This window comes from Diprion similis, chromosome 13 (assembly GCF_021155765.1).
Source record: "Diprion similis isolate iyDipSimi1 chromosome 13, iyDipSimi1.1, whole genome shotgun sequence".
NCBI lineage: Eukaryota > Metazoa > Arthropoda > Insecta > Hymenoptera > Diprionidae > Diprion > Diprion similis.
The window spans coordinates 2,917,616-3,061,794 of record NC_060117.1 but is presented as its reverse complement, the minus strand read 5'-3'; the positions used below and the strand labels follow the sequence as shown (position 1 = coordinate 3,061,794).

Genomic DNA, 144,179 nt, shown 5'->3' with positions numbered 1-144,179 from the left:
AAATGTCGTCGAAAAACTTGAAAAAAAAATAATAACGAACGAAATGAAAAATTTTGAACCTTGGGTTCGCTATCGATCACCCAAAAAACCTCCATTCCAAACATTTCCAGACCCGCCTCATGATGGGTAGATTTTTTTCCAATTTTTTTTTTTTCAAGCACTTTCAGTTTGTTTGTATACCTAAAACATTGTTCGAACGGTCTAAAAAATCTCGGAAAGTTCTCAAAACTTCTATTATTCACTTCACATTTAGAGCAATTTTTGTCAATTCTTTTGACACGTTCAACTTTCTTTTATCGACTTCATAATGAAACGGATCTATAAATGTTCAAAGTGAAAGATAAAAGTTTCGAAAATTTTCACGGGACTTTTCAGACCGTTTAAACAATGTTTTATTTGATAAAAAAAAATCTGAAGTATCAAGAAAAAAGAAGAAAATAGAAAGAAAATCCTTCAAATCCGCTGTGCGGATAGAGACATTCATCGATTTGGCACGGAATGCCCTATATTATGATCCATATATTATATATCTCTACAGTCTACATGCATTAAATAACAAATCCGGGATCGAGGAGGTTCACGTAGTTCGGAAAAGACTCGCACGGCCTTCACCGGATAAACCGAAAAAAGTCTTTCAACCCTGCGACCTCTTCGTATGATTCGATTTTCTATTTATGGCTCCTCTGCGTGTGTATTTTATAGCTGTACGTACCGGTCATATATATATATAATATATATATATATATATATAATGACAAAATCCACGTAAGCATATAGAAGCATAGCGTATATAATACATATGATATATACATTAGAGTGGCGTAAAAAAAGCGACTGTTTTTTTTTTTTTTTTTTTTTGAGTCTCGTGTGTTCAGTCTCGTTTTTGAGATCGCTCAAAATTTTTTAAAATATCAAAAATCGTCTTGTAGAACAATTCTCACGTAGAATAAATCATGCATGATAATTTCTGATGCGATTTTCAAGTTTCTTCTTGTAGAAAAATATTATTCTGTAGAAAATTATTCTGTAGAATCGAACCTCACTCCAATTTTCCGGAACCCTTGATTCGTTTGATCTGTATTATTCTCCATTTACTTATATGCGGTATCTTTACATCATTAATTTTTGTACAATTTTAACGTATTCAAATTTACAAAGTTAGAGAAAAAAAAAAAAAAAAAAAAAAACCCTCGCGAGTAATTTCAAACAACGCAGAGAATAAATTCAAAAGAAATTTGAAATATTTTCTATATTCAATTATTATTATCATCATCATTATCACGTAATTATGAATAATAATAATAAATTGTGAAGAAATGTAGAATTTAGTGGAAATAATTATAGTAAATGGTGAAAAACTTTGTTGGGGAATAATTTATAGGAGAAACAAAAAAAAAAAAAAAAAAAAATCACTTTACCACCAACTTTCCTCTTCGGTTGTATATATATTTGTTCGCTTTGTACGGTTCAAGTGAAAATCTTACCAAGCATTACTTTTGCGATATTATAGTTTCTTTCATTAAAGAGTAAAGAAAATTATCCAGAACTTTGTCGATACATACTTATCGCACTTTTACGATTGCGATTTATTATTTACGATTCAGTCGATAGAAAAAAAAAAAAAATAAATAACAAAGAAGTCTCGTTACAGCCGAGTCGGTTTATGGGTTAAAAAGTTTCAGAAAAATTTCCTCCTCACGCGTCACAGTGGCTTCTGTAACACTCTATTTTTTTTTTTTTTTTTTTTTTTTTCTCATAGGTGAAGAAAAAAACCGAAGAAACGTAAGAAAGGACAAAAAATTGACTTCCTCTCTCAAACAGAGAGTTAAAGAAAGAAGATGAGAAAAAAAAAAAAAAAAAAAAATGCAACACCGACGGAAAAAATACACCCCAATGAAAACGAGAGAAGAAAAGAAAAAAGAAAAATGAAATTGTATTTACGAATCGATTTCACATAACAGAATGGTTGTGTAATCTATTTGTGACGCGTTCGTTTTTCTTCTCATCCCCGGATTCTCGTCGTTCGAAAAATCGAACGTCTACGTTGCTGCATCTGGACCACCGTGAAGTTAATCGAGCTACGTTGCAGCGGGGGCGGTGTTTTTTCATTCATCTCTCGCAACTCGAAAGCGTATGTATATCGTACCTTAAACTCCAATAAAATTACGAAGAGAAAAGAAATAAGAAAAACGAAAGAGAAGAGCAAAAAAAAAAAAAAAAAAAAAAAATGGTGAATGAAAAAACCTTGAATAACGTTGAATTTATTTACGTTTCCCCGATAGGTGAACCGTTTCTTTTTTTTTTTTTTTTTTTTTATCACTCTTTTTACTCAATCCGAAATTCTATCCCGTTTTCTTTTTTTCTGTTTTTTTTTTTTTTTTTTTTTTTTTTTTGTTAATTCCGATGTTTCGGACCGACGACACTCGAGATCCGAGATCTTGAATCAACGTTATTTTTGGACGTCTTGTCTCAACGCAACGGATGCATGGAGAGGGAGAGCAATGAAAAGCGCTCGCGGTGCATAAAAGAAGGCGAATAGTCGGAAGTTGGCTGAACGCCTCTCTTCACGGCTTCCAGACGTGCAAAGTACACGACTCGGGCCGTATTTTCTCCTCTAAAAACAGAGGGAAATGTCTAGAGAGAGAAAGAGAGAGAGAGAGACTGTAAAACCGGTGTTTCTAATCATCGCGTAAACCTGGAGCAACTCTATCCCGAGAAACAAGAGCTATGATTAGATAAACTCGAGTCTCAAACCGATCGTAAAAACTGTGCCAATGTCAAAAACGAAAAGCTAAGGATCAGTAAATTTCGCTTTGCAAATTGAGCCACAGGTTACGATCACGGAAAAATAGATCCTTTCCTGATTACCGATCGTTCGGATTTTTTCGTTTCATACTACTATAGCTGAAGAGTTTAAACATTTTTTGGTTATTAAAAATTTTTTTTTTTACTGCATTTCCAGACTTTAGAAAGAAGCTACTTTAGAAGGATTAAAGTTTCTGCCTCTCTCGTGATATTCAGGAACAAATAGAAAGAATTTATCTTCTTTGCTATCAATAAATTTTGAAAATCATTTTTAATTTGAGTTTCGTGAATCCGTAGAGTTAAAAATGATTTTGAATCAGGATTGAGGATTTGTCTTTAGCTGAATTGTAATATTTCACACACAGCGCATAATTTATAAACTTTTTGCCACTGAAATAATAGTCCGGTGTCAATGTAATAAATTAAAATTAGTTATACTATTCTGTTTTTTACATCTATTTGTTATATCTTACAACTATTCCAACCATGATCAGCCGTCAGTTAGACCCAAATAATGATTTATGGTTTTTCAAAGAAAAAATGTGAAATTTCGTCGTTTTTACTTTTTTTTTCAATATGACGCAGATTGAATTTTGAAATTTTTTTTTTCTTCTTGTCATTTACAGGCAACAAAGAATAAAATCATGTCAATATTTTTTTTATAGAATTTGATTCGACGATCAAAAAAAAAGAGTTCAGTATTTAAAAATAGGAGAAACATTTTCTACGAACGTCGTGATGTTTTTGATTTCTTAGAATTTTTTTTAGATTATTCGGTCACCTCTTGATACTTAAAAACTGCAAAAATTGCAAAAATACGTTTATTCAGCACAAAGAGCCCTCAGAATCGACGTAGAAGACTGTAATTTGGCATAAATTTTCTTATTCAGATTAGAAACTTTAAAAAAAATTAGCACCCCAAAAGTCTTTGGTGTTACATTCGCCATTCTAATTCGGCTAACCCTTCAAGCTAAATATCTCCTGAATAGTCATCTCAGTTGAAATTTCATCAAAACCATCTAGAATTAAAACTGAAACATCGTAAAATGAATCACACCATGCCGAGATAGCTTGACAGCGACACGAGTTACGATAAGAGAAAAAAATGCAACCCCACAAAAAAGAAAAAAAAAAAAAAAAAATATCATGACAAGAAAAAAGGACGCGTGTAGCTACTAATCACATCCCGGTAACAAAAAGCGATATGCGTGCTAGATTTGAGTGTTAAAACACAGCGTCATTCACGTCTATTTAGTTAGAGTACATTTAATTGCACTAAATGGTTATGAATGGGGTCCGGAAACAGGTTCGTATACGGTTTATAAGCATAACGAGTTAGAGTTAATTAGCGAGAGGTGCGTACCACGACGCAAAGCAAAAATTTTCTCCTTCCCTTTCAACCCTGGAGCTTTTTTTTTCTCTCATGTTTCGTTATTTCCTCCCCCCCCCCCCCCCCCACGTGACCCTCCCCGTCCTCCTTCTCTCTCTGAGGTACCTATAATTATAATTTTCTCCTGAATTTTTATTTCCTTTTTAAATTGTTTCACCTATCTCTCTCTCTCTCTCTCTCTCTCTCTCTCACGCTCACTCTCTTTCTCTCTTTCGTGCGGTGGGGTTCTTACTAATTATCAACCGTTCTCACGACAAGCAGTTTATATGTATATATATATATATATATATATATATATATATATATATGTATTAACCGCGACACCAGCTCGCGTTGTACGAAAAGCTTAATGAGGGTACACGTCAACGATTATGAAAAAGAAGAAAAAGAACCGCGTCAAGTCGAAGCTACTGCTCGTTGTCCATTTTTTTTTTTTTTTTCTCTCCTCATCTCCGGATATTCCTTAGTTGGATCGTTCAAATCGATAGTTTATATATATTATACAATTTTGTAACGTTAAGAGCTTTTTTCATGCTAACTTTAGTGTATTCACGTGATACGATTTTTTTTTTTCTCTCTTTTTTTACCGTTATCAAAAACAGACGAAAAAGCGTTCGAAACGTATATTAACCTGTTAAAGAGACAATTTTTTTTTCTTCTTCATCATCAATTCAAAATTGACATGCAATAATTTTCATCGCATATGTAAATAACTTTTATACCGTTCATCGTGTATCTCGATTTGTCCACGATTCGATAATTCTTCGGATCACCTATTTATTGCGTCTTTTTCGTTAGATTTTCTTTTTCTTTTTTTTTTTTTTTCAATTTTCACAGGGGGATGAATGAAAGAGGGGATTCAACTTTCAAGCCACTATTCGCAGCACGTTTGTATTTTAGATATATAAGAGAAGAGAAGAGACGCCGAACCCTTGGAGAGGTCAAGTCTCAGGAGACTATCGGGGAGTTGCAAGGTGTATATATATATATATATATATGTCACATACATACATGTATATAAACGTACCATGTATGGGCGACGCATTGCCGTTTGGGAAAAGGTTAGCTGCTGCCCCAGACTAACGCGGCGTAAATAGAATTTTCCACGAAAGATAGTGGATTTTTTTTCTATCCAACAGTCCACACCTAGAACGTTGGAGATGAGCGGAAGATCCCAATAAAGACGATGAGTGAGTCCCGTCGCATAAAAAAAAATCCTATTTATCCACCCCATTCACGCGAAAAACTTTAACGAAATAGAAAAAAAAAAAAAAAAAAACGAGGAGGAGGATATTTCTTTACCCTCGACGTTTCGTCGGGTTTTTGTTTTTTGTTTCTTTTTTCAACATTCAATGATCATTTTTCAACCGCACAAAATCACTAGATTTACCTTGAAAAAAAATTTTTTTTTCCTATAGTTGAAGCGGAATATTAATAAAAAAAAAAAAAAATCGTTAAATTATTTTCCTCGAGAAAAATGTATGAAAATTATTCAAACAGAAATAAAAGTAAATGAATATTCACGAGATGGTTGAGTTTGTTTCACGAAAACCGCATCGTTTCGTATATATTTTTTTTTTAAAGAATTAAACGAGCAGAGATCATTTTCATTCTCGTTCCAGTCTCGCGGTTAAACATTATTTAACGCATAATTCAAAAGTATATAAATAGTTTGTAAGGCTTTCGATAATCTTGACAACAGCTTGTTTCTTAGTGTGAGTTACACAACGTGACATAGTTTTTGCGGGTCTTCTATCAGAACCATGAGTGTCTTTACCAGCGTTCGATGGTGTCATGTCTACTCCTTTAGCAACTGAAATCCGACCCACCACCACATCACAGCTCGTCAAAAAGTCAAGAGGTGGATTTTCGGTCGTCGTATCGAAGCTTAGCACACACAGAGAGGGCTTGAGAAGAAGTCTGCGGACGGCTAGTGGGTGGATAAAAAAGCACTTGAGCTTGACGCGGGATTTAAGGATCGTTACATCCAACTTGTTACGCAATCTCGTTCGACACCTTTTTTCGTCTCCTCACTTCACAAGCTTCATCAGAATTTTTGTTATCTTTGTTATCATGTATTGAATACGAATCTTACTCGAAAATTTGCTACATTTTTGGAATAAGAATTCATTGAAATTGTTCAAAGAGAATTGTTGAGAGATACCAAATATTTAAAAAAATCTATTGAACAATAAATGACACGTGAAAGTGTAAAGTAAGAAAGCTCAAACCAGTTGAAAATAGTTTGAAATTGTAAAGAATTGGTTAGAATGGTTTAAAAACGAAATCAAAAATAGTCGAAATTACTCCAATTTGATGAACTCCATAGTTGAAATCGTTAAAATTGTCTGAAGTCTTACCAACACATCGAATGAACTTGGAATCCGTGATAAAGTGTTCGAAGTCAGTACATTCAGAACCCAAAATCACCGATAATGAAATCAGAGTTCTTGTCAAAAATCAATTAGGATGATTTGAAAGCTGAGATGTTTAAATAAATGGAAATGTAACTCGAACCAGAATAATGATCCCAAGTAAAAAGTACACTCTAGATCATTTGAAGTGCACTGAATTGAAGTATCGTCAGATGACGTTCCGAACTAATTAATAATCACAGAGAGTAAACGGTAAATCGTTGCCATAAATCGGTCAGGATCATTGTTGATCCGAATGTGAGTAACTCGATGACGCCATGCCGTATTACACAAATAGAAGCACTTGGCATTAGAGAGTGAAGGACATTTGGGGTTTGGAGTTAGTCTCGTGCAGCCCGGAAGCGTGTATCTGGTGCACTCCGCGGCCATAACAACAGGATTCGAATTACCGATATACAAGGTAGTTACAGGACCCCAACGTCGAGGACTGGCCTCTGCGTTGTCGTGAGGTTGATAATTATTCGAGCTGTGCAGTGTGTGGATTAGGTATTGATGATGCATGGCAGCCCGATGGCAGTCGCCATGTAGTCCTGGAACACGAGTCCTTCGCTGTTGGGTTACAGAGGAACAGAAACCTGATGAGTCATCTGCGTCTCAGAATGTTCTCCAGTCAGTCAAGTCCTACATTTGAAGTCAGGAGAATCGTCTCTGTATATGGAAAGTGTCGATAAAGTAGATGGAAATCAAGATGGCGTTGGTGTAGTAAAAGGACCATATTACAAAGAAAGCCATTTTGGTGACTCGTTGAAGTACTATTTTTCACTTTTTCAGTTGGAAATTCGTATGAGATATTTCTGCTTATTTCTATCCTCTATACTCCAACGGAAGAACACTTCGACGACAATTTCCGTCAAGAGGTGGAAATTTACGCCTGTTTGTTAGAGCTTTTATCTGTCTACTCGCTGCAGACCAACTACTCTCCAACTTTGGTCATAATCTACGTCGTGGGCGGTTGAATGCTTGCAGTCTACTTAATAACGCGCTCAGCGAAGGCAAGGGATGAAGAAAACTGTCTCCATAGCCATGCGACAATTTTGCTAATTCAAGTTAAGTTTTCTCAACGCTTCGAAGTTGGATCTTTTCAGGGTATTACGTGGTTTCTTGATACTCCGATGGGATACAGATTTTCTATTCAGTTTTACAAGGCGAACGAGTTTTAGATGACTTGAAAAAATCAAAAAATACACCGGATGAATTTGTATTGACCATACAATAATTTCAAACGACTTAAGAAGGTCGTGATTCGCCTTTTATTAAGTTGAGATTAGTTAGAAGAACTCAAAAAATACCCAAGAACACGTTAAAAGATTTCAAGACACTTGAAACGACTTCGTGCATTCCAAAGCTTTGAAGTGACTTTTGACGAGTTACCAAGACTTTGAGGTGACTTTTCAAGATCATATCAAATTATAGGTTTATATCATTTAAGGTGACTCAAGAGACTTCACACTTACACACTAAGTGAATTCAACAAAGTTTTATCCTAACCTGATTCCATGCAACTTTACATCGATTCATCAGTAGCCAAATAAACTTGAATATAACTTTTCGGGTACTTTCCACTTACCCTGAACTCCAAAGTCCGTTAAAGCAGTCGCTTCACAAGGTTTTCCTGCATAAGCTTTGGGTTTGATTAGATGAACCTCGAGTTTTGACTCGCTTCTGGACCTTCTCCCACCCGAGTACTGATGTATAATCCAAAATTAAGAGGGAGAGAGTCACTTGCATAATGCACAGCGATTGTCAAGGGTTAATATATTCGGTAGTCTCGGGATGGAAGGCAGCGGATCGGTTACATGGCCAGAGGAAAAGCGGCTGGAGCTCGATTAGCCGGGCTCGACTTGACTTTGCCTCGCGGCTAATTACTTGTTCCATAACTTTGCATTCGTTACCAGCTGCCAACTGGGCCCTTAGTTACCTTCCCGCTCCCTCGTCTCGGCTTCACGTTGCCTCCTCGTTCCTCTCCAGGTGCATTTCCGCCCGTTGGATTTCACCAACTTAAGTATTCATTTCCTCGACTAAGCTAGTAACGCCATGGCGAAACTTTACTGAAATGAGAATCAAGTGATCCCGCAATCACTGGAGGCTCCAACCCTCCAGACTTCTTTCCTTCCTACTTCCTCGCTTCAGTTTGACGTGGAAGGATAACCAAGATGCGGAGAAATGCAATACCTACTCCACCACAGAATTTACTCTTTTGCTTTTCTTCCAGTTTTAAGAGTATCACGCAGTGTTCTTCAGCTGGTGAATGTCCAGTGATATCGATCATTATGTGCAATCGAAGAGGTTCGAAAGCAGAGTTGAAGTCATTTGAATACAGTTTCGTGATTTCAATTCATCTCAACTCCGAATAATCAAAATCACGATCATTCCAATTTCGACTGACGCACTATTCAACTTCTAACCAGCAAACACTTTACGACTGACGATCATCTCGAAGTCCATATTAGACGGTGTCCCAAGACAGAAGACTTGCCGCATAGAGTCCAACGATAAACTCACATCTGACTATTCCGAAGACCCAATCTTCAAGCCTGTAAAAACCATAGTCTCAACGTGAAATCAACTTTGCTGACTAAAGCGGTTTCACCGTTCATTCAATGGTGAAAAACTCTTTCCGCTTTTCGCTATTTGAAATGCGCACCTGTTTTCAACGTGTGTAAACTGTGAAATTCGAATGTGTGGATGGAGTGTACTCACGCAGAGAGCTTGGGTTTGGGGAAGAGCTGACGGGCAAAAGAGGGAGAGGAAAAGGGAGAGGGAGAGAGTGCTATTAATTCGGGCGGTGGTCGAAACTTTGTTTACGGGTAACCTGGCGCCGAAATTGGTGCCCAAATTGGCACCGAAATTGGCACCGTATACCGAGACCTGCAGCAGGCGAAACCCGGCGAATCGATGCCCCGCATGACCACCGAACGTCAACGGTACCGCGACGCGTGACAAACGTCCTGTCGTCCACCCTCGACTCTAAACAAAGAGATATGGCCATGCAGTGCGGGGCACTTGCTGTGCCAGCAGCGAACGTTCGACCCCCATGCACCCTGCATTTCCACCATTTATTGTGTATATAGGAGATTCCTAGTCCGCTCGTAAAATGTTAGAATTAACGCTGATACCCATTGCTGTATGCACTATTCCATCCTGACTGGACCGAAGTCGTATCATTCAGTATCGCCCTCATGCTATCATTGATATTTCATACCGCTGCGAAAAGAACTGATGTCAAAATTGAATGGTATTGGTAGTTGTGGACTGTTATGAACCAATTTACGCAAAGGAGTTGTTCATCTGTAGATCAAGTTTCGAACGGTTTGAAACCACTTTAAAATTATTCCAAGCTGTTTCAAATTAGCACAGAGAAATTTTTGTAACGCTTTCAAGCACTTCAAGGTCCGTTGAAAATTATTACAAGTTGTTTTAAATGTATTACAACGAGATTTGAACGGTTTCGAAGTAGTTTGGAGCTACACTAAGCGATTTCAAATTATTTCAAAACACTTCAAAAGTATTCTAAGCTATTCCGAGTTAGTTTCAAGATATTTTTGTAACGCTTTCAAGCCCGTCAAAGTCCGTTGAAAATTATTACAAGTTGTTTTAAATGTATTACAACGAGATTTGAACGATTTCGCAGTAGTTTAGAGCCATACCAAGCGATTTCAAATTATTTCAAAACACTTGAAAAGTATTCTAAGCTATTCCAAATTAGTTTCAAAGAATTTTAGACTATTTCAAGCGGGTCAGAGTAGTTTAAAAACGATGACCAATGGTTCTGAATTGATTACAATGAGCTACAAACGATCTCAAAGGAGTTTCAAGCGATACTCAGCAATTTCAAATCGATTTCACGCAATTTCTTGGTGATCGTACCTTATCAAAAGTGTTTTTTGATTCCAACAAGCCTGGTAGCCCTTCGATTTGAATGTTTACGTAAAATATTCAACATCAGATTGTGTTAGATTGACATGATAGATTACAGAAGCTGCCAATTGACAGTTTTGACCTTTTGACACATATCCGGACTAGTTTTAGAAAAAGTCGAGACAATCCGCCCGGTTCTCGACGAATCCTGAACGATCGTCCTGAGCTTGGTTCTCTTTCGAAAGTCCAGATCAAACTTAGTTCCTTTATCGTTCAGTTCCTCTTTTTGCGTTCTCGTTTTCCTCCGTTGCCTTCGTTTAATCCTGTCGCAAGCGAGCGCAGCATGTAGTAGAATATAGCCGGTATTCCTGCGGGATGAAGCAATAGACTGCATCGTTGGATCGACTGACTGAAGCTCCTCGTTCGGAGGTAACTCGAAGAGCAGTTTCGAATTCGGATCACGACGTGTCCGATTACAGGTATCATCATCCTCGTGTTATTAGCGCCAACACGGCAGCGAAATTCAAACCTGCACCCTCGAGGCAAAGCAAATAGCCTTTACTATCTCTATCTATAGTGCTGTACCTGCCACTGTACGTTACACATGTATAGCTCCGCAGGACTCTCTAATAGCTCTGTGTTGTAAAGGACGATGCGGGTGTCGAATACGAAAAACGAAGAGCTTGCGAACGTTGCTGGAAATCAGGCTCGTGCGAAAAGTAATAATCGTGAAATCCTCGTTGAAACAATAAGAAAAAAAAAAAAAATTTCAAACATACGGGTTAATCAATTTTTTTTTTACTTCGAAACGTCGTTTATAATGGGGATTATTCAAATTTTCATTCATTTCGATTTTTCCATCAATCTTTGCTTTCGAAAAAAAAAAAAATAAATAAATAAATAAAACTTTGAAAAGTCTTGAAAATCACTCAGTAAGATGAAAATTTTTTTTCATTATCATTTCTAGCTTGTTTAAGACGATTCAAGTTTTTTCAAATGGATTAAAAAAAAAAATACTGAAGGTTCACAAAGATTCTTCAAAATTGTTTCAACAATCATTCGTAGTTATTAAAAATTATTCAAATATTTACAGACGTTGATTAAAATTGTTTAAATCCGTCTTCTTATACGGATCTCTCTCAAAAGTGAAATCAGAAATCAAACTGAAAACAATATCTGAATTAAAACACCTTTGACACGTTTTACCGAAGTTTGATTCTAATGAAGCGAAGTGAAATTGGATGTAAATTATTTTCGTATGTACGATGCTCCTCGGAAGATAAACCTTATCTTGTAACAAACTTTGCGTTCTGTTTACGCTCGAGAGAGAGAGAGAGAAACGAGAGATAGTGTGCCTCGAGTCCCGCGACGGTGTTTCCTTTGCGATATCTAATTAATAATTCACTTTTCTCCAGCAGACTCGCGACTATTTTCAACGCTAATAGAGGAAACGAGGTATAATAAGCCGCATTAAATTTTCAACTGTAAAATTAGCCTTTCCTCTTTCCTTCCTTCCTTCCTTCTTTCCGTTCCGTCCTTTCTTTCTCCCGATAACTCTTTTGTCTTTAAAAATTTTCGTTCTAAATATGAAACAAAAATCAATCGTCTTTTAAAATCGAATCAACGAATAATTTTTAAATAATCATACCAAACGACTGTGATCCAAACTTCTAAGTAAAATCAATAATCCTTGTAATTCGTGTAAAAAACTTGTTCTTCGTAAAAATTTGGTGTTCCTTTTTTCTTTTGTTTTTTCACGCATCGACAAAATTCGTAACAAAAAAAAAAAGAAATTCCTCACAAACATCAATCTGAATTCAAGATTCACACGTCGCTTCCGTTCGACATTTGGGGGGGGGGGGGTAAAATTCGAGGATCAACGCTTTTTTCTCCATCCTCCCCACAATTTTCTTCAACAACGGTTTACCGATACTTCATTATTGCCGAAATCGAATTCGATATAATCCAGCAACTTGCCGATAGTTTTCTTATCTATCATAAACGATCTGTATAGCGTTTGATTCAGAACTGACGTTGCTGGAGGATCCTCGAGGGATGCGATTCGATGCGATTCGATGCGATGTAAGGCAGGGTTGTAGGAAACCGGGCAAAGTCGCGAAAGAGAGAAGAGTTTTCTTCAACCCTCTCCCACCCTTCCCCCTCCCTCTCTCACCACCGAAGCGAGAGGGAACTTTTCTCATTACAACGATCGACGTCGACCCAATTAAACCGAACTTGCCAAGCGAAATAGAAAGTCCCAACCAAACCACCGAGATTGCCGCACCTGAACACGCTAAAATATGAGACGCCATATCCCTCCTCCCCTCCCCTCCCCCCCCATCATCCTCCTCCCCCACATCTTCTATTTCTTCACCCCGTTTGTCTCTGCTTCGTATATATATATCCACAGGAGTTAACCCTGGAAACAGATACGTATGTAAATAACGTTTACCAACCTACATGGAAAAGTTCAAGCCAATTGGACCAAGTTTCTTCATTCTTTACCCCTTTTTCTCATTCTTCGCTGGGTTTCATTACAGCTTCGTTGCGTTGTTTTTTTTTTTTTTTTTTTTCTTCTCTCGCTTTTACCCCCTTTTTTTTTTTTTCCTAACCTCTACCTGTTCTCCGTTTTTGTCTCGCATTCTTATTTGGCTTTGTACCGTTTTCGTCGTTTTTTTTCTTTATTCTTTTTTCTTGTTTTGTCTTTTTTTTTTTTTTTTCTCTTCTTTTCTTTGTTTCGTTGGATCACCCTCACGCTTTAATGAATTTCATTGCGTGCGCGGTTTGGGTTTTCTTTTTCATTTACCTTTCGTGTTTTTTGTCTCTCGTCTGAGGTTCGGCTTACCGAGTGAAATTAAAATTCTGCCCTAATAACGAAGAATTACCGTCAACAGGTGAAAATTGTATGAAATATTCCTTGAAAAGTTTGGGCTAAGGGAAGCAAAATTTTTTTACCCCCACTTTGGAACTTAGGTAGGGGAAGGTGGGGCTAAGTGGGCCTCTCCCTTAAAAAAATAATGCCTTAAATTAGAACAATATTAAGTTTAATTATTATCTAGCTTTGTCGAGAAAAAAAATTTTCAGAAAATTATTCAACTTTCACGAGTTGAGACTACCAAAGCACAAAATGACTTCCGAATAATTCGTATTTGATAAAAAGTTGTTGAAAGAAAAAAATTTCAGGTACCCCACTTGGCCCCAAATTTTTTTTGAGGTAAATGAAAAATTTTAAGATGCCAACTTTGACCCGGACCACCCTTACCGTTTTGTAAAAATTCTCATTTAATTATGAATACTTGAACGTCCGCGAAATCGCAAAGTTTATGAATAGCATAATTTATTTACACGTTATACAAATAAAAGCTTGTAATATTGATGAAAAAAAAAAAAAAAAAAAAAAAAAAAAATTCACCTACCGCTGAAGGGTGAAAAATAATTCCGGCAAGTACGAGGATGGGACGTTATATAATTCGCTATGTCAGGGGTGAGTTTCGCAAACGGGAAAAACACACGCGACCCGGTTTTTGCGCCGGTTTCCCGAGGGAAACCCGGCAGCCCACCGCGGTTTCCGGTTGAGTTCGCTCCGCCCTCCTCATATCTTGGTAAACCCTCGACTACACAGAAACGCTGCCCCGGCGGTCATGGAGCGCAAGAAATAGTGCCAATGCCGCCTCTTCGGTATCTGGATAACCTAAAACGCGACGCGTCCTCCCTTCATATTGTTACTTCGAGTGAGCTCCACCCCCTCCTCACCCGCCTCTTCGCCCGCCTCCACCCCCCCCCCCCCCCCCCCACCCACCCCTCCTCCCGCATCCTTTGGAGGGATTTTCAGAGACGAATTTTTCGTCAGGGTGAAGGTTGCGTCGTTTTTTTTTTTTTTTTTTTTTTTTTTTTTTCATCGCGTGCCTTTCAATTTGTTATTTCAACCGAAGATTGAATTTTTTTTTTAGTTTATTGTTTTTTTTTATTCTTTATTTTTTTTTGCTACTTCAACGTACGAAAATTGAATTGTAAATTTTTATTTTTACAACAATACGAGGAAACCGATGATTCGCGTTTGAGTGAATTTTCAAATTTTTCGGTGAGTCAAGTAAACAAACGTTGAGATTCGATCAGGTTTGAAGAGAAGAATAGAAAAAAAAAAAAGATCAAAAAACCAAAATAAAATCATAATCTTCGGTATTCGTTAAAAACTGTTTAACATTTTTCTTACTGCATCGAGAGACTTTCTACGCGTCGTTCGATTCAAGTTTTTGAAAGAAGAAAAGAAGAAGAAAAATCGAGTTTTTTTCCCCTTTGATAAACACTTTTTGCATCGATGCTTACTTCTTTCGCAACTGATGGAGGCAAAAAAAAAGAAAAAAAAAGAAAAAAAAATAACAAAAACGAGAGTCAAAGAAAACCTTAAATTTACACCATCACGTGACGAAAAATTCTGTATCTACGTCGTATTTGTATGATACGAACACTTGGAATAACAATTACGATACAATTAATATAATGAATGTGGTTGTTAGCGGATGTAATTTATTTCAATAATTCAGTACCTAACGATGGTTAATGATGCATCTTTACCTATATATGTATACCCAAATGTGAATTTCTCTACAAACAGATAATACCCAAAGTTTTTTTTTTTTTTTTTTTTTTTTTTTATCTTTCTAATATTGACCTGAAGTCCCCATAATACACCTATAATAATTCTCTATAACGTATGTCCAATATTATTCCATAATTTCGTCAAAACCGAGGGAGAACGATCGACATTATATTCGCATTAGTTTTCTATTGCATAACAATGTCCTATAGATAGAATAATTACAGAGGTGCGTGTGAGACGGCCGGGAATGCAATTGGGGTGGAGGGAGAGGGTGGCGGGATGGGGGGGGGGGGGGGGGGGTGTTCAGTTATAAGCCAGAGTAAGCTGGAAAAAAGATGGAGATTATTATGGTTAGCTTATATATAGGTGGGCGGTGTAAGGCGAGTCTCGGAATCGTGATATCGGATGCCCGATATTAAAAGTCCATTAATACACGTAGATCGCGTTCGCAGATTACACTTGCGTTACACGTACCTATGTATACCTGAGTTAATTTATACGCGAGAAGTTGTGAATACAGATGAAGTGAAAAAGGGCGCGGGGTGGAAGACGGGGAGGGGAGAGGGGGGTGGTGGTGTGAGTGAGAAGAGAAGAGAAGAGAGTAATTGAAAAAAACGTAGGGTAAAAATAAACGATAAACGATTTTCAATCTACTACCGTTTAATCCGTTTTTTTTTTTTTTTTTTTTTTCTTTCATTTTACACTGAAAGGTTTAAAAAGAGTTGAAATTTGAAAACGGGTGAAAAAAAAAAAACAACGAATAACGAAAAAAAAACATTTTTCATACAAAATTAATAAAACCGATGACTTTTCGAATAAAACTTTTACTCACATACGTGTATAAATGATAATTCTGTAATTGATTTACATTCTCTTACGCTCTTCTTTTTCTCTTTCAGCCTTTTCTTCACTTACACACAATTCGACGAAATTGTTGTTGTTGTTATTATTATTATTATTATTATTATTATACATGTAATACGTATACTGTAACGTAATTGAACTCGGCGGATTGAAAATTAATTAGCCACGATGTTAATTTGCTGGAGAAGTTGATTTGATTTGATTTGATTTGATTTTTTTTTTTTTTTCTTCTCACGCATAATTATTATTAACATTAGCGTTATTATTTTTTTTTTTGCAATTCGCAACGACGGCTTCTTATCCTCTAGTTATTTCGCCTTCGAGAATTTAATATCTCTGAATATATCTCTTGATCATCTCATCGGATCGAACTGCACAAATTTCGAATACCCAAAAATTCACTCGGCGCATAAATAATTTTTTCGATTGCGAAAGTTTGGAGAGAAATAAAACGATAGAACAACCAAAAACAAACAAAAAAAGAAGAAGAAGAAGAAGAAAAAAAAAAAACTTGCCAGTTAATAGAAGTACGTAAAAAAAAACAACCTTATAACGCCACGATGATCACTGCATATGGAAAAATTCAAAACTACACTCGTCCTTCCACCGGCCGCACCCCTCCACCCCATCCGACTTATTAGAACCCTTTTGCATGACCATAGAGCACCGGACTCCAGCAGTGATTGGCTTTTTAATTAACGCTCCGCGAGACGCGTATATACCTATAACTGCTTTTCTGCTCTTTTTTTCTTTCCCTTGAATTTTTCCACCCGGCTCGTGGCTGGATCGTTTTTTTTTTTTCCTTTCTTTCTTTCTCTTTTCCGCTGCACACCCTTGATAAACTTCCCGATGTTACGCGTATACCGACGTACGAATTTTTTTTCTTCTCTTTTTTTTTTTGTTGTTATTTTTCAATTTTTCAAAATACGTTGTTTTTTTTTGTTTGTTTTTTTTTTTTTTTTTTTTTTTCTACGCTTCGTCGGATGATCATACGATTAAGCGGAAAACTTTACATCGCATTGAAAAACAATTGTTCATCGCTCACGAATGATGATTGATCAACGAAGATAAGAATTCGGTGTTACGGTATATATTCTTTTTTTACTTTTACTTTTCATAATAGCTTTCGTAATATGAGAAAGGGTATCGGTGTTCAATTAAGCGTGAGCGATTATGTTTTTTCAATTATTTATACATTTTTTGATTTTTCAAAAAAAAAAAAATGAAAAAAAACTTCTACTTCCAATTTTTCATCTCGAAACTTTTTCATCCGACCGCCAAGTCCTGTCAGTTTCAGATCTTTCACTCGGCTCCTGTTCGAGAGATCATCGCAAAAGTTCGATGAATATGTAATGAGGACGAAAAAAAAAAAAAAAAAAAAAAAAAGAAACAGGAAAAAAAAGAAAAACTATCTGTACAATCACGTAAACACTGTGTTAAATGTTGTCGAATCACGCGTTTCGTTCAAACATCACCAGCTTATACCGACTCGCAAGTATAGAATAAAAATTTCCAAGGTTTCTTCAGCTGCTTCGTGCCGCGAATATTCGCGCACGGATGAAGAAAAAAACGAAGAGGAAATAAGAAGAGATAACGAAAAAAAAATTGAAAAAAAAAAAACGAAACAAAACATAGGCAAAACAAGAACAAAAAAAAAAAAAAAAACACACGTGTACATACGCGTGATGAAAAATAGAAGAAAGAGAGACGGTAAAAGGGTGGAAGGGCGAGAGGGTGGGAGGGAGGGAGATGGTCCCGGAAAGAAAAAATTTGTTTTCGCGGAGATTCGCGAGTAGCGGCGGGAGAGGCGTTAGGTGGTTGGAATACGAAATGGCGTCGAAGGGCTCGGTGGTGGTATTGAAACGTCTCGGAGTATAAGATGGGCGCAAAGGACGAAGAGGGATGACGAGGGCTCCTTCGCTACATACAGGAAGCAATAGTGGAAGAAGAGAAGAGAAGAGAAGAGAAGAGAAGAGGAGAAGAGAGAAGAGAGGATGGTGTTCAGGGTTTCGAGTCACGGCCGAGAGTCACAGCCAGTTACAGCCAATAAAAAGAGATTAGGACGACGCTCCATTCTCCGGTATCCTCCTTTTTTTCTCCTCTCTCTTCTTTACTTCCCTTTGCTTTTTTACCTTCCTCGCCTCTCGCCTCTCGCCTCTCGCCGCTCCTTCCTTCTCTGCACCTTCCTCAGGTATCCTTGTTTCTTTTTATTTTGTTGCTCTCTTCTCTCTCTTTACCGTTCCCAATGGGAAAACGCGGGTTTGGGATGGTCTGTCGCTCTCTTTATCTCACTCGAGCATTTTTTTTTTGGTTTTGGTTCTTTTTCACGTTTACCTGCAGGGCTTGATTGAAGATACGGTGTAAAGTGAAGTGCGAACAGCGTCACTGTTTTCGGGTAATTTGAAATTTTCTGATCGTTACCGATAAGACTGAAGAACAGAAAAAAAAGGATTTTTTTTTTTTTTTTTTTTTTTTTTCAAAAAGATAACGACACCAACCAAAATATAGTGAATTTTCAAATCAAAAGTTTTTTTTTCTTTATCCTGATCCTGGTTGAAAACGACACCAATCAAAATACAGTGAATTTTGAAATCGAAAGTTTTTTTTTCTTTTCATCCTAATCCTATTTGAATTGCGAGGGAAAAAAATTCCTCGTTCACTTTTCTCTTCACGCGAGGACGAAATCGAGGAGATGATCGGAACAAGGATCGCTGACGATGCAGACGAGGATGGATACAACGCCGAGCCTGGCGCTTCGATTTTCGGGTCGCAATTTAGATTGGCAAACAGAAAGAGCGCCAGCGGCGAGGAGTGGTTTTCGATGTCTTAGCAAGCCTCTGATCCTGATCCTGAGTTCCTTTTCTCTATTTCTATTCTTATCTGACCGGTGGTGGCTCGGTGCAATTATCCGTACACGTGGATATCAGTAACCGAAGCTCGAACCGACTGACTGGAGAACGCGAAACGGTTTCAAAGATAGAGAACCGGCTCAATTGGGGAAGAGGAATACGAGAAACGGCGGGAATAAGAAGAAGAAAAATAAGGAGAAGAAGGAGAAGACGAAGAATAAAATCGCGCTTCTCGAATACTCGTCGAGCTCTGCAACTCTTTCATTCATTTGGCGTCAGCAGCTGCTTTCATTGCTGAGAAATCCGAGTGCAAGTTCGGCTAGATCTTGATCTCTAATTCGGTGAGGATTCAAGGATTATAGAAACCTCATTTTCTCTCTCTCTCTCCTAAGAGTAAAAATTTTTTTCTCCTTTCTCCTTTGGATTCAACGAAGATAAGTCGTTTGTCAATCTGATGAAGTATAAAATGTGTGTATATATATATATATATGTATATGAACGTCTGACCCTCCGATTGCTGATTTTGTTTAAAAAATTTTTTACAATTCTCCCAACTCCGAAACAGAACTCTGAATTTTTTCACATTTTCTCCTCAACTGCTCAATTCTTTATAAATATTTTTTTTTTCCAGCGCTCACAATTTTTTGGTCAGCAAAAACATTCTTTGAACGGTTTGAAAATTCCTGAAAAATTATCGAAACATTTTTTTTTTTCACTTGGAACACTTGCTCAATAATGTTTATAAAAGTCATTTTTGACTGTTAGAAAAAAAAACATTTATAAAAACCAAAATTTTTTTTATTCAACTTTAAGGGTATCCCATTTTGCCCCCCCCCCCCCCCCCCCCTTATTTTATTTCCATTCCCAGTTTTTTTTTCTTCTTTCCTCTTTTCTTTTTTTTTTTTTTTTGCCTTTTTTTAAATTTATTCTCTTGGTTTCAACTTCGATCCGGTTTCTCGGTTTCAGGATAAAAGTCAGTCCCTTGTTGGGTCCGGGATGGGATAGTTAGGATAAGTGATAGTCGGGTTTATTCCCGAGGGATTTCCGGCGCTTTTTTTTTTATTATCCATTGTATTGTTGATAAATTTTTTTTTCTCGTCAAATATGGAAGTAAAATTTGTAAATTGATCAAACTCCCCACACGCCGATATGAAAAAGCAAAAATTGAAGCGATTGTCGCTCGTATTCTAATATTTTCGTCTTCTTTGAGAAAAAAAAAAAAAAAAAATCAACACAAAGAAAGAATTTTTTTTTCTTTCTTTCTGATTTACCAAAGTACAAACTGACAAAAAATGTTTCTCGTCATTCCTGTTTTAATGAATTTAATTAACGAACCAATTAAAATTTCGCAATAATTTCAAAACAACAAAATATTTCCTTACCTTCGCCATATTTGGTAGACGATAATTTGTCGAAAATGTTTTATTGTCATTTTTTCGCTTATCTCGGCATTCCTTGAAATTTTTGAGAAAGTGCGGTAAGAAGAAAAAAAAAAAAAAAAAAAAAAAAAAAAAAATGACGGAGCATTGTCGCAACTTGCAGATTAGATATTTAATACGAGTATAGCGATTCCGAGAGAGCAGAGTTTCAGAAAATAGTGATGAAAAAGAGAGAAAAAAAAAAAAAAAAAAAAAAACGATCTCCCAGAAAGGAAAAAAAAGTTTTCCAAAAACTTTCCTCCTTGCGTGTATCAATTAAATGGTAAATTTTCTTTTTTTTTGTCACACTTTTCGTCGGAAATTGGAACTACATGTCCCACAGGGAACATCGTGCAGAATAGGGGTGGTGGTGGGAAAGGGTAGAAAAAATTTGGAAAAAACTGAAAGAAAACGGACGATGGCAGATACGACGTAACGAAAATCGAAGCCCGCTTTAGAAAGTTTATAGATTCGGGTAAAGTGTTTGAAACGGGGTAGTAAAGAGGGATGGTAATTGACTGGCGGTAATTGCGGCCGGCGGTGATCGGGGAGGAGGATGCCTCTCGACCATGTTACGGGCGATTTGAGGTCGAGGATGGCCAGGATAGTCAGGATGGCCAGGATGACCAGGATGGGGCAAGAACGCCACTCTCGTGTTTTCCCTCGGCAATCTCTCCCCCAGACGGACTGGCATGGCGGAATGAAACGGGCCGCTTCGTGGAACCCCGTGGAACCATGGAGAAGACCTGAAAATGGGGGAGTGTTTACCTCCTCACTTTGGGAAAGCGCGGGCAAACATTTGAAGGTCGGGAAGAGTGACCGCAGCTAACCTGAGTGCAAACAAATCCTAGAACCAACCACTCGCTGGGCAATTCGAAGCCCTGTTTCAATCCTGTTTTGCACTTAGAGATTACGGTTGGATAACGCCGCGCCGATCGATACGGATTTTGAGTCTGGGGTTTGTGTGTTAAATTTTTATTTCTTTCACCTTGTAGTATTTATTTGTATTTATAAATCAAATTCGAAGGTAAAATGAAAAAAAAAAAAAAAAAAAAACAAATTTAACATACAAGTATTATGTCATGAAATTGAAAAATGATAAATTTTCATTCATTTGGGTTTACGATCATCTAGTCAATTTAATTTGTGACGTTATAAACTCATTCATCCATCCGCTCGCTCATTCATTCATTCAACACAAATTGTATATAATAAAACGTATGTGAATATAAAATTGTACATGTGTAAATCGTTTTCTCGTGTATAAAATGTAAATGTAAAAATGTCTTTATCCAACTAAGGGAATTTTTATCGATTATCTCTCGTTTCTCAAATTATCAATTTGTATATAGTTTTCAATTATCTTTACTCTCAATCACAAAATTTATCAATTAATTTGTTGTCTTTTAAATGTTCTTCTATTGTCACCAGCGTGTCGATTACTCATCTTTTATATTTTGAAGCTCAGTTCTGTCGAAGGTTCTTAATGGCTACACGCCCGTTGCATCATGGATTTCCAATTTAATCTGATGAAATTTTATTATTTTAAATGTAAAATTCTTCTTGATTCGTAGTTTTACTTGAACTTCGTTGAATAAATGTTATTTATATGATAAATTCGGGTAGATTACTTTCATAGTCGTAATAAAATTAAAAGAACGTGGAAACTGGCAGACGAACACTCAAAAGATGTTGTTCCAACGAGAGGTGAGTGACGAGAGAGCGGAACGGAGACTTTCCTGGATTAACGAGCCGATATTCGTCTTTGAGATGATACCCATCATTGGTTGATACCCATCACGTGACACACCGCTAGTCAAATCCGTTCTAGGGCTTTTATTTTGGTTTTATTTGTGGAAGATTTGAACCGTTACAACCTAGGTAATAAATGAAAAAGAAAATAGTTTTATTGAATAAATTTTGCTTCTTTAGAAAGCCGAACGATATTTATAATTATTTGAGAAAGATTACTTATTTTTTCAAATTATTCACTATGAATAACAATTAAACGAATTTCAGTTTAACATTTAAATAACTTTTATTCCAAAATAATACTTGAATCACAAATCGACGGAAGTTTTTTTTTTTTTTGCTAGATTTTATATTTAAATAACTGAATTTCGATTCTCATAAAGTTTTTTTTTTTTTCTATCATCTTACGTTGATAAATAAGTCTCGAAGTTTTTGGTCATAGCTAACAATTCAAGATTTTGGTTATTATTTGATGTGAACTAAAACAAAATACATTTTTTTTCTTTTTGTTGACCTGTGTGATCGATATGAGCTGATGATTATTTACTCTACCGTCAGATATTCATTCGAATTATCGGAGGACTGAATTATACTGAAATCCGATTTTGACTTTCTCAAAATTTCGAGTCCTACCGCCATGCAATAATTAGGAATGAAGGGGGAAGAATTTTTTATCCCTTAAAAAAACGTATCAATTACAAATATTGATAAACTACTTTTTATTTTGTTCTTTCTTTTTGTTATTGTCAATAACAACAATTGGAAACCTTAAACACTATTTTGTTACGTGGATTTGAAAAGAATTTTAGGTCGATATTACGCGAGGAATGTTTTTTGTTCAGTCTGATAATAATTAATTGAAGAGAAAAAAATTTTATTCGCGATGGAGTTTTTGCTTCTTGTGCAGTTTTTATTTTCTTCATTTTCTCATAAATCTTGTGATTTTTTTTCTTCTCTCTTTTTTCTTTCTTTCTTTCTTTCTCGTTTTTATCTCCAGCTATAGTCTAGGAGACTAAATTGGAGTGAATTTAGGAAGAGCACTGGTGGCGGGGGTCTCGGTGTTAAAACATTCGAATTACCCTCGACGCTGGCGCCGAGCAATGAAATTAATTCCCGGTGTTTTGGAGCAAGAGTAACGAAATTATTCCAAACGAGAAGCGAACTTGGGACGTGTGTGTGTGTGTGTGCGGCGAAAAATATAGAGGGGATGAAAATACAGGGAAGAGAAATAGGAGATCAAACTAGAAGAAAATTCCTGAATTTTCGTATTCGTAGGTAGACTTGATCTCAGTTTTTTGTATTTCTCATATAAAAATCACGGATATAAAGTCTTTACGAGTGATAATTTCTAAAATTTTTTTGATATAAATTTCTTTTGAAGAATAAAGTAAGAAGAAGAAAAAAATCTCACTTGAATAACGACGTACACGTAGAATTCGCCGCAGGTTAAAGTGCAAAACCTGAATGAACAATCTTTCTTCGGCTTCATCTCCTCGTGACTTGTTACCCTTTTAACTACACTGCGAGGGGGATGAGCGAATGAGTAAGGGTCGTGCATAACACATAAGAAGTTTTTTCCACCCGCCGAGGGTCAAGGTTAGGGTGAAAAAAGAAGAACACGAGAGACCAAGAAAAAGAATAAAAAAAAAAAAAAAAAAAAAATGAAGACACGTGGAAGGATGAAAAGAAGGAGGAAATAAGTCACGTGCAACATATAATTGTAGGGTGGAATTTCGGAATGGTATTTGCAATTCTTGTGATGAAAATTTTTTTTTTCATTCGTCAGAACAGAGTCAACAATTTTACAAATTTTTTTCACTTTTCAATTTAACCCTATAACGGAAAAGTTATTTTTTTCACCTCTTTCGGTAATGTGGGGTAAAAAAAACACCCCAATCTTGTAAATTCCATCACTCGAATACATCGCGTCGTTAAGGGTCTCATAGGGTCTCACTTTCTTCCTGTTTTTGATGAAGAATCACGTGAGTCAAAAAACTTTTCGCCAAAGTTCGAAAAAATTGGTCAGAAATTGGTCGGAATGGCAATAAAACGCAAAAAAAAAAAATCGCTAAAATGGGGAAAATTTTAATTACCACAGGTTGTTTTTTCACCCCCTCCCCCCTCTTGGTCTGGGGTCAACGGTAGACGAAAAAAAAAGAAAATACAAATCAGCACAGCTAGTCAAACATAATCATTCACTTTCAAACCTATATGTAAACGTATTGAAAGCTTCTTTTCCTGTTTATTTACATAACCGAGAACATCGGAACTGATCATTCAAAGCACATGGACGTAGACAGATATTTTGAACGTCTGTCTTCTATTATACGAATAGAAGCAGCTGCATTATAGAATACGTAGCAGCGATGGCCATTAAGCTAAAAATAATCGATTCAAAAAAAGAAAAAAAAATGATCCAACACGACTCGATTGAATCGGTATAGATTGATCGATTGTTTCGTTTTTTTTTTTTTGCCTACGAAACCAAAAATTCGTATATTTCATAACATAGTCTTAACAGAGGAAAAAGTTTTTTTTTGATAATTAATAGTTTCGTTGAAGATATATTTTTTGTCAACTTCAGATAATAATATTTATATTCATCTTTCACTTATTGTATCAAGTAGATACTCAGTAAGTAAGAAAATAATGACAATCGATAATTTAATCACATAAATTGATACCAAATCCAAATTCAAAAACCGATCATGAGGAATAATAATTGGGTAAGTCGATTAATCGAGTTTGAAAAAATAATCGATTATTTCTTGCTAATTCTTATGGTTCTGTTATTGGAATCGGGAAGGTTGGAGGTTACGAGTTAGGCGCGCCTAATCTTTTTCGGTTAAGTAATGGATGCCGTTCTGATAAAGTTCACCCTTCACCCTTTTCATCCGTGAGCCTTCACGTCGCACCCAGCGTCGTACCTTCGGCCTACACTGTGTTCAACCTCCACCCCCACCCCCCACCCCCTCCACCACTCGATCCTCGCTTGCTTGCAGCCAGACTAAATTATACACACTTAAATGATGGATGGTGGCTGGGTACCCACTTAGCCTCTCTCTCTCTCTCTCTCTCTCTCTCTCTCTCTTTCTCTCCTTCGCTCTTTTTCCCTCACCATTCCCTAACTTCAACCCGCAAATATCTTCTGTGGCTCGTCCATAAAAATTCAGGCACAACTTTTCGCACCCTTGTATAAATATTGCTGTATTATAATTTCTTTAAGACTTTTGATTCATTCAAACAAAATTCGACTATTGTACCTCGATAACTGTACTCGTATGAGAATAGTGGAGATTTTTTTTTTTATTTTCTTTTGTTTATTTTATTTTGTTCAATATCTTTTTTTTTTTTTTTTCAAATTTTTTTGCGATTCCTTGGAGACGAGAGGGGAAAAAGAAAAATATAAGAAAGAAAATAAGAATATCCCTGACGGTTTATACCGAAAGTTTTCCATTTAATCTAATATTCCTTTGAATTGAAAATTAACTTTTGCATCATATACGGTGAATTATAAAACGTTTCCAAATTACGTATACTTGGTAGATTGGTCGAAAGAAAAAGAAGAAACTTGACTCGACATGTACATGCGAGAGTTGGAAATGATGTGAGGCAAAATAGTCCTTTCCGTTTTCAGCTTTCTCTCTCTTTCTCTCTCTCTTTCTCTTTCTCTTTCTATCTTTATCCAACAGTTCCGTATTTTAGGTTAGAGAAATCTTTACCACGCAGAGATTAACGTCTCGCGTAAATAAGGGGGATGAAATAAGAAGAAGAAAAAAAAAAAAGAAGCAAGAGCGAAAGAGCGCGGAGCGGTAAAAACAAAGAGAAGAGAGAAGAAAAAAAATAAAAATAAAAATAAAAAGCGAGGAGTGAATAAAGAATCGGGATGCCGGTCCCACAAATCTCAAACTCCCCTTCTTCCGCTCGTCCGCCCTTCTGGTAATTACCGATTAGGACCAGAGATAAGAGGCTTTGACGCCCTTGTATATATATATGTATATATGAAAAAAAGCAAGAAGAAAAGAAAAAGATCAAAGAGAGAGAAGAGAAACAAAGAAAAACAACAACAGCAACACCAACATCAAGTCAAACAAAATGCAAAAGAAAAAGTTTTTGATGCAAGGAGAAGCTGATAAAAAAAAAAAAAAAAAAAAAAAAACCGTTTAACATAGAGAGAGAAAAAAACATGTATAAAAAGAAAATAACCGTACACGTGCCCAAATAAAATCCTTCTTCCCTTTTATACGTTATATGTATACACATACGTGTGCATAATAGACGTGCTGGAAAGGAAAAATTTGAAGGAAAATTTTTGTCTCGATTCTCTTTCCCCAAGTATGTAAGGCTCTGAAACAGAGTTGTGGGAAGAAAAAAAAGATGGAACGGACGGTAAAGAGGAAAATGTAAAATATGTAAAAACGTATTCAAGGATCTATAAAAAAATACAAGAAAAAGAAGTAGAAAGAGAGAAAAAAGAAAAAAAGAAATCAACAACAAAAAATTATAGCTAGTCAAGAGAGGAAAAAGAAAAAAGGGTAAAAAAGGAATTCCAATGCCATTTCTGGCACGCGTCGTGCTGCCTCCCATCTTCCTTTCTCCATCTTTCTCTCTCCACTCTTTTTACGCGGAGCGGGAAGTTGGGGGTTATAATATTCGAGATGGAATCGAAGAAAATCTAGCTGAGCTGAGCCAAAACTTGTACAATCAGCACGAGCGGCCCGAGAGCTGAGAAAATCACAAGGGGACTAAGGGACAAAGAGAAATAGTCGGAAGTCGGTGGAAAGGGATGTTTCACTTGGTTTTGCGAACCATCTTTGTTTTTTTCTACGACACTAACTTGTTAGACGTGAGTAAAACAGATAACGTGCAAAACAGACGAATGATTTTCAAGTTTATAGAATTTCGCTCACTTGGAATAATTAGCCACTAAAATAATTGAGAGTCTCAGTGTGAAGTCATGCGGTGATCAGGCCTCTAATTTCCTGTACACCCGACATCATTCGGTTTCATTTGAAGTCACGTATTAACACTGGAATAAACGTCAATTACATAGCGTGTAAATTAACCCCCCCCCCCCCCCCCCCAAGTGCATGTCTGCCTCGAGCCTTAAACTTTTGCATGAATTGTATGTACACAGTATATAAATCCAGCTCTACCTACGCTGGATTCCCTCGGGCAATGCGTGTTACTTGAGCTCGTGAATAGGAAAACCAGATTCGAGGGTGTAGGTACCTACCTTGTTCGAGATGCAGTACTTATACGAGTGTAAGGTAGATTGTTTACGAATCCCTCTAGCAGTTCTCGTAAACGAAAATCGGTATATATCCGGGGTAATTTACGAGGGTACAAAGAGACTGGAGGCGGGGGTGCGATACGTTACTTGGCGAGTAGGAAACCCAGGCAACCCCTAACTCCAGGCTGCCGAACCATCGGCCGACTTGACCGTGAGCATAAATCAACTCTCCATGGGCCCTGATTTTTCCTCGGTTCGTATTTTCAAGAAAAACTCCCTTCGCTTTTTCATCTAATGTAGGTACCCACATGCCAACGTAAAAACTAATCACCATGGTGGGTTTGATATTGACTTGATGGTGTTGTGGGTTGGAGCTTGGCACAATAACCATGCATAGATATCCAGAGTAAAATAAAGCAAACTCACTGAACTTAGAACTATCAAGTGGATAAAAATCTCGATAAGATAAAACCACGCTAATGGATTTCACTTCACATCCAAATTCCTCTTCGCATGATTTTTCGTTGTTATCGTTTTACTAACGACCGAAGTTATCTCTTGTTGGTTCTTACAAGTTACGAGTGCAAATGCAATGTATGGTGGTGTAATATTTTCGTTGTTTTCACGTTTTTGGTAAGCTGAGATACTGAGCCTGTTTCCGAAGACGGCCTCGATAAGTCATAAAATCGTATTCCAAAAGCTGACGTTAGAATTGAAGAAACGAGGCGACGAACTCGTACGTCGTCAAGTCCCAGAGATCCAACTTTGAAGAATTACACCGAGATAGAAATCAGCTTTCAGGTAACCTTTACGCGGGTACCATAGTTGATTACCGGGAGAAATTCGACTGGTTCGATATGGCTTTAATAAACGAGCCAAAGGCGCGACCTTTGATCGCTAAAGTTTTCGGGCATCCGGAGTCGAAGAAATTGTAGGAACCGAACGGTGGTGAAAAGTTCGACTTGATATTGATGGAGATATTCATTACGACCATCTACGCGGCTCTTGGTGAGCTGTTCAAGGCTCCGGTAATCGGTGAGTAACTTGGTCCGAATGATCTTTCGGAAATTGAACCTTCTGCATAAATGCTTATTGGCAGGAATCGCGAGCACGAGTTTGCAGATGCAATTGGAATATGGAATCAGCAATCCTATTCTGTCATTTAAAACTTTGAACTGGAGAATAGTGGATACGGATGAAGCATCGTGGATGTTTTGGGCACGGTTGAAGAACTTCGTGAAATGCGGTTGAAAAACATTCGCTGTATGGCGTCTGTGGTTTTGGCAAATCAACAGAAAATGGCGGAGAAGTTTGTTGGGACTAGTGTATCCAGTCTAGCCTTCAATAACCGGCCAGTTAATAAGAAAAATAAAATAAATTCGCTTTATCTTATAATGCAGATCTGTAATGATTTGAACTACTTTTACAATCAATATTCGTGTTCCAATTTTACATTCCAATGTCGATAAATCTCGTCAAATAAACCCTCAACAGTAATAAATCGATTATATCTGTCCAGTATTCTTATCTTGAATTGCGTAAGTCGACTTTGATAATAAAACATTCGAAAGATTGCATCAGCTGTAGCTTAATGTGTTCGCAAAATGAGTTTAAGTAAGGAATCAGTTTTATGATCCCATGGATTCATCCGTTGTAACGCCAATCGTAAATTCCATAACCATTCCGCCACAATTTATTCCTCCGTATGATAAAAAGCTCATCGTCTGTAATTCACGTACGAACATATGTACGTTGGCATTAAATCAGCGTCTATATTCCCAGACTTGACACGTCCATACGAATTGGACTCTTGAAAGAAGCTTTATGGAGTGTGTGACGTCACCTATACCAAGATGTCACCGCGTCTTACTGTCGCTGCATCGGCGTTTCTCACTCGAGTGCCTTGCACTTTGTAAGTGTTGTATCAAAGACCGACTTTGCAACTAAATAAACGAGGCCACCAACTCGTTCTTCTTTCATGTCAAAGTAGGTTTGACTTGGTATTGAAAGAGGTTTTCCACTTACCCAAATCTTGTTGGCTCTGGTCTTCGGTGTGTCATTCGGCCCTACATCCAAGACTTTTAATCCACCCGAGTTCTTCGATCCTGTAAAAATTCGACACTGTTTAATGATACAATCATGGATACCATGGCAATGTTTTGGAAATCTTTATTCAAAACCTGGAACACAGTGACGATGGATCATTTCTATCAGACAGTTTTTGTAACGACAGATTTCAACGTGCTGTAATGTATCGTGATGTTTTTTTTTTTTTTTTTTTTTTTTAAATATTCTTCCTTATTAGTATACAGTGATTTTCTCACAAACAGGAGTCGTTGAGACAATCAAAGCCTCGAGGTTCGTTCGCGAACGGAGTGTTTAACAGTCCCGAGGCGTTTCGCTGTTGCGCAACGAGACACTAATTAGACCCGTTCATGACAATGTCTGTTCCTTTAGCAATTTTTTTCTTCAATCTTCTGCTCCGGATCCTTTCATCACCGAAGTCTTCGACAGATGAAGGAAAAATCAATAGGTATCTACCACCCACCTGCCACCAGGTTACACGAATGGAATTGTAATGTTTTTAATTGGACCGGACACGCCGAAGAAAAGTGTAATTACTGAAACTGTGACTTGCATTTTTTCAATTTCACCAAAGGATCGGTTCCCGGGAAGTTGGTTGAAAAACTGATGAAAATCGAACCATGGATCAGTTCTGAATAGAATTTGTGCTAAGCCGATTGCACATCACGTCAGTTTACTTTCTTTCTTTCTTTTTTTTTTTTTTTTTTATGGTTTTACGAAAATTCAAAAAGGCACGAGGAGTATATAATGGTGTACAAAGTCACCATTGGAAGTCGAGCCTCCCTCGATTCAATACGCCAGTCATTAATCACGCCTTTCAACGTTATACCAGCCCACTTACACACATAAATTCAGCCTTACCATCACCGCAAGATCAGCGGGTATAGAAGGGAGAATTTTTACCGTGGTAAAATACGCCGAGAAAATGGTGCATAAAAAAACCTAAGAGAGAAACAAAGAGAAAGATAAAGAGAGAGAGAGAGAGAGAGAGGGGTAGATATACGACGATATAGAAAGACTGAGACGAGGGGAGAAAAAATTGGATCGCAGGAAACAGGGCGAAGGAGAGGAGAAGAAGAAGAAGAAAAAAAAATTTTTATGAGCGTTTATCTTCGGATTTTCTCTGCTTCTTTATTTTCCTTTCACTCTCTATCTACCTCTCGAGTCCTGTAGTCTCGCCCGGTTAAATCCCCCTATTATTGACGAAACCCAACCCCATATAACGTGCATCTTCACGTCCCTCAACGATACCGTCGTGAGAGGAAAACGACGATCTAGTGCATTGAGTAAAACAAGCCGATGGTCTGGAAAAATGAACCGATCAATATCATGGTAGGCTGTTTCAAAAAGTGCATCGAGGTAACCACGTCATGACCTCACGCATCCAAAGAATTTTGAGAAAGCGGTTTATTGATTTATACATGCTGACTGGAAGAATTGTTAAATTGCACACTATGATTATACTTTTTGAAAATTAAACTTGCTACAACTTTGATCCTTACTGTTTTTACCCTAGGAGATCCTAGAAAATTTAATTTCCAACAAGTTTGTTCATTATCCTTCATACGTTAAAACCAATAACAAACAAGATAATGCGATAATTAAATTTCACCCTCTCTTTTGGGTTTCAATAAAAAATATCTATCCCAGGGAAAAAATGAAAATGGTTATTGCCATTTTTCGTGTAAAATTCAAAATAAACGAGATATTCAATAAATAAAAATTCACCCTTAAATTTCACTTTGCTAGAAAATAAGGAACGCCGCCGATTCTGTCAATATCTATATGTCCGAATATTTCAAGTTTGATAAAAAAGAAACACAAAATTGTTGTAAGCGTTTCATTATATGAACGATATCGCACTGTATTCTAAAGTGACCCTACGCAGCAGATTTCCTTACTTATCTCACTGAAGATAAGCCATCTCACTGTAATTCTGTGACACAGTGGCCATTAAGATATGAAGACTGTACCTACTTGTAATATCTCGCTGATATAGAATATGGCTTGGTTATTGAAACCAAGGCTAAATGTTCTTAGTATCAATTAAGTTTTAACGAAGTCACGACAACTGCTGGTACTCTCAGATCGAGATCTCGGAAGAAACGCGATTCAGTCTGTGAATTCTTCCATGTAAAGATGTCGCGGCGTTTTATTTTGGCTGTGTTTACACTATTAGCCAGTGTTTTGGACTTTGGAGAAGCGGCGAGAATATTGGCTGTGTTTCCAGCGGTCTCTGTAAGTCATCAAGTTGTATTCCGAAAGCTGACATTGGCACTGAACAAACGAGGGCATGAACTTTTCGTTGTTACGCCAAGTCCGGTCAACGATCCAAGTCTGAAAAACTACACGGAAATTGACACCAGTATTCAGTACAATGAGAAGGATGCTTTGCCAAATTTGATAGAACTGCGGGGAAAGGTCGACTGGTTTGGGTTCTTTGAGGTATTTGAACCGATGGTAACCGAACAAGTAGCTCAGATATTCGAGCATCCGGATCTCAAGAAATTGTACGATCCTAACAGCGGTGAGAAGTTCGATTTAATATTGATGCAAATGTTTACCTACCCCGGTCTCATGGCATTAGCTGAACGATTTAAGGCCCCGATGATTGGTGAGCGAGTCACATTTATGGTGTTTATTTTGTATCAATTATAGAAAATTGTAACCTAAGTTAAAATCGAAATCTTTTTCATTTTTAATGAAGGTATCGTCAGTGCGAGTCCTCAAACAAGCGTGCAGTATGCGATCGGCAATCCAATATTGCATTCTGATCCATCGAATTGGCAGTTGGACATGAAGATTCCCGGACCACCGTCATGGATACCGTGGAAAAGATTGGACAACTTTATTCAAACTTGGAGATTCATTTACTACCACAGGACTGTGTTTTTGCCAAAACATCAGAAAATCGCGGAGAAATATCTGGGAAATGATATTCCGGACCTCCACGACTTGGAGAAGAATATTAGCTTGATATTCGTCAATCAACAAGGGCCGATTTCGTTTGCCAGACCGAACGTACCCAAGGTTATTGAAATCGGTGGCTTTCATGTCACAGATAACATAAAACCATTGCCAAAGGTATACCCATAGAATTCCATTTATGAAAATTATTTTGAGTATACACTCTTGTGTATCACGAAATTGTTGTCATTATTTTGATAGGATCTTAAGAAGGTCTTGGACGAAGCTACCCAGGGTTTCATTTACATGAGTCTCGGATCAAACGTCAAGAGCAACATGTTGTCGGAGAAAGCACGAAACGCTTTTATAACCGCGTTTTCGAAGCTTCCTTACAAGGTGATATGGAAGTTTGAGGACGACCAGCTCGAAGGCAAACCGGACAACGTGATTATCCTCAAGTGGGCGCCACAACAGTCAATTCTGGGTACTGAAATCCATTGCGGATCGGCCGAATGAACGCCTTCTGCAATTGTCGCAGTGTAAGAATGATGGATCACATAATGATTTAATTCTTGATCACGTTTGCCCAGCTCATCCCAACATCAAGCTCTTCATCTACCAAGGCGGACTCCAGAGTACGGAAGAAGCCGTTTCACATGCTGTTCCTTTGATCGGATTCCCAGTTATGAGTGACCAGGACATGAATCTTAGAAAAATGGTGTCTGTCGGTGTGGCCAAGAAGCTGGAAATCACGAAAATCAATGAGGATGATTTTCTGGAGGCGATACGTACCGTAGCAGGCGATGATGGGTGAGATGATCTTGAGGCTTTATGAGTTCCCTATTAATGTTCCCATTTCCCTCCATGATTTATCCGTACGAACCTTTTATTATTTCAAAGATACAAGCAGAGGATGTTGAATTTGCGTTCCCTACTCAAGGACAAGCCTCACGATATTCTTGAGAACGCGATTTGGTGGACGGAACACGTGATAAGACACAAAGGTGCTCCACACCTACACTCCACAACCGCTGACGAACCGTGGTACCAACGTCAGGACATGGACATAATCGCGTTTCTTACCAGCCTGTTTGTCATTTCATTAATCTTGTCACTGCTCGTTTTTTACAAGTGTATAATTTATAGTATCAGATTATTCAGTCACCCGACAGTTAAGAAGAGTAAGAAGCGGAATTAAATTAATGCAGGCCACAGTTTGCATGGTTCATTTTCATTTGCTGACGCAAGTTAGCAGTCTGATATGTATTTCGGTGTAGCAGGAATATGAAATAGTAATTCAACTTTTAACTCCAAGCTCTTAGCAAATTTTGCTAAGTCTGACCGAGGCTGATATCGAGGTTTTTCATGTGAAAACGTCGTCACACCTCATCCACGAAGAAAGCAGAATAACCTATTTTTAATTTTTGGTGATTTTTGTAGCCTGCATTACTAAATCCAATCGAAATTATTAAATGATTGACGATGAAATATATACTTACATGATCCAACGCTGCTGAACAATTCTGGCGTCAAGCTACTCAAGGTCATATTACGCATAACCAATGGTTGATCTCTTATTATCAACGCTTCACTGATTAGCGAGATAATATATACATTAGGGTAGCGCAAAAAAACCAACTATTGAGTCTTGTGTAACAAAATGTTAGTTTTTGATATTTTAAGAGTCTACTCCAAAGGATAGTTCAAAAAAAAAAATTTTAAGAGGTCGCTCTACTTTTTTTAAAACGTCAGAAATCGTTTTTTTTGAGCTGCCCTTTGGAGTGGGCTCTGAAAACATCAAAAACTAACATTTTGTCACACGAGACTCAAAAAAAAAAAACAGTCTGTTTTTTTGCGCCACCCTGATACATACATTGTGACCTCCGTCATTCCTGTTATAAATAAAACGCAGCAAGGAACACAAGCTATCGAGATGGTCACCTAAGTAATTTTAAGTACTATTGCTAATTTTCTTGATTCTAGAGGCTACCGCCTATCTTAATTATAGTCGTCATCTACGGAGCGAATGATCGCCGTCAACCTCGAGCGAACTGGCTCGAATACCGGTAACTGCAATTGCGCATCGGCTGTAAATTATTGCGTCATATCGTCGATTTCGGCCATCTTCGTAACGTCTCCGTTTGAATTCGTCCCCGCGCTAACTTCACGCTGCCGCGTGGCGCTGTTTTCGAGATATCGATTCGACGCCGTAGATCGACGCCGTGCTACGCCCATGCGCTCTCCGAGTGTGCGCACCATCGTACGATCCCCTCCTTTCTAATCGAGTCTCACTTGTTTTGTTGTGAACTCTTGTTAGAATAATATCTAGCCGTCTCTTTATTCGTAAAAACGCCTTCAATATAGTTTTGTATAATTTTACTCTGCCTATTCCGTACTATTACTGTGATTTGTTACCGTTTGTGAAATGATCGTTAGACTGTTTTACCGACTTTTATCGTAGTGCCCGACTGATTGTAAAATCTCTAGTCTCACGACAGCTGACTTTTCTATCTCGTCTCTAATCCCCTTGCATTGTATCGAACCAACTGCTGTCAGCTGTCCCGTCCTTGTGATTTCGTAATCTAATTTGTCGAGTCTCTTTTATTTTTGAAATTACCTGCAGCCCGTTTCTCTATTATAATTTAATCGGTTAGTTAATATCTTGTTGTTACGTTTGTTACTACTAGTATCTTCAGTTTAACTATTTGCATGTAACTAATACTTTTGATCGCTTTCTTTTGTTTTGTTAATGTGTTCTAATTATCGAATATCTTTTATTATAATTCACATTGCTATTTTCGGTTTATATCGACTCCTTGAAACTACCCTTGTCACTGTTAGTACTGCTCTTAGAATTTCTTTTTCCTGTAAATGTACGAAGTTTTATACTTTTTCGTGACATTTTTACACTGTTTTTTCAAAAAATCCCTTCCCAATTTTTATGATCAACCAATTATGACCAGAAAAAATATTTGCAAATCTTGGTGGCAGAAAATAATAGGGTGGCATGCCCGAAGGATGGAATACTAAAATGATCCAACTCATCTAATCAATTCTGTCGTCAAGCTACTCGTCATATTATGCATAACGAAATGGTTTATACCTTGTTATCGACGCTTTACTGATTAGCGAGATAATTGACGACCAAAATCCAGTCCGTACAGCGTTTTTGTAACGCTTATCTTTTTCAGAGTTCTTATGTTTTAGCAGGCAGTTATTACTGTTGTTACGTTCAGTCGTTTTTTTAAATTTGTCTTCTACTTGCAGAAAAACTCTCGATAGTGATCCGTTCATTTATCTAAGAGAGTGTACTCATACATAATTGTTAATTAAGAGCCGTAATCAACATCAGCGTCTGGGGTACAAAGGTTGAACCGCTGAGACAAACGCAGTACTGAGTGTGGATATGTTGAAGATGAGTAGAAACATGTCAGGATGGACTTTTTTTACGTTTTTTATGCTATTTGGGTGTGGATTGGACTACGGTGATAGTGCAAGAATATTGAGCATATTCCCAGCACCATCGATAAGCCATCAATCGGTATTTCGGAAGCTGACTTTGGAATTGAATAAACGAGGTCATGAACTCGTTGTGGTAACGACAGACCCGGTTAAAGACTCGACTCTGAAAAATTACCGAGAAATTGATATCAGCTTTCTCTACAAGCAGAAAAACAATATGGGTAGTATTGTTGATTTTAGAGGAAAATTTGACTGGCTTACAAGGTTGTCGATGCTTGAACCATTGATGACATCGCAGGCTGCTCAGATATTCAGTTTTCCAGAGTTCAGGAAATTATATGAACCAGGCAGTGGTGAAAAGTTTGATTTGGTACTGATTGAGATATTCTTTTCACCTGCTTTCATGGCCTTAGCCGAACGTTTCAAGGCTCCGTTAATTGGTGAGTGATGTATTTTTATCTGAAATATTAGCGGTGAACTTTTTATGGATTACTTTGTTTGTTGAAAAATAAACTTTTTCCATCAATTCAAGGTATCGCAAGTGCGAATCTGCAGTTAGGTGTGCAATACGGAATAGGCGAGCCCATATTACCGTCTCACCCATCGGTTTGGGAAATGAACGTGAAGGGGGATAATTCATGGATACCATGGCAGCGGTTGGAAAACTTCATTCAAAGCTGGAGGGTGATTCATTATTACAGGACTGTCGTTTTACCGAAACACAAAGAACTTGCTGAAAAGTTTCTCGGCATTGAGATTCAAGATCTCCACGAAATGGAGAAGAACATAAGTTTGATTTTCGTTAATCAACAGAAGCCGATTTCTTTCGTCAGGCCAAGTGTTCCAAAGGTCATTGAAATCGGCGGCTTTCACATGTCCGATAAAAGCAAGCCTTTGCCTAAGGTAACGTTCATTTCATGCAATGGTATTATAATCTGGTTCAATCGAATACTTCTTTCATATGTGATACGATTTTTCAATCTCTCTTACAGGATCTTCAGAAAACTTTAGACGAAGCTACTCAGGGTTTCGTTTACATGAGTCTCGGATCGAACATCAAGAGCAATACGTTGTCGAAGAACGTACGAGACGCTTTTATAACCGCGTTTTCAAAGCTTCCTTACAAGGTGATATGGAAGTTTGAGGACGACCAGCTCGAAGGCAAACCGGACAACGTGATTATCCTCAAGTGGGCGCCACAACAGGCAATTCTGGGTACTGAAATCCATTGCGGATCGGCCGAATGAACGCCTTCTGCAATTCGCGCAGTGTAAGAATGATGGATTACATAATGATTTAATTCTCAATCACGTTTACCCAGCTCATCCCAACATCAAGCTCTTCATCTACCAAGGCGGACTCCAGAGTACGGAAGAAGCCGTATCGCACGGCGTGCCTCTGGTCGGGTTTCCGGTAATGGGGGACCAAGATGTGAACGTGAATAAAATGGTGTCTCTTGGCGTAGCCAAGAAGCTGGAAATCAAAACTATCACCTCGGATGATCTACTGGATGCGATAAATACCGTTACTCGTGATGCGAGGTGAGAAGTTTGATTTTCAATTCGTTGGTATCACATTTTCCTACGAATGCTGGTATCAAGTGATAAATGATGCATCGTGCTTATCTATATCCATGTTTCAGCTACAGAGAGAAGATGATGAATTTGCGATCGCTGCTTAAGGACAAGCCGCAAGATTCGCTTAAAAATGCGATTTGGTGGACAGAACATGTGATACGACACAGAGGTGCTCCACACCTACATTCGACTACCGCAGAGGAGCCGTGGTACCAACGTCAGGATATGGACATAATTGCGTTTCTTTCTGCTGCGTTTATTTTCACTTTGATCCTGACTAATCTTATCTTATACAAATGCGCAGTTTACGGTATTAGAGCGTTTGGTTTTCGTTCGGTAGATAAAACGAAGAAACGAAATTAAAGTTTTCTCACCTCACAGACGTTGGCCCATTGGTTTCAAGATATGTTGTATCGCAATAGTATTTTTTTGATGTTCTAAGCTCTTGAAATATGAGTCCAATTTGGAATGGTGGGACTGAAATACTAACATGACTCTCGAATTTTGCGCCAAGCCGCGTTGCAGATGATCAAACACCCGTGATACTAACATCGATTTTATAACTTCTCTTGATATTTTCATTTTACTTTGCTGTACGATGACTTTTGACAAATAAACTTGCGATACCCATTTTGTAGTCAAGGTTGATCCAGTCCTTCAAAAGTTACCTCCAATTAGGATAAGGCTTTAATGCAATGAATCAGCTCAAAATACACATGAAAAAAATCGACATCGTTGTGATCGTAACGATTTTTGCATCGTTCAGTAATTTAACAACTGACTATTCAACTCACCAGAATATTGAATAAATGGATAATCTTGTTATTGTTCCGCGTAAACAATAAGTGCTCGTGGCTACTGCATTGATTAGTACATTTTTTCACGTACTCGTACAATTTTTTTCAATGAAAAATATTTCAAAATGGCAAAATCACAGCTATATTCCAAGAGTGCCTTTTTTGAGCATCAGTTGCGCGGGACATCATAACTCAAAAACGGTTCATCTGAAATCAGAATGTGAGAAGATTTTGACATTATATTGCATTGGCTTGGGCCAAAACCAAGGATTTTGAATCTTGTTAAAAAAAAAATTTTCGCAGCAAAAAAAACCGAAAATTTAGCACCTCAAAAAATGAACTTTTTGTTAAAATTGTTGCCATTTTTTAGAAAAATCAAAATTTTTACAAATCCTTCGTTCAGGCTCGAGCGAATGCAATATACTGGTGAGATATTTTCCCATTATCATTTCAGACAAAGCGTTTTTGAGTTATAATGTCCACCGCAACTGATGCTTTAAAAAAGGCGCTCCTGGAATATAGCTGTGCTTCCGGCAGTTTGAAATATTTTTCAATGAAAAAAAATTGTACAAGTACATAAAAACATGTACTAATCAATGTTGTTCACAGTTTTACAATAAACATCTATTATCCCGTCAAAAAAAAATCAAGAAAATCACGTCGCTTCGCCCGCTACAAGTGTGTATGACCTCTTAAATCGTACGATCCTCAGGATCGATGTGCACTACCTCACGTCGTGTTTCGTAAATCACTAACTCCCTAATAGTAATGTAAGTAAACTGAGAAAAACGAGTGATACGTTTATCCTACGCTGATCTACAATCTTATCACTCGTTTGTCGGTGAAAAATGCTGTCTAACGTCATATTTCATTCCACTCGTCTGGCAGCTTCAAGATTTAAACATTAGATCTATACGAATTGCGGTGATAATGAACGCCTCATACTTAGTTGCGCTGAGTTATAGTGATGCGTATTCGGTAGTGGCTAGTCAGTGCTTACTAGCTGCTGGCGTGCATGACATCAGAGTTGGATGTTAGATGAAATACAAGTCAGTACAGTGCGTGATTACGTTTGAGCAAGAAGCATGTCGCGGTGTGTTAATATCGCCGTACTGGCGTTAATCGTGACTTGGTTGAACTACGGTGATGGAGCAAGAATCTTGGGCATTTTTCCGACCCCCTCAATAAGTCATCAAGTCGTATTCCGGACGCTGACTTTGGAGCTCAATAAACGAGGTCATGAACTAGTAATTGTGACGACAGACCCGGTCAATGATAAAAGCATAAAAAACTACAAAGAAATTGATATCAGTTATTTATATGAGCATATGAGAGCTGACGTTGGAAACATTATAAGCCATCGCGGTCACATGAATTGGTACATGCAGCTGAGATTTTATGAGCCAATGATGTGGACACAAATGGTTCGGGTATTCAATCATCCGGAGTTTAAGGACGTGTACGAACCCAACAGTGGGGAAAAGTTCGATCTCATACTGATGGAAATTTTCTTCACACCTGGCTTCATGGCTCTGGCTGAACGATTTGACGCTCCGATAATTGGTGAGTAATCCAGTTTCTCATCTGAAAACTTCTCAAGCGATTCGGTATTTCGACTGCGTTTCGATATGTCTAACAGCTTTCAATAACTCTTCAATTATCGCTGGTCAGGTATTGCAAGTGCGAGTCTGCAGCTGAATGTGCAATACGGGATCGGCAATCCTATTCTACCTTCTCATCCATCGATTTGGGAAATGGAGATCAAATCACGGGATTCATGGATACCGTGGGAACGGTTGGAAAACTTCTACCAGAGTTGGAGACTTATTTATCATTATAGGACTGTCTCTCTACCGAAACAAAAAGAGATCGCGGAAAAATATCTTGGAATCAAAGTTTCGGATCTTCACGATTTAGAGAAAAACATCAGTTTGATATTCGTCAATCAGCAAGGGCCGATTTCTTTCGTCAGACCAAATGTTCCGAACGTTATTGAAATCGGTGGATTTCATGTGTCTGATAAAATCAAGCCTCTGCCCAAGGTATCGTGCAATATTTTGGATAAAAATGTGATTCAAGCAACGATTTTCAGTAACGATACGGTATTTCCATTTTCCATTGCAGAATCTTCAGAAGACTCTGGACGAAGCTACCCAGGGTTTCATTTACATGAGTCTCGGATCAAACGTCAAGAGCAACATGTTGTCGGAGAAAGCACGAAACGCTTTTATAACCGCGTTTTCGAAGCTTCCTCACAAGGTGATATGGAAGTTTGAGGACGACCAGCTCGAAGGCAAACCGGACAACGTGATTATCCTCAAGTGGGCGCCACAACAGGCAATTCTGGGTACTGAAATCCATTGCGGATCGGCCGAATGAACGCCTTCTGCAATTCGCGCAGTGTAAGAATGATGGATTACATAATGATTTAATTCTCAATCACGTTTACCCAGCTCATCCCAACATCAAGCTCTTCATCTACCAAGGCGGACTCCAGAGTACGGAAGAAGCCGTATCGCACGGCGTGCCTCTGATTGGAATACCCGTGATGGGTGACCAAGATACGAACGTCAATAAAATGGTGTCTCTGGGTGTCGCCCAGAAACTGGACATCTTCGATATAAATGTGGATAACCTACTCGAAGCAATACGCACCGTCACACTTGACAATAAGTAAGACTCTTGACGTCAAATCATGTCTCAACTCTTGAATAATATTGTTAGGACATTGAGGAAGAGTGTATTCCCATGTTTCTGTTGCAGTTACAAACAGAGGATGCTAAATTTGGGTTCACTGCTGAAAGATAAGCCGCAAAATTCACTTCAGAACGCGATTTGGTGGACGGAGCACGTGATACGTCACAGGGGAGCTCTGCACCTGCATTCGGCAACCGCTGAGGAGCCGTGGTACCAACGTCAGGATATGGACATAATCGCGTTTCTCTCCGCTGCGTTCGTTTTCACTTTGTTACTGACTAATCTCATCTTTTACAAGTGTGCAATTTACAGTATTAGAGCGTTCGGTTTTCGCTCGGTTGATAAAAAGAAGAAACGAAGTTAACTTTTTTCACACCGTACACCACAGACGTTGTTCAGTTGGTCTCAAGAAATGTATCGCTACAGTATTTTTTTTTGATGTTGTAGGCTCTTGAAATATGGGTTAAAGTTGGAATGGCACGACTGAATTACTAATATGTCTCTCAAATTTGGCGCCCAGCCACGATGCAAATAATCAAATCTACCCGTGATAATATCTAACAATTTCATGGCTTCTCCTGATGCTTCTATTTTACTTTGCTGTACGATGACTTTTGACAAATAAACTTGCAATACCCATTTTGTGATCGAGGTTGATCCAGTCCTTCAAAAGTTACCCCCAATTAGGATAAGACTTTAATGCAGTAAATCAGCTTAAAATACACATGAGAAAAATCAACATCATTGTGATCGTAACGATTTTTGCATCGATCAGTAATTTAACAACTGACCATTGAATTCATCAGAATATTGAATAAGTTGATAATCTTGTTATTGTTCTGCGTAAACAATAAGTGCTCGTGGCTACAGCATTGATTAGTACCTGTTTTCATGTACTTGTACAATTTTTTTCAATGAAAAATATTTCAAAATGACGGAAGCACAGCTATATTCCAGGAGTGCCTTTTTTGAGCATCAGTTGCGGTGGACATCATAACTCAAAAACGGTTCATCTGAAATCAGAATGTGAGAAGATTTTAACATTATATTGCATTGACTTGGGCCTGAACGAAGGATTTTGAATCTTGTTGAAAAAAAAAATTTTATAGCAATAAAAACCGAAAATTTAGCACCTCAAAGAATGAACTTTTTGTTGAATCGTTGCCATTTTTTTAAAAATCTGAATCTTTACAAATCCTTCCTTCAGGCCCAAGCCAATGACAATATACTGATAAAAATCTTTTCCCATTATCATTTCAGATTAACCGTTTTTGAGTTATGATGTCCACAGTAACTGATCCTCAAAAAAAGGCACTCCTGAAATATAGCTGTAGTTCCGCCATTTTGAAATATTTTTCAATGAAAAAAAATTGTACAAGTACATTAAAACATGTACTAATCAATGTTGTTGACAGTTTTACGATAAAAATTCATTATCCTGTCAAAAAAAATCAAGAAAATCACGTCGCTTCGCCCGCTACAAATGTATATAACCCCTTAAATCGTACGATTCTCAGGATCGATGTGCACTACTTCACGTCGTGTTTTATGAATCACTAACTCCCTAATCGTAATATAAGTAATCTGAGACAAACGAGTGATACGTTTCTTTTACGCTGACCCACAATCTTATCACTCGTTTGTCCGTGGAAAATGCAGTCCAACGTCTTATCTCATTGCGCTCGTCTGGAGACTTCAAGATTTAAACGTTTGATCTATACGAATTGTGGTTATAATATTCGCGACATACTTCATTGCGCGAAGTCATAGTGATGCGTATTCGGTAATAACCAGTCAGTGCTTACTAGCTGCTGGCGTGCATAACATCAGAGGTGGATGTTAGATGAAATACAAGTCAGTACAGTGCGTGATCACATTTGAGCAAGAGGCATGTCGCGGTGTGTTAATATCGCCGTACTGGCGTTAATCGTGACTTGGTTGAACTACGGTGATGGAGCAAGAATCTTGGGCATTTTTCCGACCCCCTCAATAAGTCATCAAGTCGTATTCCGGACGCTGTGTTTAGAGCTCAATAAACGAGGTCATGAACTAGTAATTGTGACGACAGACCCGGTCAATGATAAAAGCATAAAAAACTACAAAGAAATTGATATCAGTTATTTATATGAGCAAATGAGAGCTGACGTTGGAAACATTATAAGCCATCGCGGTCACATGAATTGGTACATGCAGCTGAGATTTTATGAGCCAATGATGTGGACACAAATGGTTCGGGTATTCAATCATCCGGAGTTTAAGGACGTGTACGAACCCAACAGTGGGGAAAAGTTCGATCTCATACTGATGGAAATTTTCTTCACACCTGGCTTCATGGCTCTGGCTGAACGATTTGACGCTCCGATAATTGGTGAGTAATCCGGTTTCTCATCTAAAAACTTTTCAAGCGATTTGGTAGCTGGACTGCGTTTCGATGTAGCTAACAGCTTTCAATAACTCTTCAATTATCGCTGGTCAGGTATTGCAAGTGCGAGTCTGCAGCTGACAGTGCAATACGGAATAGGTAATCCTATTCTACCTTCTCATCCATCGACATGGGAAATGGATGTCAAATTGCGAGATTCATGGATACCGTGGCAACGGTTGGAAAACTTTTACCAGACCTGGAAAAACATTTACCATTATAGGACTGTCTCTCTACCGAAACAAAAAGAGATCGTGGAAGAATATCTTGGAATCGAGGTTTCGGATCTTCACGATTTAGAGAAAAATATCAGTTTGATATTCGTCAATCAGCAAGGGCCGATTTCTTTCGTCAGACCAAATGTTCCGAACGTTATTGAAATCGGTGGATTTCATGTGTCTGATAAAATCAAGCCTCTGCCCAAGGTATCGTGCAATATTTTGGATAAAAATGTGATTCAAGCAACGATTCTTATTAAAGATACGGTATTTCCATTTTCCATTGCAGGATCTTCAGAAGACTCTGGACGAAGCTACTCAGGGTTTCATTTACATGAGTCTCGGATCAAACGTCAAGAGCAGAATGCTATCGGAAAAAGAACGAAACGCTTTTATAACCGCGTTTTCGAAGCTTCCTCACAAGGTGATATGGAAGTTTGAGGACGACCAACTCGAAGGCAAACCGGACAACGTGATTATCCTCAAGTGGGCGCCACAACAGGCAATTCTGGGTACTGAAATCCATTGCGGATCGGCCGAATGAACGCCTTCTGCAATTGTCGCAGTGTAATAATGATGGATTACATAATGATTTAATTCTCAATCACGTTTGCCTAGCTCATCCCAACATCAAGCTCTTCATCTACCAAGGCGGACTCCAGAGTACGGAAGAAGCCGTATCGCACGGCGTGCCTCTGATTGGAATACCCGTGATGGGTGACCAAGACATGAACGTTAATAAAATGGTGTCTTTGGGTGTTGCCCAGAAACTGGACATCTTCGATATAAATGTGGATGACCTACTCGAAGCAATACGCACCGTCACACTTGACAATAAGTAAGATCCTTGACGTCAAATCATGTCTCAACTCTTAAATAATATTGTTAGGACATTGAGGAAGAGTGTATTCGCATATTTCTGTTGCAGTTACAAACAGAGGATGCTAAATTTGGGTTCACTGCTGAAAGATAAGCCGCAAGATTCACTTCAGAACGCGATTTGGTGGACGGAGCACGTGATACGTCACAGGGGAGCTCTGCACCTGCATTCGGTAACCGCTGAGGAGCCGTGGTACCAACGTCAGGATATGGACATAATCGCGTTTCTCTCCGCCACGTTTGTTTGCACTTTGTTGCTGACCAATCTCATGGTTTACAAGTGTGCAATTTACAGTATTAGAACGTTCGGTTTTCTTTCGGTTGATAAAAAGAAGAAACGAAGTTAACTTTTTTCTCACCGTACACCACAGACGTTGTTCAGTTGGTCTCAAGACATGTTATATCGCAACAGGCTCTTGAAATATGGGTTAAAGTTAGAATGGCACGACTGAAATACTAATATGTCTCTCAAATTTGGCGCCAAGCCGCGATGCGAATAATTAAATCTACCCGTGATAATATCGAATAATTTCATGGCTTCTCCTGATGTTTCCATTCTACTTTACTGTACCAATGACTTTTGACAAATAAACTTGTAAACACCCATTTCTTGGTCGAAATTGATCCTGGTATCCTTGTCCCATCCTTCAAAAGTTAACTCTAATTCTCATAACACATTCGATTCAATGAACCAGGTAAAAATAAACACGAGAAAAATCAAAATCGTTGTGATCACAAGCTTTTTTAATTGGACAAACGACCACCTAATTCACCAGAGTAAACTAGTGATTAATTTTATTATAGTTATTGCTCCAGACTAACAACTGTGCGTTCACTCAGCAAAAGTCATCTGACATTATCCCTTTCTTATTAGTTTGCTTAGACTTACTATACTTTTATGCAGAGCATCACTTCTATCCACGTATCCAGTATGTGGACCGAAATTGTTACCTAAGACACTGAAACAAGAAATGCAAACCTGTCGCTTCTATTTTCACGTATGTTTGACAGACCAGTCATGAGTCTTGGATTTTGCAATATGACTATTCGGATGATAATTATATCGGTAGTGTTAGCCTTCGCTTAAATATTTGTGGAATATAATCTACCGCAAGTCACTGTCATTAATCACGATGTTGACCACAAACCGGACCGTCGGAAAAAACACAACTCAGTCCGTCACTTTCGTCGTCCAAGGCGTAACTTTGTGAGTTCTTTACTCCACGGACATGATGTGAGAATATTTGGCGTATTTCGAAGACTCTCGAAAAGTAATCATATGATGACTCCGAAGAATTGCAATAAGATAGATATCAGCTTTCTGTATAAGCAATTCGCTACCTTCAAGAACGAAAGTTCTTTGTATATGTACGCTTGAACGGGTTTGATTGAAAATTTATTTGCCGAATTTTGATGAAACTTTTTTTCAAATATTCTTTTTGATTCCAAAAGTGCTGTAAGCTACGTTATATTCATCCTTTTACACGAAATTTACGGTTCATCAATCGATTGAAGTCTCATACGTTCTCTACTACTCGAGATATCGCTGAGATCCACGGTTGCCCCACCACTTATTCGTGTTCCAATCACTCGTAGTGGGGATCAAGGTTATTGATAGAAGGAATTATAGCACGAATGGGAGACTGGATCTGTAATGCTGTTGAATGGGCATCGTATACGGATCTCTTCTATAAACGTGACATTTTTTCTTTATACAAAAATCTCCCAAGTGATTTAATTTTCTTTACAATTACCACTTTGAAATTAATTATAAATAAATTAATTACTATTCCATTTAAGTTATAACCCAGAAAACGTCAGGTATTTCTGTTTATCAAAATATAAATCATATCAGGCGAACGAGTATCACGATTTTCTCACTCTGATGCACAATCTGATCTCTAATTCGTCGGTAATAAAAACTGTCTAACGTCTTTTTTCCTTCTACTCGTCTGGAGGCTCCAAGATTGAAACATTAGATACGAACTCGAGTGTTAATAAACGGCTCTCTTTATCGGTTACGTAAAGTTGTAATATTGTACGTTCGATCGTTACAAGTCAATGGTTACGAGCTGCTGGCGCGCATGACGTCAGAGCTGATAGGTGAAATATAAGTCAGTAGAGTGCGTGACTCCATCTGCACAAGGACCATGTCACGGTGGCTTACTATCGTCGTATTGGCGTTAATTGGGGGTTGGTTAAACTGCGGTGATGGAGCAAGAATCTTGGGCATTTTTCCTGCCCCTTCAATAAGTCATCAAGTTGTATTCCGGACGCTGTGTTTAGAGCTGAATAAACGAGGTCATGAACTAGTAATCGTGACGACAGACCCGGTCAATGATAAAAGCATAAAAAACTACAAAGAAATTGATATCAGTTTTTTATATGAGGATAAAACAAACGACTTTGTAAATATCATTAATTTTCGCGGTCATATCAATTGGAATATGCAGTTGAAAATCTATGAACCATTTGTATGGGCAGAAATGGTTCGGATATTTAATCATCCGGAGTTTAAGAAAGTGTACGAACCCAACAGTGGAGAAAAGTTTGACCTCATACTGATGGAAATTTTCTTTACACCTGGCTTCATGGCTCTGGCTGAACGATTTGACGCTCCGATAATTGGTGAGTAATCCAGTTTCTCATCTGAAAACTTTTCAAGCGATTTGGTAGCTGGACTGCGTTTCGATGTAGCTAACAGCTTTCAATAACTCTTCAATTATCGCTGGTCAGGTATTGCAAGTGCGAGTCTGCAGCTGACAGTGCAATACGGAATAGGTAATCCTATTCTACCTTCTCATCCATCGACATGGGAAATGGATGTCAAATTGCGAGATTCATGGATACCGTGGCAACGGTTGGAAAACTTTTACCAGACCTGGAGAAACATTTACCATTATAGGACTGTCTCTCTACCGAAACAAAAAGAGATCGCGGAAGAATATCTTGGAATCGAGGTTTCGGATCTTCACGATTTAGAGAAAAATATCAGTTTGATATTCGTCAATCAGCAAGGGCCGATTTCTTTCGTCAGACCAAATGTTCCGAACGTTATTGAAATCGGTGGATTTCATGTGTCTGATAAAATCAAGCCTCTGCCCAAGGTATCGTGCAATATTTTGGATAAAAATGTGATTCAAGCAACGATTCTCATTAACGATACGGTATTTCCATTTTCCATTGCAGGATCTTCAGAAGACTCTGGACGAAGCTACTCAGGGTTTCATTTACATGAGTCTCGGATCAAACGTCAAGAGCAGAATGCTGTCGGAGAAAGAACGAAACGCTTTTATAACCGCGTTTTCGAAGCTTCCTTACAAGGTGATATGGAAGTTTGAGGACGACCAGCTCGAAGGCAAACCGGACAACGTGATCATCCTCAAGTGGGCGCCACAACAGTCAATTCTGGGTACTGAAATCCATTGCGGATCGGCCGAATGAACGCCTTCTGCAATTCGCGCAGTGTAAGAATGATGGATTACATAATGATTTAATTCTCAATCACGTTTACCCAGCTCATCCCAACATCAAGCTCTTCATCTACCAAGGCGGACTCCAGAGTACGGAAGAAGCCGTATCGCACGGCGTGCCTCTGATTGGAATACCCGTGATGGGTGACCAAGACATGAACGTTAATAAAATGGTGTCTCTGGGTGTTGCCCAGAAACTGGACATCTTTGATATAAATGTGGATAACCTACTCGAAGCAATACGCACCGTCACACTTGACAATAAGTAAGACTCTTGACGTCAAATCATGTCTCAACTCTTAAATAATATTGTTAGGACATTGAGGAAGACTGTATTCCCATGTTTCTGTTACAGTTACAAACAGAGGATGCTGAATTTGGGTTCACTGCTGAAAGATAAGCCGCAAAATTCACTTCAGAACGCGATTTGGTGGACAGAGCACGTGATACGTCACAAAGGTGTTCCGCACCTACATTCGGCAACTGCTGACAACCCGTGGTACCAACGTCAGGACATGGACATAATCGCGTTTCTCACCGTAGTATTTGTCTGTATTTCGATGTTGGCAATCTTGATTTTATACATGTGCGCGATTCGTGTTATCAGAACCGTGTTCAGTAATAGCCCAATTGATAAGAAGAAAAAAAGAAGTTAACATTTTCACGCACTAAACAATCAAATTAGACCAAAGTGTAATCGTGCCGATTGTTATCAGACTTAAATCAATCTACTGATAACCCACTAGTGTCACTTCTTCAAAAATAATCACCAAGTGTATCTCAGCACTAAAAATACAAACGCAACACCTCTCGATCTGTAATACACCAACGCTATGAATATCAACGCTACGAATATCTTGTTTCCCTGAATTTGACAAGCAACCTTGACCCAAAAATCTGTTCAAACAAGTTCCAAACTAATGTTTCAATCGAATTCATGAAGCCTTTAACAACGTCTACGATGTTATGATAAAAAGTTCCGTATCGTAAGAGCCTCGCCGACAAAGGTAGAGCAGAATCTGATCCAGATATCAAAGGCATCTGAATTCCAGGAAACGTGAATGCCTACCGACCGCAACCGGAAGTCCGATGTTTATTTCCCGCCTGTGCCAATACCAAGTCCCGTTTCCACAGCTCGTTAGCATTGAGTTCTTCCGGTTCCCCGGAGGGATTCTCTACCGGCAGATTAAGCCCCTTTTTTCCCTCACCAAATGAACGTATCGGCCATGTTTCCTGCGCCCAAGGGTCAGAGGGAAAGGAGAGAATTCGCTAGCTGGAGCCGAACTGACGCGACGGACGAGTCGCCCTCAGCCCTTTGATGTTTTTTGACAAAATTCCAGTCGCGGTGCGCCTCGCGTCCCTTTTCCTAATTATAGGCCTATACGTGGTTGCATATGGGGCATTCCACGTCGAATTAGCAAACCGTGTACCTAATTTTCTTCGATTTTGATCATTTTTGAGGTCCAAAAAGGTCTCGAAATTATTTTAATCATTGGTGAAATTTGAATAAAATCAATAAATTCGTTTCGAAATCGACAGTTTTTTGAGTCTGCAAAATTTCACATCGATTTTGTGATCTGAAACGTGAGTTTTGAGCAAAACACATGGGATATCAATATTTACTTTTTTCTCTAAGCTTTTTGATTTCAATCTCGGAATTGAAGTTTTTATCTATTTCCTGATCTGAATAAATCACAGACTTGAAATAAGAATCTAAAAAAATTGGAGACATTTTTTTCTAGATTTTGAGCCGATCAACGACCATCCAAAAAACATTGAAATTTCAAAACAAGTTATATATTTAACGACCACCCTAGTGCACATCTCAAAGTGTCGAGAAACGGAAATTCTTTTAATTTTCCCATCTTCAATCTCTTCCTGCAAATCGTAAGATTTCGAACCCCTCGCTCTACCAACAACGTGTTACGTATAGAAATCGATATAATTACCTGCAGACGCATTGGGTTTCGATAAATTGAATTTAATTGAATTCGAGCATTGACTTGGAAGGTTGGTACGTACGGTACACACACACACACACACACATATATAATATATATGTGATTGCAAAACGCGATGCGTTTGCACCCGGTGCATGAAACAATGTTTTCATTAGCTAGTTGCAGGCTGGACGCTTAATTTCCCAGCAGCGACAGTATCTCCTAATGTACGAAACGGTAACTGAAATTTCAATATCAATTACTATCGTGTGTCGGAATTTTATTTTTCTCCTTTTTTGAAACGTAAACAAGAAAAAAAAAAAAAAAAACGTGAATCAAAACGGAATAAAAGCTCTTTTAACACGAATTGGCTGTTATACATAATTTGAAAAAGTGTGTAATCAACTTCCCGGAGTATAATATCGGTAGGAAAGAAAAAAGAATGAAAAGAGATCGGGACGAGGTAAAAGTTTCAAATTTAAAAATCTCCGAAAGCGCCTAATTCCGTATTATTTACTGGAAAAAATTGTTGTAAGCAAATCGAACTTTGAAGAAACAACAAAGTTTAGAATGGTAAGTTCCGAAATGCAGGATTCCGAAAAGTTAAGTTCCGATAGAGAAGAATTTTGAAAAATAAACTTTCGATAGAGCAAATTTCTGAAAGTTAAAATATAATCACACGACGTAGTTTACTCAATGAGTTGGTGAAAAAAATCTGGATAGCCACGATTTCGAACGTAAAAGAATCGATCGAAAATCGAAAACAAAGAAAGATCAAATTGTTGAAATTTCATTACTCTACAAATTCACAAATCTAAAAATCTTCGATCATTCGAAATTTCAATCTTTCACTCTTTCGAATTTTCTCATTCTCGCAATTTCGCCAGCAAAAAGTTCGGAATTTTGGATTTTCGGATCTGTTAAATTCGGATTTTCTGCCCTGCCCCAAATAATCGAAATTTTCTCTCAATAAAGACAAAATGAAAAACCTTCCAAATGTTGCGCGAATAGTTCGGTGAGCTTCTAGTGCGGCACTAAAGTCTGTTTTACACTCTGCGGGGGCGTCTGATCATCTCGTAAACCGTAAGGGTGGCTGTATAGGGGAAATTGGATTAGCATTGTGGATGTGGCTGCGCACATATATTTCCGTTTCCATAGCCACCCGAGCTGCACCGGCACGCGTACTTACATCGTGATCGCGAAACTCGGAGCGATGACCCGGAAGTCGGGAATCCCCGGTTAGACGGAGTATGGATTACGAGATCCGTTTCCTCCCGCCAAAATCATTGCCAATAACAATATAATACGGCAGTTTTTATTGATGAAAAGACGAGGCAAAATAAAGAAAGTGGAAAAGCTGTAATTTTGGAAATTTTACTTTTAATATTTTCTCTTTCGTTTACCGAATATCTGCAATATCGTTTTTTCTATTACCTTGATCAGTCGCTATGCAGCGTTTGATTTGTACCGTAGATCTTAAGATGCTTTTATAAAGACACGTTGTACACCTCGAAAACGCGGGGATGCAAAACTCCAATACCGCTCAAGCGATCAGAGTGAAACTTGGGCAGTTAATGCCTTCTTTTGGCAAAAAGTGGAGCGTCTTTTTACTTTTTCAAAATTTGGAAAAAAATTTTACAGATTCGTTACCACCCACAGAAATTGACCAAATTTTCATAGTTGCACGGAATGGATCGAACTATCCGGTATGATGCCACTCGGCGGTGATGAAACACACATTTTGAGTCCAGTTCCATGAGATTTGATGGTGAAATGACGAAATGGCAGCTGATCTGGTTTTCGATTACGAAGTACACCGAAATCTCATTTTGGTGACATTTGTTACCGACATTACGCGCATGCCGGTAATGTATGCGTGTAATGTCGGTAAAAAATTACCGGCAGGCCTGAAAGATCGGTAACAAGTGTCGCCAAAATGCTTATAGCACCTTAAAAATCGAGAGAAATTGAGGGGGAAAAAAATGAGTGGAACTCAAAACTTACAAGTTTATTTCGAATGGCTGATGTATAGAGATTTCAAAGATGCGAAAATAAAATAACGAAAGATGAATTGTTAGAAATCTCGATATTCGAAAGAGTCAGTGACTGACGTCGGTATATAGTCATTCTAATCGGTGACGCTTTCGAAAATCAAGATTTCTAACAATTCATCTATCGTCACTTTATTTTCGGATGTTAAAAATTTAGATACATTGACTCTTTAACAAGTTTTAACTGCTACTCAAAAAAATATGAGTTAACCAAAAAACGCCGAAGGTGATCCGAAATATATTTTCTTACAACGTAATTCTAAACTCTCCGAAAGCTTTCTTTACCCGAACTCCAATCCTCGTTGAGTAAAATGAATATTTTCCCTCAATTTCCTCACACCTCGCTAATTTATTTCCTCTCCCCCTGGACGATTTTCCCCACCGTTGTTTATTCGCTTATTTACCTTTTTCTTTTTCGTATTCTTCTATTTGTATTTTTTATTCAAGGTAAAATTGGTTCCGGGACCATCGACTGTATACATATATTTAGCTTCACGTATAGCGAACGGAAGGTTAGCGAAGGGACGATAAAAAGCGAGTGTAGAAATTGAAAAGAAGACGTTTCTCTGTAGGTACCTACCACCAAGGATATAGGTAAAAACTTGTAAAAAAATAAAACTCATGCGCACGTACACACACGCCTCTCTGCAAGTTGTAACGACCGGTTGAATGAGGGTGAAAAAGGCAGGCGAAGGGTGCAGGCGTGCGAATTCACTCTGAAGCTGGCTGGCTTTTCTGCCTCCGCACGTTTCACGGAATGCCTCTTTTGAGCCATATCTTAACCTTAATGGTTTTCTTTCGCGCATTAATTCAATTTACCTCCCTTCCTCCCTCCCGTCGTTCCTTCAGCAACGGGGATGACGACGAAGAGGACGAGGAGGAGGAGGAGGAGGAGGAGGAGGAGGAGAAACGGTGCGAGGGGTGACTTCCCGCCTCATCTTTAGTCCCTCTCTTTCACCCTGTCCTTTTCTCTCATCCGCAAGTACCAAGTCGATGGTACCAGCGAGTCTCTTCTTCTTCTTCTTCTTCTTCTTCTTCTTCTTCTTCTCTTTTTCCTTCTCCAGGTTTTCTTCTTTCAATTTTTCTTCCCTTCTCTTCACCCCGTCACCTCTTTTTCTCTCTGTCTTACTCATTGAATTACCGACACACCGCGTTGCGTCGGAAAGTGGAACGAATTAACATTTTTCCGTGATTATGGAAAATTTAAAAAGCAAAACTGCGGCCTCGCATACTTATTCCTGACCTCATCCTCAGCCCAGTTTCGGGATATTGCAAAAAAAAGTCAAGTCGGGTGATTGGATATTGTCTCGAGCCCTTAACCACATCCCTAAATGATGATGAAAAGAAAAAGAAAGAAAGAAAGAAAGAAAGAAAAAGTATCACAATCATTTTATTTCACTTCAATTCGAAAGTTCTGCCTCACCTGTTCAATCCAATCTTACGACACCTTACAAATTGTTACAGTCTACTCAAAGTTAGAATTATTACCTACAGTAGTGACTGTATAATAATTATCCCATTCACACAATCGTATAATACAGCCGTCGTCGACGTTCCTACTTCCGTTATTATCGCGTACGGCGGTCTTGTTTGTAATTACCTCATTTCTGTAAACACAGAAGGGCGAGAAAGTACGAAACTTGCCTCCTCTATACATATACATACGTATGTATATAGTTATGTACATATACTAGGGTGGCGCAAAAATACTGACTATTTTTTTTTTTTTTTTAGAGTTCCGTGTGACAAAATGTTAGTTTTTGATGTTTTAAGAGCCTCCTCCAAAGGACAGTTCAAAACAAATTTTTAAGAGGTCGCTCCACATTTTTTAAAACGTCAGAAATCGTCGAAAATCGATTTTTTTTTCTCGTTACGGTATAATTTTATAGACAAAAAAAAAAAATAAATAAGTTTCCGAAAGTTTCAGTTCAAAATTTGAATTTTGAAAGGTCGCTGATAATTTTTTTTCAATTTTTTGGTGCATTTCTTTAGATATTTTCGAGCGACCTTTTAATATTCACATTAAAATTTCATACATTTTTTTTCTTCAATTCAGTAAGAAAGAATCGATAACAATACACCACGACATGAATTAAAAATCAAACAAAATACTGAAAATATAATTTTTGTAATTTAATTTTTTGACGATTTTTTACATTTTAAAAAATTTGGAGCGACCTCTTGAATTTTTTTTTTTTTTCGAGCTGTCCTTTGGAGTGGGCTCTTAAAACATCAAAAACTAAAATTTTCTCAAACGAGACTCAGAAAAAAAAAATAGTCGGTTTATTGGATGAAAACCATCTCTGATCCATTCCTGACTTCCGACAAACCGAAGGAAAAAGAAGGGTGTGAAGAAAAAAAGAAAAAAACAAACACCATCGATGAAGAAATATGGTTTAAAAATGATTTTGAAATGTTTTAAATCACTATCACATTTGATTACTTCAAGCAAAACGAATTTATTCATCGAATGAAATTCTGATTTCAAGTTTTTCGTTCATGGAGTCGTAAGATGAATAATGAGAAAAATATACGAATGAGAAAAATTCAGATTCCGTTTATCATTGACTTGAGATCTTCGAAAAAGTTGCATTATTCGTATTATTATACGAAAACTAGTAGCAATTAGTGACTTTTCATTGAAATAGAGACAAATAGTAGCAGATGTGATAAAAAGTGGAAAATTAGTGTCAACAGGGTGTCCAGTTATTTGTAAAAACGTAATTCCCTGTGAATTCCAGCTTTTTCAGACAAGAATCATTATTTATTCAGTCTGTTCTCATGTACACAATAAATGAAAAACATGCAATAGTCATACGAACAAGAATATTCTATATTTGACTAAATCACAGTTGATTGTGAGGCGAGTTTGTAAGAATTCGCTAGCAAGTAAAATTTTTAAGAAATCAGGACTTGGTTCATGACCATTGCCTGAATGTTGAATTTTTTTTTTTTTTTTTTTTCTCACTAAATGGCTAAATTTTTACGAACCTAGGATGAAAATTATTATATTCCAGATACGACGTGAAATTCCCTGAGAATTGAAATATCGATAGAATTCTAGTTTTCTATCTGAGGCGATAATTTGACGATTGATAATAATTAACGAGATAATAACTGCGGAAGAATTGTAATTAAGATAATAAGCAAATGTTTTCCTCGTGATGTTGCATAACTCTGCAAAATATTTGCGGTTAGCTTCGGTGTAATTTGTTTATGGTATACCCGGTGGCGTGTGTTTGTTAAAACGGTATATAAACAGCAGCAGCAGTAGCAGCAGCAGCACCAACAATTAGGCAATTGCTTCTGGATTTCGTAAATTAGGGAATTAAAACTCGGCAAAGAATTGTTAAGTGTAAAATTAAGGCAAAGAAAAAGTAATAAATAACAGGAAAATTACAGGATGAATAAAAAGAAGAAGAAGAAGAAGAAGAAGAATTAAAAAGGAACACGACGGGCTTTTCCGCTTTTTAATAAACGGGAAACCGAGTCCCTCTCGTTTTCATTCAACTCTTTATCTCTGCTCTTTGGTAATTTCATCTTCTAACTTTCGTACGAAAAAAAACAAAAAAAAAACAAAGAAAGCTACGTGAAAGAGAAAGTTGCAAAAAAATAATTTTTTCGGTTATTTATTTTAGGTTCTTCCCGTGTTTTTTTTTTTTTTTTAATTTTATTTTTCTGTTTCTCTTCTCTCTTTTTGCTTTTCTGATCACTGATTTTACTTCTACGTTAAAAATTCTTCAAGTACCTCCAAAATTGTAGTTTTAATTTTATTATCAACGATTCTTAATTGAAAAACAAAAACGACACAATTGAAACGTAAGAAATTCAAAAAAAAAAAAAAAAAAAAATAATACTCCAAAAAATTGTGACTTAAAAACTGCAAAATCTTCAGCAACTCTGCTCGATGGAATTGAAGAATTTATTTTCACTTTATAATATATAAAACTAAATTTCTTTTTTCACCGCAATTTCTTTCTAGTCCTGTATATCCTGCCGGTGCATCTTGACTCGTTGCAGCCTGCTTCCGTTTTCCTCTTCCGGTTCTTTCTTTCAACCCCCCCCCCCCTCATAAAATAGAGGAGACTCGTTCTTTCAACCCCACCGCCTTTTCCTTTTCCTTTTCCTTTTCCTTTCCCTCTCCCTTCAATTTCTTTTTCCTCTCCTTCTCAGCTCGACTGACTTACCGCCACCTATTGTGCAGTTTATTTTATTACCTCGCATTCGTCTTGGTGTAATATTCAGCCAAGAAGCCTCTCCGCCAGCCCCTCCATTCATTCTTACACACCACTTTGCCCCATTCGCCTTACTTGCCTCAGCTTACATTACATCGCATTACATCACATTACATTACGTTACCTCACTCCTGGAACTAATATCGCAGAGCAACTTCGTAATTCTGCAAGCTCTGGTGCTCGCCCACTTCCGCCATGTTGTTTTGTTGTTTTGTTGTTTTTTTTTTTCACTCATTCATTCGATTTCTTTTCGTTTTTCCTTCAAATATAATATTTCCATACCTGATTCCACTCTACTGTCTTAACGATTTCGCGTAAAGACACAAACCAGTTTTTTTTTTAACGCGATGTAACAGTCTCCTACCTTTACCGACCGAGCAAACTCGTTCATTTTCTCTCTGTATTAAATAAACTAACTTCATATATATTCTATATTCTAATAAACTAACTAATTATCAATTATTTCCATGAACAAATTCAAAACTCCCTGACAATTTCAGGTTTATTCCACGACCCCTTTTAACTACCCTGATATTTCCAGATACGTTATCCAAATACGTGGCCACCCTGACTCGTATTACACAACTCAAAAATTTTTAATTTCTTTCTTTTCTTGCACAATTTCTGCTTTCTTCAACGTCCAAAGGAACAGTAGATTTTTATAAATATATCATGTACGTGGCTCTTGGTGAAGAAAAAAAGGGGCGGTAGAGGGGAGGGAGGGGAAGGGAGGAAAAGATACTGTTTTGATAGTCCTCCTCCTCTAAAGCGCTTATTTACCTTCTTACGCGGATGATACGCATAAAAAAAATTTTATGTGCCCTTTGCCTGATATTTTTACACATATGTATAATGTGTGTATATATATATAAATATGCGTGTGTGAGAGGGTTACAAAAGCGGGTGCGTAGCGCTCAAAGGGTAACAGAAAAATATTGTGTATCCGTCGGTGAGGAGCAGAGTGTTGTTGCAGGGTTGTTTTACCAGGCAGACATCCTCCTTTCCCCCCTCCCCGGCGATTATATCGTCGTTGACAAGATCATCCGGCCCCATGGAAAACGACACCGTGCGTCGACACGAAGAGACGTCAGTCAAAAACCAAGCCACATTTGTCGTTCGTTCCGCGGGTACAAAAACGACGCGCCTGGTCTGGTGGTAAAATTGAGGGTGAACAAATTTGATGAAGAGTGAAAGAAAAAAAAAGAAATAAATAAAAAATTATCGGAGAAGATTGAGAGGATAAGAGGAAGAAGAATTTTTTCACCGATCGATATTGCAAGGTGGTACACGTGAATGGTATATACATCAGAGTAGCGCGAAGAAACCGAATTTTTTTTTGAGTCTCGTGTGACAAAATGTTAGTTTTTGATGTTTTAAGAGGCCATTTCAAAGGACAGTTCAAAGAAAAAATTTTCAAGAGGTCGCTCCACATTTTTTAAAACGTCAGAAATCGTCAAAAATCGAGTTTTTTTTTACATTATTTTTCTCGTTACGGTATAATTTTATAGACAAAAAAAATAAATAAATAAGTTTCCGAAAGTTTCGGTTCAAAATTTGAATTTTGAAAGGTACCTGATAATTTTTTTTCAATTTTTTGGTGCATTTCTTTAGATCTTTTCGAGTAACCTTTTAATATTCATATTAAAATTTCATAAATTTTTTTTCTTTAATTTAGTAAGAAAGAATCGATAAGAATACACCACGACATGAATTTAAAATCAAACAAAATACTGAAAATATAATTTTTATAATTTAATTTTTTGACGATTTTTGACATTTTTTAAAATGTGGAGCGACTTCTTGAAATTTTTTCTTCGAGCTGTCCTTTGGAGTGGGCTCTTAAAACATCAAAAGCTAACATTTTGTCACACGAGACTCAAAAAACAAAAGTAGTCGGTTTTTTTTTGCGTCACCCTAATACACATATACTTACGAAAATTCAGAGGGATTGAAAAAGTAGTGACGTTTTGTTGTTTTTTTTTTTTTCATTTTGTTTTTTCAACACTCTTTCATATCCACGCGGGGATCGAAGTGTGAGATTTTTTTTTACATCTTTTTTTACAATCCATACAATTCACGAATGGTGGAATATTTTTGGAGACTCAGAGTAATCGGATTTTTTTTTTTTTTTTTTTTATTACTGTCAATATTCAAAATGGAAGAAAAAATTTTTTTCTGCATTTTTTTTAAACTAAAAAAAAATCACAGACCCTGGTACATATTATTTTACCATTTCTGCGAGGGTCATATAAGTTTTTCGACAAAAAACTCATTCACTCGGCGACGAAATTTCGAAAACCTTGCGCGGATCTCGAAAGTGGATTAAAAAGTGGAGAAAAAAAAAAAAAACAACAACAAAGTTTATTCTATATTTCCGACTTTCTTCGAATGGTAATTCCGATCTCGATATGCCTGGAAAAATTTTCTCACGGATACCCGCGTGGAAGAAGAAAAAAAGGAGAGGAAGAAGTAACGAAAAAAAAAAACAAAAAAAAACAAAAAAAAATCGCCGCCATATTCAAACCGCGACTATAATTATAATTATTTTCCTTTATCATCCGTCTGGTTTATCCCTCCCCGCCAGTTTTTTTTTTTTTTTTTTTTTTTTTTTCTTCTTTACCTTTCTTCCTTCTCATTCACAATCATCATCGTCTGATTTCGTTCGCTCGTTTGCTACCGAATTATACATTTTACATTTCCACCCGGGTATTACGAGGGTGCAGATTATATGCCCTGTGCAGGTTTGAATAAAGGCGGAAAAAGCGGAAGAGAGAGAGAGAGAGAGAGAGAGAGAGAGAGAGAGAAAGTGCATCGTGCGGTGGAGTATTTTACAGTGGGTAGATTAATAGAATAGCTTCTGGTATGGTATTATGGTATAACGGAGAATATAGAGTTGATGAACGGCAGCATCTGGGGCAACGAGGGGTGGATAAGGAGAGAGATGAAGAGAGAAAGAGAGAGAGAGGGAGCGAGAGGGAGGGAGGAAAGGGTTGCTGCAACGGTGAATACACGGCTAAGTAGAGTACGATTACCTAGTTTACGTTACACCTACACGAACGTATGTTCCTGAAATGTGGTATATATATATATATGTGTGTGTGTGTGTGTGTGTGTGTGTGTGTGTATGTGTGTGTAACCCCACGTGTTATAACGAGGCAACGCGTTCGATTTGCGAAACTTAATGAGATCGAAGAATCATTGGAAAGAAAATGTGAAAAAAAAAAAGATATCATTTGATCGAAATGTAATGGGAAAGAAAAATAATGTAACGGTTTTTGTCTACGATAAGAAATATTCCGTTTTTACGTGAAATAAGAAAATAAATAAATAAACGAAATGATAAACTTGTTGTTCGGTATTTTTCTAATCAATTTCATACGCGATAATCGCATTTTCGATATCGATGAGATTTAGGTGTAAATAATCTCGAAATTATAAGCAATAACTTAGACATGAGATTTTTTCATATCAAAGTGTTTGAAAAATGACGAAAAATCATCAATATCATTCGTAAGAAATTTCGAGACCAGAAATTGTTGGCAATTGTTAATTATAGAATCGAGAATTTTTGTCTAATTTTCGGAAAAATCTGTCCAATACGGAGAAATTATATAAAAAAAAAAAAAAAAAAAAAAAAAAAAATCTGGATGTGCTTCCATCGATTTGTCAAATTCGTAAATTCATCGTTATAATTTTTGTCGTCAAAATTCAGAGAGTGAAGAGCGAGAGGATTTTCGAGAGAGGCTAGACTCTGAGGCTGGAATAAGGGGAAGTTTAAGGAAAGGTCTTAGAGCCTTGTAGAAGTGCGCGAAAAGGGGATCCACGCTCGATTAATCCCGTCGCACGCGTTACACAGAGTTGGCAAATCTTCGCGGCGCTGTTTCTCGGCCAATTCACGCGTGTCAAACGGTCTGCAGGGAATGGAAATACCTCTACGCATACGTGTGTGAATATGTAGATGGATACATGGAATGCTGAGATAAGAGGGGACATCAAGAGAAAAAAGTGAAACCGTACTAGGCGAAGAAGAATGAGAATAAGAAGAAGAAGAAGACGAAGAACAACGAGCAAAAGTAGAAGCCGCAAGCTATTTTAGCTGAGTTTTCAGGGTTACGAATCCGGAAACGGAAGTCGTCGAGATTTCACTCTGCAGATCGGTTCGAAATTTCTAAGCGGAGACTAAGAAAAAAAAAAAAAATCTCTTTATCTTACCTCTTAAATTGACTAAAAAAAAAACTAAAAAATGATTTTTAATATCAAGCTGAAAAATGAAAAATCTTTTTTTTTTTTCAGAGATAAAAGAACACGAATCTTTCATATTGTCGCGATTGAAAATTTAGAAAATCTTTATTCGTTGTTGAGATATATACCTACGCTCTTGAGAAACGAGTTTTCAAAAAGTCGCTGCAATAAGACTGAAAAAAATTAATATCACGGAATCTTTGACTTGATTTTGTGAAAAATTGTTAACGCGTTTGACTTTAATTCATGCACGCAATTTTTTTTTTTTTTTTTTTCTTTTTTCTTTTCTGGGGGGCTCACCCTATATGTATAGAGCATTCCATGTCAATGCGACCAATGATTTTTTCTCACCATTTTTGATACGCTCAACTATTCTCCAATCACAAAAACTCACTCCCAAATTCAATTCTGAATCTTTTAACGCAAGAAGACAGAATTTTCTGCCAAGTCTAAAAAATTTTTGAAACGCTGAAAACACAGTCTTTTTTTTTACATCTTTTAAACCTTGAAAGTGCCAAAACAAAATAGGAAGAAAACAAACGATTGAAATGAAAAATAAGATTTTTGAGAATTCTTCGAAGACTTTGAAAAAAAAAAAAAAAAACGATTTTGAGATGAGTCTTGATAATCATAAAAAGTCAACGGCTCGATTTAGAAAATGTGAAAAAAGATTCAGGAGTACATTTTTAAGATAGGAGAATCGAAGAAAATATCGTCGCGAAAGAAGCGTGAGGTAAAATTTCTTCTTCTTCTTCTTCTTCTTCTTCTTCTTCAAAAAAAAAAAAAAAAAAACGCAACAAGTTGTAGAAAAATTATCCAAAAAGATTGTTCGATAATCCCAGGATGTTTCCCTGGTTTCTGAATCCTGACGTTACACCCTTTCCTCGTATTTATCTTTTCCTTCCACTCATTCTTTCTCCCAGAATAGCCCCTTCATTTTTCATCAGGTTGTGATATTAACCCTCCGAGGGTAGGTTTAAGACGACAAGGGATATTCTAATGAAATTAGGGCTAGGCAGGTCCCACGTGTCCCATTTTTCCCTCTCGCTTCGCCTCGTCCTTCTCCTCGCGAATAGCAAGGCTAGCTAGCTACTCTCTTCTTAATCTTGATGGCCTAATGCTCCCAGAGCTATATTCCGCACCGAAGTTCGTCCCCGCCGTTTCTCTCCTCTCCTCTCCTACTAAAATACGCAGCTCCTCCTCGTAATTGGAATATTAGCTTCGGTTCGTCGAATATCGCTTGATATAACATTATTATCCACGTTGTGTGTACAATATTTTACCTAATTTGATACCGTATCGAGCAGCAGCAGAAGAAGAAAAAGAAGAAGAAGAAGAACGGAAAAGAAAATCGGTAAAACATAATTTTCTAAACGTGACTTCAATTTTCCGACATCCCGTCAGAATATTATCATTATTATACGTCACGTGCATTGTACACAGGTACAAAATAAATAGGACAGACAAAAACAACAAAAACAAATAAATGAAAAACAAAAATTCAGACGTAACCAACGCAAGTAAAAAATTCATTCTTCTATAAATTTTTTTTTCTACGCGTTTGATTCCCAATTTCTTCGAAAAACTCCGTTTATTTCTTTCTATCCGTCTCCTTTTTTTTTGGAAAAGCAGAGAGGGAGGGGGTTGTTTTTTTTTCGTTCTCGTTCTGCTAGAGTCACGCAAAAGCTTATAAAAAAAAAAAAAAACAAATAAAATAAAATAAAATAAATAAAAAACCATACAGATAAAACGTTTAAGTCAATTGTAATTTCTCACTTTTATTTTTTTTTCACACCCACAACTCATCTCTTCTCTCTTCGTCTCCTTTTTTTTCTGTATAATATTACTTTATTGTATATACAAGACCGAATGTCCGAGGAAAGTTGAAAAGGAAGTTGGAAAAAAAAAAAAAAAAAGAAAAACAGAACAACAAGTTATCACGTGAGAAAGTTAAGCTTGTTTAAGTTTTTATTCTTCTTATTTCTCCTCTCTCTCTCTCTCTCTCTCTCTGTACACTTTTTTTTTCCCACAAATTTTAATTCTCTCTTCTACTCGTGTTCTCTCTTTTTGTTTGAATGTTTTTTCTCTCTCTCTCTCTCTCTCTCTCTCTCTCTCTTATTTCTGTCTCTTCCCTCCGACCGTTGCCGAGGGGCGAAGGGGAAGGGGGAGGAGGAGGAGGAGGAGGATGAATATAAATATTTACGGGGCAAGGGGGGGGGGGGGGGTGGGGGGGAGGAGGCTCGCGGCTAAGTGACACTCTGGTTTACATGAAAAAACGGTTTACATCTCTCTTTTCGGTGAAACGCCGAAATAACATATATTAACCTCGAGGTCGGTCGCCGCGGGACGTACCTACGTGAAAAGGCCCACCCTCGTCGAAACGAAACGAAACGCAACGCAACGCAGCGCATCGCATCGCAGCGCATCGCAGCGCAGCGCATTACGTTGTGTAAACCCTTCCGCGTCCCGAAGGCGCAGCTGATTCCCCGAAATCAGATGCACGCTTAGAAGAGGAAGAAAAAAGAGATGCCGAGGGACTGGAAGAGAGATAGAGAGATAGAGAGAGAGAGAGACGAAGACGAAGACGAAGACGAACGACCTCCCCCATCCCTCTCGTACTCTCTCTCTCTCTCTCTCTCTCTCTCTCTCTTTCTCTATGCACTCTCCTTGATCTCGCCTGCACGAGCGTTTACACAGCCTCCTTCTTCTTCCTTCCCATGCACGGTACAGCAGCAGCTCACTATATATACAATATGATTCACGTGTTTGTTGATTTGCAACGCTTAATTTTAAACCCGAACACACCATCCACTCCATGCACCGTTCACCATCAGCTTTATAGATATAAAACGAGCACTGGTCGGAGAAAAAAGCAAAAATTATACAGAAAAGTTGGTAGAAAATTTTATATCAAAATGTCTATCGTTACGATAATTGTTATTTTTTTTTTTTTTTTTTTTTTTTTTTTTTTAATCGGAATTTGTGTGTAACGAGATAATCAGACACAAGAAACTGTTTTTTTTTTCTTCTTTTTTGCGATTATACTAGTCGATGGTTAATTTTTTTTTTTTTTTTTCGTCATTCAATCGATTCGTTTTCGTTATCTATGTTCCCCTTTTTTTTTTCTGGCCAAGTGAAGCCTATTTATCATTCCATCAATATCAAATTGTTCTAATTTTTACGAGAAAATATAGTATTAGGGGTAATTAATTATTAACCCCCATGTAAGAATACATAAGATTTTTTTAACTCCCCATCTCACTTCTTGAATTAATTTTCATTTTGCAGCCAGTAGATACTGCACTTTTTGGTTGTGGCTGAGGAGTGAAATTTATATAGTTATTTTGAAAACACCACAAAATCCGTGTGTTCGGTTTGTTATTATTTTTTCACAAAGAAAGAAAATATTCTACGAGTGACTAGATCATCTTTGAAAAAATTATAGTAAAACGATCCAAATTTTCTTGTAAACCGCATAATTAAAAAACTCGGTTTTTTTTTTCTTTTTTTTGTTTTTTTTTGTTCCAAATTTCTAACAGTAGTTATTACACTGCAGTCCTGGATTACTTTGTGATTTGTTTTCACCAAATTTTCGCCATAACAGAAGAATATAATAATGCTTGGTAGAAAATAAAAATCAGTGCTACAGCAGATGTAATTATAAAATCTACGACGTATGACTCGATTTTTTTTTTTTTTTTTTTTTCACCCCCCTTCGTTATAATCGGAATCTCTAAACAAAATCAACTTTTGAACAATTAAAATTGCATCGACTGTAAAATTGTTACTCTAATTCAATGATAAAATTTGAAAAATATTTAGACTATTTAATATCCTAACGAAACATGTTTCACTCGATTTTACTCTATTTTACAACTAATTAAATAACAAATGAAAATATTATTAACAAATTAGGAATAAATATAAATTATGAATCAACTGAAAGAAAAACAAAATTTTTCTTCTTTTATTTCATCTTTATCTAATTCCCCGTCGCATTGAGGACGGCTATAATTGTAAGGCAGGTGGTTGAGAAACTGGTTTTTTAGGGGTTGAAATTTTGTTAAAAATAAAACGTTCGTTCGTTCGCCGAAGGTCGACAAGGTTGAAGGGTCTCAACTCGTCGTCTGACATGAGAAGATTTGGCTTCTCGCAAAAATATCAGGGGGTTAGGGGGGTGGAACGGGGGATGTTTGCGTCTCTTTTCGCAACCCCGTGACCGTTGCCTCGGTGAAAGTAATCCGTCTCTTTTTTCCTCGCAGATCCGGATTTCCCGGAGCCTCTGTTTAACCGAGTTTCTTCTTTTCCCTGCTTGCTTTTTTTTTTCTTCTTTCTCTCGTTTTTTTTTTTTGCCCCCAGCTTCTCGTCCCTTCGCTCCCTTAAAAGAAGGGCAAAGAAGAAGTCGCTCGGTTTGCCGATTAAACGCTTTCCAACCCCCCACCCCCCATTCGCTCGATCCCTTGGGCCCCACGCTTCTTGTTTAAGTATCTTATACCCAATTTTCTTTCTCTCCCTTACCATCTTCTACCAGTTCGCTGTCTCGCCCTATTAGCGTTAAAAAATCGTTTTAGAGGGATGAAATATTGAAGAGTTTCACGTCCGTCCCATAACGATGGAAGTAATAACGGGTGGAATGTAACCATCAAATTCTGATTAACCGATCCAAACAAGTATTACGATTGCGTTCTTAAAATTAATTTTCGAATCCTGATACTTTTCATTGTAATAATGATAATAGTAATAACGATGATAATATTTATAATAATATTGATCTAAAAGAAGAAAATTTAAAATTTTGTCAATTTTTTAAGTGTAAAAAAATCTTACTTCAGGCGTATAAAAATATTGACTAATTGGGGAAGAATATCGATTTCAATATCAGTGTATTTATGTATTAAAAAATATTTTTCACAATTTTTCCAGCATAAAACATTCAACGAATCATTGTCGATATCGTAAATCTAACACCAAGTTTTTCATCTTCTTCAAAGAGTAAGAACGCATATTTCAAATGAACAAAATTTTCCTCCAACTCCAATTTACGTTAATGAAACAATTTTAAAGAATAATTTCAAAAACAGTTTAAAAAAAAAACGACTAGAGTGAATGGCAGAGCTAAAAAACTGAGCTTAAAGCTCTAATAAACTCACATAAATCATATGTTCAAGTGATTCCAAATATTTCGTGACACGAAGAAGTTTTGAATAAAAATTGGAATTAAAAAAAAAAAAAAATTTATTCCTATAAAAGGAACAATAAAAAAGAAGATAAAAAAAATGGAAGGGAGAGAGAGAGAACGAAGATCCGAAATCGGGTAAATGGCGAGATGAAGTCAGTGTTTTGAAGAAGGAAGAATAAGGGTTGGGGGTGAAAGGGGATTCGAGTGCAGCGACGCCTTTTCCGCGTGTTACGTGATGCATCTTCAGCGCCTCTTTGCACCCGACATACGTGTGCGAATTCTTGAGAAAACTTTAGCACTGAAACCTTTTATATGCGGCCGGTATAGGTATAAATGTATATATATATTTATATAGGTTATTCCACGCCAATTCGAGCAGTGTTAATCTTCGACCACCTCAATAATCGTTTCATATTTTTTTCTAACATTCTACTCTCTAAAAAAAAAAAAAAAAAACAATACGACTTGAATTTTTTTCAAATTTTTTTTTACATTCAACCTTTAATTTTTTATAAATATTTCAAGTCGATTGCGAATGCCTATTTTTCAAGAATCAGAAAAAATTCCTCAAAATCCAGTGATGAATGACGCAGAACATCCCTTCGTTAAGAAAAACGTGGGCTTAATTTTTTTTTTTTTTTCTACTTTTTCTATCACCTAATTCAGAATTTTTAAATTTTCAATCCCAAAATTATTTTTACTGACTAAAGTGGCGCGTCATCGAGTTCTTGAAACCGAACATTTACAAGTAAATAGACCCTCATTTGTCGCTCAGGATTTAATTTTGGGTTTGAAAAATTTTTCCATTCCGAATTAGGCGGAAAAAAAAAAAAAAAAAAATGAAAAAAAGGAAAAAAAAATTCGCCGCACGTTTTCCCAAACGGAGTGGTTTTGTGTCATTCACTGTATTCTGTTAAAGAAAAATTTCAGATATTAAAAAAATGGGCTTTCGCAATCGACTTGAAATATTTATAAAAATAAAGGGTTGAATAAAAAAATTTGAAAAAAATTCAGGCCACTTTTTTTTACCGAGTATAATGGCAGAAAAAAAAAAACGTGAAATGATTTTGAGATCGCCGGGGCTTTAACACTAGTCGAGTTGGCGTGGAATACCCCATTTATACATACATTATACAAGATTGCGAAGAAAAGAGAACGCGGGGGCTTACGAGTGGTGTGTGGCTTATATGCCCAGTTTTATACCATCTCCCGTTGCATAATGCACCCTCGCCTTTGCCGGTACGAGAAATAGGTGAGAAATGTTGGGTAAGAGAAAGAAGAATAAGAGGAAGAAGAAGACGAAGAAGGGGTGGAGGGGGAGGGGGATGTTACGTCGCGTCGTCTGTATGGGAGTTATGGCAGAACGCGATGTAGATATATATAGTATAGTTCAAGTCGCAATTTGTCTTCGTTCGCGATTTTTCACATCCCTATAATGTCCTCGGCTCTGAAGGGTTGGAGGAAGCCGAATATGAAAGAAACAAAAGACGGAGATACGACGGGATAAGAAAATCGAACAAAAAGAAAAAAAAAAAAATTAACAAAATAACCAAAAAAAATTATTATTATTCACGCATGCACAGGTGAATTCGAATTTAACCGAGCGAACGACGCAAACTGAGAGGGGTGGAGGGAGCTTATAACACGTGTAAGGGAGAGGGAGGGACAAAGTAGACACCTTAAAATTTTTGATATCCTAAAAAAATTTCGGGGTAAATTAGACGTCCTGAAATTTGGTTAAATAATAAGGGATGAAATCAAGCATCTAAACTTTTTCTGAAATACGAATTATCCGGAAATCATTTTGTACTTTACTCTCAACTCGTCGAAGTGAAATAATCTTCTCAACTTGAAGTCAGTTTTCCCCGTACACCCTCAAAATTTTGAGTAAATTGCAAAACACCATAAAAATCGCCAACAATTAGCAGTTTTGGTAAGAAAAAAAATTTATGGAACTATAGACCAAGTATCATTTTTATGTATTTTGGTCCGCTGAATCCAAATCTGAAGTTTGTTCAACCATAAGCCTTTTAAAATTTAAGTGAATTGCAAAAAAAAAAACCTGAAAATTGCGGAAAATAGCAAAAAATTGCAGTTATTGTGATAAAATAAATTCTATAGAGCTAGATTAATAGATCAATCATGATTTTTATGTAGTTCGATCCGTTGAACCTAAATCTTGAGCCTATTTGGCTTATATCTCTTTAGAAACCTAAATAAATAGCAAAAAAACTCTGAAAATTTCAAAAAATTGATATTGTTGTGATGAAAATCATTTTTTGAATCAAAACAAAATATATATTACGTTATTTGCCTCGCTGAGTATAAACTTAAATTTATTTTTCAAATCTTTATGGCTTTCCAGTCTTGTAATTCTTTATTAATTTTAAATTTTAACAATTTGTAAATATAAATTTAAAGTCTCAGGGTTTTTTTGCAATTTACTCAAATTTCAAAAGGCTTATGATTGAATAAACTTCAGATTTGGATTCAGCGGACCAAAATACATAAAAATCTTACTTGGTCTATAGTTCCATAAATTTTTTTCTTACCAAAACTGCTAATTTTTGCCAATTTTTTATGATTTTTTGCATTTTACTCAAAATTTTGAGGGTGTACGGGGTAAAACTGACTTCAGATTCGGATTCAGCGCGTCAAAATACATAAAGATAGGTAGGTCCGGTCAAAAGTACAGACCACTTTTTTTTTTTTTATGGCCCGGTGACATAATTAAATTTAATTTTAAGGGAGGGGCCCACTTTGCCACCCCCCTCCCTGCCCTACCCCCATATCTACGTATTTCGTAGTCACATAACACATCCGTAGCGCGTCTGAAATTTAAAGAAACTGGTCCGCGCGCTTCGGGCAATAAGCATTTTACTACGGGGGTTGTAAACCCCCGCGCGTTTCCGCTACACCCCGAGACACTCGACTATCGCTGAAAACTGCAGGTGAAAAGGCAGACACATTATGCGGATACTCGGGATGCGATCTTGCAACTGTTACGAGCCGAAGCTACCGTATATGGGTTGGGAATGAGATAGAAAGGGGATGAGAGGGTAGTTTTACAGAGGTTGAAAACAGTGCTGAAGTCAACGGAAATGCTACTGCTACCGTGCATTTGGAGGAAACCAGAAGTGTCAGATAAATATGTTCGCTTGCATTTTACACCTGCTACTTATTCGCATGATGTCGAAGCTTTTGCTTTTTGAAAATTTCAAATTCACACCGGAAAACTGAACTTTTTGCATACGAAATGCTCAAGGAATTTTTGTCACGTATTAAAGCGTGTTCAAAGAAAAAAAAAAGGATCAGTTTGAAAATTATTTTCAACATTTAGCGCCAACAATTAACTGCGCTTGTAGTTGTTTTCAATTCAACTGATTCGTGAATGCATTTTTACAGTTTTAATTATTCGAGATACTCTGAAGGGTGTTTTTTTTTACCTTCTTGCTTTTCGTTTTTCAACTATTTTTTTTTTTTTTTTTCTTACGATAATCCTTGATAAACGATTGGACTGAAAAAAAAGGAAAGGAAAAAAAATCAAAGATCGTTGTTCAATATTTAAAATTGACGATGATAATGACGATATATTTTTTTTTTTAATCGAGTAAGAAAAATATTCAAAAGAAGAAGGAATTCGAAGGAGATACAGATGTAACGATAACTAATTCCTTGTGTTACCGTTATCGATGAAAGACTGAAACAAAAACAAAAAAAAAAAGATACACGTATTCAGGAAGAAAATAATTATCTTTAAGAAATCTAAAATTCTACCAAACAATTCTTATCGTAACAATATTTTCAAGCACCTGTTAGCGAAGACGTGTAATTTGATGAAAAAAAATTATTTTTCTGTCCAACTTGAATACCCATAAACGTATATATATATATATATATAACATATATGTTATATTTATAAAAGGCAATACAAGCAATGTGATATGAAACAAGCGGCAGACCTCGCGTGAAATATAATACCGTAGTAGGTATAATAAAAGACCAAATATGAAGCAAAAGCAAGCAAGCAAGCAAGCAAGCAAGCAAGGAAGCAAGAGAAAGTAACGGAAAAAAGAGAGCAAGAATAACGTGAAGGGAAAAACAAAATAGAAAAATAATAATAATAATAATAATATTAATAAAAAATAAATAATACGCTCACGCACCCACGCACGCACGCACACTAACTGAAAAAAATGATGCAGCCAATAAAAATTTTTGCCCCTAGTCCCGTTTATAGCCTTAGGTATAACCGCTCGCATGCAGTGAGCATGCTGCACAGCAGCGTTTATGGTTTATTACTATAGTAGGAGAGGATTCTGTGTATTTCTGAAATACATATATATATATATTAGGGTGGCGCAAAAAAACCGACTATTTTTTTTTTTTCTTTGTGTCTCGTGTGACAAGCCACAGAGCCCACTCCAAAGGACAGCTCAAAAAAAAAAATTTAAGAGGTCGCTCCAAATTTTTTAAAATGTCAAAAGTGGTCAAAAAATTGAATTAAAAAAATTATATTTTCAGTATTTTGTTTGATTTTTAATTCACGTCGTGGTGTATTGTTATCGATTCTTTCTTGCTAAATTGAAGAAAAAAAAATTCATGAAATTTTGATATGAATATTAAAAGGTCGCTCGAAAAGATCTAAAGAAATGCACAAAAAAATTGGAAAAAAAAAAATTATCAGCAACCTTTCAAAATTCAAATTTTGAACTGAAACTTTCGGAAACTTATTTTTTTTTTGTCTAAAAAATTATACCGTAACGAGCAAAAAAATTTTAAAAAAAATCGATCTTTGACGATTTCTGACGTTTTAAAAAATGTGGAGCGACCTCTTAAAAATTTTTTTTTTTCAACTATCCTTTGGAGAGGGCTCTTAAAACGTCAAAAACTAACATTTTGTCACACGCAGACTCGGAAAAAAAAAAAAAAAATAGTCGGTTTTTTTTGCGCCACCCTAATGTATATATATGGTGCAGGACACGCGGATACTGCGAACTACAACAATAGTCGGAGAGTCGGATGAAGGAACAATACACAAGATGGAGAGAGAGAGAGAGAAGAGGAAAGAGGAGAGAATGAGCCGCCGTTCCCTTTTCGATTCTCTTCTCCACTTCTCGTTCTTTGGTTTCGGTTCATTACCGAGGAGAAGGAGGAGAACTCTCCGGATGATGATGGGGCTCGTCTATTTCCGTCCCCCGTTCCCCGTAAGGGACAGAGCCATGCAGACTCTTTCATGTGGTCCAGGGAGTCCCCGCAGTGGTTACGAGCAACGGCCGGCTTTCATCGGGCGATTCCGAGGCACAAACGATTGTTCATAGTCCATAAAATGATGGATTTACGAACCCGTCCGCATATCCAAGTAACCAATAGGTATAAGCAGGTCGGCAGATGACGCCCTTTAGTTTTCTGTTTAAACGCACCGCAAACGACCAGCGCTGTTTATGAAAATTAAAAACTACGAGAAGGACGGAGAGGAAGTCAGTCCAGGACTTGTTTTTGGGTGTACAAATTTTTCGTGTACACACCCGGTGTGAAGGGTTATGGATTGCCAGAGTAAAGAGTGAAACGCCATCTTGCATTGACCAAGCTTCGGAAGAGAAAAAATTCCACTGAAAAATCTGATACCGATAGAGAACTTTTGGCCAAAGTCGAATGAAGAAGTCTTGTTAGTTAAATAAGGACGAGAAAATTTTTCAACGGCAAAAAGTTGACACATTTTTTTTTTTTTGAAAATGATGATTGATTTAGAAAAAAAACAGTGGATAAGGTGGAGAGGTTATTATTATATGTTTGTCGGTAGAACATTGAAAATCGATTTGTTTCCGGTAAAACCGGAAGTTGAAATTAAACGAGACGCAGCGATTTTTCATGCCCATCATTTGATTGTGAAATTGTGTAAGTTTCAAATTTTTTTTCAGTCAACGATTTTCGAGATCATCGCGAAAGTTTGTCGGACTGACCGGAATTTTTCTAAAAACCTGTTTTTCGGATTCTAGCTGTTCGAAAGGGTTAAGATTCGTTGAAATTAGAAGAAGTGATTTTCTTTCATTTCTACTTCACACGAGTATAGAATTCGCTTTGAGAACTGCTGAGAAGTGAGAAGACAAAAAACATCTCGTTGTCATTCGAGTATAAGATAATTCAAGACCGATAATTCAAAACTGAAATTTTTCCCAAAATTCTACACTTTTAGTACGATTTTTAAAGAAATCCTAAAAAAAACGAAGTGCAGGGTGCCCACTTTACCCCCAAATTTTTTGAGGTATCAAAAATTTTAAGGGGCCCACTTTGCCGTGCTCTCCCCTATAATAAACGATGAAATTGAGTTTTCTCCACTTAAACTTGCAATTATTTAATTACATGTTTTACTTTGAGAGGGTCAATTACTTTTACAAATAAAATCGCACCACATTTATACCAATCGATTTTAATTAAACATTCTCAATTCTATCTTCCAATAATTTCACGTCGTGAAATATAACTTTTTCGGATTAACAGCCAAACCACATCAGCAGAAGTGAGATTCAACTCCAAACAAACAAAAAAAAAAAAAACACCTCACACACCACTTCAAACTCTCTAAACATTTTTACTATAAATTTTTTCCCCTTAGAAAATTTGTACAATATATTTTCGTGGTTTCGAAAAATTAAAAACAAAAATTGTTTCTCGTTTCGTTTTTTTTTTTTTTTTCAATCTTTCCTCAGACCGTAAAATGGGTTAGTTTTTTTTTTTAACGACCCGGGCAGCTGCAGATAGGGCGCTCACAAGGTCTGAAATCGTGGCGAGGAGAGCGGGGGGCTGAAAAGAGGGCGCGAATCCGTATAATGTGCGAGGCTGCGGGATTGGAATCCGAGATTAGAGAGATCGGGAGGCGTAAGTACCACGGATATGATTTATGTGGGTTTTGGGGTGGGTGGGGGTGGGTCGGCTGCAAGGGGCTGCAGGGCGTCTTCGGAGCGGTGTTGGTGCCGATTTGTAGAAAAAAATAAAATAAAAATAAAACAGGATAAACGAAAGATAAAAAAAAACAAAAAAAAAAAAAAAAAAAAAGAAAACGGTCTCCCGGTGCGGAGTCTCTGTTTCGGGGGTAGGCCAAGATGGATCGCCCCAAGGGCCATCGTGAAAATATTTCATTCTTGCGTGCAGGAGAGTTTCTTCTTTCCAGCTTCGTTTTTTTTTTTTTTTTCACGAATTTTTTCTCAAGTTTTTTGAATCTGTTTTTTCCCTCACCCCTGTCACGACGTTGACTCAAAATCGGATCAAGGGAGGCTGGTTGAAGAGGAAAATGAAAAAAATCTGTCCGTGCCGTTGACGGAAAACGAAGTGAAAAAAGAAAAAATGGTATCTACAGGTTTTTTTAATTCCGCTCTTGAATTGTTTTAAATGAAAAAAGACTGCAGGTGCCATTTTTTTTTTCTTTGAACAAACGGTACGTACACCGTATTTTAATTCCCCTCTTCAAATTAACAAATGACACAATTCTATACGGTACGTGCCATTTCTTTTTTCAATGAATGGTAGCTTCAAGTAGCTTTTTTAAGTCTCCTCTTAAATTTAAATTCAGGCTGAATGTGTCGCTCGTCTCTCGTAATTTTTTCCGGAAGTTAGAGTTTTTTTTTTAAATGGTACTTACAGCTTTTTCCAATCCTCCTCTTCAGTTTCTACAGCTACAAGCATCGCGACGTCAGTGAAGAAACCGATATGGTGTCACTCATCTTCTGTCTGTTCCTAAAAAAGAAAAACACTTGTTTTAAAAAATGGCACTTCCAGACTTTTCAAATTCTCCTCCTTAACTTCGATAGTGGCAAGCGTCACCACGTCTATGCTGTATTTTCCTTAAAATGGACACCATCTGTTCAAAATAGTACTGATGGCATATTTAAAAAATGGTACTTCCAGGATTTTTCAATTCTCTTCCTTAACTTCGAAAGCGGCAAGCATCGCGAGGTGGTCTGTGCATGAAGGAACCGAGATAGTGTCACTCATCTTCCGACTTCTTATTCTTATTTTTAAAGGAAAGAGGGATGGAAACATCTGCAGGGCGAGATTCTCCCGCGATTCAGAACGCTTCTAGGACACGTATTCAGGACTTCTTACCTATGTATACATGACCGCTGGACAAACGTCGAGGGTCAGATTAAATCCTGTACGTTCTATTTCCGGTATGTGGATATATAACGGCGTACATTTATATACAGAAACTCTATTCAAATCCATGCCAGAGAATAAGGAAGCCCAGAAATAACCAGAATTTTAAAGCAAAACTCGTTGACGAATAAATTTAAAATAAAAATAAAATCCTTACGGTTACTTGCGTATAAAATTTGATTCTTCTTCTGATTCGACTCGTTGATCGAGTTATTTATCCAATAAATGTTTCCTTAATTTCGATTTTTACTCAAGTCTAATTTTTTTTATTTCACAAAAGATGCCACTTTTGACAAAAAAAAAAAACAAAAAAAAACGAAGCTAGCCTCGTCCTTCGTTTCATTTCTCTCTCTTCCTGTGTCCAACGAATTCTATTTCGTCTCGGACCTTTGCCATTAATTCGTCTGCACAACGACACGTAAACTTTTCAACTTTTTATTTTTCTACAAGGCCCGCAAAAAATATAGACGGTCTCTTTGACCACGTGTCCAGGCCCCCCATCAAGCGTGGAAATAATGGCTCTAAGTTTCACGCATTTTTCACTCACACCTCTCAGCCCCTTACCTTTTCATATTTTATTGTAATATCTGAACTGTGTGCCATTTTTTGTCCCTTTCATTATCCTTCTTTCATTCTTTTTTTTTTCTTTCTTTCTTTCCTTCTTTCTTTCTTCTTTTAACACACTTCAGTTTTTTCCCCTCTTTTTCGATTTTCAGGTTTATTCAGGTATCCTTATCCTTACTCAATTTCATTACCTCATGCCTATCATATTATCGTTTTATCACTTCAATTTCACAGGAAGTAGAATGATCGATATTTAAAAAAACAAACAAAAAACTAATTTTATCATCAAGTTAGAAGGATTTTAAAAAAATGTCGTTTTTTCAGGGGGGGGGGGGGGGGGGAGGGGTATGGAAAGAAAATAGAACAAAAAATAACGAACTATTATTATAAATTAAAATAATTGTTAAAAAATTATTCGATCCTTTCTTCTTTCTCAGAATATTTTCCAATATTATTTTCAAATTAGATTGCTTCTGCTAGAAGTGTGTATAATAATAATAATAATAATAATAGTAATAATAATACAGAAGACCGGAGACCACCTTCGAGTTCTTAACGACTTCGGATTTCGGGGAATTTTTGTCCTCGATTTTGACTTATTTGCCCCCCGAGCTTGAATGGCCGCCGTTGGCTGTGCCCATTATGCGTGGCTGGCTGACCTATTCTGCAAGTTTCTGAATATTGCACGTATAAATGCCTCTTAAATATGCACGTGCACCTACGTACGTGTGAGTAGACAGGTAGGTATAATATTCCCAACTTCCCACGCTCGAGAAAGAAACTTCATCGTCGCGTCGCGGTGTCGAAGGTTTAATACTTGGAACAAAAAGCGATTATCTAGAAATTTCTCGCCCGTTTCTCTAAGAAGCAGAGCTGACGCGCAAGTTGTTTAGAGAAAACAGAACGTTTCTCTCCGATTACAATGCAAAAATCGATCGATCGATTCGTCTAGTATTGCAATATTGCAAGTACAAGAAGCAACAGAAGACAAAAAATCAAAGTTCACTTGATTTGTGAATTTTTATATTCGATGATCGAAGTTTAAGGTACGATAAAAATTTTCGGAACCGTATAAGAATTATTCTTTCCTGTATAACGGCTTTTATTACAATTAAATAACAATATATCGTCCAGATATTTACGAAAATATATCGTGTACTAAATTTTTTTTCACGACTTTTACCGAGTAGAATGTTAGAAAAAGACATGAAATGATTTTGAGATGGTCGGGGTTTAACACTGGTCAAGTTGGCGTGGAATACCCCATACATATTCAGCGGTGTAAAATCTAACTGGATGAAATTTGTTTTTTCCCCAAATTAATTTTATCAATTTTCACTCTCGCTATTATTTATAATCTCTTGTTTTTTCAGGCTCTGTTTCAAATTAAAACAAGCGTAAAAAACAAAACTAAGAAGCCAAAAGAAGAAAAAAAAAAAATGGATGGATTTCGCAGGGGAAAAGTGAAAATAAAAACCGATGAAGAAAAGAGAAAAAAAATTCAGAAACAACAATACTTTTGCAACATTTGAAAGACTCAAGGATTCATAAGGGAAGTCGAAAATATTCCATTCCTTTTCATTTTAAACTTCATTCTTATCCCTCCTCCTTAATTTTCAAGAAGTAAAATGAATGAAATTTAAAAACAAAAAAAAAAAAAACCTACGAAATGAGTGAGAGAGAGAGAGAGACAGAGAGAGGAACCGACTGACTCGAAACATAATTTTGTCGGTGTTGGGGAATCGGAGCGTGATTAATCGTCGTTTTTTTATGAGGTTAATTATCGGCCGTAAAAGTCCCCCCCCCCCCTCCCCTCACCGCCCACCCCTTCCTATCCACCCTCCATCGTCGGATTTAGGTAAAGAAAAATATTTGAACCAGGGTTTGGAAATTATTTTCAACGAAACGTTGTATCTCGTGGTTTTTCTCCTCATCCCAACGAGCAGAGACTTTTGAGACTGATACAGAAGCTTTGAGTTTATAAAAATTTATTTTCTAATTTCAATCGTTACACAGAGTTTATACAATTATTTTTAATATTCGTGTAATCGAACTAGAGTTGTTCCTTTTTTTTTCCTCATTGTTCTTATTTCATTTTATTCACTTTCTATCACTATTCATTTATTCATTAGAAAAATATTCACTCGTTAATTCAAGTTTCAAAATTATCGTAAATTATAATCTCAATTTTCACCGAGCGTATCAAATTTTGTACAAAATTTTTTTTTTGCCGAAGTAACAACAGTCATAAATCAATAAAATATAAGAGTTTGCTTTGTACCTAAAAAATTGACGAATCATAGATATTCATTTTACTGTCATTTTGTCCAATTAAAAAGTCTGAAATTTCCGATTATTTTATTATACACGATAAAGACTGTAACAGCCATAATATACAAACTCGAAAAGAAGAAAAAAAAACGAACATACTGATTACCGAATAAAAGTTGAAAAACATAATAATGTATAATTCATTGCACATTAAACGAGAGGGGCTGAAGAAAAAATCGTCAATATTCGCGATATAATGATAAAAATTTTTTCATAATCGTATAGAAGTTCGAGAGTGTAAAAATTTTTTTATACACATAATATATACATATTTATAAGTACCTACCCTTCATGCAATGGGGTTCATGGCAGAATCAAGCAGACAGTCGGAATAAAATTGGGTTACCTTATTACTCGTCTCCTGACTGCCACGTTGCAGTGTAACCACCACCCACCCCCACCCCTTTCACCCACGGACGTTTGCCGGAGTAGGAAGAAATTAAGGAATTAAACCCTTAACTTCGTTAGCGAATACGACGACGACGACGACGTGGAGGAGGAGAAGGACGAGGACGAGATGGCGAAGGGGTGAAACGAGCCAACGAGCTAGCGAGGGAAAAATTCTGATTAAAACTTAATCTAATACACGGTCGACGCGCGGCTTTGGTGGTTCAGAGTTTAACGCCCCAAGCTCTATAATAATATGTTTATATATAGATGTATAATGTTTTTTTTTTTTTTTTTTTTTTTTTTTTCTCGAAAATGGTCCTTATTTAGAGCTCAGATGAGATATCATTCACCCCCAAATTGCCTCCAAATAATTCAAAAACAGTTCCCTAATTTTTTCAAATTTTGATTTTGACTCTAAGAGTAAAAGGGTTATAATATATATTTTTTTTTTTTTCGAAAATGGTCCTTATTTAGAGCACAGATGATTTTCATATCATTCGCCCCCAAATTGCTTCCAAATAATTCAAAAACAGTTCCCTAATTTTTTTCAGATTTTGATTTTAACTCTAAGAGTAAAAGGGTTATAATATTTTTTTTCCTTCCAAAATGATCTTTATTTAGAGCTCAGATGAGTTTTGTATCATTCGCCCCCAAATTGCTTCCAAATAATTCAAAAACAGTTCCCTAATTTATTCAGATTTTGATTTTGACCCTAAGAGTAAGAGGGTTTTGAAAAATCGTAGAAAATTCGAACAGTGACGAAAAAATCTAAAAACAAAATAAATAAACATCTAGTGCATTTCAAAGTGAGAAGAATCGAATAAAAAATTGCGGTCTTAAAATTATTACTCTTGAAATAAGATATATACTAAGAATATTTAAATTGGGAAATCCACTCTCTTACAGGCGAGGGTTAGAGTTGATATGAAAATTTGAAAACATCAGACGATTGTTTTTGAATTATTGAGAAACGATTTGGGGCGCAAGAGATGAAAAATTCTTTCAAGCCCTGAATAAGGACCGCCGTAAATTCTCTACATATGAACACTTCGAGAATATAAAAATTCCTGCCAGATTTTGACAGAGAAAGATGAAAAACGAAAAAGGAAAATAAATCATTCCGCTAATTTTTTGGTCTGGGAACAAAAGTTCCTCGTAATTTTCAATCATATTTCAACCATAAAATAACACTAGAACAATCGTTATTACAAATTTCCAATTACATATAATTATTGATAAAATTATTTGGAAGATTTCAATCGAAAAATAATTTCGAAGGGATGAAAATAAAAAAATCACACGGATGAACACAAGAATTACGCCCCTATTTTATTGTACGATTTTTTTTTTTACTTTCCCTTACTTCGAAAGAGAATGAATATACAGGGCATTCCATGCCAAATCACCGAGCACACGACCCCGACCAAACCATATTTGTCAGATTTTTTTAATACGATTGACCTTCCTCCAAGAACCGTAAAATAAATTTTTAGAATAACTTTTTTAGAAATCTTGTTTTTTTTTATTCGTCGTTTAAGCTATCTGAAAACCGTATTTTCTCTCCAAAAAATTCACCGACATTCCTTGATTTTAAACGATGATTTTTAGCCCAGAACAGGAGGGTGATTTTGGTATTTTCTGTATTTTTTTTTTTTTTTTTCTAGTTTTCCAAGCGGACATAAAAATCAACAATTTTAAGGCGAGTTGTGACATTTTTTTTTTTTTGCTAGTTCCGTAGGTGCCTCTAGTTTTTCACCCTCTGATATTCTTTTACCTCCAGTTTCGTTTAATTCAATTTTTGTACCCGCACCGGCAAGAGGGTGGAAAATAAAAAAGGGTAAAACGAAAAAAAGGGGGTGAATCTTTTTGTCCGCAGAATTATACCGCGGAGAGTTTGGTTACAGCTTTCTATAAATATATCTATGTACAGGTAGAATATTGTATACAAAGTTTTTAATTATCGGAAATTCGAACTGCAGAGTGGGAACAATTCAATTACGCCACGCCGGCATCGATCCTCAGAAGCTTCGGTATCCTCGACGAATTGAAAGCTGGTTCTCCTCATCTTCCGATAAGATGCCCGCATGAATTCCGTCACTTTTTTAATCGAGTAGATTTTTCCCTTTTTTTCTTTTTTCCAATTTTTTTTTTTCCTCTCTCCACCCCGCAGAATCCAAAACGCGAGGCGTTTAATTTCTGGCGAAAAACTTCGAGCCCCGTCTGCCAAGGGCAAAAATTCGGTGACGAGAGGGGGTGGGGGTGGGGGGAGAAAAAATCCCAGGCCACGCGGCTCGAGTTAACAAGGCTTAAACAAGATTTAGCGGTAGACTTTTTTTTATCAAATAAATGTACATTTTTCCCACCAATCCTCAAGAGGAAAGAGGGGATGAAGGGTGAACAAAGAGCCTGGCTGGGACGGCACGCGGACTTGGCTAAGGGCTTAAAGGTTTTCGAGATTTAAAACTTGCCGCGATCTCGTCGACCTCGGGGTTCCTAAAAAGCTCGCATACTTGCCCGTCCGAGAAACACTCAACGCCACTTGATTTTCCTTTTATCTTTATTCTTTTTTTTTTTTATTTTTTGTTTCTGTTTTTTTTTTTTTGTTGAAAATAAAACTCGTGACTCGCCGATGTTTGTAGATAATTTATAGTAAGTATAAGAATTTCTCAAAAGAGGAAAGTAGGAAAAAAAAAAAACAAAAAAACAATTTCAAATTCTACACAAAGTTTTCACAAAAGTTCTGATAGCTATATGCAAGAATTACGAAATCGTGATTTTCTCTCAAACCAGAAGCTGAATTTCGATGAAATGTTTCGGCGAATGGATTCGCTTTTCACTTCCGAAATTTTTTTAAATAACTGTTCTAAGGAATGTATATTTCGTAAATTACGATGCTATAGAAAATTTTTGCTGAAATCAGTTGAAGCATTTCTAGAAGAAACGAGAACTTTAAAAATTCAAATTTTCTTGCGATAAATCACGATGTTGCATTGGATCACTTGCTGATTTAACACAATACTCAGGAGATTTATATATTCTTAAAAGCGACTGAATCGTTCGGAAACAAACGATCAAGAAATATTTTGCATTTAGATTGGTTTGAAAGAATTCCAATAATTACTGAAAACAAGATTCTGATCTTAATTCATAGTCTTAAAAAAATTTTACTGTTTGTTCTGAAATTCTTTGCAGAATTTTTATCCAAATTGATTCGACACGATTCTGGAAAAATTTTTAATTTATCATCGCTAGCAGGAAAAAATAAAATAAAACCAAGTATTTTCCATTTTGACTGTAAAAATCAAGTAGCAAAAATCATTTTATAACGAACAATTTAAGTCCGTGGTTTTAAGAAAATTCTTTTGTCTGTTCTAAAATTTCGTGCATAATTTTTACTCAAACAGATTAAATAATTCGAAAAAAATTTTTAATTCATCATTGTTAGGAGGAAAAAAAATAAAACCAAGTATTTTCGCTTTTTACTATAACAGTCAAGCAGAAAATTAATTTTATAACGAACAATCTAAGTTCGTAGTTTTAAGAAAATTCTTTAGGTTGTTCTAAAATTTTGTGCATAATTTTAATCTAAATCAATTGAATAATTCGAGAAAAATTTTAAATTCATCATTGCTAGGAGGAAAAAAAATAAAAGAAAATCAAGTATTTTCGTCTTTGCCTATAATAATCGAATAGCAAATTAATTTCATCTGGAATAATCGAGCTTTTTGAGATGCGGTGGCGGATTTCTTCGTGTATACAAATAAAACTAACTCGAGATACGCAGTAAGCTCGACTTTCCGTTGAGCAGGTACAGAAGCTCCGTTTTCCGCCCAGAGCGATTTACCCAGTTTAATACTTTAATACGAGAAAGTCAAATAGAAAATTGCAAACGGCTGTATATTCCGTACCGAGATCTCGAAATGCCTGAAAACAGTAAGAAACATTTTCCAAGTCGAGATTATCAAGAGCCGTTATTTATTTATAAATTTTCTCTTTTCGTCGAAGCAATTCTTTCGTCTGCAAAATTTCGATTCATCGATTCGATTAAAAAAATTCACGAATTCTTAAAGAATTTTCTTTTCTCTTTCTTAAGGTTTGTAAACGAATCCTGTTTTACGCGAAATCAATTTCTTCTAGCTTGCGAGCTTCTTTTTAAAAATTTCTAAAATCGTTTCATAAGCAGATCTTTAAAGGCTTTGCATGTGGCCAGTTCATTTCTCGTTTACGAATGCAAAGACCATATTCTGCCTTGGCTGAGTTCCTCGTGTTCAAGAATAAAATAAAATCGTCTCTTTGACAAGCTCGCATGGCAAACTTGCACCCTGTAACATTTAATACCCATAAACAACTCTCTATATGCGGCATGGAAAAGTTGAGGCTGCAGGCTTTATTGCAGTCAGATAGTGGCTAAAGCGAGCAGGCGAGGAGCATCAACTCAAAACGGGGATGAAACGGGGTTATAACCACTTTTAATAAAATCCCGTAGCTCTCCGAGCGGCTTCTCGCGACTCGGTTTTTATCCTGCAAACACGTCAAAAGCGGTCCGTGGGATATACACGGAAATCTAGTTATCCTCCGGGATCTAGGAGGGAGAGAAAAAACCTGATTCTCTCAATCCCTCCACGTCTCCCCCTCATTTCGCTAGACAGATTTAGAAATTTCGTATTTTCCTTCTATTTTTTATTCTCTTTCTCTAACGCTGTTGGATTTGTTAGACGGAAATTAACAAAGAATTAAAAAATAACGTCACGTGAAAATTATTTGGAAAATTTCAACGAGATTAAGAGAAGAAAAATATTTCGAATCTGCATATAAAAATTAAAAGTCTTATAATTCGACTAAATTTTATATGCATCGATAGTCATGAAACATATTGAATAATTATTTTTAGAATATTCGGTAAAGAACAAAGAAAAATGAGGAGGGGTGAGAAAAAAAATTAAGAAACTTGATGATAAATTATGTTTGTGTGAAAATTGATGTAATAAAAAAAATAAATAATTCACTTCTTTTAAGTATGATGTAAAAAAGTTAATTCTTATATTGATAAATGTTGATGACGTTATTTCAATGAGGAATGAAATGAATAATACACGATCAGATTGGGCCCTTGAAGTGATGTAAGGAAAAGCGGAGACAGCTATAGTGAAGAGCGAAAACAGCGAGATAAGAAAAAGAAGCATAAAGGAAGGAGAGATAATCCGGAGACAGTCGAGTCTGGTCGTCGTTTCCATGAGAAAACGCGATAATAGACACATTATACTTGCATGATGCTTCGAGAGGTCAGACGGGTGGGGAGTTGATGCCACGTACCGTTTTTGTAATTGCAAATGGATCCTGGAGCACCGATCCACGACAAAGAATCCCGATAGCCGCGCATTTTCTTTTCGTTTCGTTGTTTTAAGGATACATCTTGGGTACAGTCATCGTTAAGATACCTGAAATGAATGAAAAACCGTAAAAAAGAAGCTGGAAAAGTTTCCTTAGAAACTATTAGAAAATAAGTTTTTGAAAAATTGAAAGTAAGGAAAAGTTTCAAAAGTGAAGCTCAAAAGCTTTCCTTAGAATCTAGAAAGAAATTCTTGACGGTTAAGTAAAATTTTATACTGAAAAACGTAAATAGATTGTGTTCAGAAGTTTTTGAAAAATTGAAAGTAAGGAACAGATTTAAAAGTGAAGCTCAAAAGCTTTCATTGGAATTCAGAAATAAATTCTTAACAGTGAAGCAAAATTTTGAATCTTCAAACATGAACAGATTGTGATCATAAGTATTCAAAAAATCAATGCGATTTTTTTTCGCAAAATTTCAAAAGCCTCAAATATCTATACTTTAATTTTATCTTATCTTCTATTCAATATCAAGAAAGAAAAAAAGGTTAAACTCGATAACGTTCGCTTTCTCTATTTTAACATTCATTTCCTTGCTCGTTGTTTTAGTTTAAAGAATCTTTTGACTGGACTGTACAATTGATAGATCCTTAACGGTCACGTGACAGAGACGGCAAGTTTTATCTGATTACGAAGAAGCTTCGTGGCACGACTGTCACAAAGCCCACGTGTTTTTACAGCAGCTTTTTTCTTTTCTGCAACATTTTACCTCAACCTTCATCGTATTTTCCATTTGTCTCCATGTAGTAACTATTCGAAGATACATTAAGAAATTGAGATCAAAGATAATTCTAAGGATGTGAAATCAGCTTAGAATACACTGGAAGCTTAAAGAAGGAAACTAAAATTCGTTAAACCGTTTTCGGAGTCGGAAAAAAAAAATTTAGAAAAAGGATGAATTTTTGAAACCCTGATAATCCAGAAAAAAAAAAAATTGAAAAAAAAAACTATCTTTTCCGAAATACACTGAAAAGTTAACGAAAGAAACTAAATAAAATTCATTCAATCGTTTTCGGAGTCAGAAAAATAAAAAAAAATTTAGGAAAAGCATGAATTTTTAAAACCCTTGTACTAAATAATCCAGAAAAAAAATTTACATTACTTTTTCGTTTCTTCTCAATTTTTCTTTTCCTCCTTTTGCCAAAAATTCAAGGAAAGAAAGAAGACGATGTAAAAGATTCTCGATAAACAAATTGGTCTCTTATTATCATTTCCTCATCCTTCAAACTCGAGTAAATCTGTCCTGTAACAGGACTGAAAGCAGCAACAACGTCAACGTATACCAAGATTGATCGATCGTCTAAAAATCTGTAGACGTTGTCGTCGAGAAAATCTTCCTCCTCCGAGAGATTTTTCCCCGATCTTCTTATCCTCTTTCCATAATGCATCTACATTCCATGTTTATTCCTCCTTACTACCTACGCGAGGATTTCACCAAATCGATTCTGCGCAGCCTCGACTCGACTTTCCACAATTTGTAAAATTCAAGCACCGTAGTCGAGTGAGAATAATTCTCAACGAGAAAAAGAAACGACGAACATATATCGTATCTTTTTTTATTTCAACGATTTTCCTACAGTTTTCAAATACGAAACACGTCATTTCCGTTTGAATTTATTCATATTAAACATACGATTTTTATTATAATTTCGTTGTAAAATTTTACGACGATCCTTTTACCAAAAATGTGATCACGAAAATACTTTACATTTTTCTAACAAATTTGACTGATTTTTTGCTTGCATTTTTTTTTTTTTCTCCTACATTTTTTTATTCACTGATTATTTATACTGTTTAATTTTTTTTTTTTTCTCCTACTCATTAATCAACAATCTCAAATCAATCATAAATTTCGTTAAACATCTTCGATGCTGATTGTCAAAGATATTATTTTCTTCTGGCAAACAATCGAGATTTCATCATTTTCTAAACTCGTTTACCAACTTTCGAGGGTTAAAAAGATGCTAAAGACAAGTCAAACGTATCTTCTAACTTTACGTTTTTTTTTTTTTTTGTTTTTGTTTTTACATTTACGTTTATTTACTTCGTCTCTTTAACCCTTTGGGATTATTTTCACCCTCTCCTCATTTCCAGTTTTTTTTTTTAAATAATCGTTTATTTTCGCATGAATATTAAAATATTCATGATCTCTCTCTCTCTCTCTCTGTCTCTCTCTCTCTCTCTCTCTCTTTCTCTATATCAGTTTCTCTGACGTTGAACGGCTCAAAAAAGATTTAGAACAACATAAAAAAAAAAAAAAAAAACTAGAACAGAGTAAAGTAAAACGAAACAGACAAGGAGGTGGGGGGGGGGGGCGAAAGTCGGTTAACTTTTCGTCGCGTCGGCATTTTCCTGGTTTCTATAATTTCTCTTTGTCACGCGATCGGTATCCCATAATATCGTTCGCGGGAGGAAAAAAAAAAAGGTCAGCTGCTCTCTTATAAACAATAGCTGAATGGAAATTAATTCTGATAGCAGACTAACTGAATTTTTGTTTTTTTAATCTGCATCTCCGATTTTTCTGCTTATAAACGATACGAATTATAATATATATATGTATTATTAAATTATTATAAATATATTTTTCCATCATCTTTATTATTTTAAAATTCTTTCGCATCAACAGCAACATACGAAATTAATTCTTTACTCTCTGCCAATTTTCAACGTGTTCTATACAAGGTATATATATATATATATATATATATATATAGATATATATATATATATATATAGATATATATATATATATAGATAATTCTGTTTCTTCCACCTAATCAAAATAATAAACTTCTCGATCCTAAATTATATATATATATAACAATAAGATTGAAGAATTGATTACAATTTAGCTTGCCACGGGCACACAAGCCACACGTATTAGGCATAATATACTTTGTACACACACACACGCACATACGTAAAGCTAGGAACCCAACCATAATATAATAGGGGGATGAAAATCCACGCCTGCAGGAATATTCCTACTAATTCGCGTGCCTCGAACAATATAACGTGGTCTTCGCGTATACATACGTACATACATACATACATACATACATACATACACACAAGAGGAGGGGGAGGAGGAGGAGGAGGAGGAGGAGGTTGATTGAAGTTTCACAGTTGATTATTACAGCCCACCCCTTATGTATGCCGTTGTACCACATGATGCGTAGGGTAGGTAGGTAGGTAGGTAGGTAGATGGGTATATTAATTAACACCAAACGTCGGGAAGGTTTTGTTTGCGTAAATAGTTTTGTTCCGTTCTCTGTGTTGTTCTACGTTAATGTTTTGTTTGTTCCTGTTGCGCGTCTTTGCCAGCTTTCTCTCTCTCTCTCTCTCTCTGTAGGAGAATTTGTGGGCGTCCTTTTGTACGTGAATATATTTTATATATATATATATATATATATATATATATATATATATATATATATATATATATTTATATATACGTATATTGAGGTATGGCAATCTAATTACTACTCGATTACGTTCGGTATGTATAATTAATGTCTTGTATACGTACGTGTATTATACATATATATATATATATATATATATATATGTGTGTGTGTGTGTTTACAAAGAGCGGGTATTTTAACCGCCCCCCCCCCCCGCCGCAAGGTGTTTACTATCAATTTCAATGGGTAATATACCGTTATAATCATTCTACGTGGATGAATGAATTTTAACAAGTTAACTAAACAAAATTCTTAATACTAGCTAAATTAGTTTGAAACTTGTGTCTACGAAGAACGAGCGAACAACAAAAGAAGGTGAAAAAAAAAATATATATATATATATATATATATATATATTAATTACGAGAAGCCTTTTGCAAACAAATTTAAAACGGTTGCATATATATATATATATATATATATTTTCGAAATCGTCGATCGTCGACGTTTTGATCGGCATTTAAGGTATATAATAACGCTGAACTGAGATGTGTAGAATTTTATACAAGAAAGAAAAAAAAAGAAGAAAAAAAAAAAAAAAAAGAGCAAAAAAATCATTGTACAAATCAACTCGATAGGTAAGTAAGTAAAGGAATATATAATACTCGGTCGGTAAATATCGGCCGTAGGATTACCTTAAGAAGAGTCTAAGATAGCTTATAGGCAAGGCGAAGAAGAAGAAGGGACAGAGAGGATCGTGACTGGAAACTACCCCTTGACACGCGAGTAGAACCAAAACCGGGAATTACCGTTTCTGTGTGCCTTTATAGGGTCTGTTCTGGCGTCGTTCCTCATCCCCGAGGGGGCCGCACAGGGTGGATGCCTGCTTCTACTTGCCCCTATACCTACTACTCTCACAACACCGAAACAAACACATACACACACGCGTTCAGTATAAACTATGCAGACACGACGACGCGAAGACTTGAAGACTTGAAGACTTGAAGACTTGAAGACTTGACGGCGGCGCGGCAAACGCTGACAAAGAAAATAGTTAATTGTTTGTAATTAATATATTACATGCCGAGTGGTGTATAAGGTAGGTTGAAGAGGGGCGGAAAGAGGCTTGGGGGGGGGGGGGGGGGGGTGTAAGATTATGGTCATAACGCAACGGAAAGAAGAAGGTTATACAACCGGTCGACCGCCGCCGCCGTCGCACCGCCCACGAGACATTATACGATAATCATCTATTATTTACGACTTGTGTTAAGACATGCGGCTTTAATACCTAAGACTTCGCACAAACGAGATTTATTAACACCCGCTCATCCGACCTGCCGTTTCTTTCTTTTTTTTTTTTCTTTCTTTCAATAATTCGTTTACTTTTATAATAATTCGTTACACGGTGAAAATCGATCCCAATTTTCTCCATAATATTTTTCCTACGTCGGACGGTAATTTTTTGTTGAATTTGTTATTTTTTTTTTTTTTCTACGAAATAATGAAATTTAAAATTTATTACCTTACAAAAAAAAAATGTATGTGTATATATATATATATAAAGTTTGATGCTTTGTTGTTTTCTTTTGTTTTTTTTTTTTTGTCAGAAAAACATCGACATTGTTTGAAAAGAATCTTTCGGATCACCGTTAAATTTCATTTTCTCTTTTTCAAAAAACAGATTTTCTATCGAAATTATGCGTCTCCAACTCCTGCCGGCAACGTTATACGAGGGAACGGGAGCAAAAAGAGAAAACAAAAAAAAAAAAAACAAAAAAAAAAAAAAGAAGCAAACACACATACGAGGATAAAAGGAAATTTTTCACCCGTTTCAATTTTCTTCCAATATTTTTATTTCGCTGAAAATATTACGTAGCTATCGTACGTTAAACGTGTAGAAACAACAACAACAACCGTCAAAGCATTGAGTTCGTGCGCTAATTTATGCAAATCCCCGAAAAACTCGCCCCCCCCCCCTCCCCCCTCCACCGCTCCCCCGATATTCAATTTCCAAACATTTCTTCTCAACATTATGAATAATTTACATCCATTAGGTACCGTGAAAAGAATATCAGACGAAGGGACGACAAAGAAAAAGAGAAAAAAGAAAAGAAAAAAAAAAAAAACGCAATATAAAAAAAAAAAAAATAACAAAAAAAATAACCACCGCGAGTGCCTGTTTATAGGGCAGAATTTTAACGAGGACACTTTTCACCCGGTAGATACCCGCTGCAGCAACGAATCGAGCTTTGATCCCATGGTAGGCATACACGTAGATATAAACTTGGTAGCAAGGGAGCAGCCTACACTATAGATCATGATCGCGATCCCTAACTACCGGTTACTGGCCTGAAGCTAGTATTTACCGATGTTGGAATGACCGGATATTCGATGGTAAGGTTCTATTTGTCTAGGACTGCGTTTGCGAAACTATGCTGTATACTGTAGCTTCCGGACGCTGCGCTGGTCAGTCGGATTAGGATCGCAATTGGATGATAGATTTTTAGATACTCTGGTTATATACAATATCCACTAGGGTGGTCCTTAATATTGGTAAAAAGAATTTTTTTTTTTTCTCCTCTCACCCCTTGAATTGACTCGAAATACTGAGAAATAATTTTAAAACGTAAAATCTGCTCGTAATTTCAATATCAATCCGTGTCACAAAGACTCTTTCAAGGAGTCTTAAAAATAAGAGCGGATTTCACGTTTGAGAATCATTTTTTAGTATTTCGAGTCTATTTTATTTTATTTTTTTTTTGTATTTCCTTTACTTTAGTTTTATGTCTGCATGTGTTTTCGTATACATATATCTAGATAAGCATCTATAGATAATATGGGTCTTAGGGTGGCTCTTAATATTGGTGAAAAGAGAAAAAAAAAAAACATTTTCGAATCAATTTTTTCCACGTTTTTCACTACCGAGAAAATCTAGAGGGAATCGATAAATTTTTAACAAAATCAAAAAAGGATACCGAAGGAGCCTCTTTGTACCTGAATGAAAATGGGAGAAGGAAGAAAAGGATGATAGGGGTGAGGGGTGGGTGGATGGCCTTTGATCAAGTTTTACTCGTCCTCGAAAAGATCGTGCCGAGTTAAAAGGAGGAGAACGACACCCCCAAACGGTGTGCTGCGAATATTCTGCAACGTCCCTCGCAATTATTGTCTTTGCACGCGAGGCGACTCGACGCACAGAGAGAATCCTTGAGCAAGATTTCATCCCGCCCCTTTCATTCCCTTTTTTTCCAACTCTCACTCTTCTCCTCTCGCCTCATCTCGAGGGTGAACAAAAAAGTACGAAGGGCGGGGGAGGGGAGGAAATTCGCGAGAATATGAACCGGAAAATCGGTTTGTCAGGAAAAAAAAAACAAACAAACAAACAAACGACCCGAAAAACTAGTCTGAACCATACTTTCAATTTCGTTTTTCATTTTTTTCAATTTCTTCTTTAATTAATGTTAAAGTTAATCTTATCTGTACGTAATTTTGAGTAAATTCAAATCGCAATATGAGTTAATTAATTATTAACATCGATTCGAGTAATTTGAAGTTGAGAATTGAGTTGATTGAACGAAGTCGATTGGATTTCACCTGAATTGCAAACCAGGGTTGCAAAAATGTTTAATTATGTATTTTCAATTACTAATTACATAAATAAAATTGTGATTATACTCGTCATAATTAATAATTACATAGTAAAAATTATAATCACAGCCAAAATAATCAATCATTACAAAGTAAAATTGAAACAATTAATAATCACAAATTAATAACTTTGTAATTATTCATTGTTTTGAGTAGAATTACAATTTTTACTATGTATACATATAATTATTAATTATTACGATTATAATAAAAATATTCTCTTGTATTTACTAATTATTTCGATTATCACAACAATATTCTGTTGTAATTATTAATTAATATCAATGTAATTACACTTTTTCTATATAATTATTTATTACTGTGGTAATTACAAATGTAATTAATTAGTTGAAACGCTGATCTAAGCTCACTTATAATGATCTCGTTGATCTCGTCGATATGATCGTTGTAACGATTGTCATCCGGGATTGAAAAATTCTTCACATTACTTGATGTGCAGTTTCACAGAATTCCAAGTGATATTAAGGAAGCCTTAAATCTTGGGTATTTTCTAGCGTAACAAGGGTTTTCATGGAACTTTCGATAACTTTTTCAAGTAATATTGAAGTGATTTCACGCAATTTGTAGGAACCTCGAGCCTTTGTAAAGTGCCTAAGATTTCGCGATGTAACTTGAGGAAACTTGAAGTAAATTAGTCTGACTTCTTCAATCGACTTGGATTATTACTTATAAACGAATAATTTGAATAACCCTGCAGGAAATAATTTGTGTAAACCTTATCAACACCTGAGTTGAAAATAATTGTATAATTTTTACATAAAAAAACGCGTTTCCTTGTAAACAGACCATGAAGTAGAAAAAAAATTTCCTCGCATATAATGACATTATTACGTGTATACGATCTATATCATCCCTCTGCGTGTGATATTTCTCTGTTAAACATTTTTCAACGTCCCTTCAACTCGAGATTTACGATCAGTCACAGTCCGATACGTATGAATTGTTGTACGATTTATACAGGGTGTCCAGTTATTTGCGAAAACGTAATTCTCTGAGATTTCCAGCTTCTCAAAAAGCTTTTTAAAAAATCAGGGCTTGGTAAAAAAAAATTTCTCATCAAATGGCTAAATTTTTTACGATTCTTACGAACTTAGAATAAAAATTATTGTATTTCAGACACGACATGAAATTCCCTAAGATTTCGAGCTTTTTTCCACAGGATAATAAATTCCCTGAGAATTCCCTGATTCCATAATTTCCATGAATATTGGACACCCTGTTCATATATGTATATTAGGGTGGCGCAAAAAAACCGACAATTTTTTTTTCTCGACTCTCGTGTGACAAAATGTTAGTTTTTGATGTTTTAAGAGCCCACTCCAAGGGACAGCTGAAAAAAAAAATTTTAATAGGTCGCTCCAAATTTTTTAGAATGTCAAAAATCGTCAAAAAATTAAATTAAAAAAATTATATTTTCAGTATGTTGTTTGATTTTTAATTCATGTCGTGGTGTATTCTTATCGATTCTTTCTTACTAAATTTATGAAAAAAAATTTATGAAATTTTAATATGAATATTAAAAGGTCGCTCGAAAAGATCTAAAGAAATGCACCAAAAAATTGAAAAAAAATTATGAGCGACCTTTCAAAATTCAAATTTTGAACTGAAACTATCGGAAACTTATTTTTTTTTTGTCTATAAAATTATACCGTAACGAGAAAAAATTAAAAAAAAAAAAATCAATTTTTGACGATTTCTGAAGTTTTAAAAAATGTGGAGCGACCTCTTAAAAATTTTTTTTTGAACTGTCCCTTGGAGTGGGCTCTTAAAACATCAAAAACTAATATTTGGTCACACGAGACTCAAAAAAAAAAAAAATAGTCGATTTTTTTGTGCCACCCTAATGTATATATATATATATATTCACGTACGGTAAATTTATTTATTAATAAAAATAACGAAACGTCGCGATGCATGGCACGGAAATACCATCATCCACTCGTTTCCCTCCCTACAAAATCCTCCCTGTATTTGTTTTACCAAAAAAAAAAAATGTGCTTTTCTCTCTATTTGCCCCGCCCCACAGCCATTCTGTGTTATTTTTCATTTCCATTTCCAGTTTGACCTTATTTTGTTTATTTTCTTTTCATATAAATTTTTCTTTTTAAACATTTTGTTTTCCCCCCAATAACTCGCGTCGTTATATATTATCAGTTATGCTATACATTTTGTTTACTGCAGCAGCTGTACGTGATTGCACGGGAATAATTATTTAATCCCTTCTGTCGCTGCAGCTGCCTCTCTGCTGTGTATCAACAGAATAAAAAATAACACAAAACAGATCCGTGACACCGGGTAGTACCAACTACCTGTCGTAAAAATCAAAAACAGAATATAAATTATCGTACCTACAAGTAGTAGTAACGACGAGTATAATTCAGAGTCTTTTCAACAGCTGTTTAAAAACTGTAAAATATTTTCATAGTCTCGTATAATTCAATGAAATATTTAATGAATTATAATTATTGTAGAATGAAAAAAACAAACAAACAAGGAACAATTTTTAAACGACGGATAATTTTCGGCCTGTCTTTAACGTCAACTTTTTGATATCAAGGAACCTATTAGTAGACGTTGATTTTCGAAATTGACTTTAGTTATAAATATTTCATCGACATTTTGATAATATGACTAAAAAAAGCGATATTCGGATGAAAAATTTGGTTTTCTTTTTTTTTTTCTATGGTATTCAACATATCAAGTTTATCAAAAAAATACTATCAATTGCTTTAATCAGATATTTAATTTATTCAGACAAGAGTAAAAAAGAAAAATGAAAGAAAATTGTGAAAATTTAATACTTTTCAGAAACTTGGGTTAATAACATCTACTTTCCGTCTCTTATTTTCAAAATCTCCTCCCCCTCCCTTCCAACAATACTAGAATAAAATAAAAACTATAGCCAATCAACTACAAGTAAATTCTACGTTTTCTAACGGTAAAATAGACGAAAAAAAAAAAAATCAAAAAAAAAAATCTCTGCACGTTTTTTTCAGTTCAACCGTGATATCAGTAACGAAGAAACACGTGTAGTTCTCAGTTTGTCCGCGTGGCGCGTGACGTTCGCCGGTTGGCGGCGTTCGCGGCGTTTTAAGCTAATACTAGCAACCGAGAGGGATTAAGGGTCCTTAAGCGTCCTTACGAGGGGATTGGCAGACACGAAGGAGGCACTGCGTCTTCATTCTCTCTTATCCTGACGCGAGATCCTGTTCGCTCCCCTCCCGCCACTCCATTTTCTCTCTCTTTCTCGCCCTTTCCTCGGCACGTTAAGCGTCAAGCAAATCTCTCAGGATTTTCCTTGCATCCTGCATCCTGCATCCTGAACCTGGGCACAAACTGTTGAACGACTCTCTCGTTCCAATCTCTGGGAATTTTTTTTTGTTTTTGTTTTTTTTGTTTTTCTCCTTTCGCTTCCTCTTCTCTTCTTCCTTGATCTAAGTTTATCGCCTGTGCGCCGTTTCTCTCTCTCCCACTCTTCCTATTTCTCGGATTTCCTCTCTTCCTTCATTCCCCTCAAAAGAACGGAATTACACCAGACAATTTTATACCCGAGTTCGATTGGAACGATAAATAAGGGTTAGCGCGAACCTATATATATATATATATATATATACGGATATTTTTACAGCTCTTCGACAAACCAGATCTATACCGGCATTACCTTTGCTCGATTGCTTTCCTTATTCGTCGTGTGTAATTCTTGCATCGACGTTGATTAATCGGAAAGAAAGGAAACGCGATTTTCGAACTGGATGTGAAATATTTTTTCTTTCCTTTTTTTTTTCTCAAAAAAAAAAAAAAAAACTGCTCTCGATATTTGACTTATGGGAAGGGGGGGGGCAAGCAAAGTGGGTACCTTAAAATTTTTGACATCTCAAAAAATTTTGGGGGTCAAGAAGACCCCCTGAAATTTTTTTAATAACAAGGGAAGAAAATTAAGCATCTAAACTTTTTCTTAAATATGAATTATTCGGAAATAATTTTGTGCTTTAATTACTGTCAACTCGTCAAAGTGAAATAATTTTCTCAATTTGAATTCACGATTAGGTACCTTTTCTCGAGAATGCTAGATAATAATTTAATATAATTATTCGTATGAAAGTTGAGAGAAAAAATTTTATTCTGATTTTAAGCATTATTTTCTCAAGTGGAGACTTTTCTCCGTCTTCTCCTAATTAAATTGACGTAAATTTTTTTATATACTTGTTTTTCTTTTTTTTTGTCTCTATATATACCTCAAGCTAACCACTTTTTTTTCAAAATTCAATTAAAAATATATAATTTGTGCGTATTCTGTCAAGATGAAGAAAAAATATAAAAAAAAAAAAAATTCTCCCCTCCTCTGTAACGTAACTAAATAGATATATATATTATTTGATAATTTTATTTATCACATTTGATATTAAAAAAAAAGTGAAAAAGTTGAATCAATTTTAGCGTCGTGCCGCAGTATTCCCGTGAGTATCGTTGATTGAATTTTTCCTCCCTTCCTCCCGTCGCTTTCTGCCATTTCAATATTTCTACTACAATAAATCCAGCTCCTTTCAACAATATCAAACTTTCGTCAATCACGCGTTTATATATGTATATGCAGATTCGAATTCACACGGAGATTCCTTAACGCGTGCCACGTTTATAAAAAAGTTAAATAAAAATACACACACACACACACACACACACAGTACACACACATATAATAAAAGCCCAGAGGCGTAATTCCAAATCGGTCCATAGAGAGAGAGGACGACGATGACGTCGGATCAGATAATCACACGTGAACTCGTATTTATTATGCTCCGTGAATTTTGACGTGCGTCGAACTCTAAGCGTCGCATTATCCAATCATCGATTCGTGTCGAGGAGTGTTTGAATTTTTCATCTCACTCGCCTTATTATCGTTGGATTGTGAAACGATCGACCGACTCAAAAGTCTCGAGGTCTCGCAGCCACTTGAACATATGCATTTAACTCTAGGATTGAAAAGTAATTTTTACCGTCACCAGACGACTGATGAGCTCCGCGAGATTTTTGCCTTTGCTTCATCAGGGTGTCCAATTATTTTTGAAAACGTAATTCCCTGAGAATTCCACCTTTTCCAAATAAGAATCCTTATTTTTTCAGTCTGTTCTCGTTTCCAGAATAAATGAAAAACATGCAATAGTCATAAGAAACAAGAATATTCTATATTTGACTAAATCACATCTGATTGTGAAGCGAATTAGTAAGAATTCGCTAGCAAGTAAAATTTTTAAGAAATCAGGACTTGGTTCATGACCATTGCCTGAAAGTTGAAAGAAATTTTTTCTTTCTTTCTCACCAAATGGATAAATTTTTACGAAACTAGGATGAAAATTATTATATTCCAGATATGACGTGAAATTCCCTGAGATTTTCAGCTTTTTTCCATGAGATATCAAATTCCCTGAGAATTCCCTGATTCTATAATTTTATTTTCCCTTCTGTATTTTCTTTCGCTTCGTGAAACTCTGACAGAGAAAGAGAGAAAGAGAGAGAGAGAGAAGGAACGAACTTTCTGTTCCAATTTTCAGACCCCTTTCATCAAGTCCAGAATTACAAATTTTTCCTCTCTTTCTTTATTATTAAAGTTCTCTAAGTTTTCTATCTGTGCATCTCTTAACAACTCTTAAACAATTGCAATTTTGTTTTTCTATTTCATTTATTTATTCTTACTTATTTTTTGTTTCAAAATTTGTTTAGCTCAAATTCGTTTGTGGATATATTTAAGATAGAAAAAAAGAAAAAAAATTCCTTCTCTTTTCAAACGGCACTCGCACCCTCTTTTTTCCTCTTTTTCTTTTTCTTTTTCAATTCTCATTACAAACCGATGTCTATATTTCAATAACCAATATAAACGAGAAAACGCGAGTGGACGTCTAACGAAAAAAAAAAAAAAAAAAAAAAAAAAAAGATAAAGTAAAAGAAAATGAAAGTAGATAAAATTGGAGAAAGAAATTGTAGAAACGAGAGAAGATAAAAGGATGACAAAAAATAAGGGGTAAAAATGGGGGTAAAAATGTGCGGGGCAAGTCGTACCTACACCGAGTTGCAAATATATATATATATATATACCTTCGTACCTACATTCATACATTCGACGTCTGCGAATGATATGATATTGGCGCTTGTCGAGTATAGTTGGGCGAAGGGAATAAAGGCGAAAAGGAGGGAGGGAGGGGGAGGAAAGGGGCGAGACTGGTAAGTGAGAAGGCGGACGATGCCGACGAGCCGAGTTTCTGGTCTAGCATCTTTCTTTCTCACTTTGGTGCAGGCGCGCAAAGTAGGTGGGTAGGTGGGTAGCTACGGGTATCAGCCACCCTCATAAATTTAGTCAAATTGTATTACTACCCGCTTCCACCCCTCCTCTCCTCTACTCTCCTCTCCTCTCCTCTCCTCACCCCTTCAAGCCTCCAGACTCTGGTCCACGTGCACCGGAGTTGCGTCGCCCAGACATCGTTGCACCCGTTTTCCACGTTTTCCACGTTTTCCCTTTCACCCCCTGCAACCCTCTATGTCTAAATTTTCCTCTGTAGTATCATTGCTTCGATACGTCGTATTACGTCGTTTCTTGCTGCTCCGAGATTCGTCCTTGTGGTGAAAAACAGCTCGATTTTAACCGTTATCAAGCATAGAAGAGAACGCAGCCGGTAAAACAGTTTTTTTTCATCATCATTTTTCAGAAAAAAAAAAATCCTCCAATCAAACTTCCGCGAGTGAAAAATATGATAACGATACGACTTGGCCACGGCGAATGAAAAAGTTTTTAAAGAAAGAGTCGAAACAAAAAAAGTGTTTAGGAACAAAAAAATTTGTACGTTTTTTTTTTTTTTTTTTTTTTTTTTTTTTTTTTTTTTTTTTTTTTTCTTTTAAATAAATATATAAGCTGGGTAAAACGTAATCATTTGTTGAGAACAAGTAATAAGGAGGATAAAGTATATTTTTGAGAAGAAAAAAAATTATTTCCAAACTTGACTTTAGATTGTCTAAAAATAACAGGAAATTCTTCTTTCTCGACGTTTCCAAATTCTGGTTCAAAAATTTGTTAAGCCTCTGATGAATTAAAGTCGAAAGAATAAACAAACAAAAAGAAAAATGACAAATATTCCACACTTTTCCACACTTTTTCCCGATTCTGCTACTTATCTTTATCTTATTCCGTGCACTTTGCCTTTCTCTCTCTCTCTCTCTCTCTCTCTCTCTCTCTCTCTCTGTTTCTCTCGCGTTCTTCTTTATCGCGCGACATTTGAAACACTTTCCGACGGTCCAGAAGTGCGCTCAGGTTCCGGTCAATTGCACAGTCCGCTTTATACACCTCCTTACGCTTCTTTTTTCTACTTCGTTTTTTCATTTCCCCTCTTATCGACCTCTCTTTGCTCATATCGCGCGTTACGAGATGGCCGGCTGCGTTTCACAGCTGCACCGAGGTACCGAAGCTTTTCCCCAATGGCTGAACACTATCATTGAGCTCTAAAACTTTCGGACCTTAAGCGAGCTGCGCTTGCATGGATGCCTACTTGGAAAATTGCAAGTCCGATATTCTCACTCAAGTGCAACAAAGAGAGAGAGAGAGAGAGACGGAGAAAGGGAAAGAGAAAGAGAAAGAGAAGAAGAAACAGAGGATCGAGGCTTTTGTTCTGCTCGGTCGGTATCGTTGCTTACTGAACCGAAAGAAAAATATGTAGATTTATCCACCCTAGTGATGATTATTCTGAAAAATCTCCATTGAATTTGTTTTCTCGCTTCATTTTCTTACTGTTGAATTTTCACGCTTTTATTAACGCGATTTTTTTTTTTGCTCTTTCGTTAATTTTTTTTTCTCTTTCCTTTTCTTTTCTCTTTCGTTCGTTTTGATTAGTCTCTTTGTGTGTAGAATATATATTTTTTTTTCAATCTCGATGTTTGATAATCACTGTTATTTCAGGCTTGAATAAAAAAATTTTTCAGGCAGATATTCATCCTTTCATTTAAATATTCGAGCTCATTTTAGTCTGGTTGGAATTTTGTACACACCGTGAGTCAAAATTCATCTCAAATTAGTTTGAAAAAGGAAAAGTGTTATCGGGATGCTTGATTTCGATTTTTACTAAAATCTTGTTTCTCGCTTTACAATTAACAGGCTATAACTCGAGAAATAAAAAATCTACAACGATTTTTGATGACGCCAAATTCGGATCCCAAGGAATGAATTTCGGGTCTTAACCCTTCCAGTCACGCATTTTTCAAATCAATATTTTGGCCTAAATTTTGTTACCTGCGGGTTTTTTGAGTCGCTGATCACGAATCTAAAGTCAGAATTTGATAATTACTAGATCCAAGATGGCGGATCAAATATGGCGAATGCAAAATCCAAAAAAAATTCTAAAAAAACCGATGATTCTGGCCAAAACTTAATATTCGGGGTTTTTTAGGAAAGCTGATCAGGAATTTAAAGTCAGAATTTGATAATTTCTAAATCCAAGATGGCGGATGTGAAATGGAAAAAAACTATCAAAATTCAATGATCCTGGCCAACACTTGTTACTCGGGGGTTTTCGAGGTTCCTGATTCCGAATCTGAAATCCGAATTAGATAATTTCCAAATTCAAGATGTAAAAAAACTGCGACAAGGATCTCGGCTTGAGTGAAAGAGTTAACGACCGAATGCGATGGAATATTGGCAAGAGCAGTTGACGCGGGATTGCGTTGGTGCACGGAGACGCATACGTGCCAGATGTGGCCCGTGAGCCAATCAGAAAGTTGGAAACTAATCTCCTTCGGTGAAACTAACACAATAGGAATAAGCGCCTAGCTCTCGCGGATTTACGTTGCTCCTGTGCATCTGCACTCCGGGAATATTGTCAACAGGACAATCGGCTTCATTACCATCAAGATCCCAACAAGACTCGGGTGCGTCGTTCCAATTTTCACGCCGGGTTTCTGCGAAGGACCGGATTCAATACACGAGCTACGCTCGATACCTCATCTCATCTCATTGTCAGTACCAATGCAGGTTCGTATTACGAAATGGAATTGAATTTTCACGCCGTGTATTAGTTAAGGGGGATATAAATATGAAGATCGCAGGAATATTTATGACCATGGAATATTTTTGGATCGTTATTTTCAACTGTGTATCATTAGATTTGTCATCAAATTTTCATTAGAAACTAATTCAAGTCAATTCACTTCAGTTCAACTGACTATTTAATACGTAGTTTCGATAAATTGAAAAGGAATTCGCGTGACTTCGTTGCACGTATCTTCACTTGAATTAACGTGACTTTCTGCGAGTTTAAGTAACTGCAAGTGATTTAAGAAACAAACATTTTGAGCCCAGTCCCATGAGATTTGATGATGAAATGACGAAATGGCAGCTGATCTGGTTTTCGATTACGAAGAACACCAAAATCTCATTTTGGCGACACTTTTTACCGATCTTTCACGCCTGCCGGTAATTTTTTACCGACATGACACGCATACTTTACCGGCATGCGCGTAATGTCGGTAACAAATGTCGCCAAAATGAGATTTCGGTGTTCTTCGTAATCGAAAACCAGATCAGCTGCCATTTCGTCACTTCACCATCAAATCTCATGGGACTGGGCTTAAAATGTGTGTTTTATCACCACCGAGTGGCATCATACCGGATAGTTCGATCCATTCCGTGCAACTGTGAAAATTTGGCCAATTTCTGTGGGTGGTAACCAATCTGTAAAATTTTTTTCAAAATTTCAAAAAAGTAAAAAGTCGCTCCACTTTTTGCTAAAATAAGGCATTAATTGCCCAAGTTTCACTCTGATCGCTTGAGCGGTATAGTAGTTTTGCTTCTTCGCGTTTTCGAGGTGTCCAACGCTTCTTTATAAGCACCTTAAGGTGACGATGTGCTAATTTTCACTGAATATGAACACAAAAAATTCGATTCCCGATCTGACTCGCGATTTTGTAACCAGGTTCCGTCAAAAATCGACGGATAAAACCAGGCCAGTAAACACATACGTTCGTTATTCAATCGACTTATAAATTGCCTGGACAACTTCCGCAATTTGCGAATGAAGAAGTGAAAAAAAAAAAAAAACCGATGAAGAAAGAAGACTTCTTTAAAGAAGAAGACAAGAAGAAGGAGGAGAAAAAGAGGACGAAGAAGAAGACTCAGCGGAGACAGTGACGAGCAGCAAGGGAACGGCGACAAGTTGAGAGTTGTCCCATCAATCATTGGAGGCGGAAGCCGTTTGGCTGAAGAGGGATGGCAGAAAAGGGGGGCCGGAGAAGACATTGCCGGAAGTGATGTCACGCCTGAAATATCGACTAATAATTTATATCCTGGTTACCAGCAACGCGTTCTTAACACCGCCATTGAAACAGGGTGAAAGTGTTGAAAAGGGGTGCAGTTTTAGGCTCCCAGGATGAAAATATGTCCGTTAATTGTTGGATAATAATTAGATTAATTAATAACGTCGATTTTTCACTCCATTTGGGTAAAAAAATTTTCAATCATTGTTCGTTGCGTCATGCATTTTCTTTCTTTATTAACAACATAAGAAAATCATTCCGTTGAAACGAGTAAATACGTCGATTAAAATGATTTGAGAAAAAAAATTTTCGAGACAATTTTGAAACTTCATTCATCTTTGGTGAAATGAAATTTTTACAAGAAAACTGATAATTCTACCCCAAAGAATCTAAACTCACTGAATTCTTTTTATATTTTGAATTAAAAATTAATCGAATATCTCTCAGGACAGGGATGAAAAAAAAAAGCTATTTATTCTGATGAGTAATGTAGCGAATTGTTGGAAACAGAATGAATTAACGATTTTTACGATATTCCAAAAAATCAGATAATTTTTTATGTTTTTTTTTTTGTATCGAATTTAGGGTGAATATTTCGTGGTGTAATTTTGACCCCAGTGCGGAGCGTAAGGGTTGATAGTGTTATAGTATATTCATGGGTAACAACTGGATTCAGCCTCGAGTATCTATCTACATGGCGTTTAGTCAAATAGTTAAACATCATTAAGGCTCGAAGAGCCGTTTGTCAACTGTCAGGTGACGTTAAAGCGGATGGATAGATAGATCCAGAAAACGCGATGAAAACGTGACGCGGGTGAAAAATCGTTTGAAGAGTATAATTAATTCTTTATTTTGTTTTTATCCTGACACACCAATGTTCCTTTTATCCATTTTTCTTTTCTTTTTTCTTCATTTTTTTCTCTCACTCTATCTCTCTCCGTTGTTGAACGGAATCGTTTTTCCTTCCACGTTTCGGCGTCGCGAAACATAACGCAACCCGCACAGCTGGATATAATATAATATGTAACAGAATAGGCGATAAAAAAAAAAAAAAGAGAAAAAAAAAATTCTCCCAGCACGAAAATTGCTAATTTATCAAACGTTAATTAATCTTCAAAAACACTTGCAATTTGTCCGTGTTTCTGTACAGTCAGTCAGTTTTCACTAAGGACCTCAAAAAGCCAGGATATAACAGGCAAATGATCAAGCACAAAATGATCAGCGATATTTCATCGAAGAGAAGGGAAAAAAAAGAAAAGAAAAAAAGAAGCGAGATATTCGCCGCAGCTTTTCACCACGATATCCGAGTAGTAGAAGAAACGAGTGAAAAAGGCTTCAGAAAACAAAGGGGGGGGGGGGAGGAGGAGGACACCGCGAGAGACAGAGGAGAGAAAGCTTCGAGACGAAAAACCGTCGAGGGTGAGTAAAAAAATTTCAACTGTAGATGAGGGAAAAAAAAAAATCCTCAGAAAAGAAAAAAAAGTTTTCATCTCACTGAGACGAGCACCGTGTGATTAATCACGTGGAGACATTAACTGTAAAGCTGTGTGTGTATAATTTATAAGATAAGCAGAAAGTAAGCCGAAGGGTTTTTGTGTGAGTTTGTTGAAAATTGATTGAATCAATTGAAATATTTTGGAAATATTGTTACAAAGTATTCGACTCATTGGAATGTGTTATTGGCACGATTGAATAGGCGGGGTTCAAGTTTCGAATTCGAAAAGTTCTCAGAGCGAGTAATTATGAATTATTTGGTGGCGAAAATTGATGTAAGGATAGAGAATTCTGAAAATTCAAGTTCCGATAGAGCAAAGTTTCGAAAAGTAAGATTTCGTTGGAATGAAATTCCGAAAATCAAAAGACACTCACAAACCGAAAAACCAGAACGACCAGAATTCCGGGTGTAAAAATTTCACAGAACTGAAAATTTGGGATCATTTGGAATTTCGTTGATTGAGATTTTAAAATTTTCTCATTTTTTCATTTGCAAAACTTTGACGAAACTCGTCAAAGTTTAATTTCTTTATTTCACTTCCGCCGCAAAAAATTTGGATTTCGTTGTTATCGTAAGTTTCCAAATTTGAAATTCGGACTCCTCCGTCCCTAATTGAATTCCCTTTAACAAAAAACAGAGGCGCTGCTTTTTCCAGACCAACACCATTGGTGACCTGATGATGTTGATACAACGCGGATCAATTAACGGTTTCAATCGGATTTAGAACAGATTAGATCTATTGAGAAACAGAATTCGGCGCATGCGACGTGAACAATTGCGTATCCTATCCAACGTGGAACTCAAACTGCGGTAGCTTTGAGCTCGAGTGACGATGTGGATTAGAAGATATCAGGAGAGGCTTACAACTTGGGAGATCTGATCGTCCGGAGGTCACATATATATATATATATATATATATATATATATATATATATATATATGTATACAGAAGTATAGATCATGGCTATAAAGCCCGGTTGATATGGTAGCGATTAGGAACGTCTGTAAGAAGGAGAAAGAAAAAAGAAAAAAAGAGAAGAAAAGAAATGTGTCCCAGACATCGCGGATATTCGCGAAATTATTTTTCGCGACGTATTTTTCCGAACCGTGAACAATTTTAGAAAAGATAAAATCGTCCGAGATCAAAGAGTTGAATAATATTTCGAATTACGTGAAAAGTTGGATTGTATTTCTATTTTTTTTTTTCTGCAATAACAAGGAATTGCTTAAATTTCAATTTTCTTTCATCAACTTGAGTTTTTTTTTTTTTTTTTTTTTTTTTTTTTTTTGTTTAATATGAATTTAGTCTTTGAATTTGATATTTACTAAATGAACTGGAAAAATTGATTAACAATCGTGTTTTTTTTCGAGTTTTTGAATATTTTCGGTACAAGGATTTGAAAATTTTTCTTCACATGCAAGTTCTAAGTCGATAATGAATCGACGGAACTGAACATTTTTTTTTGATAATTAAAAATTAGTGCTCAGTCGATGTTTGAAGTTAAAAGATTAGTAAAAAACAGAAGAACTGCTGTGTCAAATTTTGAAAAATCTTTTCACTTGTCCATATTTCAATTTTTTCGAGTTAAAAAACCCGCTGAAATAGATTTTCGCGTCTTGAAAAATCGATATTGAGACTCTTTCGTTTTTTGACTTTCCTGCATTTTCAACTTCACCACCAAATTTCTGATTTCAACAAGAATTTTGATACACTTTTGCGCCTGAAAAATCGACTTTCACCTTGAACCTAAAATTCCAAATTTTAATAAAGAATTTATTAGATTTTCGCGTCTCTGAAATATCAAAATTTCTATACTTTGATTTCCCGTCTCTTTCCCATTTTCGTCCCCACCTAAAATTTCTGATTCAATCAAATATCTCATTAGATTTCCGCATCTTTAAAAAATCGCCACAACACCACCGTTTTCCTTTTCCATTTCATCCCCATTTTCGCCCCCCCACCCAAAATATTCGATTACACCAAGAAGCCAGTTAATTCCGACGCCCCCAACAACCCGTCGCGTCGTCGGAAGGTGCCGAATGAGGGTGAAATTGTTGAAAACACCCCAGTGATGGGGGATGAAAATCTCGCCAAGGGGTGAAAAGCGATCCCGATCATTCGCACTCCCGTATCACTTTGCATGCGGAAATGCATCCGGAGTGTTTCCCGCGTGCATTCCGTGTCGCATAATGGGGTTGCGATCGAGGGTGCGGTATTAGATATTTTCCGCACCCCTTCTACAAGGTGCATTATACCAGGTGAAGCTTTTCGCGTCGTTCTATCCTCCGCGAAGCCGACGACACCAGCGATGCACCCAGCTTCAGGGTAGTCTATAAATTTACTCGAGAGGAATTGTCGCAAGAAATATGGAATATCGAGCACGTATAGGTAGTAGGGGAAGCCTTTTGCGATGTGGGAAAAGCAAGGTGGTGGTACCGGGTTACGCCACCATCGACATCCCCCTGGAAAATGGACTGCAGAGGCTCTTAGTGGTCCTCCTTTTATCATTATACGCTTGTGCATCGCGTGGTTGAAAAATTCACTCCGCGTGCAATTCTGATCGATATCCACAAGTTCCGAGGTATTGTTTCGCGTCTTATGTTTTCGAAACTTCAACCCTTAGATTGCCGGGATTTGAAGAGTTTTAATCCACTTATAAAGTCCCCGAATTGTGTGTCTTCGTTTTAAACATAACCTATAAAAAGTTCCGATCACATGTAGAGCCTTAGATACTTCAAGTTTTCCGGCGGTTAAAGGTAGGGAAACATTCAAAAATTGTAGTTTTCCAAAAGACCTGGAAAACGATGATAACGAATCTGGAATCAGATTTTCAAAATTCAAGATGGCGGATCCAATATGACGGACAAAAATCCAAAGAGTCAGTCTACGTAACCATATTCGATCCACTGTGATGAATTTTGAAATTTCAAAGTTCAGATTCGTGATCAGTGACCTGGAAAACCCTCGAAAACCGAGTCTCATCCAAATCAAGTGACGTTTCGGATTTTAGTCCGCCATCTTGAATTCAGAAATTTCGAGTTTTGATAGATTGCATAAGAGCTGGCTTGGATATTTTTTGACTCACTGATAAGGAATCTGGAATCAGAATTTCGAAATTCAAAATGGCGGATCCAATATGGCGAACAAAAATCCAAAAGTATCATTTTTTTTCTTCATCTTATCGAATATCCCAGAACCACCCATTCTGCAGTACAAAACCCGCAACGCGGAATTTCTGAATGAGAAAAAATCGTACGAAAAAGAAAGAAACAAAAAAATTTTACCCAAGAGTCCAGAGCACGTGATAAAAATCGTAGGTACGTCGAAAAAGTTTCGTAATTTTACTAGAAAACGTACAAAAAGAAAAAGAGTAAAAAAAAAAAACAGATTTGGCGAGCAAAATTTGACCCCGGCAAAGGTAAGGGGAGGATGGTTTCGTCCCGTCGTCGACGTTAACGGGACGATGGCAGCTTTGGGTCACGTGACGTCGCTGCAGGATAGTCGTTACTTCCGACGTCACAGCGACAGCGGCGTCCCGGAATTCTGACAGTGACGAAGCGACGTATAAAAACATCGAGCACCACCAATAAAAACTTTTCCCTTCTCTCTCTCTCTCTCTCTCTCTCTCTTTCTCTCTCACTTCAACCCCTTAACCTCTTTTCAAACGCATCGCGGAGGTCAAGAAGGTCGCTGAGGTCGTGCAGAGGGTCGATCCTCATAACCGAAAAAATGTCCGGAAGTAAATCCACGTTTTCCACATCTCCGAAAACACCGTAACCTACGGAAAAGTGAATATCTAACGACCCTTAAGGGTCGATCGAAAAAATCGATCATTTCGAATTTGATGTCTGCCGGAACTTGGATCTTCGGATCGGCAATCACCGATATTCGAAGGCGAAGAGTCAAGGGATTATGATTTTAACGGTCGACAATTTCGAAATTCCGATGTTCGAACCAGAAATTCGAAACGTTAGTTAAGATGTGAAAAAAAAAAAAAAAAACAAATCAGTTTCTCATGCAAGTTTCTTGCCTTGTTTCGATCCCTTCTTCTAAATCGGCAGTCAATATTCTTCGTTTCAAACTTCTTCGGTTACAGAATTTGAATTCTTTTTTTTTTTTTTTTTTTATTTTTTTTTTTTACTGATATCCGCTGTGCAAAATATTCCTAATTTTCAAATCAGTCATTGAGAATTTCACATGTCGACCAACCTCGTTGTAAGAAAATTTATCAAACCAGCTAAATTTCGTTGCCGCGAGACTTGATAATGAGAATATAAAAAAGTATTTCAAAGAAAAAATACAAAATATTGCAAAGACTCCGTGAAAACGATTTTCTGTTTTTTCTGTTTTTTTTTTTTTCTCAAGTTTGTTATTCACTAACAAGCAAATTGCGAGCAAAGAGAGTCGAATAAAGTTGACAAATAAACTTGCACCTTGAGAAAAAACAAAAAGACGAAAAAAAAAAAAAAAAAAAAATTTCACGTATCAAGAATGATTTTTACATCGATTCAAGAACCCGGATCTTCACGAATGAGTACATAAAGATGATCGAATCACGATCCTCTCGAAGAGATAACGGAAGCTAATCTCTCTCTCTCTCTCTCTCTCTCGTCGATGGGAATCTCCTGACCTTTTCACGTTCAAAGTAAATCGCAACAGCTATAGGTTAATCCAACGAGCCGTGAAGGTGGCGGCGCCGGTGTGGAGTCAAAATCTGCTTGACTCTGGAAAATGAAATGAGCATACAGACTGATCCTTAACGCGTGGGCGGATATCGCGTGGGTCGTGAATCGTGTCGGAGGCTAACGCCGATATTGTCCCTCAGGCTGATAGAAGGAGAGAGCGAGAGAGAGAGAGAGAGAGAGAGAAGATATTAGTCGAAAGTTAGAGGGATCAAGGCCTTTGCATGTTGAGTTGTAAATGTGGTTGGACAGGTGGATTATTGTACAGTAAAATACTCTCTTACTCTCTCTTTCACTCTCTATAACGATTTGTAATCTCTAAGTAATTTTTGTGTTAAATTTGTATCCTTGTATTTGCCTTTTGGTATATTCTCAAGCTCATATTCGACATAATAAACGAAATTCATTCATTTATTCATTCATTCGTTCATTCTCTCTCTCTCTCTCTCTCTCTCTCCCTCTATTTATTTCTGATCTATCTATTTCTGATTAGTACTATTTTTCCTGTCAATTCTTCGCTTACTGATTTGTTATTTTGATTTTGATTTTGATTTAGACTTTATGGTCTTCTTTCTATTATTATTAAAATTAATTTCGTCTCAGGTTATTATTTGTTCTTTTTTTTTTTTGTTTCTTGTAATTTATGCCTTTGGTCCTTATACTCTAGGATCAAATAAACATACTTTCTCTCTCTCTCTCTCTCTTTCTGTCGTTTTTAGGCTCCTCCTGTTTGTTCTACGTTGTTTGCAGGATCCTCAAGAGTTCAGCCCGATGTGTAGGATTGTTTTTTAATTTTGTATTTCGTTCTCTTTACAATTTCTAATCCTCATCCTCATCATCGTCTTCCTATCATTGATTCTTTCCCTTCTTTTTCTTCTTCTTGTTCTTTGATTTATCCGTTTCTTCGTCTACGCGTTTTTTTTTTTTTCTTGTTTCGTCTACTCTTTTCACTTTTCATCAACTTTAACGATATCAGAAAAGCGTTGCTCGTAGTATAAAAAATAACTCTTTCCAATTTCAACTAATCTTCACGTTTTCGATCCTCTGCAATATCCGGAAAAAGAAACAATTTTTTTTAAAAACTTCGGACACAAAAACTGTATTTTCAAGCATCTTTCCGTAAGTATTTCAGTCCCTTTTTCCACCTTATTACGTCTCATTGTTGTATTATTCCAGAGGATGACAAAGCTGATTTTTACACGGTCGGTATAAGTATGAAGAAGAGAAAGACGGTGAATAAGTTAGATTTGCGTCGTGACGAGGCTCTCTTCGTCTGTTTGTTCTGCTTCCTCACTTTCCATTCCCTTCATCTCAATCTCGGTCTTCATCTTCCTTTGAAGACGTACCCATCAGGTGTAGGTACAGTCCAGTGAGAAAAGTGTGAAAAGGACAAATCGAGAGATAAAATTTGTGAGAATGAGTAACCGAATTAGGTTCTGAAAAAGTATCAAACTGGAGAAAAAAGTGTCGAACCTTAAATTTTTTATTTCTAATAGTTCGGTGATTAACAATCCCAAATAACAACAATAAAGGAATGAATTATACCCAAATCTCGCTAAAACGGGTGAAACAGAAAATTGTTTGACAAAACTGGTCAACAAAAATTCCCTTTTTGCATGCAGCATGAAAAATTTTTAATTGATTATGTCAGAAACAAGGTTTAGTGTAATAGAATTGATATTAGAATATTATAAATACAAATAATTTGATTGCAATATGATTTTTTTAATTTTTATTTTTTTCAAAAATTAAATGGGTCAAAAAATTTTTTTAACAAGGAAGGTGCTTACTAATTTTTTGAGTATCCATCCATCCTCGTTTATAAAACCATATTTGTTTAGATTCGATCAGGTCTAGTTTTCGTGTAAAAAAAAAAGTAAAATTTCATGTTTATCGTTTTGTCTAACTTTTTTCATTCACAGTATTTTGTTATTCACTATAAATACCATTCAATTAGTAACAATAAACAAGAAAACACCAATAAAATGATTTCATAATTAGGGTAAAAAAGTGTTTAAAAATGCCAAAACACCTTTTTTGTTAAAAAAAATCTTCTCAATCAGTGTAATGTATAATCGATTTGTCGAAAAACAAAGACGATCAAAGATTTGTTGGAAATCGATATTACGGTGTAAGAATGTCCCTCCTTTCCACATTCTCCCCCCCCCCCCCCCCGCCCCTCCCCCCAAAGTTAATTACTTCGATGAACTTCGATCAGTTTTATTTCCGCAATTCAATCGCTTTTGCGATTTTTTTTTTTTTTTTTTTTTTTTTCTCCTACCGGACTGTACAGCCCTCCGAAATCCTTCGCATATATTTTCAAATAAATATATTTTTGACCTTGTAAAAGTTGCCGTTGAAGAAGAGGGTCAGAAGAGTCACGTTCATCTTCTAAGAGTACAAATTAGATGAGATTATATTTGAATCAATTATATCTGAAGTGGGACGCATTTCGTTCCTTTCCTTTCCTTTCCTTTCCTTTCCTTTCCTTTCCTTTCTCGTTTGCTCTTAAGCTTCTTCTCGTCGTCGTCGTTATCATCGAGAAGAGGCCACTGTGTCTTGTTAAGACGTTATCGTTACGGCTGATCGTCAAGTGGTAGCTGCTCGAGAAGAGAAGAGCACGTCATCTTCATCTGAACGAGATGCAAATGAAGACGAGCGTACAGCAAACGAGAGAGAGAGAGAGAGAGAGAGAGAGAGAGAGAGAGAGAGACTCGAAACATCAACGATACCTTAAACTGTATCAGTGGAGCAGATTTTTTTCACTCTCTTTTTATCCCGTCTAAGGTTCTAACATTTTTCACTTCGACATGGACGCGTGTCACTCATCCTGCGGGTTTCACGATAAGAATAGTTACTGTCAGTTTTTCTACACCGGTATAAAATTTCAACCACTCCTAACCTCATCGTCATCTTGTATGTTTCTTTATTTATATCCTCAACACGTCTCAACACGTCGCCGATTGCGTTCACCGATTAAAAAAAATTAATCATCTTCCAAGAATAAAAAATTATCAGATACATAATAATTTTATTACCGTACTTTTCTATTTTCCGTAGGTATCCTTAAATACCAATTTAGGATCTATATTCACGATTATTCTTTTCCCACATCACTTATTCCCATCATATTCCGTTCGGTACTTCGTCTCTTTCGTTTCATCGCATTCACCGTGTCGAGTGTTTTTTTTTTTTTTTGCAAGAAAAAAAAAATATAAATAAATAAATAAACAATAATAATAATAATTCTGAATAAATTTGAAGTAAAAAAAAACAAAACAAAAAACACATTTTCCCCCTTCCGTCTAACGGTATAATAATATCTTGTTTTCCGTTCCACTTCTATCATATCCACCACCCCCACCCCCACCCCTCCCGCCGTTTTGTTTTTTGCCATTTCGTCGCCACCGCCTCTCCTCCTCTCTTTTCGGGGGATGCGGGGGATGGGGAAGGGGGATGAAGCGAAGCCCCTGAAAAGTTAACTACGTAAATATAAAGAGCACGTCACGCACTCACGCGATGCCCGGCTTTAGCCAGCTCGCAAAAGAGGAGAAGATCACCGGCTAGGCTAGGCTCCGCGATTCTTTTTGATCCCCGCATCGGACTGTCGGATTTGTTATTTCCCTCTTTCTCTCACTCTCCTTTTATTTTTCATTCAGCGTCACATCGCGTGACTTCGAAACTTACATGGTTTTATTGGTCAGGCATAGATACTCGCGGCGATATACCAACTGCAGGGTGTGACGTTATTTTAACGGAGTAAGAAAAACAAGGTGGGAAAATTTACTTTTGTTAAATACAAAATTCGGAAACTCCACCCATTCACCGATTTCGTACATCATCTCTCTCACTGTACCTTATACCTATACGGCTACGTAGGGAAAATTTCGAAAAAGCCTGACTTCCGGAATAACACGCTGTGTATTCGTCATATATCGCGTGACAAGTACCAAAAGAGCGTTTAATCGAGTTTTTTTGTTTTTTTTTGTTTTTTTTTTGTTTTTAAATTACAAATATAGCCAAATGAGGATGAAACAAATTTTTGAAAATTTAAAAACTGTTCTAAGAGAAAAAATAAAAATAAAAATCGCGTGTCAAGTGTCAAAAGAGCGTGTAATCGAGCTTTCTTTTATTTATTTATTTTTTTTTTTCGTTTCAAATTACAAATACAGCCTGAGGAGAATGAAACAAATTTTTGACTACATGAAAACTGTTCCGTAAAAAAAAAAAAAAAGAAAAAAAAAAAAAAACCACCACTGAAGAATCTGAATAAGAAGAAGAATCGCATCTGAGAGAGAGAGAGAGAGAGAGAGAGAGAAGAATTAAAATGAAATGAAATGAAAAAAAAATGTCCATCTTAAGAATTATTTTAAATATTTTTATTGTTATTGTTCCTGTTGTTGTTGCGATTTATTGGAACAACAAATTGTACTTGCGTAAGTATAAAAGCATCGTCATGGCGTCCATTAATGCAAAATATGGGATTAGATCCGGCTGTCGAGCAAGCCGGCTCTCCGAGCAGCTTTAGAGGAGACGAGGAGAGTTAAGGGGGTGGGGGTGGGGGTTGGGGTGGGGGTGGGGGTGTATTTGTGGCTCAACGGTTTGTCGTCGTCCAGCAGCTGGAGCAAGCAGCAGCAGCAGCAACAGCAGCAGCAACGGCGGCGGCACGACTAACGAGATTACACAACGATGATAATAACAACCGACTTAAACAACGATGAAAGAGAGAGGCTCGAAATATTGTAATGTTTAGAGTGACTTTAGCCCATATTACACTGGCATATATATATATATATATATATGTATAAGGCATTCCACGTAGATTCTAGCAGGGTTTGACCTCCCCTCCCCCCCCCCCCCTCTCTCCATCCCTATTGGATTTCGCTCTCAATTTTTTGCATTATTGTTCCAACATTGAAAAGTGTTAAAATTGTTATTTTTTTTTTTCTTCTTTTTTTTTGTTTTTGTTTTTCAAACTTTTTCTACCATCCCCGGCTTTCATTGCAGAGCGCTTCGAATTGATGATATTTTCACAACGATTGGGAAAATTTTGTGAAAACTGTGTCGAAAAAAAAGTTGCGTACATTTTTTATGTACCCAAGAACAAAAATATTCCAAACCAAAATCATAGTCGACGGGAAAAACGGTCATTTTTTAATCATTTTTCAAGTCGATTCAATGATAATTTTTTTTTTTTTTTCTTGGTCAATTTTAGTTGGTTTTTTTTTTTTTTTTTTTTTATTCTGAGGCTTGGACGTATCTTCCCTAATACAGCAAAAATCTGCAAATTTTTATTGAAATTCGAAACTGAAAAATGAAGATAACAAAAATGATATTGAAGTTTGAATTATTTTTTGTATTTTGAATTTCAATTTCAACTTCTTGGAAGAAAACAAAAAAAATTCAAAATCAAAATATCAAAAAAATAAAATAAAAATAAATGAATAAATAAAAAAAAAAGTTTATCGAATAACTGAAAAACTGATCCAGAAACAAAGGAAAAACAGAAATTCATCCCTTACGCCCGTTAACTTCAATCTTGATTGAAAATTTTTTTCATTCCTCTGGCCGAAGAATTGGCTCGATTCTATATGTGTATTCACAATTTTCAAAAACGTCGCAATCATTGTGAAAATATCATCATTCGATAACAAGCTCCGTGGATGGGTTTCGGGGATGGTAGAAAAAAGGGTTAAAAAAAAAAAAAAAAAAAAAACAAAAAAAAGAAAACTTGGGAACACTTTTCACAGATTTGGAACAACGATATAAAAAACGGCGGACAAAATCCAATAAAATGCGGGTAGAATCTACGTGGAATACCCTCTACGTAAGAGGCTGCAAGAGCTAGATTTGCGATTAGAAGGCTCACCGCGTTACATTATTCTATGTACTGTAGACATACGGTTAGATGAAATCATACACACACACACACACACAGAGAGAGATAAAAATAGACGTAGAAATAGAGACATAGAAATACGTTTTAACCTATATATATATATATATATATGTACAGTATACGTAGGTAGGTATAACGTAAACGTACGTATACGATTACGATTACGATTACGATTACGATTATTTGCTTAGGTAACCGAAGGGATTTAACCTTCGTTTAGAAATTAGGAGACTTTAGGCTCCTGGCTTTAGGCACCACGAGTACCAGACAATATCCACAATTGATCGTTGATCGTTGATCGTTGATCGACAAAAAGAGACGAAACACTTAATACACAGAAATACATATATATATAGCTTAGCTATATACACATATATATACATATAGAATGCATTCAAAGAGATATTAACGTTTTTCTTAAGCCTCATTATACCATTAAGTATTATGTATCTGTTATTATTATTATTATTTTATTATCATTATTATTATTAATCATATTCTTAGAACTTATTTGCACTCGACTATCTAACACCCACCACGCACAGTATAATAACGCGCCTACTCTGTACAAAAATTGTTATTACGACATACTTTTTTATCAATTCTAATTATTATTCTCAGCTCTTTTCTGTACGAGCGGTGTTACGGTACAATTGTTATTATTATTATTTTGTTTTTTTTTATTCTCCAAAATGTGTCATGTTTAGGTTTATTTTTATTTTTATTCATCCTCTCTCTCTCTCTCTCTATCTCTCTCTCTCTAATAATTCTTCGCGAATGAAGTCATCGACACGATGACGAAGAGCATGAGAATGAATTTTATTTTCAAATGATTACTCGCGTTCAATTGCTGGTTAGAATATTGCATCCGCCTGCGGATACAAGGCGAGAGAGAAAGGGAGAGAGAGAGAGAGAGAGAAAGAGAGAGAGAAGTTATAAGAAATATCGTCGGTGTCTTGTTAAAATAACTATTGCCTTATGGAGCCGATTGCTCTAATGGGATTCATATCTGATTCGATAAAATTTTCCGTATGGGAAGAAGAAGAAGAAGAAGAAGAATAATAAAAAGAAGATGAGGCTAGACGATGATTGGAGTGAATTACTGACTAATATTCAACGTCACAAATGTCGTTTGAAGATCTTTGACTCGAATGATGATTAGGACTAATCTATTTTCATCAAAGAACTTCCTTATTTCATGACAGTTGAAAATTTCTCAAAATGAAATAAAAACCGGTGGATAGATTCGGAGGAAACATTTTTTTGGATTTTTTTTTTTTTATAAATAAATAATAGCACGTGTTCAGCTTTTTTTTTGACCTTTCGCATCAACGACGTGCGCAAAGAATATTTCAACGGATACAGCCTTGAATTTTGAAAAAATTTGTAAATAAATAATCTTGCAACAATCGTATTTTATGGAGAAAAAAAAAAAAAAATACATTTGCTCATAACGATATAAAAGTTTTGTTGATAATAAATTCGCTAGTTTTGCGCTACACGTTCGGGGATTAATTAATTATTAAACTTTAATTGACAAAAGTTTGACGAAACTGGGAGATAATTCTGGTAAAAATAGGCTCTGCGTGTTTAATTCGCACCTTATTATCAATGTTTGACGCTGCGGAAGTTCCATCGGCGTGTGCGTATCTACATCGATCGATGAATCGATAGATCGGTCGATCCACGCGTGCAGCGGCAGCGGCACAAAGAAACGTAATTACCATCGTAACTGGCGCGCAAATGCGTTTCGCGTTTCGTGTGTTTCGTGTTTCGCAAACGGGCGGAGAGTTGGGCGAATAATTGCAGGTAGGTATTAGGGATCATCCGGGCGTGTTGGTTCGAAAATTCATTCACCTATGAGGTATCCATGGATACCGGTTTTCCCAACTATCGTTGTAAACAGTAATTTTCAAATCACGAATATCCGCTGGAAACCGAAACGAATTTCACAATATACCTACAAAACTGTATGTAGGTATAATATTTGTGTACGAGAGAGTGGGGCAAAGTGGGCATCTTAAAATTTTTGATATCTCAAAAAATATGGGGCAAAGTGGGCGCCTTGAGATTTTTGATATTTTCAAAAATTTGGGGCAAAGTGGGCACCTTGAGATTTTTGACATCTCAAAAAATATGGGGCAAAGTGGGCACCTCAAAATGTCTGATGTCTCAAAAAATATGGGGCAAAGCGGTCACTTTGAGATTTTTGATATTTTCAAAAATTTGGGGCAAAGTGGGCACCTTGAGATTTTTGACATCTCCAAAAATATGGGGCAAAGTGGGCACCTCAAAATGTCTGATATCTCAAAAAATATGGGGCAAAGCGGTCACTTTGAGATTTTTGATATTTCAAAAAATTTGGGGGCAAAGTGGGCAACTTAAAATTATTTATGCCTTTAAAAATTCGAGGTAAAGTGGGCACCTCAAAATTTTTGATATATCGAAAAATTCGGGGTAAAGTGGACACCTCAAAATTTTTAAATAACAAGGAATAAAATTAACCAACTAAACTTTTTATTAAATATGAATTATTCGGAAATCATTTACTCGAGAGTAATTGCACATCTCATAACGCGAAACGTTTTCAAGTTGTGCTTTACTCTAAACTCGGCAAGGTCAAATAATTTTCTGAACTTGAATTGACGTTTACTTTTTCACGAGAAGGCTAGATAATACTGAAACATAATATTATTCATATGAAAAGTAAACATTTTATTACAATTTTAGGCATTATTTTCTTACGGGGTCCACTTTGCCCCACCCACCCCCATTTATTTTCAATCCAAATTTGATTTTTCGATAGGATAAAAACAAATTCATTCTCTGCGGTCGTAACTTTTGATCTCTATTCCTTTTTTGTTTCTCAAGAGGGGGGAATCGGGATTAAAATTCCGAAGTTGAAAAGTGAAAAAAACTGTTTATTAAATCCACCTTCATTTTCTTACTGACACTGAGAAAAAAAAAATACGACATTGTTAAATGTCCGTACCGTTATTACGATTTTTTTCTTCTCTACTTACTTCCGGTGTGAAATTAATAATTTGAAGATGTACTCATAATACAATAATAAAATAATATACGGTGCATTCTCGATTTATTCAACCTCAATTTCGCCAGACACGATATTTCATTTCACCGAAATCGTATCGTTTCAAAATTCTTTTCACAAGACGAAGACCCGATCGGTGCGACGCCTTCTTCCTTTTATACTATAGCTAGCAGCCAGTCGCCAGGCATAAAGCACACCAGTGATTGACCTTTCATGGTAGCCCTGGGCAAATGGAGTCGTTCCCTCACAGGGAAGTGAGGGGGTTAATTGCTACTTTGCATAATAATTCAATGAGGGTAAAAAAAGAAAAAAAAAAAAAAAAAAAAAAAAACTCGGAAGTGGTGGTCCGCCGTGGGAAGAAAAAGGGGGGGAGGGGGTCGCCCAAAGGACAGGAGAGCCAGCCGGGTGGGAATGGGATGCTGGGAATGACAACCGGGAAAAGAGACGGACCACCACTTTATCTTGCATTTATGCACACCATTATACCTATAATGTATGATCTATTCATCATCATCATCATCATCATCATCATCATCATGCAGCAGTGATTTAACGAGTCTTGAGTAATTTCTGGGTGTAGAATTTATGATAAGAATAGAGTTTCGTGGTTGTTTTCAGAAGTTCTTTTGATAATTAAAAATGATAAAAGATGACTTCGATTAATAAATTATAATCTATGTGGTTTTCTATACATTTTATACAGGGTGAAATTAACCCCAGTTTCAAAAAAGTTATGTGAAAAAATATCCGTTTTATTGTTTAAGGTTCACAGAAAAAGATCCTTCGGTTTTACGAACCAATATTTATTGTTTAAAAACAAAGTTAAAACACTGAGGGATTCTAAGAGGAGTTTGAATAAGTGTTCGGGGTGATAATCACCCCAATTGATCAATTAGGATTGATCGAACGACTCGATTATTTTCCCTCGTGATCGGTTTTTGCTTTTTAATCCCGTTAACAACGCGATACAATATCAATTTACGTCATTCAAGTATACAAATTATTCGATATAATTATTAAAAGATAAAAGAACATTTTTACCTGAAATTGAAAAATATTTCAAATGAAACTATAAATTACTAAAAAAACTTTTCCGCAATTGAGACTACGTAGCGAAATTTACGAAATTTTGGTTTCAAACGCAGCGTTCGAAGATGATAGTAAAAAAAAAAAAAAAAAAAATCAAAATAATCTATCAATCGAATTTTTCGAATTTTTTTTATTTCGAAAACTTAGATTCATTTTCTGAATTCAGAACTCTCTCGTTCCATAACTGTACAAAAATTATCCCCCACTCCATTGAAACCGAGAGCAACTATTTTTCGGAAAATTTTTTCTCGTACATTTGTTTTTTTTTTTTAATTTTTTCATTCATTTCTGAAATATTCGCATAAAAGAAAGATTAAAAACCGACCCGATCATGATGTACAAAAGGGTATATAAATATCGTCGGAATTGATTTGACGAAAGCAAGCAGAGGAATAAGGAAGGATGCGGTGGGGAAATGGGTAAAGGACAAGGGATTTCGATCAGCTTATTCATCCCGAAGGAAGATCAGCAATTGGGACGGGAATCCCGGGATCTCACCACCACGCCACGCCACGCCACGCCACGCCACGCCGATGTTATAACAGAGAAAATGTCGCGTATCGATAATAATCTCGCGCCTCGAAATCCCTGCGAGGATAACATCCCAAAACGCCACCCTCAGGGATCCCTTAGTCGCCTTGAATCTCAATCGGGTTGCAGGTAGTAGGTAATATCCGAGGAGGGACCGAGATCAGCGGCGACCCTGGAGCCTCTCCGAAACTCCCTCTTATCGCGGGGCGAAGCTTCTTGTTCTTGTTCTTGTTCTTGTTCTTGTTGTTCTACAGTAGATTTTGACGAAGGTTTCATTTTTTTTTATCGCTCAAAATTCTCAGCTTGAAAATACCTCGATATTTCAAAATGCTGTTAATTTTTTTTGTTTTTTTTTTGTTTTTTGTTTATGGAAATAGGTAAACTAAATGCATCGACGAGTTACACAAATTGTTTAAATAATTTTACATGATTTTAAAAATCAATAATTTCACATCGAGATGAGAAGATATTCGACGAATTTTTTCACCTAATTTCACGAGAAACTTGATACAAGAAACAAAAAAATAAAAAAACAAAAAATCTGACCAGAGTTTCCCGAGCTCGATATTATTCAACAAACAATTATAAACACTTCGTTGAATCTGTAACGTCGTTTAAGATCGTTTTTTTTTTTTTTTTTAAACCGTACAGACATTTTGTACAGAATTTCAGAAAAGTACTGTAAAAATTAGTGACAATCAGCGAAAAAATCTTATCAATATCTAACGAGTATTTTTTCACAACAGCCTTTCAAGTTGTGCAATTAATTTTTTCTCAGTGTCAAAAAAATTAAAAAAGAGAGACTCGATAATAGACTCGTCGAAACTTATTCAAAGTTCTAATAAATCCGAAGAAATTGGTTCGATAAAATGGATACAAAAACTTTGTACGTCTTGGGCGGAGGGAGGAGGGGAAGTTTTTCTTACCAACAAAAAAGAATAAATGGTGTATTCCACGCCAATTCGACCAGTGTCAAGCCCCGATCGTCTCAAAATCATGTCATGTTTTTTTTTTGTTTTTTTTTTAATAAATATCGACCCGAAATATTCATAAAAAATAAACTGTTGGATGGAGAGAAAAAAAAAAAAAAAAAAAAAAACACGACACGATTTTGCGTGAAATACCCCAGAAAAAAAAAAGAAAGAAAGAAAAAAAACGAACTCCGAAAGTGGTTAGGAAAAATATGTTACAACAATATCGAACTTGTAACGAAGTAAAATATTTCCCATATTAATAAAGAACGTGACAAGTGACAGGTGTAATTTATCGTATTCCAAGCGGTCTCTTATTCGTTCCATTCCCGTTCTCAAAGTTCCCTCAGCAATTTCATCTTGCCAAGCCTAGCCGGCATACATTTACCCGACATTCTACTTCTTCCGCCTCTTATTCTAGCAGCCGCACTACCATGTGGAATATCCGATTTTTACCCCGCGTCGCCATTTTCGTTTCATTGTCGGTATTTCAGCCTCGCCGTCACTTACATACATTACATACGTCTTGTCTGGTGGCTCTTCGTTTAAGGAATGCGGAGAAACGCGCCGCTTGAGATATATATGTATATTAGGGTGGCGCTAAAAAAACGACTTTTTTTTTTTTTTTTTTTCTTTTTTGAGTCTCGTGTGACAAAATCTCAGTTTTTCACGTTTTAAGAGCCCACTCCGAAGGACAGTTCAAAAAAAAAAAAATTTTAAGATGTCGTTCAAAATTTTTTTGAATGTCAAAAATCGTCAAAAAATTAAATAAAAAAAATTATATTTTCAGTATTTTGTTTGATTCTTTAATTCATTTCGCGGTGTATTGTTATCGATTCTTTCTTACTAGATTGGAGAAAAAAAATTTATGAAATTTTAATATGAATATTAAAAGGTCGCTCGAAAATATCTGAAGAAATGCACCAAGAAATTGAAAAAAAATTATCAGCGAACTTTCAAAATTCAAATTTTGAACTGAAACTTTCGGAAACTTATTTTTTTTTTTTTTTTTGCCTACAAAATTATACCGTAACGAAAAAAAAAAAATAATCGATTTCTGACGTTTTAAAAAATGTGGAGCGACCTCTTAAACATTTTTTTTTCGAACTGTCCTTTGGAGTGGGCTCTTAAAACATCAAAAACTAACATTTTGTCACACGAGACTCAAAAAAAAAAAAAAAACAGTCGGTTTTTTTGCGCCACCCTATTGAATATATATATCTTCAGCTCCTGCGTCTCTGATACTCGTAAGAAACTTGGAGCTCTAAGCGTAGAAACTTTGGTTTAGAAAATACGAGCAGCACTGAAGGCCTTGTGGTCGTTATAATAACCATTACGGTGATCATCATCATCATCATTATCATCATCATCGTGGTTATTATCAACGGTTGTTGTTTGATTGCTTAATTCCGGCTATTACCATTCAGTCGAGATAGAAGCCGCATGCATGAAAGATACAAATGCAGGGTCGGATGATGGATGACGATGAGTCCAAGCTTGGATTCACACTCATAGACCGAATCGACTATGTATCTAGCAATTTCGAGACGCTTATAGTCCAATTCATTCCAACACATTCTAGTTCAAATTAATCGCGATTCAAACATGGTTACTGTCACTTGTTTTGTCCCGCGAAATGAGCGATCCATCGCCATCTTGAACAATGCCTCGAGTGCTTTGTAGCAGGAGCTCATCCACGGAGAAGTCTAAACCATTCCCATCCATGAGCTGGAATTTTCCATGAGAAGTTGATGGTTGTTGTCCTCCTTCTTCGCGCGAATAAGGCAATTAAAGAAAAACGTCTTTTGTTTCGTTTGTGAAAGAAAAAAAAACCACCACCACCACCACCACCACCACCACCACCACCATTCCTTTAAGTCGTCGCAAAAATTTCGGCTAGAATCAAGACGGCTTCGCTTTAAGACTGATCGTCAATTTCCCTCAAGTGAAATTGCCAATTCTCGAACTTCTGCATTCCGTGCGTTCGTTGTCGGAGTGACAGAGACGGGAATATATATGGGGCATTCCATACATTCCACTTCGACCCCATCGGATTGGTTCCGCAGTTTTTTGTATCAATGTTCTTACCTTCTTTTTACATTTTTTTTTTTTTCACTCCACTTGAATTTTCTACGATTTCTTATTTTGATCGGTAGAATTTGAAAATGTGACGAAATTCTGAAAAATCGTATGTATCGAAACAACATTCCGAAAAAAAAAAAAACGAAAAACGAGAGTTACTTCACTATATGTATAATAATAAATTGCGTTTATCGAAATAAAATCGTTTGAAAAAAAAAACGTAGAAAATTAAAATCGAGTCAAGGGAAAAAAAATTAGTATTAAAAAAAAAAAAAAATGGATCAAGTGCCTTTCAAAGTAAAAACCATGATGTAAAAAATCGCGAGCCCGACCCTAGAGGTTAAGAGTCAGAAGTTATATGGAATGCCCTATACACGTGGATTGGCAAACTTCTGTCAAAGCTAGACCATTGATGAACGAAGGTGTTTCAATCAGTTATATTTAAGCAATCTATAATTCGTGTGATGAGAATTCCTTGAGAGCGAATGAAAATCAATTGAGAATCGATTAATTCGATCTGGACCTTCTACTAGTTCCCGGGTCCGAATTTCCTCCGCTAGTATCTTATTCATAAGCCGAGAGCACGTGATGCTCTTGAAGAATAAGAAGAAGAAGAATAAGAAGAAGAGCACAGAAAACAATAAACCGTGAAAGCTGCTCAGTAAATTGAAGAACAAGAACAAGAACAAGAATAAGAAGAACAAGAAAAAATAACGAAAATTACGAAAAAAAAAAAGAAGCCTCGCAATAACTGAGAAGGAAGAGGAAAAGAAAATAGAAGAAAACGGATCTTTCGACCAGGAAAACAGAACCCCGTGAGAACTTCTCGTCGTCACTGCTTATCTCAAATTGATCCGAAACTTCTGGTCATGCGCGCTGACAAAGTTTGTCATGGACATATTATACATCAGGATGTTGAAAAAAAAAAAATAACAATAATAATAATAATACTAATAATTTTGAATTTCCATCGGGCCACACCTGAATTAATTAGTTTAGGTAAAAGCAAAAATTCTCACGGAGAATTGGAATTGTCGATTGAGCAGAAAATCGGGCGCATTTGATTTGTCATTTTTTATTCTTCCCCTTTTTTTATTTTTAATTTATGATAGATATTATAAAAAACATTTTCTCTCTCGGATTTCAATTTTCATTCAATATTTACACATTTTCTATTAGAATGTAATCAAGAGGTAATTGATTTTAATTATTGATGATATTAAGAGTTAATTGTTTAATATTTCGTTAAATTTTTATTCGTTTAAAAAAAAAAAAAAATTTATATATATATATATGCGACAGTAGCGGAACTTTTCTAGAGTCTAGAGGTTAGATTTTGAAAAAATGATTTAGAGGATAAGACCAAATTTCAAACACACAAAATAGGGGTAGATAAAAGGTTTTTGAGAAAGTTGATATTAATAATTACGAGCTTGAAGATTAGACGCGTTGGATTGGAGAAAAAAAAAATTTTCCATCACCCTCACCAAAAATTTCACGATTTTTGTTTTACTCTTTCGTCTGGATTCCTGTTGTGAGAAAAAAAAAAAAAAAACGAAAAAAAAAAGAAAAGTAATAATAATTGGCACCGGATTTCGCGAATTGATGTACTTTTCTTCTTCTTCTTCTTCTTTCTATGATCAGTGCCTACACGTATTTGGTATTTTTCTTCTTCCACTTTCTTCTCGGTACTTTTTCTCGTTTTTCTTGCCCAGATTTTGATGGGTTCAATCTCAGACCGCCACAGAAACAACATATATAAACTTGAAGGGTGCGAGATGACGAGTTGGTGAGAAAAAAAAACCGAAAGAAATTTTAAAAAGAAGATGAAAAATAAATGGAGAAGGAGAAGAAGGAGGAGGAGGAGGAGAAGGAGGAGGGGGAGGAGGAGAGACGCTGTACAGATTTACATGTGCATAGATCAGTAGGGAGGATCGAGCCTGCGGTATAAAAGAATCTTTTTTTTCTTTCGCAAGCTGATCCAGCTGACGTGTCTGACATGAGCTTTGTCATCGTTGCAGTTGTATAATAATAACAAAATAATAGTAACAATACATACGTATAGCGTTGCCTGGAAATATGGAAATGAATGTTTCGATCAATTTTCTACAAAGTACATAATAATATTACGCTTGAGTATAGATTTAATTTTTGGCAAAAGAAAAAAAAAAAAAAAAAAAAAAAAAAATTATACGGTAAAAAAAACAACAAAAAACAAAGAAAAAAAGAAAAACAAAAGGTGTAGCTGAAATTCAGAGTGATAACCGTAAGAAGAACAAGAACACAAAGAAGAAGATGAAGAAGAAGAAGAAGGGAAAGAGACGGAAAAGTGTACAGTTTAGGTAGGAGTCACGAGTTATAATCGAGGAAAAGAAAGTTGAAGTGAAAATATTGTCCTTCGTTTCGGAAGAAGACGAACGAAGCGAGGAAAAAAAAATACTAACGAATTCAATCAGGCAATTGAAAAATTTAGAAAATGGAAATAGTCGATAAACAAAAGTGCCGAGTTTTTTTTTTATTTCTTTTTTTTTTTTTTTTGTAAAATCGTCGATTCAAAATGTTTTTTTCGTTTTTTTTTTTTTTTTTTTCACACCTAAGGATCAAGGTTCATCTTTTTACCATTTAAGTACACGCTGCTTTAATATTCATACCCTTACGGCGTTTGCTGGTAGCTTAGCAGCCTCATGGCTACCATAAACATATAAATTGTAATAAAAATTTCTTCCTCGCCCTCGCGCAGAAGCAATGAGATTGAAATAAAAGAAAAACGACAAAAAAAAAAAAAAAAAAAATAACAAGGAGAAGAAGAAGAAAAGAAGAAAAAAAAAAAAAGAAAACGACAACAACAAGAAGCACAAAAAGCAGAGAGAGAAGAATGGGGGAGAAAAAAAGAAGAAAATTTATAATCGTCGGTTGTTTCGTGGCCGTTAAAAATCCTGCCGAAGTTATATTATACTGCGTCGTAATAATATCTGAACCGAGTTCGAACGTAATAACTAATATACATATATACATGTATAAACGAGCAATTAAAATATCTTCTCTGTTCTCCCCTTGTATCACGTGACTCAAAATAAGTCCCCCGGTAAAATTGGGATTAATGAAGAAAAGTAGGAAAATTAAAGGAAATAGGATAAAGGATTATAATAAAGAAATAAAGAAACAGAGAAAGAAAGAAACGCGAAGAGAAGAAAAATGAAACTTGAGACAGGATTGAAAAAAAAAAGTGAAAAAAAAAGTGAAAAAAAAAAAAAAAAAATTTCCGACCGAAATAAGAAGAATCTGGCGCGACAGTCTAAACACAAGGAAACCCAGGGATGGGAGAAACGGGGCGGCAAGAGTAATATTATTGCTGTGAGGTAAAGATAACAGCCTCGAGTGCCGCATATGTTACAAACCAGCCAGCAGCCATCCTCTGGACGAGGACGAGGACGAGGACGAGGTTTGCGGTAGCAGGCTGTCTGCATCTGATACTTGACTTTTGACTGTCGAGTCTGCCGCAGTGCAGGAGCACCAAAGTTGCGGGAAAAAACGGTATGAAAAATCGATTCGATAATATTGAAGATTTTGTTGAAATTTTTCTTAATGGGACACGTCAGTGAAACTTAAAAACATTTTCGATTTTGCTTGAAACTTGATCACTCATAATGAAGCTCCGGAAAACAAGTGATTTTCACTCGGTTTCAATGAGTTACGTTTCACTTATTATTTAAAATAAAGTAAAAAAGTGATGTTTTTCGTAAAGCTTCTTGCGAAATTTGAAAAAAAATTCTCAAAAATCCAACGAATGAGACGAAAATGTGGGCAGAATTTTTTTTTTTTTTTCTAATATTTTTTTCATCACCTTATTCTCGGTATCGAAAAATTTCTAAACCCAAAATCAACGCAGGATCAAATCGAAAAGCGTGAAACAAGGGTCAATTTTGGGTTTGAAAATTTAAGAATTCCAATATTAGGTGTTGAAAAAAAAAATACGGAAAAAAAAAAAAAATTCGGCCCATTTGGTTTTGTGTTATTCACTGGATTCTTGAGATTCTTTTAAGATTAGAAAAAAAAAATGGGCATTCGCAATCGACTCCAAATATTAACGTAAAATAAAAGGTTTGTTGAAAAAAAAATTGAAAATATTTCAGGACACGTTTTTTACCGAATAAAATGTTGGAAAAAAAAAAAAAACCTGAAACGATTTCGAGGTTGTCGGGGCTTAACACTGATCGAGTTAGCGTGGAATAGCCCATATGTATACTGTACATGGTATTCTGAAAGTTGAACGTTTTTTTTATACTCGATGGTTTGGAATAACGGTCCTCGCACAAAGATGATCCTCATCGTAACGGCGACGCTATACGCGCGTTATTTCTCTACTTATAGATCCAATTCGTGGGACGAAGCCGGTGATCGAGATCCACCCTCGCAGATATTGTATTATCAAAATTACAGCATAAGCCGAATTACGATCCGAGCTACGTGATCACAGATCTTTAAATTTAATATCGTGTGTACGTAAATGTATTCGGCCTTTCAGGGTTGAGGAGAAAAATTAAATTGGAAATAAAATTCTATACACCTATATTTATACGTTATTATACAAAATGTCTGTATAAAAAACACATGCAATATCACATCGCTTTTTATAATACGTATATATTAGGGTGGCGCAAAAAAAACGACTATTTTTTTTTTTTTTTTTTCGACAAAATGACAGCTTTTGATGTTTTAAGAACCCACTCCAAAGGACAGTTAAAAAAAAAATTTCAAGAGGTCGCTGCACATTTTTTAAAACGTCAGAAATCGTCGAATATTGATTTTTTTTTTTCTTTTAATTTTTTTTTTCTCGTCAAGGTATAATTTTGTAGACAAAAAAAAAAACAATAAGCTTCCGAAAGTTTCAGTTCAAAATTTGAATTTTGAAAGGTCACTCATAATTTTTTTTCAATCTTTTGGTGCATTTCTTTAGATCTTTTAGAGCGACCTTTTAATATTCATATTCAAATTTCATAAATTTTTCTTCTTTAATTTAGTAAGAAAGAATCGATAACAATACCACACGACATGAATTAAAATCAAACAAAATACTGAAAATATAATTTTTTTAATTTCAGTTTTTGACGATTTTAGACATTTTGAAAAATTTCGAGTGACCTCTTAAAATTTTTTTTTTTCGAGCTCTTCTTTGGAGTGGGCTCTTAAAACACCAAAAACTAATATTTTGTCACCCAAGACTCAAAAAAAAAAATATTCCGTTTTTTTCACGCCACCCCAGTATATATGTATGTATATTGTATCGTCGTTTCCGATTTCCATTTTATATCGAGCTCGCACATATGCGAAAAAGATAAAACGATGCTTCGGCCTGTCGCAGAATGTAAATAATAAAAAGTGCAATCAGTTTTTATCTTCATCGCTGCAAAAACATGAAATCGTTGAAAACTTTCACGACGTTAAAACGGTATCAAAAATATTCTTATCGTTTCGTGATTGTAATTTTTTTGCAATTTCTTACATCATTCTTCTCATAGCAAGATTGTTTTTTTTTTTGGGGGGGGGGGGGGGGGGATTTTCTCGATAAGCTTTGAATTTTCTACAATTTCTTCATTAAACCATCTTATTGATCGACATAATTTAAAAATCTGAAAAAATTTTGAAAAATTGTGTTTCAGATATCAAAATTTTCAAGCTCAGGGCCCTAGTGAAGAGATTTTTTTCTTCTCACTCTTTTCAAGCTTTTTCCGACAAAAAATAAATCTACAAACTTAGAAGCCCGAGTCGTTTTACTACAAATGGTTGCTGAAACATTTTCAAGAATTTTTTTCAAATTTTCCGTAAGACATTTTTCTTTTCTTCTTCATTTTGCTGGTATAGCATAGAAAAAAAAAAGGAAAATCATCAAACGGTTCCGAAAAATCGAAAAAATTTTCAAATATCCGCTACGAAATGTGAAAACGTTTCATCAATGATGTATAAAAAAACGACTCCCTCTTCTAATTTTTGCAACGGTTTTTTTCTACCAGTAAAAGCTTCAAAACAATAAGACGAAAAAATATCTCCCCACTTCGGTTTTAAGTTTAAAAATTTTGATATCTGATACATGATTTTTCAGACTCATTTCAAAGTTTCAAATTGTATCGTTCGATAAGAACTAGTTTTGAAAAATTGTATAAAATTCGAACCGTGTCAAGAAAAAAAAAAAAAAAAATGTAAAATATCGTATAAAACCGCGAAACTTGAAAATGTCTACAAAAATTTTTTTTTTTTCAATAATTAAAAAACGATTTCTCTTCCACGTGACCATTCCTTCCTCATAATTATACTTCTGTTAAATCCATCATACTTAAAAACTTCGTCACACACGATGGTATTAAATATGTATATATATATATATATATGTATATGTTAATGTATAAAACAAGCAGGTCACCTGCACAGAAAAGGTCGAGTTCATTGCTATTAGTCTCGGGACGAGTAACGCACGCTAAATGACGTACTTAGACGAATATGACACGTAAAAATCGTCGAGTTGGGGACGAGAATTTGAATAGATCATAGCTTCAAGCGTACCAACATTATTATATATAGAGATAGGTCGAATACCGCGGGTTAAAATGTCTATGACGACGACGATATAGATATAATCCAAGGGAATTAAGCAAGCGCGCGCGAGCTAATAGAAAAAAGAAAAAGAAGAAGAAGAGAAAAAAAAAAAAAATAATAACAACGACACACGACTTGAAGAATAAAAAATTTTTCGATACGGATATAATTATATAATTCACTGCGCCTCGTGGCCGGATTTTTTTTTCAACAAACTCAAACTCGTGTCACGCGTCTTGTCATCTCTCTTTATTTATTCATTATACAGACATACACTGTGCATGAATGATTATTTTTATTGTTATTGTTATTGTTATTCTGACCGAACTTTGAACTTTTGCCGAAACGAATCTATCGTGTTGTGTCTGTGTGAAGAGAAGAAAGAAAAAAAAAATTTAATCATGGAAAGATACTTTGAATAATACTTCCAAATATATATATATATTTTTTTTTTTTTTAAGAAAAACGCGAAGAAACTGTTGACAGGAAAGAAAGAAAAAAAAAAGAAATAATTTTTTTTTTTTTTCTTCAAGAGAAAAGCGAAGCGATTTTTGTATCCGTCTTTTTGCGTTTGTTTTTTTTTTTTTTTTTTTTTTTTTTTTGCCAAATTTTTCCGAGTATCGTCACTAAATTACGTTCGTAAATTTTATCGATCATGTCGAAAAAAAAATTATTTCTGAAAAAAAAAGAAACTTCTTTTTCGGAACATTTCTTCAAATTTCGGCTTCATCTGAATTCTGGAAAAATGTTATTTACTCAAGAGTGTTTAACAATCCATAATTAACACAGGATCAAATTGAAAAGCGTCAATTTACTTGTAAATGTTCGGTTTCGCCAATTCGATAATGCGTCATTCTGTAACTAGTAAAGATGATTTTGGGTTTAAGAATTTCCAAAATTCCAAATTAGGTGATAAAAAAATGTAAAAAAAAAAAAAAAAAACTCGACCCACGTTCTCCTTAACGGGGGTGTGTTTTGCATCATTTACTGGATTTTCGAAAATCTTTCCAGCGCTTTAAAAAATGGGCATTAGCGATCGTTTATTTCAATATTCATATAAAAAAAAAAAAAAAAGGTTTAAGAAACACTACTTCAAAAAAATTCACGTCGCGTTTAAAACTGGTTGGGTCTTCGTGGAATACCCCATACACATATATTATTATATGTAATGATTATATTATTTTATATCCTTCTGAAAAAAAGAAGAAAAAAAAAAAAAAAAAAAAAGAAAGAAAAAAAAATTTGAAGTCCGAATTTTCGAAAAGAGACGATCCGTGGACGGAGGGGCGGAATTTTCGATGAGCATAATTTATTCGAGGTGGATGATGGGACGGGGTCCCATCTTGTCCAGCGTCTCTCTCTTTTTCTCTCCCCTCCCCCCCTCCCTCTTCAGACCAGACCTGCATAATTTAACCCTAATTGAGTAACAGGATCACATGAGCGCACTCGAGCCCTCGAACTAATCGCTTAAGCCCGGCCGGTTGTGCAGGGCTAGGGGTCGTGGTCGTCGGTGGCAAAAAGTGAAGGGGCGTTTGTCACGTGACGAATCTGCAAGACCGACCGAGAGGTTCTTTGGTATACGTGGAGGATAGATACAGTCCTACATACTAATTCCTCAATAAATCCCCCGGAATCATAGTCGGGTATTACACGAATGCAAGATTTCTATCCCCTGGATCGAGAAACGGACGCGACGCTGTTCGATCATCGATCATAGATCATCGATATTATCGAAAAGTCTCTTGGTAGGGTCTCGCTACTCGGGCGACGACACGCGTGGCTTGCATTGGCGTAAAGACTAGAGGAAGGGGCAGGAAAATTTTCAAAAACTTTTTTTTTTTTTTCCCCCTCGAAATCTGAATATCATTTTTATTTTCTTCGATTACAATTGAAAACAAAAAAAAAAAATATTTAGCGTGATTAAGTCCTCGAAAACTGTGCATTTCCTCGAGTACTATTTTCTTTTTTTTTTTTTTTTTTTTTTTTTATTATTTCCTTTTTCTGAAAAAAAGTTTCTTTTTTTGACTTGATTATTTAATCACATTTTCATCGAAACCGCAAATGTTAACCTAACCTAATAATAACAATAATAATAATAATAATAATACTGAATCTATTGCGAAATAATTTTCTTTGGTTGTATGAAAATCCGTCGAGATCAAGTTGAAAAATGGCAATAATAAGGAAAAAATTAATCCACCCGAGCTTAATTAAGCCTGAATTTTATTTATCTAGTTATTGATAATAATAATAAGCAGGTACATTACGTAAGAACATTTGTATTGTCTGCCCACCACCTCCTCCGACAAGTTCACGTAATTCGTGTGCTTTGATTATGCGAAATTCAATACTGTGAACAGACAGCACGTGGTATTAACAACGAGATAATAGGTAAAAGCCGTGGGTATGTGTACATATGGGGCATCCCAATTGAAATCTAGGAATCATTAGATTCTTGCATGATAATTTCTTTTCGCGTTGATTCCACTTGGAAAAAGCCTATTTTTTTTTTTTTCTTAACAATCTTTTCGTTTTTAAAATCCTCAATATTACCCGCAGATTCTGGATCGTCAATAAATAAGATCTATCATGATTAGAAAATGGGATTCGGCTCTGCTTCACATTTTTATCTACCATTCTTTTTTTCAGTTGCTAAAATACAAACAAGAAGATAAATTAAAAAAAAATTTAATTCCCAACAGTCCTCGCAAGACAAAAAAAAAAAAAAAAAAAAAACAGACAAAGAAAAACGTATCTTGGAAAATTTTGATATTTTGCATATCTTCAAAAAATGAATGAAAAAAAATCTTTTTCTTAATAAAAAAAAAAAACATCTCAATATGCAAAATTGATGAAAAAAAATTATTTTCGACTCCAAAACAGCATCAACTTTGATGTTTTAACAGTTCGATGTTGCTGTTGAAGATATATACGAAAATTGAGGATTAATTTTATTTTTATTTTGGAAACTAGGAGTAAAAAAAAAAGTGATAAAAAACAAAATTTGAAGCAGTCGCAACTCACTTTTTAATCTGACAACGATAGATCTTACTTAATAACGACGCAGAATCTGTGGAAAAAATTGCAGAATTTTGAAAATGTTTTTTGGTTTTTCTGCTTCTTCTGTCATTTCTGTTTTACAAAAAAATGATCGTTTCAGAAAAAAATTTGGGCTTTCTTTTTAAGTGGAATCAATGCAAAAAAAAACAAAGTTATGCAAGGATCTGACGATCTAAGGATAATCACTCCTCGATTTTAATCGGAATGCCCCATATATATATATATATATGTAAAATTGAGTACCTGTTCATTGTTTGAATTCCAATTAAAAGTTGGACCGTAGAGAACACGTGGCAGAGCTTCTCGAAGCTCACAATTCTCCCAGTGACGAAGACCACCTTCGGTGACTAAACGCTAAATACGATTTCTCGTCCCGTGAGTTCGTAACACGCAACAATATCAGTTACGGTTACATGTAAATATCATTTACAACAATATAATATTGACACTGCATTTGACTGACTAACTAACTTGTGAACCTCAACTGTGTAGCTAACGATAATGCAGTTTATAAAGCTTCGTACGAATGCTCGAGTGATTTAGCCAACAATGTTTATCTAACAAAAGCGGTAAACAAAAGATATAGACTCGATGTTTAAATTATTTTTATTTGAAAACCAGAACGATATTTCGGATTAGGAAAAAAAAAAAAAAATTGCCTGTTCTCTCGAATTATTTATTGTAAATAAATATTAAACAAACTTCAGTCCTGCACTTGAATCACTTTCGTTTAAAAATAATAATTAATAACAAACTAGAAACGTAAAATAATTGATAAACAAAGTTTAAAAAATTAATATTTATCGTACGTCTTCTCATCGATCCTGAATTTTTCAATTTCATATACCGCAAGAAGCAAAGTAAAAAATGAAAAAAAAAAAAAAAAAAAAGACACAAAAAAAGACACAAAGAAAGACAAAAATTCGAAAGATAATCATTTGGATAAAAAAATCTCGCTAAGATTCATATTTTTCTTCTAAAATATACGCTCTTCGCAGAAATTTTTCGCACAAACCAACGAATTACGTAATTTTCCGAAGAACAAAAATATTTTCAGATAAAAATAAAAAAATTGTTTCGTACTTTGAGAAAAAAAAAAACGTTGTTCAATACAAAACGAAAAAAATTAAAAACAGGTTTTTATACGTTCTTTTCTAAAATTAATGACCCAATTTTTGTTTAAAATCCAGAAAAAGAAAAACAATAATCATAGAAATGTAATTCGATTATTGAACCAATTGAAGAGCGTTTTAGATAATTTTTTCACAGTTTGATGGTACTTTTCTCCTTCCTGCGCTTACAATCAGTGCGATTCACACCGTGCATTGAAGGTTAAGGATAGTCGCTTCCACGATATAAAGGGGCAGGTAATGCGAGGGATCGAGCGATCTCGGCATTGCAGATGCATTATTCATCGGGTTGCAAATCTGCGATATATAGAGTCAGAGAGAAACGGCGATCAGGCAACGCCGTGTTGCACCATCTGCAACCGAAACTCCCACCTAAATGCGAAAATCCAACCGATATCCGCGGCGGAAATCTTTCACTCAAAAAACGAAGTGAAAAACTGTAGAAGAATTAATTATTTTGGGGTAGAAAAAAGTAGGAGGAGGAGAACAAGAAGAAGAAGAAAAAAAAAAAAAACATTTTGCTTCTTGATTTTGCGAGAATTCGAAAAGTTTTAACATTTATAAAGATATTGCTGGCATCTTGGGGTCGTTGAAGACCCCGACCAAAAATTGTTTGACGTAACGAAGCGGTTTAAATATTTTAAAAATTAACTTTAACAAATAATTTTATAACTTTTTATGTTTTTTTTTTTTTTTTATTATTTTTGAAAATATATTGAAACATATTGAATACATGTTTTTGTTTTTTTTTCTTATTTGAGAGAGAAAATGCGCTGATGCACTTCCTGTTAATTAAATATAAGAAGTTAAAAAATTCTTTGTTAAATATAAATTGAGTCATTTTTTCAAACTTTCATGGTACGAAAATCTGGATTAAGAAGAAAGATGAAAAAAATAAATATATAACAGGTTTTCGGATGTTTTTTTGTTTTTTTTTTTTATGACCATTTCATTGCAGGGTTTTGAAAAGTTAATGACCGATAATTTCGAGAAATGTTTATTGAACGATTTCGCTAGTGAATTGTTGCGAAAAATGTGCAAAATACATTTACATTATAGGTATAAAGTATAGAGTAACCGCGGGTACTCTCAAGGTATGTAATCTGGCCATTTTTCTCACGAGAAACGGAGTTACGAGGCGACTCATCCACTTTTAAAGGGTTTTGCCGGGGTTATGAGCAGCTCCGGGTTCGCGGTTTCAGCAGTAAAAGCGTATTGACCAGGTAAGCAAAGTGCGGGAAAAGTATTTGAAATTCATAGCTTTTTACCTGGCTCGACAAACGGAATGCAACACATCCGCACGGCGTTGGTTCTGAGCATAAATTCATTCCTGCGATAAAATCGAGCAATTTTGTATCGGGATTATTTTACACGCGTTGCATCGTGAAAATGGTCGAAGGAATGAAATTTTAAAAGTTTTTAGATTATAAAGTTGAAGGCAGGTATAGTAAGTAACGTTTTACTGTAAAATTCTTATAAAAAATCTTCTTCGCGTTTCTAGGAATTTCACAAATTTAAGAAAAAATCATGAAAATTTAGACATTTTTTGCAAAATCAAATTTTTTCGAAATTCGTTATGAAATTTTATGCAATTATTATGCGAAAAATCTTTTTTAGTAGGGATGACAGTGAAAATTATTGGTATTTAAACTTCATAAAAAATTTCACTTTACTTTATTTTTGCAAAATTTACTATACGAAAAATCACGTGAAACGTATACTTTTTTTTAAACTGCTATAAATTGATAAATTTTTCGCAAGTCGAAAATTTTGGCTCGACATACTGTAACCACAACTTTATTTTGCAAGAATTTTTTTTAAACTTTGCAGATCGATCAATATTTACTAAAAATATGATACCAACCGTGGAGTAAAATTTTTTTCCTAGTGTTGTGAATCACGTGATTATTTTTTGTACAGTAATTTTTGTAAAACTAAAGTGAAATAAATTTTTTTTTTATAAAGTTTAAACACCAATAATCAATGTGTATAATATTTATATTTATTAATTTCTACACTTATTTTCTTAACTAAAGAGAAAAAATTTCTTGTACAGCGTATTTTTGGCGCTTTGATTTTGCTGACTTAATCGTTATTGAAATTCTTCTATTCGGTCCGTAAAAATTTTCCAAAAAATGGTAAAATATAACATTGCGTTTTTCGTTTTTTTTTTTTCAACATTTTTCTTTATCGTTTCATTCAATGATACAATGTTCACAAGGAGATCGACACGTTGATGAAAAGGAAAAAAAAAAAAAAAAAAAAAAAAAAAAGTAAAACGAGAAGGACAAGAATTATGGATGAATAAAGGCGGGAATACATCGGTGAAACGGTCGCCTAGTCACATAAAGGAAGTAAAGAAACGGTAACGGCGTCGATAAATAATGAGAAAATTACCGGAGCCTTGGAGTATAGTGTAATACAAAAGAGGAAAGACATTTTGATGGGTCCATGATACCGGAGGTGAAGCTGAGATACCCGTCATTCTCCGCGAGGTGGTTAAAGAAGAAGAAGAAGAAGAAGAAGAAGAAGAAGAAGACGACGAAGAAGACGAAGACGAAGCGGAGGAGGAGGAGGAGGAGAAGAGGAAATGAGAGGAGAAGAGCTGAACGAGCGCGTCTCTGACTCGTTGGTAGTAAATGTTTACGGTTTAAATTTGTTCCTCTTAGATACCTGCTCGAAACGAAACCGAATGAAACTCCAAACCCAGTGCAGAGAGAGCTATTCCATGTATAGGAATTATAGGATATTAAAGACGCCCGTGTCAGTCGTACAGTCGGATTAAAAAACGAAAAAGAATTAATACGAGAGATAAGAAAGTGTCGAAAAAACGATGTTGAAATTCAAAGACGTTGATATTCGAGATAGAAAAGAAAATTCTTCGTAACGAGGTTGAAAATAATTCAAAATCTTTAACAGATCAAAATCTAATCACACCATCATCAATAATATTATTAACATTCTTCAATTCGTTTCATTTTTTCAAAATATAAAGAAAATCATTTTCAAAAATCAGTTCAAACTGAAAATATCGAATTCAATTCGCACGTAAGACGCGGTGTAATATTAAAAAAAGAACAAAAAAAAAAAAATGTTTAAATTAATAAACTGGTTTTTTGTTTTTTAGATTTTAAAAAATATCTTGAATCGATCGATCAAAATCGGTTCTCCGTTATGATTCGAATTGATTTCAGTATTTCATCTCTTCCTTTCTCTGAATATATATTTTATCTTTCTATTATTTCATTATTATTATTACTACGATTATCATTATTATTATTATTATTATTACTATAATTTACTTTTATTTTTCGACTCGACTGTATTTTTAACATCCCAGGCAGTTAAACATCAGTTTTTAACGACGACGTACAGGAAAATACTGGATCTCGGTTATAGTTCCTCCTGAGTTATCGCCCTCAAGGTAGGTATAAGGTGTTTTTGTGTGTGTGTTTGTGTGTGTGTGTGTGTATACAGGATAGTTTTCGATAAAACTTGCCATAATCCTCGGAATCCGACGAATGGAACAATAAAAAAAAAAAAAAAAAAAAAAAAAAAAGAATCATAACGAAAAATAACTAGAAAACGGCAACAACAACGACAAAAAAAAAAAGTAAAAATAAAATGAAAAACTAACAATAAGATCCGGGAGAAAACGAAAAGTCCGCCCAAATTTTTTTTCTCTTTTTTTTTTTTCCACCGATTTTTTATACATATAAATCGTCAAATGATAATAACGACGAATCGGAGGATGAAAAATACGAGAAGTCGAAGAAGAAGAAGAAGAAGAAGAAGAAGAAGAGGAGGAATAATTTGGAGATGCATGGCGTCGGGATGCTGAGCAGATACATAACTACTGGATATTTTTATAAGGATACTGGCGGGGTTTCTTCTTTCTTCCAACTCCTCTCTCTCTCTCACTCTCTCTCTCTCGTTAGGTATATTATTTTTCACCCAACGGAGTGAGTTTTACGCGCGTTTCGATCCTGTCCAGGATGTGTAAACCGAGTAAATCTTGGGCGGCTCGTTATTCTCCGTGTATCGTATATATATATATATCGGTAGAAATTAGAAATGCGAACCGGAATGCAAACGTGGGACCAAAGAGAAGCCGCCGAACGCCGTCGAGAGGAAAGATTTTAAAGCTAGAAAATCTACCAGAACTCCCCCAGATATTCACTCCAGTATAAATAATCATCGGTTTTTTTACCGAGCTTCGAGTTTTTCACTTTCTTTCCCACGTTTCACACGTTTTATTTTCATCCCATCAACAAGTTTCACGATGAATCATTAGTTTAAAAATTAGGCGATACGCAAGACTATTCACTGCAATTTTTCGAGAAGTCACTATTGTACGAATTATATCTCCAATCCAACGATCATTTTTTCAATAATATTACAGTAATTATAAAATATTGAAAAAAGGTTCATCTCAAATGTATAAAAATTTGAAAATCGGGCTCGTAGGATTTGAACTTTTATTAATTTTTACACGAGATGAATAAAAGAGAAGATTATATAAGATTGCTTTTTTTTTTTTTTTTTTTTTTTTTCGTAATCACAGTAATCACTAACACAGTTAAGTTTTTAATATTCAAAACGAGAAATCTGTTGTAATCGTAAGAACTTCACGTTGTCTCTGTGTAATATAATTTTGACGGTTGAATTTAATTTATTTATTTTTTTCTTCTTTATAAAGAAATTTACTTCATACTTTTCTATTACGTACAGATAAGGAGAATGACATCTTTTGTTCAAACAATTAACGAAATTTGACATTGTAAAAAAAAAAAAAAACATAGAAAAACCAAATGTAAACAATTATTTCCTGGTAGATTCTCTGCGTTCTTTCCTTTTTTTTTTCGTTTCAGAATACAAACAAATTATATCAGCGATAGGGTAAATTATTCAAAATCAATTTCGTTTTTTTTTTTCGTCACAGAACGTTAAAAAAACATATAGAATGTCGAGATACAAAAAAAAAAAAAAAAAAAACGTTAACAACGATTCAAAGAAATGTGTGAAGTAAAGAAAATCGTCATACAAGATCGTCAAAATTCGTCTACATTCTAAAGTTTCTTTATAATTTCGTTTTCAAATTTTTGAAGTTTCAACACTTCAAATCACAATATTGAAAAAAAAAAAAAAAACAAATGGTATCAAATCCATCATCGCATCTTGAAAAATCGTTATCGAGCCCCTTTCATTCAATACCGATCTTTTCCGATTTTCAACCCCACATTTTCACATTAATTCCCCCCTAATAACAAGCCACCCTATCTCAATGCCTCGCAACGATTTCAACCCCACAAACCATCCCTCAGAATTCCTCCTTACCGATCGGTAATAATTTCAATGAAAACAATATTCCCTATAAAAAGATGGTCGCAAGGTTCTCGTTATCGGTAGCCAGTCCATTTCCAACTTCCGGTTTCGAAGTCTCGCCGCGACTTCGTCCCCTGCGGGTGCAACTGAATGGGGGTCCGAAAGCAGGAGGGGGTGAGGGGGCAAAACGAGCAGGAAATGCGCCGATCCGAGCTCCGCTTCAGCTATTAATTTGCATATTATTATCCTCACCGGGGGTAAGAAACCGCGGAGAATCGCCCATTTATACAGTTATAACGATCAGAGCTCGGTAAAGAGCTCTTCGAGAGTATATATCCGACGGGGCGGCAAAGTTCGCCCCTTTTTCTCCGCCTAAGTTCAACCCCGGCATTCAATAACGAACGGTGCCCCATTGTTCGCCATGGCAAGCAACGTTTTCGCCGAAGCCTCGTTACGCGGGGTTTTATTGTTCCCCTTGATACAGCGTCTAGCGTTGTTTAAATTCCTTCTCGAATTTGTTTCTTTGTCAATTTTTTTTCGTTTCGACTAAATTTTTTTTTTTTTTGTTTTTTTTTTTTTTTTTTCTCTTCACGCCTCGAAATCGAACGAGGGATTCGACGAATTTCAACCAATCACTGATCCGGAATGTGAAACAAAACAACTCGGGTACACCATGGATACCCAAGTTTAGGGTGTTTCAAAAAAAGACGAGGTTTTTTTTTGTTTTCTTACGGTGTCCAAAAATTGATAGTATATCTAAAACTAAAAATTTTGTCGCCAATGTGAGCTCTTAATATCAATAGTAAGGTTTGCCTCTATCCATTTCTTTATTTTCTATTTGAATAAAACGCGAAATTTTTATTTTTTTTTATTTTTGAATTTTTGTTAGTTCGGAACGAATCATCGTAGCAATAATCTGAAAAAAGAGTTTTGTAGGAAATTTCACGTTCTACAAAAAACGTCTGTAGATCAAAGTTCTTCAGATCAAGCGTTTCAAAGATATCAGCGATCTAAAGTAACACTAATAAAAAATTTCAAATATTTTTCAATAAAACTACAAAAAAAATATCAAACGCCATAAAATGTGTTCAAAAAAAATTTTTTTTTTTTTTTTTTTCTATTCTGAGAACGATTCGCGATTTTTTTGAAAATCTAAAACACGCGGAAGAATAGAAAAAAATTTACAGGGATCTGTCTGAGTTAGATCGTTCAAAATGATAAAAATTCATATTTTTCTTTACTCGAATCAAATGATTTTGAAATCATGAGGATAATAAGTAACATTTTTCGTTTGTATTCCTCATCCACTTTTTTTCATTCTCCTATATCTCAATGCTTTATAGATCATTAAAAAATAATGAAATTCAAAACTATCCAAATGTTTTTAAAAAAGACATTTTTTTTTTTTTTTTTTTTTCTTCATCATTCAAAAATCTCACCCCCTTTTCTCTAATCTCTCAACTCTGAATCCAGTCCATGCTCGAGTTCCGAGTCACACCAGCGCAAAGTACGAATTTGGCGATAGAACGAAATTGAAAAAGGAGTAAAGAGGTAGGAAAAAGGTTCGGATCGAGGGGCATCCGGCGTACAGTGAAATTACATAATGGGTACGAGGGCGTTATTAATCGTCGGTGTCCGGGCGATATCTGTATTTACAGGCCCCGCAAGCGGGAGGATTTATCACCTGGCAAATGCCACCGGCATGGCATCCAGGATCCGATCCCCGGCTCAAAACCGGCGTCGACGAGTGGGATTCGCGTCCTTTTCCCAAACCGCTCGCTCGACCAACGAGGAAAGAATTATGGGAGCTGATCTCTGCAGCAGCGTTGTTCGGGAACGAGACAAGGGCGGAGGGCGACTTGACCGGGGTTGGAAAGTATAATAGGGTGGGGAGGAGGGTTAGTCTCACGTCTCGATGACTTATTTTCTTCAATTTTTCTTTTCCTTCTTTTTCCTTTTTTCTATTCTCGCAGTCAAATTTTTTTAATAGGAGACTTTGGTGAAATTTGGAAAAAAAAAAAAAAAAATAGTCGAAATGAAATGAAAAAATTCTTCCACCGATTTTTAGATTATACAGATTATAATATAAAAATCGAAACACAAAATTTTCTGAAAACTTTTCACGTCACGCCATTTGGTGGCAAAAATTTGACAATGAAAAAGAAAAATTTAAGATCATCGAGGTGATCATTGACGAACGAAGAAAAAGTGGGGAACCGATGAGGGATGAAAAAAGTCCGGAAGGCCGGAGATAAATAAAATTTTTATCAGATAGGGAAAATCCTGAAGGCGATTTATTCGGCGAGCCCTTCGGTATCAATATGATATAGATATCAATTCGGGTTGCCTATGGAGGAAAAAAAAAAAGGGGCTGGACATCATAACTCAAATTATATCTATCTTGTTCCACAAAAAGAATTTCTTTCCTTCCGAGTTTCTCGTCTATTCTTGATCATCGTTTGTACGTGCCTTTGCTACGCATGGCGGATCAACGAAACGACGTTTCGTCGACGATTTTTTTTATCCTGCTTTGATCAATGATCGAACGATTGTTTTTTTTAAAAACTATTGAAATTATTTGGAAAGTAAAGAAAAGAAGATAAATTTCAAACGTATATCGATTATACAGAAATATCTTCGACGTAACATTTATTTTACACAAAAATTTTTATCCAAAAAATATTTTTCCCAAGAATGCTTTGCGTGAATTTTTTTTTTTTTTTTGTTTTAAATCTGTAAAAAAATCTTCTGTATTTTTCAATTTTTTCGGGATATTTCGGGGAAATTCTGTAAAACTTTAGAATTTGATTGTATCGTTGTGAAATCCTTTCAGATCGACGAGAATGAAAAAAAAAAAAAAAAAAAAAAAAAAGGTATCAATGAATCTTGAAAGTCTTGATAATTTTTGTGAAAATTCTTTTACAAAATTAATTTCAGTTTAAAAAAAATTTTCCAAAGACAAAATTTATCTTTCTTGAGATCTGAAGTTAAAATCAATCGTGGTGAAAATTTTTTTTTTTTTACACAATAAAAATCGTGAAAAATCGTCTGTCTAGACTATAAAACCTTAGACCCACCACCGATAAAACGAGTTTGAAAAACGTTTCCGAGTCGATAAATAATAATTAAATTGAAACCTGGCAAAGTCTTGAATTTCTTAACAAACTCCGTCCGTTTCTTGAAGACCCAAAGAAACACTTTTGCAATTTAATTATCGATAACATTTTGCCTCCGTTTCACCGCATCGCTAGTATACGTGTGTATATCTATATATATAGATATATATATATAACAGCAAGCAATTCTTCGGTGAAAAGAAAAACGTACAAGTGCAGCAGACGGACAACTGCAGCAATATCGATGGTTATAATATTTTCACAAAGGTAGTAAATAACCTCATCACAGAACACAGAAATTTTACAATCATGCAGATCTGAAATACAAAATACAATAATAATTGTAAAGTGTTTCGCATTCAATTTTTTATATATATATTTACAAAAATTCATTTTGCAGCTGTCGAATAAAATATTTTCCCCATCAGCGTATCATGGTGATAAAATTGATAGAAATTGTCTAATTTTGACTTTCCCGTTTTTTTTCTCTCTCTATTTTCCTTTCATTCAACTTTCTTCGCGACGTATTAAAGTCTTTTTCTACATCGCGTTTACTCTCGCTCCCTTCCTCCGAAAAACGGCAAGTATTCATTCGTTTATTCGATTAATCCCTGTAGTTGGTTACTAACGTTAGTTTTACAAGCCGTCCATCCACGTCCGATTAACGCACACCTCGAGTTTAACCTCCGTGTAAAAGAATAATATTCCTACGTTGATAAAGGCTCGGAGCAAGGTGCTGCTGTTGCCGCAACTTTGAAAAACGAGAAAAAAATAGAGAAAAGCGAAAGAAAAAAAAAAAAAATTGGAAACCAGCGGGGGGAAAAAAAAGTTGAATAAAAAGAAGCATTGATGGATTTATTACGTCTTGACGCAGGAGAAACCAGCCGGTTATCCCCCCCCTCTCTCTCTCTCTCTCTCTCTCTCTCTCGCATTCTCGACACACGCGTCTGTTTTTTTATGTCGATGCATACTTCATTATACCTGTTGTGCACCCTGTAAAACATTCTTGCCTATCTCGAAAGCAGAGCCACGCGCTTGTTTATGTATATATATATATATTAGGGTGGCGCAAAAAAACCGACTATTTTTTTTTTTTTTTCGAGTCTCGTGTGACAAAATGTTAGTTTTTGATATTTTAAGAGCCCGCTGAAAAGGATAGCTCGAAAAAAAAATTTTTTAAAAGGTCGCTCCGAATTTTTTAAAATGTCAAAAATCGTCAAAAAATTATATTTTCAGTATTTTGTTTGATTTTTAATCCATGTCGTGGTGTATTGTTATCGATTTTTTCTTACTAAGTGAAAGAAAAAAAAAATTTATGAAATTTTAATATGAATATTAAAAGGTCGCTGGAAAAAATCTGAAAAAAATTCACCAAAAAATTTGAAAAAAAAATTATGAGCGACCTTTCAAAATTCAAATTTTGAACCGAAACTTTCGGAAACTTGTTTGCTTTTTTTTGTCTATAAAATTATACCGTAACGAGAAAAAAAAATTAGGAAAAAAAAAAAAATCAACTTTTGACGATTTCTGACGTTTCAAAAAATGCGGAGCGACCTCTTGAAAATTTTTTTTTACTACTATCGAAAAAAAATATTGCTGAAATTTTCCGCCTATTTACAATTGCGTGAGAATGGTTGTTGTGTGTTTTTTTTTTTTTTTCTACTCTTCCATTTTTTGTTTCTTCTTCTTCTCTTTTCTCTATCGTTGAAAAAAGCGAAGAAAATTTCGTATCCACGTTGAAATCCGATTGGATTTTGAGAAATTGATTTTTTGAATTCTCGCCAAGTAATTCCGATTCAACGATACTGTTTTTCAAACTTCTCGAGGGAGTGTGAGAAGAGAGAAGAAAAAGAAGAAGAAAAAAAAAAAAAAAAAAAAAACAGAATCCAATAACGCACAAAAACCGGTTGAAGTTATAAGTTTAAATGTATATTCAAGTGGCATCACAAAGAGCTCCTCAACGATATCAGCGAAATCTGGAAACAGAAATATGGCTCCGCGCGTGCGAAGATGCGTGAAAAGCCGTCTCGTTAGAGAAGGAGAGGCGAAGGAGAAGGAGAAGGTGGAAAAGGTGGAAAAGTTTCCCTGCGATCTTCAGTCATATCGGATGCCTCTCGGCCCGGGTTCGAGTTCGAGTTAGCGAATTCGAGTTCCCGTTCGTTTCTTCCTTCCTTCCTTCCTTCCTTCCTTCCTTCCCACCCTTCTTCCATACACAAGATCCTGAATAAATTACACGCTTCGAGGTCGGCGTTCTTAATTAAGGCACCCCGTTTCTGCCTCCCTCGTTTCCAAACACTCTCTCTCTCTCTCTCTCTCCTCATATCATCCAGTTAACGGAATCCCAGGTGTCTCGAAACTGTTTCGTATCGTTTACAAGCGAAAAACCCCCCAAATTTTCACTCATACTCGTCGTCGCCCGGATATTTCACCCTCCGAGATGAGGTATACAGTACACATTTACACTAGGGTGTCCCTTATTTAGGGTATTGACGAATTTTTGCCACCCCCCCCTCCCCCCCAAATCAAATTCAAATAATTCAAAAACAATTGCATAATTTATTCAAATTTTTATCTCAACTCTAAGATGATCCGTTTTATGGTCAAAGTTTCTTATATGGAAATAACATAAAAAAAATCTCATGATTCATTCCAAGGCCATTGACATGCTGAATCTAAAATCGTACGATTTTTTTTTTGTTTCAGGTTAACCATCTCCGATAAATCATCAAACCCACAGCAAATCCACTTTTATTTCAGACTGATTTTTAACAACGATTTTCGTGTAATATAAAAAGTGTTTAAAAAAATCAATATAAATTTTTGTATGTAATTCGCGAGTGTATATTTATTAAGCCTATCAAAAACTTTTATCAATATTTACAGTTAAAACTTGTTGAAAAAAATTCTGAAAAAAAAAAAAACTTTTTATTTTGTTGCTCAGAAGTTGGGGAGACCCCTTAAGAAAATCTGTACCTTCGTTGTTGAATTCCATATTTGAACACAGAAATTTGCAATTAAACAATATTCCACGCAGGGTGAACCTTCAGAACTTCCCAACTGTCGGCGTAGTCGGTTGTTTTCGGAATCAGAGTATTCGGTACTCGGTATTCGGTATTTGGGTAGGAATCTCCCGGGCTCGGCCAGCCTTGAATCAATTATTCGGTGTGCAGTAGCGTGCCAGCTAGTCGGCGTAAGACTGTTCCTTTGAAAGATGGGAGCCGAGGGATCCTTGTCAGTCAGTTTGAGAGCAAACGGCGATGTGTATTTAGGATTAGCGAACGATTAAGACGCTTATACCGCCGAGCGGCAGCTACGCTGACGTCCTCTGCTCTCCGGGTTTAGATTCGCTGCTTCGACCCGAAACGAAACCTTTTACTTCCTCGCTAGGGATTCGGATTGGACTAAGCAATCACGAATCGTCTTTCGTGACGTCGAAGATACACACGAGAAATCAGGTGAAACATCGCAGCCTGCTTTGTGCTAGGAACGCAAATTTAAAAGAAATTTGAAAGTGGGGAAAAAAATGGAGGAATGTGAGACGTGACACTAACAAGTTTCGTAAAGTATCCTTTTCATTCATGGAATTCGAGTGAGATTTTTGTAGTTTCTTTTCTTTTTTTTTTTTTTTTTTTTTTTTTTTTGTCGTTATTATGTATCGCAAAATGCAGGATTTTTTGCATTTTTTCTTGAAATAAGATGGTGAAAATGTGGTGACTAGATTTTATAAGAATTTGCGAAATCACTTTTTTGAATGAAGAAAATTGTTTTTTCTATTCTTAGGCACGAAAATTTGTTGTTCTGAGCCTGTTTTGGGTACATTAAAGCCCGAATATTTTATACAAAAAATGCATTCGGTTAACAATACTTTGAATTTTTTACTTTGATGGAAGAATTCAGCGATGTGAAGTTGTTATAGACACTTGAGAAGATTCGGACAAATTTTCTTAATTAATCGGTGAGAAACTTACAAACTAAATGATATCAAAAACTGATAACGACGGTTTCGGTTCAGCGCCAATTTAAATCAGGCTGCAGCAATCCGAACGAGCAGGAAACGTGCAAAATACTGTATCACCAAAAAAATAAAAAACAAATCAATCATACCGATCGCCTCATCGGTGAAGATTCCCTCGTTGAAATCGACACGTCGCAGCTCATCATCCACAGCCTCGATTCGGTGGCGTTGAGAAGCTCGGAATCTCAAGACTGGTACCACAATTAATCGCTGAACGTGTCTCCTATTCCTGTTAAAAGCAAAGAAATCGATCAGGCATCGTGGATTCATTTACAGGCCACCCTTGCATAATGCGTGACGCGGGTGAAAAAGGCGTTTCAGTGTTTCATAACGCAGGTTTCATTACACAGAATAAAATATCAGTTTTGCACGAGGTCCATTGCTCGGTGTCTTTCCGTAACGGCTGACTTCAGTGAACAGCAGTTTCGCATTTTTACAGATTCTTATCGGTGCTCTTCACGAAGTAAAGCAAAACATCGTCGTCGCAGCAGGCATTATGAGTCTTGAGCAGCTTGGATCGGCAGGATAGACAATTACAGGTCAAATAGCGTGAACCTCCGTGTAAACCGATTCAAGACTTATTCGTCACTGAGATTCTCGTGTTGGAAATTTCGAGAGAAATATTGCCGCTTCATTGACCTTTTTCGGTCTGTTGCTCTCGTTTCCGAGCGATAAACGACAAACAGGATATGTTATACAAAGATATATGAATTTCGCGATGGAAAATTGTCGACGTTTTGCATGAGAATCAGAAAACAATCTTAATTCTACACATACATGGCACAATAACAGGCAGGGGGACTGAAATTAAGCGAAAAAACATAAACTTACACTTTATTGCGTCGCAATCGCGTTCTCTTCGGCTTGACGCCCGGCTACGAGTGAAGTACGCCGCAGCTGCAGATCCGCCATCTTCTCGTTATCGTCTATATTCACCCTCCGCAGTCCCGAATCGCAGAAGATAAGCATCGGCGATCGTTCTCGCACCTTCGAGAATCTTCCACGACGTACGAAACACGGATGATCATTGTCAAGTTTTCCTCCGAACTCTGCAACTGCCGAAAATGAAGAAATTCTCCGTCCGTCCGGGTGACGCGTGCTTTTCCGTTGGATACGATCAACGGCAGCGCTGCTACGCGTAGTCGGCAGATTCTGAAACGAGCGACGACGCTGTTGTCGAGAGAATAATCGGCGAGTGCTGTTCAAGCTCAATACGTCACTCGGTTCAACTTTTTCTAGTAAATGTGTTCTTACCTGCGATGCATTCGACGTTTTGCCGCTGATGCAGATCCAAAAATGTCTCGGAGCGATGCAACGCCTCTCGATTCTCGTCCGGCGTCCGGTGACAAGTGAAGTTGGCCGTGGCTGGTCGGCCGATCGTCAGATTGTTGTTGAGCCAAGGCAGTCTGAAGTTGTCTGCCGAAACTCGGAAGCGAACGAAATTTCCGTCGTTACGCGTGACGACTAAGCTCGGAAGCAAATGAACACGTCATCATTGAAAACAAAATGGCCGCGTGTCGTTGAAACGCGAACTATTACAGCGTGTGACTTGTTCTAATTGCTAAAGTCAATATGCACGTACCTGCGA

At 36.1% G+C, this 144,179-nt stretch overlaps 3 protein-coding genes and 1 long non-coding RNA gene across 4 annotated transcripts; 3 read left to right on the top strand and 1 right to left on the bottom strand.

The window, feature by feature from the left end:
* Positions 1-31,364: 31,364 nt before the first annotated feature.
* Positions 31,365-33,509, top strand: LOC124414091 (UDP-glycosyltransferase UGT5-like). The gene is made up of 5 exons (XM_046895000.1): positions 31,365-31,903; positions 31,997-32,373; positions 32,458-32,680; positions 32,787-33,006; positions 33,097-33,509. Exons 1-5 carry the CDS (start codon positions 31,429-31,431, stop codon positions 33,392-33,394), a joined length of 1,593 nt encoding a protein of 530 aa, XP_046750956.1. The 5' UTR covers positions 31,365-31,428; the 3' UTR covers positions 33,395-33,509.
* A 2,071-nt stretch (positions 33,510-35,580) lies between these two features.
* LOC124413940 (UDP-glucosyltransferase 2-like) lies at positions 35,581-37,613 on the top strand. The gene is made up of 5 exons (XM_046894753.1): positions 35,581-36,098; positions 36,191-36,561; positions 36,651-36,873; positions 36,980-37,199; positions 37,301-37,613. Exons 1-5 carry the CDS (start codon positions 35,603-35,605, stop codon positions 37,596-37,598), a joined length of 1,608 nt encoding a protein of 535 aa, XP_046750709.1. The 5' UTR covers positions 35,581-35,602; the 3' UTR covers positions 37,599-37,613.
* A 1,428-nt stretch (positions 37,614-39,041) lies between these two features.
* LOC124414214 lies at positions 39,042-48,508 on the top strand. Its single transcript, XM_046895190.1, has 15 exons — positions 39,042-39,595; positions 39,704-40,074; positions 40,157-40,379; positions 40,486-40,705; positions 40,796-41,088; positions 42,612-43,097; positions 43,206-43,576; positions 43,659-43,881; positions 43,988-44,207; positions 44,298-44,590; positions 46,364-46,876; positions 46,985-47,355; positions 47,438-47,660; positions 47,767-47,986; positions 48,077-48,508. Exons 1-15 carry the CDS (start codon positions 39,118-39,120, stop codon positions 48,375-48,377), a joined length of 4,806 nt encoding a protein of 1,601 aa, XP_046751146.1. The 5' UTR covers positions 39,042-39,117; the 3' UTR covers positions 48,378-48,508.
* A 33,572-nt stretch (positions 48,509-82,080) lies between these two features.
* Positions 82,081-143,604, bottom strand: LOC124414115. Its single transcript, XR_006929923.1, has 3 exons — positions 143,423-143,604; positions 142,681-142,820; positions 82,081-82,245 (listed from the first exon to the last, which is right to left on the bottom strand). It is a non-coding gene; the product is annotated as an uncharacterized LOC124414115 (long non-coding RNA).
* Positions 143,605-144,179: the final 575 nt, after the last annotated feature.

Bases quoted from the DNA above. Each gene is read 5' to 3' on its own strand.
- LOC124414091 (XM_046895000.1), top strand. From the start codon at position 31,429: ATGTCGCGGCGTTTTATTTTGGCTGTGTTTACACTATTAGCCAGTGTT. The intron at 31,904-31,996 runs GTGAGCGAGTCA...TTTTTAATGAAG, and splicing joins ATTTAAGGCCCCGATGATTG to GTATCGTCAGTGCGAGTCCT. The intron at 32,681-32,786 runs GTACTGAAATCC...ACGTTTGCCCAG, and splicing joins GCCACAACAGTCAATTCTGG to CTCATCCCAACATCAAGCTC.
- LOC124413940 (XM_046894753.1), top strand. From the start codon at position 35,603: ATGTTGAAGATGAGTAGAAACATGTCAGGATGGACTTTTTTTACGTTT. The intron at 36,099-36,190 runs GTGAGTGATGTA...CATCAATTCAAG, and splicing joins TTTCAAGGCTCCGTTAATTG to GTATCGCAAGTGCGAATCTG. The intron at 36,874-36,979 runs GTACTGAAATCC...ACGTTTACCCAG, and splicing joins GCCACAACAGGCAATTCTGG to CTCATCCCAACATCAAGCTC.
- LOC124414214 (XM_046895190.1), top strand. From the start codon at position 39,118: ATGTCGCGGTGTGTTAATATCGCCGTACTGGCGTTAATCGTGACTTGG. The intron at 39,596-39,703 runs GTGAGTAATCCA...ATCGCTGGTCAG, and splicing joins ATTTGACGCTCCGATAATTG to GTATTGCAAGTGCGAGTCTG. The intron at 43,882-43,987 runs GTACTGAAATCC...ACGTTTGCCTAG, and splicing joins GCCACAACAGGCAATTCTGG to CTCATCCCAACATCAAGCTC.